Source organism: Ceratotherium simum, chromosome 29, assembly GCF_057802395.1.
Source record: "Ceratotherium simum simum isolate JZ-2026a chromosome 29, ASM5780239v1, whole genome shotgun sequence".
Classification (NCBI taxonomy): Eukaryota; Metazoa; Chordata; class Mammalia; order Perissodactyla; family Rhinocerotidae; genus Ceratotherium; species Ceratotherium simum.
The window spans coordinates 15,513,050-15,655,784 of NC_141928.1; the positions used below are offsets into that span (position 1 = coordinate 15,513,050).

Consider the following 142,735-nt stretch of genomic DNA (forward strand, 5'->3'; position numbering starts at 1 on the left):
AAACAGCCGCCGGCCGCGCAGAGCTGGGAGCGCGCCGCCCGCTGTCGAGCGCTCGCTGGCTCCCTCGCGCCCTGCCCGCTGCGCGCTGCCCGCTGCCCGCTGCTCGCTGCCCGGGAGGAGCGCCCGGCGGCCGGCCGGCTGGAGCGCAGGCGGCACACCCGCCCCGGCACGCCCCGCCGGGCTCGGGCGGAGGCGGCGCGGCCACTGTGCGGGCAGCGGAGGGCGCCGCCGGGGCCGGGAGCCGAGGCGCGGTCCAGCCCCGGGCGCGCCCCTGTTCTGCGAATCAGGTGGGTCCCGCGGGGCGCCGCCCGAGTCCCTGGAGGCCGCGAGGAGCCGGGCCCGGCCCCGGGGCTGCGGGCCAGGGGTGGGGGCGGCGAGCGGAGAGGAGCGGTCGATCGCTCCGGCCCTGCCCTGTTTCTGCCCTGCCTGTGTCCCTGCTTTTGTTCTTGTTGCTATGTCTGTGCCCAAAGCCGACCCAGCCCCGGTCCCCATCCTGTCCCTGTCGCTGCCTCTGCCCAGCCTTCCAGACTCGGGCCTGCGGCTGCGGGCCGAGGTCTCCTTCGGGGTCCGCAGGATAGGGGCGGGAGACCGAAGGCTCAGGGGACACGGGGTAGGACCCACCAGGGAAGTCTCGAAAGGAGTGAGGGGTCTGTCCCCGTCTGTGGGGCAGGACGGAGGAATGGCTCCGGCCCGGGACAAGATGGGAAGAAGATGCCTCTGGGAAGGAGGAGCCCGGGAGGGTGAAGTGAGGGGTGCATGAACCCCTGAGAGCAGGGGCACAGAGAGGGAGCGGTCAGGGAGCTCGGAGAGCGGAGGACCAAGCCAAAAACATGGGGAAAGTTGCAGACACTGTAACTTTCGCAGCAAAAAGGCCTGCTGCGTTGGGGTGTTGGGAGGCAAAAGCGTCTCTTCAACTTTTCACTCCACCACGTTCCCACTCGAAAGGGACACCACCGTGTTTGAAAAGGGCAGAGAAACAGCTAAACAGAATGATTGCACAAACTCTTGAAAGGCGTCCAAGAAACAGTCAAGTGGGAAAAAATGTCAGCGCGCGAGGAGAGAAAGTAGAGCGACCTGAGATTCCCTAATCTTCCGGCTGGCCGGCGGGAGGGAGGGGGAAGGCGCAGAGGGTGTCAGCGCCTCTCCGCCCCCCAGGAAGGAACTGAGACCCAGGCGGCTGCTTTCGTGGCTTTGGCTTTGCTTGTCCTTGCGCTCCTCCTGGCTCCTGAGCAGGCCTATCTGCCTCCTTCATCTACCTGGAAATAGGTGTGTCAGGAGGCAGGGGCTGCAGGGGGAGCCCTGGCCTTGCCACCTCCTAGGAGGGAGGCACTTTCCCAGGCGGAGCCTCAGTTTCCACAACTGGGAAATGGGGACCCTGCTCAGTAAGGAGATGCCAAGTGTGGAGGGGCTTGTGTGGGGCGGGGTGCGGCGGGTAGAGGATATGGTTATTCTGTTGCACTTTTGTGCCTTTTCGGTTACACTAAGCACTTTGTCCCTTGTTTGGAGTTATTTCTGAGGGTACCTCTACCAGATGGGGGGCAGGTGCAGATCCCAGATAGTGTTACAAGTAACAGGTGCTCAATGACTAGATAAGGCAGAGCTGAAAGAGTCCCTAGGGTCTATCTTGTCCAGGAGATTTCAAACCGTGCCCCTGAGAGGCCTAGGATCCTGCCTCGGGGCTGCCATGGTGGAGGAGGGGAGCCTAGGGGGCAGGACTCTGACCCCTCCCTTCCTTCTTTCAGACCAAACCAGTTCAGATCTGCCTTATCCCTTCTATATATTGGGAAACCCCAGAGACTGTTTCTGATATCCAGGCTGATCTGGTCGTTTTTGGTGGAGAAACTGAGTCAGGTGCGCAAGTTATTTGGGCAAGATCCTCCAGTGGCCAAACCTTACCGGGAAACCTGTCTCCTGAGTCATAGGCCAGGATCCCCATTCCCTGGCTGTGGTGGCTCTGAGCAGCCATTTCTCTGGCTCTTAGCCCCAGCTCACTTAGACCTAACTCCAGGGCCCCAGGGCCACCTCCTTACCCTTCCCAGAGAGGAAGCTGGTGAATCTCATCGTGCTCTGAGCTTTTCCAGGCCTTCAGTGGGACCTTCACATGTGAGTTGGTTTCACAGGCTGAGGTCAAAAATAAAGTTCCCCAGAAGTAGTCAGCACACTGCCCCTTTCTTAGCCCAGCCCAACAGGGTAGGGTAGGTATCACAAACCCATTTTATAGTTGAGGAAATGAAGGTTCAGAGAGGCCAGGTAACTCACTCATGGGCTCTCAGCTCTTAAATTTTTTTTTTTTTTAATGTTTAATCAAAAGTAAATTTATTTTTATTTATTTATTTTTTTTAATTTTTTGTTTATTGCAGTAACATTGGTTTATAACATTGTAAAAATTTCAGGTGTACATCACTGTACTTCTATTTCTGCATAGATTACATCATGTTCACCACCAAAATACTAATTACAACCCATCACCACACACATGTACCGAATTATCCCTTTCACCCTCCTCCCTCCCCCCTTCCCCTCTGGTAACCACCAATCCAATCTCTGTCCCTATGTGTTTGTTTATTGTTGTTATTATCTACTGCTTAATGAAGGAAATCATGCGGTATTTGACCTTCTCCCTCTGACTTATTTCACTTTGCATTATACCCTCAATGTCCATCCATGTTGTCACAAATGGCTGGATTTCATCGTTTCTTATGGCTGAGTAGTATTCCATTGTGTATATATACCACATCAGCTCTTAAATTACAGCTGGGATTTGGATGCAGCTCTGTCTGGCTCTAAGGTTTGTGCTGTTTCAATTACATCATCTCTCATGATGGCTAGAAAATGGCTAATGGACAGATGTCATCAAGCTAGGGGCAAGGGTCAGAGGAGAACGGCTGAAAGGGGGCAACATTAAGCGGGGGACTGGGCATTCATATCAGTGCATCCATGGTATAAATATAATTTTATTTGAAATGAATGTGTTTTCTGCCCTGTATTTTCTTTTTATTTTAGTGTTTATTTTATAGATACTTAAAAATATTTTTTTCTAATTTTTAATTAATGTATAATTTACATACAATAAAATCCACAAATCTTAAGTGTTCAGTTCGACAAGTTTTGACAGTTGTTTACACCTGTATAACCACCACCCAAAATGAGATATAAAATATTTACATCATCTAGAAGTTCTCATTTCCAATTAATTTTCCTTCCACTCTTCTAAGCAACTATTTTCTGATTTTATCACCATTGATGAATTTTGCCTGCTCTTGGGTTTCACATAAAAGGAATAATACTGTATGTCTCTTTCACGTATCTTTCATACTGTATGTCTCTTTCATGACTGCTTATTTCACTTGACATAGTGTTTTTTAAATTCATCTGTGTTGTTGTGTATATGAGTAGTTTGTTCTTTTTTATTGCTGAGTTGTATTCCATTGTATGAATGGATCACAATTTGCTTATTTTTTCTCCTGTTGATGAACTTTTGGGTTATTTCCAGTTTGGGCTATTATGTCTTATAGAATTCTTTTGTGGACATTTGTTTTTACCTAGGAGTGAAATTGTTGGGTCATGGGGTATACCATTTTACATTCCCAAAGCATTATACGAGACTTAGGATTATTCCACATCTTTGACAATATTTGGTGCTGTCAGTCTTTTTGATTTTAGACATTTTAGTGACCGGGTAGTGGTATCTTATACCTTCTGTTTTTATGATGCAATTTTAAGAGTCATTGGAGAAGACAACATGAGCAGGGGCAGAATGTGGAATAAGATGGTGGTGTGGAGGCCGCTATGAGCCAGGCCTCAAGAGGGAAGGAAGCAAATGTGGTTGGAATTGTGACCTAATTGTGACTATTACCTTCGGGATAGAAATTTCTGAGCTCAGGAGAGCTCTCCATGTACCACCTGAGATTTAAAGACCTAGTACTTGTACTCTGTAAACTAAGCAAGTTCATTCACGCTCATGGCTTTAACTGCTACCTCTGTAACAATCATCTTTATCTCCAGTTCAGATCTCTGTTTTGGGCCCCCATGTTTAACTGCCGGTTCGGCATCTCTTCTTGGATGTCTCAAAGGCACTGTAAACATGACAGGTCCAGAACAGAATTCATGATCTCATCTTGGCTTTCTGTCATGGGTCACTGGATGAATGATGGTGCCACTAGCTGAGAGAATATGTAAAGAGGAATGTTTGAGGTGGAGGGGGAGATAACGAATTTAGTTCCGTGCTAAATGACGTGGAGCGGTCTAGGGAGATAAAGACTGGAAAATGCACTGGGCAATTTGAAGGTTACTGAAATACACTGAGAGCAGTTTTGGGTGGAGTGGAGGGCAGGCAAGCCAGGCTGCTGATAAGTGAGAGGGAGAAAAGTGGAGATGGTGAGTACAGTCAACTCTTTCAAGAAGTTTGTTTGAGAAGGTCAGGAGAGAGATTGAGCTATCATTGTAGGAAGACAGGGTGAAGGAAGGGATTTTAGGATGGAAAAGACAAGCGAAATATAGGCTCAGGAGAAGGAGTCAGTCCTGGAGGGGGAAGGGATGGCCAATAGAGCAAGGTGCTAGAGAGGCAGGAGGGAATGAGAAGGGTTGGCTTTGGATGGATGGATGTCCCCACCTCTGGTGGCTGGAGGGGCACAGAGCAGCATACAGGAGGGAGCAAGCCTGGGACAAAGGGCCGGCTGCCCAGAGGGGTGACATTGCAATTGGCAGCGTCTGTGTGCAGAAGAGCAGCTGCCCTCCTCTCTCCTCTCCTCCACCATGAGTCCTCAAGTGGCCGTCCAGCTGTCCCCGAGAGGGACTTGCCTGGCATCTGTTGGAAAGCCAAGACTCTTCTCAAAATCAGGGGCAGGGTTTCCTTTAAGGAATATATGGCTCCTGAAGCAAGGACTGGGTCTGAGTTAGCTCTCAGCTGATGAAATCTATGGTTGTCTCTAAATTGGTATTTTGTATAGTCAATCCTATTTTCATATGTTAGCCAGAGCTGTGCAAAGGAAGGGAGAATTAATCTTCCTATGTGCAAATTTAATTGAGTACTTAGGAATTCATTCCCTGGCATGAAAATACTCAGTAAACGTCTGGGCCTGATATATTGAATGGCACATGAAAGCTGTACCAGTCAGAAATCATGGTTGCAAGCAACAGCTGGAGTTTCTAGCTCACTGAGGCAAAAAAGGCGTGCATTGGAAGGGATTTTTTGTTGCTCACAGTATCCCTGGGGAGGCTGAAAAACTTAGCTGGCTAGAACCAGTAGAGGTCGGGCAATAGACAACACAGATAGGGTCTCGCACGGGAGCTAATTCTAGCTCTTGTCACCACTAGAGCTGCTCTAACTTTTCACTGACATCTGAACCTTAGTGCCGCTTCTTTCCGATGCAAAGCTACTGACTGGCCAGGCCTGGGTCACGCTTCTGCATTCCAGGTGCATCTGGTTTGTTCTACTCTGGTGATGGGAGGGGGTTCCTGCCGCTAAGATGAGTCCACCAAAGCCACCAGAGATGGGACCTTGTAGTGTCACAGAATCCTGCAGGAGGATTCTCTAAGGAGGGTCACACGGCCACAGCTCAGGAGGGAAAAATCTTCTGGGGAACTCTCAGAGGGGCAGCATGGCCTTGGTCGAGTTATTGAACCTCTGAACTCAGCATTCTCATGTATAAAATGGGTTGGTATGGATTTTAGAGATAGTATAAGTGTCTAGTGCCTGGTGTGTGGGACTATTAAATGGCAGCTACTGTTATCGTTATTAGTAGTAGAAGTAATCATCACTTCACTCAGCTGTTACCAGAACAGTTATGTCCTCGAAGGAAGGAAAGTCAATATATGAAAATCTAGAAGAATTCAGAAGTGACCATACACATTTATAAAGAGAGTCTCTGCAGGATTCCTTTACATTTTTACCTCCTTTAGGATTTAATTTATCAAAAATTAATAAACAAACAAATAAATGAATGAATCACCATCTTAGAGACCCTTGTTGAAGAGAGTAGTACTTTTACAGGAACAGACAGATCTGTTTAAAAATCCCAGACTTGCTTCCTCCTGGTGGAAGCCTTAAAAAAGGAAGAGGAAAGTTCCCGCCCACATGACTGGAGGTGCCACCCCTTCCCTCCCCTCCCCAGGAGAGTTGGACTGCAACACCACCAACCCTCTGGCCAGAAGAACATGGACTCCCACACAGAGGCCTGGATTAGAGCTGGAGGCCGTGGTGTGCTGGTAATTGTTTCATGATCCACTCTTCAGAGAATGAAAGCCGTGATATATGTTATTTGCCAATTTCTATAGTATAAATCTTTCCACTATGATCAGTTTCAAGCTACCACTTGTGGAATCGGGAGCATACTGTTATATAGTATTTTCCACTATGTCTAGGACAATAGATGTAAACAACCTCAAGAGTAGACCAGGAGGTAACACAATTAGCAAGTGATGAGTTTTGACAATTACCTTTGTTCTGAATATAATTCATTGAGTTGTAAGTTTATATAATTTAATGTAATTATATATATAATGTAATGTAAATTTATATAATTTAATAGTGGCTGTGTTTAACAACTTGCTTGCCAAATTCCTGAAAATTTAACAGTTAGCTCTTGCAAGCCAGCATGAGCCAACTCCAGCCTGCTGCTGGCTAGGGAGGTCCTTGGGGACCCCAGGGAGGGGTCAGTGCAAAGAGGCCATGCCCAAACAGCACCTTCCCCTGACTCCCAGTCACTCTCTAACATGTCAATGTCTTTTATTTGCTTAAAACTCTCTTTGTGGGGCCGGCCTAGTGGCGTAGCAGTTAAGTGCGCATGCTCCACTTTGGCGGTCCAGGGTTCCCAGGTTCGGATCCCGGGTGCGCACTGACGCACTGCTTATCAAGCCATGCTGTGGTGGTGTCCCATATAAAGTAGAGGAAGATGGGCACGGATGTTAGACCAGGGCCAATCTTCCTTGGCAAAAAGAGAAGGATTGGCATTGAATGTTAGCTCAGGGCTGATCTTCCTCACACACACAAAAACACTCTTTTTGCCACCTGAAATTATGTCCTTAATTAATTATTTGTTAATTATGATTATAATGATTAATTTTATTTGTTTACCAACTAGAACGAAGCTCTGTGAGAACAGAGTACTTATCTATTTGGTTCACCACAGAATCCCCAGTGCTTAGAACACTGTGTGCACATGGTGGGCCCTCAATAACCGTGGATTGATTGGATGAATAGAGGTAGGGCAAGGAGACTTTGAGGGTTCAAATCCTGCCTCTGCTACGAAGTGCATGTTCCTTGAGCCTCTTTCTTCATCTGTAAAAGAAAAAGGTTTGAGCAGACTCCCCTAAGGTTCCCTTCAGCGATAAAAGTCTCTATTCCTGATAAAGATATCCGTTCCACACGGCGCAGCCAGAGGTTCTCGACTGAGCGTCTTCTGGGGTAGAAGCAGGTGCACTGCTCCTCAGGATTGTCTGTTTTATTCTTTGCCTCCATGGACAGCCTTGGAATGCTGAGTGTAAAATGGCTTCCCTGAGTGTCCATGACTGGTCCCAGCCCAGGCTTCTGGGCTGTGCTGAGAGAGCGCCAGGCCCACCTTGTTCATTGGCAGCAGATATTTTGAGGCCTGTTGCATTGGCCGCTGGATAAAACGCTCTCAGGTCAGGGAGGGAGGTCTGCCTGGGTGAGTCATTCCAGCAAGATAGGGGCCCGTGACTCCGCCTTGAAAAAAGAGGCCACTGGAGCCAAATGGGGCGGCCCCAGGAGGCAGAACAGTGGCCCTACCTCTCTCTTGCGTCATGCTTTACATCTTAGGACAGGGTGGTAGGAGACTAGTGTTTTTTCCTTTCCTCCTTTATGTTTAATCCTCTATGGACTGATACTTTGGTAAGATACCGTAAAAATGAATTACTCTTAATTTCTGGGCCTCCTCATGGAGGAGCAAACAGCATCCATCTGCAGGCCACACTTTGAGAGCCACTGCCCTGGGGGACATTGTCACAGCTTCTTTCGTTCTCACAGATGCGGGTGGAAGCAGATCCTTGAGTCTCCTCCCTTGGCAGGTGAGAGCACTGAGGCCGGGGCGGCGTTCTGGACCGTTCCCGTGAGGAGCAGAGGGAGGTGGTGCCACCCACACCTCCATGACCCTGGAGGTGAGAGACCAACAGTCCTGTGAGATGGAGTCGTCCATTCTCCGTTCCTCTCAGGGTGAGATGACCGAGTCCAGCCTCCTCTCTACCCACGAGGTCAGGGCAGAGGGAGGAACAGACATAAACCCAGGCCTGGCATCTTCTGCTGCATCTCACTGCTCTCTTCTCCAAAGGTCATCCTCTCTAGAGCAAGCTGGGGACAGGCTGGGGACCCTCCCTCTGCTACTGAGTCTGGCGCAGCCAGAGCTCTTCTCTGGTGCCTGGCAACCTGGGGCAGCAGCCAACGCCCAAATCCATCTGCTTTGGGGCAGCATCAGAGGATGTTCTGCTTTTCCCCCTGGAGTTCCCTTTTCCTGCAGTACTTGGCTCAAACTGAGATTCAGATTTGCTTCCTTTGAGGAGTCGGGCTTGGACATGGTCTGCAGAGCCAGCAGAGCTCTCTGGGCTCTGCTTGCCCCTTCTACAGATGGGCAAAGTGGGAAAGGGGCAGATGCAGAAACCAGAGTCGTAATAAAACAACCACGGCTCACATCTACTGGGCATTTACTCACTCCAGACACTGTGCTAGGCGCTTTCCAGAAGGCCTGCCTTTTCATCATCCAGAAACTCCAGTTTTACAAATGAGGAAGCTGAGGCACAGAAAAATTAAGAACTTTCCCAGGGCCACATGCCAAGGGAGAAATTTGGGATTCAGACACAGGCAAGGAGATGGTGCCCTTCATTGGGCACCACTGCTTTCAGAAAGAAAACATCAGAGCGAGCAGGGAGCTGGCACAGCCTCAAATGCAGCCCCTTCATTCAACAGATGGAGAAACCCAGGCCCAGAGAGGGGTGGGGGCTTCCCTAAGGTGACACAGAGCCTAGCTGGAGCCCAGGAGTCCTGCACTGTCTTGAGGTTTTACCACCTTCAGTCAAGCATCAGAGTAACAGTCACAACTTAATATCCCCCAGACAGCTGATCTGCTAATTCTGTGCTGTAGGGCCCCCTGTGAATACACCATGGTGGGGGTGGCATGGGAGGCCCAGCCAGAGACCAACAGTGTCCTCCACCCACACTGTTTGAGAAAGGTCTTGGGCATGGAGTCCTAGCATTAGCTGGAAAGTTCAAAAACTCTTTGTTTCCCCATCAGCTCACGCTTGTTGCAGAGAAATGAGCTGCTCATCCGCTCCTGGATGCCCCATTTCCTGTTTGTGTGGCTGGGCTGGGGAACGGCTCCTGGTGAAGGGCAAGGGGAGGGTGGAGACTTCCTTAAGGGAACTGCAATGGTTGGGGTGAAAAGAGCCTAGAAGCTTGTGCCTGCATGCTTCGTTTTGCTGATGGGGAAATTGAGGCCACCAGAATGTAAGAACCTGTCCTAATTCATAGAGCGCACTGGAGTGACAATGGTTTTTGGTTTTGGGTTTCTTTTGAGATGATAAAATCATAGAATACATGAGTTGGCAGAAATCAAATAGGTGCCCCAGCCCACCTCCCTGTGTTGCTTTGATGAGAACCAGAGAACTGGGCAGAGGTGAGGGGATGGGAGGGGACTTGCTTAAGATCATAAAACTGGCTGCTGCTGGCAGAGCCCTGAGAGAACTCACTTTTTTGAATCAACACACAACAAACACTGTTGAATGCGAGCTCTCTGCCAGATGCTGGTTAACACGGAGTTTTCTGTCTGGTGGGGAAGCTCATGTTAATGAGATAATAGCATATGTGTCTAAATAGCGATCAGCGCCCTAAAGGGAAAGAACAGGATGCTACAAAGGAGAATAAGAGTAACATGGGGAGACGTCCCTTAGGAAGTGACATTGTAGCTGAAACCTAAGGAACAAGGCGGAGGGTGGATGACATGAGGGGTGGAGAAAGGCGTCCCAGGCAGAGGGAAGGGCATGTGCCAAGGTCTTGAGGCAGGAAGTGCCTCACTTTATAGATGAGAAAGCTGAAGCCCAGAGATTGGAAATCTATCCGGTTTAGTGCCTCAAAGCATCTTTCTTCTCCGCCGCCTCCCTTTTTTAAAGGAAAGAGGCAGGAGGTAAAGTAACTTTAAGGAGTTGGTGACAGGGCTGGGATTACTGGGACGGCCTCCCCCCGCGTCCCGCCCCCCCCATGCCGAGGGAGTTTTAGAAAACCCTAAAATTGGCTATTAACTGTGTGACCTTGAATAAGATAGCAGCCTTGAGCTCTGTTTCTTCATCTGTAAAATGGAGCCCACCTTCCTGCTCTGTGGATCTCACCCAGATGTCCTGCAAAAGGGCTTTGTGCTCACCAGTCAGTGTGGGAGCTAGAGCCAGGGCAATGCTGGGCTCCCCTCCCAAGCCTTCTCCAGGGCCACCCCTGAGCCCCAGGTCTGAGGGGTCCTGTCTTCACCCCATGGTTTTATTTTAACCCTATAATCCATCAGTCGGCGTTAACTACATTTAGTACCACTGCCCTCCACCGTCCCACCAAGACACACTTGAATTGTGAACAGTGAACTTCTAGGAAATAAAGCTTGTGGGCACCTACTATGCATTTGACACATTACACAGGCTGCACCATTCACTGTCACCACAATCCTGCAAGGTGGATGCCCTTCTTCCTTTTGGTTAGATAAGGACACTGAAGGTTAGATGAGGTCACATAGCCAGCGAGGGGCCACTCTGGGGGTAGCCCCAGCTTCCTCATCCTGGAGGCTACCTTCCTATCTGTCTGCCCTTGATCCAACCTTGAGCAGAGGGACCAGGAGCCAGGAAAGGTGGACCCAGGTGGCCTGGGATGGAGGGCACCCCGGCAGGCAGACGCATTGGCTGCCCTTCAAACCAATATTCTTTAAATATTTGTTCAACAGTCACCTGGGGTGGGGGTGCTAGGGGAAATAGATTTGCAGTGAATACAAATGATGGGCCTCTTCTGGATTCTGAATTTGTTCCACACAGACGTTTTCCAGAAGTAGAAGGGATAGAAATTCACTGATAAAGTCACTTTCCCAGCTGCAGGGAGTTAATGTCCTGAAGAAACATTGGCTGTTCCCCACTTTTCTCTAGTGTTCTGAGCCAGACAGCTTCTTGGGAGGCTCATTAGAGGATTTATTTTGGTTCCATTTTATTTGAAATTTGTTTAAATATAGATGGGAACAACCAGTCTTAAAAAGAGGACCACTCTGCCTGTCATTTATTTCATCTGAGCAGCTTGGTGTACACTTTAGTTGGCATCCTTGAACTTGGCTCCTTTTATTAATTAAGTAGAGAAAGTATTGCTTACATTTACATAAAAGACAACAATGCATTTCTGGAAAGGGTCACAGAACCACCAGACCTATTTAATTAAATAGCACAGAATTCACCACTATTACCACATGAAACTAGTTCAGAACAGTTTTTCTTTGTAGTTATATATATATAGAACATAAAATTTACTATTTTAACACTTTTTAAGTATACAATTCAGTAGCATTAAGTACATTCACATTGTCGTGCAACCGTCACCACTGTTCATCTCCACAAGTCTTCCATCATCTCGAATAGAAACTCTGTACCAGTTAAGCAATAACTTTCCATTCCTCTCTCCGCCTAGCCACTGGGGACCTCTATTCCACTTTCTGTCTATGAATTTGACTCCTCTAGGTACCTCATCGAAGTAGAAACGTACAATATTTGTCCTTTTGTGTCTAGCTTATTTCATTTAGCATAATGTCTTCAAAGTTCCTCCATGTTGAAGCATGTGTCAGAATTGCATTCCTTGTTAAGGCTGAATAACATTCCATTGTATGTATATACCACATTTTGTTTATCTATTCATCCATCGGTGGACATTTGAGTTGTTTCCACCTTTTTGGTGTTTGTGAATAATGAGCTGCTTAGACATTGGTGTACCAATATCTCTTTGAGTCCTTGCTTTCAACTCTTGTGGGTATATACTCAGAAGTAGGATTGCTGGATCATATCGTATTTCTATGTTTAATTTTTTGAGGAATGGCCATATTTGTCCAGTAATTTTGATGTATAAGATCCATAGTTGACAGCAACTAGAAGGATGTGCAACTATGACATACAACTATCTACTGGGGCTTTGGGGAAGAAAAAAAAGGAGGAGGATTGGCAATAGATGTTAGCTCAGAGCCGGTCTTCCTCAGCAAAAAGAGGAGGATTAGCACGGATGTTAGCTCAGGGCTGATCTCCCTCACCAAAAAAAAAAAAAAAGATCCATAGTTGAGACCATAGTCTAGGTACAGTTTTGTGTCTGACTTTCTCAATTAATTTTCCATTTTATTAACTATTCTTCAAAAATATTGTTTTTTAAAGGTTGCATAATATTCCATTGCATTGCTATACCACATTTTTTCCCTTCCACTCCTTGATTTTTGGACCACAGCAAAAGATTTTAAATTATAATGATAAAATAAATAACTTGGTCTGGTAAAAAGCCTCATGCTCTATCCATACTTGTTTGAGAAATAACCAATAAAGATAGCTTGCTGCCTTCAAGGAATTTTTAAATCTCCTCAGAGATTCTTGGGGATCATCCAAATCAGTAGTTTTAAAAGTTCTTTGTAGCCAAGGAAACTTTACTAGAAACAAAATAGCAGATGGAGACACAGTAATATACTAGCAAACAGATAAAAGGAGAGATGATCTGAAGAAGTGTGGATAGGGGTTCAGAGTCCTGCTCTCTCTGCCTCCCCATCTCCTCTCTGTGGTGTCTGAGGGACTTCAGGGAGATTCTGAGCTTCTCTGGAACACAATTTGAAAACCACCAGGCTGATCCAGCACCTTTATTTTACAGAAGGGTAAAATATTGGGTAAAAAATCTTGAGAGAGGAAGGGACTTGCCTGAGGTCAAGTTCATTTTTGTATTCATTCATTCATTCCTTTTTCTCAACACACGGCAGCTACTGTCTGCATGTCAGAATCACTTAGAGAACTTGGTTAAAATACAGGTCCCAGGACTCTTCCTTCAGGACTCCAAAGCAGTAGGCGTGGGGAGAGACTGGGACCGAAACCCTCAGCTCAACAGTCTACACTGGGCTCTGTGGGATGCTTGCCGTTCCAGCCCCCTGCATTTGCAGATGTTTGTCCTTTGACCCTGGAATGCCCTTCCCCACCCATGGGAGTGCTACTCACCTTCTGAGGCCCAGTTCAAATGTACCCCCTTCCTCTTTGAAGCCTGCCTGCACAGCCCCGTGCAAGATGGCTTTCTCCTTCCTCTGTGGCCCCAGAACACAACATGGGACCTCTATCTCCACCCACACTTACTTCTTTCTGTCGTGTGTAATAGTTGATTGCTTCCAGACCTGGCTCCCCAACTAGAATGTCACATCCTTAGGGAGTTTGTATAATCTCTGCATTTCCCACAGTTCCAGGCATACAGCGGGTGCTTTGCAATTGCTTATTGACTGGACTTGAATCTAGTACAGCCGCCGTATTTGGTGGATAAGAAAACTGAGGCCCAGATAGAGTCAGCAACTTATGGAAGGTCATACAGCCCATCGGGGCAGTGCCAGGACTGGCACCCAGGTGTCCTGAGGCTCAGCCATCGGCACCTGCGAGCTGGCAAGAGGGCAGCTGTCTGGTCTGGGCAGGGAGCATTGGCCCTGGTGGCCCTGGCTGCCTTGTCCCCGAGTCCTACAATAACCCAGGTTTTCTGAAATCCAGAGAGCTCTGTCTGGTTTGTGATTCAGTGGACCTGTTTGGACACCTGGAATTTACCTTATAAAACTTTAGCATATACAGTATAGGGTATTATGTGAGTGCTACATAGACTGAGCCAGGGCGCAGATGCTAAGAAAGCAAGTCTAGTGGGGGTGGTCAGCCAGTCTGCTCTCCAGGATGCGTAATCTGGGGTGGGGGTGGGGGTGGGGGGGTTAGCCAGCAGTATATCCCCAGGCAGCTTCTGCAAGCCCTCCTCTTATCCTGATTTGTGATCAACAACTGATGCTTTTCTAATTAGCACACTGGATGCTAAAAGTTGTTTTTTAATTAGGGAAACAAGTGACTTGTTATTATGAGGAATGTTGCACATGGGCTCACACTGCTGAAATCAAAGTATTTATGACATTTATGTATTTATGATGTGTGGATGGGCTAAAGTATTCACTCCCCATTCTTGCATGAAGGTGGTATAGGGTCCCTCACTCTGTACCAGCCAGGAACTCTGGGTTCTGTGGGATAAATGGGGACACAATCCTGCTCCTGGAGTCCTGGCACCTGCCTTTACAGGGGTCCTTAACTTTTCCTGTGCCATGGACTCCTTTTGCATCTGAGGAGGCCTGTAGACTCCTTCTGAGAATGTTGTAAAATGTAAAAAATAAAATGAATAGGATTATAGAGGAAATGAGTCCGATTGAACTATCGTTATTAAAATATTAATATTAGAAGTTGAATTTCAGCTCAAACTGAGCTGTTTCCTCAACTGTAAAATGGGGATGGTTCCAGCACCTACCTCACAGAGTTTAGTGAGAATTGAATAGTGAGGGTAAAGTGCTTAGAACACGGCCTGGCGTGTTGTAAGCATTCAATTAACATTAGCATTTGCTCTGATGATGATGATTATTATTACATAAGGTACAGATTCTTGCTCTTCAGGAGTTCACAATCTGGAATAGGAGATGATATAGATATAGACACAGACATAGACATAGACATATATGGCAATAATTAAACGTGGAAGTAAAGGTGCAGCAGAGAAGCCTGATAAAGGGCCAAGGGGAGTTCAAAGAGAGTGAAATGGCTCAGGCTGAAAGAGTACCATGTAAAGGCTATGCTTTTGTGCCAGCCAGACTTGGATTAGTTCTGGCTCTGACTCTTAGCTGTCTGAGCTTGGGCAAGAGATATCACCTCTCTGAGCCTCAATTTCCTTCTCTGTAAAATGGGGATAATAGAATCTCTTTCCATCCTATCAGCCAGTTAAATCACACGTCCATCACTGCATTTAACCACATCCCCCTCCTTGTCTTTCTGGCCCACCATCCTGACCAGTCAGTCCCTAGCTGCAGATGAATCCAGTGAGTTGCCATCTCTGCCGCTGGCCCTGGGCTGGTGAATGGGACTGTGTGGCCGGCTCGGGTACAACCCCAGCAGGGTCGCAGTGCTGCTGTGCATCCTGTGTCCTCATCCCTGGTTAGTGTCTCCCAGTGCTCACGGCATCTGCCCCTCACCTGGGTGGCTCTCGAGCTGCTAGCCTCGCTTGCTTTATCAAGTGACCTACCATCCTATTTCATTGGGAAGGGAGGCCATCCAGAACAACAATCTGAACTTCCTTCTCACTCCTTTCAATTTTGGCTGAATGTTCACCCATCTTTGGGACTTAAAGAGAAAAAAATTTCTCCAGGATGTTGGAGAAATGTTCTTGCCTTCGCTTCATTTTCCTTTATTCATGAGGGTTCTCATGGATGAGGAGGGTAAGGGTTTTATAGGGAAGAGGTAGACTAATACCTAGGGAATATCCTGCTTTGTGTGAGATGCACAGTGTATCAGTCAGGATGGAGTAGGTTATGCTACAGTAACAAAGAACCCCTAAATCTTAGGGGCCAAACACATAAAGATTTATTTCTTACTCTAATTAATATGAGCATCTTGGGTCAGCTAGGGGCTGTGCTCCTCATTCAAGGAACCAGGCTGGTGGAGCAGTCACCTTCTTGAATGTACTCCATGGCACAGAGAAAGAGACCCCTAGAGGGTCTTGCACTGGCAATTAAACGCTTGGGCTCACTTGTATCTTATGGGTCAGATGGCCCTACCTAACCACAAGGGGAGCAGGAAAAGAAATCCAACCATGAAGGTAGAGAGCCGGAAATATTTGATAGCACAGCATTAATGAGTACCCCAGGTGGGAGATTCCCTTCTATACCTAGCATGCTAGCATCTACTCAGCAAGCTTGTGGGGCACAGGCAGAGCAGCCTGTGGGCTTTCCAGTGTGAGCGTTTAGAAACTACACCCGGAGAGAAAAAACCCCATCTGAGAAAGCCAGTTCAGCCCCAAGTGCTAAGCAGAGAAAGGAAAATGTCCCTCTGGGGGAATGAGAAATGGAAGCTCACTGAAGAATGCAGTAGCTGTGAAGAGGGCAGGTGATGCCTGCAAAGAACTCTGGGTACTAAACACACGGGAAGGCAGAGGCAATGGGATCCAATCCGGGTTTCCAAACCACATTCTTCATAACAGGCCCGTGTAATGTTTCCTAAGTGGAGCACACGTTTAGGTGTTTTTACCCCAATTCTGAGCTACTTTATGTTTATGCCCCAGAGAGGGATGTGCTTTCTGAATTGGATGTCTCACTTCTCTTCAGTCCACACACGATGCTCACCTTTCCACTGCGGCATTTCTATGCCCACATCAGGAAGCCCACCGTGGCATCCTCAGATCATTCAAGAGCAGTGGGGGTGGGGGAAGGAATGCACAGTGATGTGGCCATCCCTGGCAGAGGCTTCTGGGCTTTTCTTGGGCACAGATAAGGAAACTCAGGAAGAAGACCGTTGACTGCAGCCCCCAGCTCCTTCCCTAAGCTTATCGATTTCCTGTGCTGTGGTTAAGAGGCGTGTTGTCCTGGAGAGATGCCAGACACTTGGGTACCAGCCCTGGCCTCCTCACTTCATTGCCGAGTGGCCCTGGATAAGTCATTTCTCTTCCTCCGTGCCTTAGTTTTCTCCTCTGTAAAATGAAGCAGCTCAGAAGACTGGGAACATGCTTGAGAGGAGAGGGACCTGGGTAGTGAGGGCATTCCTGTAGCCACACAGGCAAGGTGGCATTGAGATTGCTCTCTGAGTTCTCCAGAAATCCATGGGGCTCAGAGTAAGGGAGTGACTGAATGTTGGGGGCATCTATGTCATTGCTGTCACAGGACATTCACCTCAGTTGCAGAATGCATTTGGTGGCATGATAGTTGGATTCTGGGCTCAGCTTACCACTAGACAGTGAGCTCTATGAGAGAGAAGCCATATTGGCTAATCCTTCTGGACCTGGTAGCCTGAACAGTGCCTGGCAGATGGTAGGGGCCAATGTTGGCACTAAAAAAATATTTACCGTATGAATGAATGAACAAATGAACAGGTAACTCCCTTCGACTTTGAATCAGTGACTTGCAGACTTCCTATGGGGCAGGAGAACATTGGAGAAATTCTTGACTCCACTCAAACCCAGCTTCTAGGACCAGCTGAGTCACCTTGGCCACATCACCAGACTCCTCCTCTGCATGTGGAGAGAGCAGCACCCATCCTGCCTCAGGGGCTGTGGTGGAGGCTACAGCAGCCAGGAGGATTCGAAAACATCCCCTGCCAAGGAAGGGCTGGTTGTTTTTAGGACACAGGAACATGGTAGACTGTTTGGGGACACAGAGCAGGTGGTGCCAGATTCTGTGAGGTGGAGAGTTCTGGAATAGTCATTATTAGGAATTGAGGAACTGCCACTTATAGAGCACTTGCTCCAATACCAGGATTGATGGTCTAACAGAGATGCATTGTTATGCTCAATTTATGGAGGAGAGAAGCCAAGTCCCAGAAGGCTCAAGTGACTTGCCCAAGGTCACACATTTAGTCAACACCCAGGCCTGCCTCACTCAAATGCAGGCTCTGACCGCTGTGCTATACTGCCTCCTGCCCCTGTGATGGCCCCCGTGATGAGGTGTAAACAGTGCTTGTCTCTTAGGGACCAGTGACAATAAAAGTTGCCTTTTCTTAAGTACCTACTGGGTACCAGGAACCCTACAGATGTTATTGTTCATCCTTCCGACAACCCAAGGAGTAAGGAATTATTATCCCTATTTTACAGATGAATAAACTGAGGCTCAGAGAGTATGAAACGACTTATCCAGGGTCATACAGCATGAAAGTAGGGGGGCTGGGATTTGAACCCAGGCCTGTCTCATTCCAAGAACAGAAGAGAAAGCCATATCCATGGTGGACTCAATTAAGAGTTGTTTGTTTTTTTTTTTAGCTTACATCTAGGGTTCTTGGAACCTCATCTTTAGAGATGAATTCTTGGAAGGCCTTTCATCCTCTAGTCAACTTATTACAAGAGATCCAGGAAAACCTAGCGGAGGAAAAAAGCGGAGGAAAAAACATAGCGGAGGAAAAAAAAACAAACAAGACAAACTCAGGATTTTCCAGTAAGTTCTTAGACTGAATATCTTCTGGCCTGCACAGAGGAAGCAGGGAGAACTGAGCTGCTCCCAGCACTAAGGAGGACAGGGTGGGCGTGGGGTGGGGGCAGAAATACATCCAGAGGGACTCGGCTTGTACCACCTCTGAGCAGCTGCAGGGAAGACTCTGGATGCCGGAGGGGAGTTTCCTGCAGCGGTAAACACTAGCCCTGAGTCCTAGAGGGTCCAAGCCGGAAGGAATCTTGAAAACAACCTCAGTGCACCCTCTTAATTTCATTGAACCATTTTTACACAGAGTGACCCTAAGATTTATCCTCCAGACCGGCAGACTTTTGTGAGTGAAAGGGGACACTAAGATGTTGACCGTTAACTGATCCACAACAGGTGTAAATCAGAACTGTCCTAGGGAAAGCAGTGTGTATGGTCATCCTGATTTTACAGGGCCTTCCCAGAGGGGAGGATGCTGTGAAGAGGCAAAGCACAAATAGCGAAAATAGGAAGATGGTAAAACAAGACAAAAGAACAGGAGATGGGACCCTGAGGTGGAGAAGCAGTGACTTCCGCCAGTGGACACCTATGCAGCCTGGGCTCTGTGCCGGGCCCAGCCCGGGCAGCATGACAGCAGGAGCTGAGGTCTGCAGATAGCATCTGGTATTTGTGGGCACACGTGTCCCTCTCACCAAACTTGGACTTGAAAAATGCAGAGAGCGAGTGTGATTCATTCTGTGCCTGTCCCAGGCTCAACACCATCCTGGGTCCTGAGTAAATGCCCTCCAAATGTTTCTTGGTGGAATTCATGCCTGTGGGCACAGCTTTCCTGAAGGGTGCCAGGGAAGATGGTGTTTCCCCTGGAGCAGAGAGTCAAGGCCCTATCTCTGAGGAGCTGTTAGGTTCAATAGGGAAGGCAAGGCTATGTGGACAGATAGAGCTTATTGGCTGTCATCTTGTCCATGTTACTTAACCTCTGAGTCTCGGTTTCCATGTCTGGGAAATGGGGAGGATCGTTACTGATGGTAGTAAGGGCTAAATGAGATGGTGTATGTAGGTGAATGGTAGCCTTTATTATTATTCATAACATTCTGGGAAGCAGAGCTCGGTTTCCTACTGAAAAGATGTATGTTAACAATCAGAATAGTCCAGAAAGGAAACAGACTACCCAGGGAGGTGGTGAGTTTTCCATCACTAGAAGGCTTCACGCAGAGGTTGTCTGGCATGGATGCTGTAAATGAGATGACTACCTTTGGGAGGGAGGCTAGGTTAGTGGGACACTGGGAGAGTTGACAGATAACCACTGGCATAAAAGCCTGCAGGACTTGAAATCCTGCGGATGAGAGTGACGTATTTATTCTTCTCACGTCACCGGGAAGACTGTGCCCTCGGCCAGCCAGGGGAGCGCACAGCGGCAACAAGGCTGGGGTTGGGAGCTGGCGCCTTGAGAGACAGTATCTGCCTCTGAGAGGGAGAACAGGAAACAGGCGGAGGCCAGCCTGAAAACTTCCACGTTTTCCCACATGCAACACCTCCTTGCTGGTTCCAGGGCCTCCCATTTTGGCTCAGGAAGGAGAAGGCTTGTTTAGGACTCGACTCTCCGCAGTTCTGATGGCAGCCAGATAAAGCCTGGATTAGGCACACCTGTTGGCTCCTGGCTCCCTCCCTGGAGCACCCTTCCTCCACTTGAAGGCTGTGATCTCCCCTCTGACTCTGGTCTCCGGAGCCTCATCACGTGCCTATGGCTCTGAGAGCACCAACTGCTTCTATGCAGGGGGTCTTCACCCAGACTGGCTGGGCATGAGGGGTACTGCGAACCCCCAGAGCTAGGATGCAATGCAGAGTAAGAGCCCAACCTTTCCATCTGACAGAGGGGGGCAGGGGTGGCCTGGAGTTGGAGGCAGAACTGGAAAGAGACCTGTTGGTTGCCACACCTTGCCCAGGCACATGTCCATGACCTTCTCTCTTCTGAAGGCAAGTAGGGCTAGAGGTGGTCATATGAGAGCACTGTGGACGGAGGTGAGCTGAGAGTCTGAACTGGACTTCAAGTGTAGCTTCCCCACTCTGTCTCCAGCCATCATGCTGATGTCTTGGCAGCATTGTGGTCTTCTCCCTGCATTCATGATGTTAAGGACACCCCACTGTGCCCTCAATGCTTCCCCTCCCTCAGCAAACATCAAACCTGACTGCTCTTGCCTGCACGCTGGCAACTCCCAAATCGGGCTCCACCTGGGTTCTCTCTCTAGGACGCCATTGCTGAGCTGGCTCCAGCAGGTTCGTCAAACTCAATGCCTCTAGAACAGAACTCACCAACTCCCCCCACTCCCAACCCCTTACACTTCATTTTTCAGTCAACAGCAACACCATTCACTTCCCTACTTCAACCAGAAACCTGGGGACCAGTCCAGAGCAGAGCTCGGCAAACTTTAGCAGGCATACGATCACCTGGAGACCTCGTGCAGACACGCAGCCTGAGCCCCACGCTGGACATCCCAATTTGTTAGGGCCAATGCTCTGCATTTCTAACAAGCTCCCAGGTGATGCTGATGCTGCTAGTCATTCATGGGCCACACTTTGAGTAGCACTAGTCTAGACTCATCTCTGTCTCACTCCCTTTATCCCATTGTTTACTATTATTATTGATAGTATTATTGCCATCCATTTTTAAAATAGTTAACATTCATGGGTTAACTATTATATATAGGTGCCAAGAACTGTTCTAGGCACGCATTTTAGCCTACAAAGATGTACCGAGTGCCAGGTGCTGTAATAGGTACCTGCACGTTGATGCAAAACATACAAAAGCATCTTCCCACAGAGTTGACATTCTGATAGAGGAAGAAACAACTTTAAAAGATAAATAAGTAAACTACGAAAAGAGAGTAACTGTAAATCCAGGAAGGTCTCACCAAGAAGGTGACATTTAAGCAAAGTTTGAAAGAGAATTTATTTCATGTAGCCCAATGTCTCAAGATGCCCCTTACTTCATTTCTCTCAAACTGCTGCTGCTCTCATCTTCCAGCCCACTCCATTGGTTTAGGTCTCCACTCTCACTGGATGTCTGCCAGCAGCCTCCTGGCTGGTCTCCCTGGCTGGAGATTTTCCTTCTCCCACCCACCCTCACCCTGCAGCTAAATAATTCTTCTACAAAGCAAATCATGTAACTCCCTTTGCCTAATGTCATTCAAGGATTTCCCCAATAACTTCAGGATGAAATGCAGACTCCTCAGCGTAGTGGAGATTCAAGGCTCCTGGTGAGAAGATTCTGCATGGCTCTCCAGCTTCTCCGCTTCCCACACGCCCCCACCCACTTCGCCTTCCACACTTCAGCTGCTCTGGATTGGAACTTGTCAACTTCCCTCTTTGTCCCCCAAACTTATCACCAATCCACCCATCCTTATCTCCTTCTCTTTTGCACAAGGGGAAGCACCACCTGCCTGTCTTAGGGGCATCCCCCCATCCTCCCCTGCAGAGGGAAGGACCACCCACCCTCCCCCACAGAGATGCTCTTCAGCACCTGTCCTCTCCCTCCTCTGAATCTTCAAACTCTTTTTCTCCTTGGCTCTGTCTCATCAAGAGTTTCCCACGGTCAGCAGTGTACTCAGGAGTATTTCCCATTTTCTCCCTGGCCTCTTCGGCTGGCCAAAGAGGTCTCTTCAACCCTTCCCAAGGCAAGCTGCTAGAAAGAGGTCCACACACATACTGACGTCACTTCCTCACCTGAGGTTCGCTCCTCGACCCACTGGCACCTCACTCTGTGCTTCCATATGGGTTCTTGATGCCAACTGTCCCGGGGGGCCCCTCATCTCTTCACACCCTGCCCCTCCTGGGGTGATCTCATCCACTGGCATCTCTGTGATGCCCAGAGCTGAGTATTGACAGACCTACAGCATCGCTACTGGACATCCCACAGGCTCCTGAGACGCACATGCACCTAGCACAGAACCTGTCCCAGGGAGGCATTTTTCCTCTTGCTATGTACCTCTTCTCCTCTTCAGTCCCTCTCAGAAAATCCTGGTCAAATAGAGATGCCCTAGGGATTCCATCCACTTCCCTCTTGCTCAGGAACTTCTCTCTCCTCACTTTTGCTTTCAACTCCGCAACCATATCCAGCATTTTGGCCCTCACATGTGGTTCCACTAGAGTTTACAGGTTCCCAACCAAGAGCTATTTGGGTAATTGTCTCTAGTGGGTAGAACCGTGTCTTCCAAAAAAGATGTGTTCAAGTCCTAACCCCCAGTGCCTGTGAATCTGAGCTTTTTTGGAAATAGATTCTTTGCAGACATAATCAAGTGACGATGAGCTCATACTGTATTTGGGTGCACTCCAGTCCAATGACTGGTGTCTTTATAAGAAGAGGGAAATTTGGACACAGACACACATGGAGTAGGGCACTATGATGGTGCAGGCAGAGTTGGGTTATGCTGCCACAAGGAATGCCAAGGGTTGCTGGCAACCACCAGAAGCTAGGAGAGAGGCATGGAATGGCTCCTCCCTCAAAACTGTAAGAAGGAACCAACTCTGCTGACATCTTGACTTCTGACTTCTGGCCTCCAGAACCGTGAGAGAATAAATTTCTGTTGTGTTAAGCCACCCAGTTTGTGGTACTCTGTTACAGTGGCCCTAGCAAGCCAATACACCCTCTATTTGTCCATCCCTCCACCTGTGCAGCATTCCTCAGGACCTCCTCTGTACCAGGCGCTGTGGAAGGACCACCAGGGACCTCGAGTTAAATCAGACCTGGCTACTGCCCTTGAGAACTTCACTTGGAGGGCAAGATGGACATGTGCCCAGCTCCCTGTGCTCCAGGCACCATGAAACAAGCCACCACACAGGGACTGTGGGAATCTGGGGAGAGAATCTGTTCTGGCCAGGAAGTGGGTCTCTGAGGAGGTGGCGTTGAGCTCTAGAGGCTGCACATTCATCAGCCAGGTTTGCAGAGCAAGTGAGAACAGGCTCTTTACAGCCACTGAGCCCGCGAGGACCCCTGCCAAGTCCAGGAGCTGTGAGGGATCCTGGGAATGTTCTGCTTCAACATCATCAGTGCCCGCATGGGCGCTGAGGGGCTCAGACAGGGAAAAGGACTTGCCTGAGGCCATGTGGCCTGTGGAACCGTGTCACTGGATTTATAAAGCACTTTGTTGGACTTTCTTTCATCTAGTTGTATTATTAGTGTTGACTTAATTTTTTTTTTTAACTGCAAACCACCCCTGTTGGCAGGCTCTTTGGAGGAGGGAAGAGATGCTTCCTGGGCTGAGCTGGGTGGGAGGGAGGCCCAGGCAGGGCTGCATGTCTCGTTATCTCGCTGTGGCTTAGGTCCTCACCCTGGCCCCTGCAGTGACCCAGGATAGGAGAAAGTTCTCTGTGGCCCTCCCACAGCCCAGTCTCCTCTCTCAGGAAGCTGGTTTCCCCTCTCTTTGTTCAGCTGGGTGTGTCTGTTTCCTTTTTTCTCTCACTGGTAGGCTGGGGGCCTTCTTTGGGAGGGCTCCATGGGGCTCCTGAGTGGGCTGGCGCGTCTGTCCATCCTGTCCCCAACTGAAGGCCAGAGCTGGTTGGTTCATCTGATGACCCCACAGGACCTCCTGGGAGCTGGGCCTGAGCAGAAGAGGATTTATAAATCCTGAAGGGTGGAGCTGCCTCACCCTCCCCAGCAGGTTAGTTTTCCAGGGAGAAGCCTGTGAAGGGAGAGAAGGGTGAGGCCTGTACAGACAGGTCCCTGGGAGGCAGGAAAAGCATTGAAAGACCATTTGTAAAGGTCTAGTCATGTCACCTCCTCCATGAAGCCTTCTGAGAGTCCCCCAGTCAGATTTCTATAGGAGCCCAATTCATGGCTGTGTCCACAGGCTCAGGCCTAGGCAGTGGAGCCAGGAAGTACCTCCCACTCCTCAGATGAGAAAACAGAGGCACAGAGAAGGGGACTGGACATGCCTATATCACACAGGCCGGTGATAGCAGAGCAGGGGTTCAAACACAGTACTTTTAGCTTCCAGTACAAAATGATTTCCCCTAAAAGACGATTCATCTACGGCCAACATATGATTCTGTAATCAGACAAATGCTGTTTGGGCACAGCTGTTTTCTTCCTTTTCTTTTGAAAATCTGATTTTGGCAGAAGTTCCCCAGTTTACTGCCCCACCACTCCCTATTGCAGTATACCCGGTCAGATTCACACTCTTCCGCTGCCTGATTGGCCCCTGTAGGCTTTCACTCAACATTCATTCAACAAATATCTATTGAGCATCTAACAGGTGCCAGGTACTGGGAAAACCCATGGGCAACCAAGATGGAAGACAAGCCCCCGCTCTGGTAGTGCGTGCCTTCTAGTGGCACTTGTTTTCAGCCCCTTGTTCTACAGCTGTTAGCGTTTCCAGTTTGGTCCCGCTTGTCTACCACCCGTAGTAGAAGAGATTAAGGTGGGATAGAGTCATGGAAAGACCCCAGACTTGTTTTGCATTCCAGGGTTGATGACTCAGACCATACTACTTTGCAAGGGTCTTATCTTCAGTTCCCTTTCTTATTACAGCAGTCTATAATCTTTACCCTTCTTCCCCCCTAGGGTTGTGTGAAAGTCAAATGGGGCTTTGTAGATGGCAGTGAGCTCTAAACACGGCATGATTATGACCTCGAGGGATGCTGAGCTTCTCACCTGTTCAGGAAATAGTACTGCTCTGAGGCAGGGGGCTGGCCTACATGGCTTCCCAAGACTCAGCCCAGGGGAGGGGTGAGAACTTCCAAGGCTCCCCCTGATACCCACTGCCAGACTGTGATAAGAACAACCAGGTGTCTCTTACCTCCATCTAGGGTCATCAGCCTGAGGAAGTGGTGAGAGGCACCCCAGAGGTCAGGAGGAGAGCCAAGACTCCTTGGTTGGGGAAATCCCCCACCCACCTGTGTCAGGGGCTCAAGCCCAGGCTGTCACCTATGGCCAGACCTCACCTCTCGATGGGAGCTCCTCATATCTTCCAAGCTATCAACAAGGCCAGCTGCTTCCTTCTCTAGAAAGAGTCTGACCTACAGCACAAAGAACTGGGGTTAGCCCCAGGGAGGGACTTACTGGTGCGAGGAAGGGTGGCTGAGGCTCAGGATGGAAGCTTGGGGCTAGAGAGGGAGCTGTGTAGCCTGGCTTGGGTGGGGTCTGTCCTGGAGTTGGGTGGGACAGAGGCAGATCTCAAGATGGTTTGCTATGTATTGCTTGGAGAGAGTCATCATGATTTCATTTTTCTAGCTCTTCTCAGGGAAATAGACTTACAGCTGCAAACTCTTCTGACTGCAATCATTTATTGGATGGGCTTTCACCAAGATCATTTCAGCTCTGATACTCGCAGGTCTGTGGCAATTCTTATTGGTTATGGAAATGTCATGCCAGAAATCTCCTTTTCCCATCCCTTCCCATACCTGCAGGACTACATGGTTAAAATGTATATGTAGGGGAGGGAGAGATTTCCTCTATCCACTCTAGGTCCTTCTGGCTGGGACGAATTAAGTTGACATGAAACAGAAAAACAGGAAAAAAATCAAACAGAGCTTTATAGCATATATACCTGGGAGAGACCCAGGGAAAACTGGGTAACTTGCCTAAATGGTGGAGGCTCTCATCTTAAATACCATCTTCAGCTAAAGACAAAAGAGGATGTTGTGGGTAGGGGGAGTCAGTTATGGGAGATTACCAGAAAAGCACACTAAACAAGAGTAAGGTTATTATGCAGATTTAAGTCCTCACCTTCCACACTGATAAGAGTTTCTAGAGATAAGGTCATCTCCCCTTTTTCCTGGTACAGAGAGGGAGATAACTTTACAGATGGAGATTTCCCTTACAAATGTAAATGTCTCTTACAAAGGGTAAATTCCACTTTTCAAAGCTTCTCCCATGTCTGCAGTTTTTAAAAGTAACCAGCCCAAAATAATCCTCATGCCAAAGAGATAAATTTTGGGGTGGCCAACTCTGATCTCCCAAGTCCCGCCTTTGAAACTAAGAAGTTTCACAGTCCTTTGAAACTTTAGGAAGTTTCATAGTCTAGAAGTTGAGTAGTAGATTGTTCCATATCACTGAATACATTTTTTAGTCCTGATAGTAGATCAGTCCAGTTAAATTCATTTCAGGAGGCGGTGATGCAGGTGGGCTCTCAAAGTTAGGCCTATATTGTGGAAGCAAGCAATCACATATTTAATAAGAAGTATTTCTATGGAAACAAAAACAAAAACAAGGTTAATGGTCAGAGCAATTGCTAAACTGGTTTAAATTATAAACCAGTTTCTGAGTTCAAAGGACAGCCAGTTAAGAAGATTTCTAGATGTCAGTGTCAAAGCATCTTTTGCAGCTTAAAATGTCTCTGATGATGTCATTAAGTGTTCAGGTATCCTTTTGAGTGGCTTACACAGCAACAGGCATGCTAGCGTGGTGATCTCTCTTAAGTTTATATCAAGTTATTCAGCTTCAGTTTGCAGGGCTTCAGGAACAAGGGTGCTTTCAGTTCCCAATGATTTCAAATAAAAATGATGGAAAAAATTGAAAATGTTAGTTTGGAAATTTGTAGCCAGATATTTCAGGAGACTAGAAGAATTCAGGATCCAGTCCAGTTTACAGGTAGAAAACAAAAACCTCAAAGACAATTAACACAACTAGGATGTAATATCCACAAATGTGTATTATAGTTTTTACTGAAATATAATTTTTCCCTCTAGAATCACCCTCATTTTTACCAAAGATAGCCAAATTAAGACTAACTAGTTTGTAAAAGAAGTCTAGTTTCAATAAATTTGGCCCAATTATTTACATAAGTACAGCAAGAATAGCAACTGATCAAATAGGCTTTTTAAAATCTGCTTTGTTGGATCTTTTTATAAGGAATCTCAGATTGAACTTTAAAGGCCTCTCGAGGCCAGGAAAGCCAAACCAAGGACTTTGTCATCAGACTTGCCTGTAATACCTACAGATTTGGGTAAATTCCTCTCTTCTTTTGAGCTTCCCCAAAATATTAAGGTTCCTTGCACCTGCCAGATAAGTGACCCTCCTTACTTACACAGTAAGGTTGCTGTTTGGAACACTGTAAACAAGGTACCAGGCCAATATTTCCAAGTGGCTTTATTCCATAAAGTCCAATCTTTGTCTCTCAAAAGCTGTCTGATCATATCTGAGTCTATACATGTTTCTGTCAAATAAGGCATTCCAGTCAAAGCTTTGGTAATATAACCAATGTTTCCAATTGTGTCCTGTTATAAGGAGAACAGATTCTTATCAAACTTATGCAAATAACTATATTGCCATGAAATAAGAATATTCACTTATTAAGAGTTTCCAAATTCTGGAGGGATTGGGTAGAGAGAAAAAGAAAAATGTTTCAATTCTGTTTACAAAAGTATAATTTACCAAACTGCTATAAGTTGTAGTCAGCTTAAGAAAAAAGAGAAAAAGTCTTCTTTAAATCTGAAAAAATTTTTTTTAATCAGCAATGTTTCAAATGAGAAGTCATAAAAGTTAAAATCATCCTCATCGATTCATTCAGTCCTGTGTAATCAATTCTTGATCTAAATCTTCTTTTAGCAATTTTAGGGGGCCATCAGTTTCTCTGTTAGAGTTCTGTAATGTCTTACCCAGTTCGGTTTTATAATATGAAAGAAACCTGTATTCCATAGTAAATGTCAGAGTCCTTTCTATGAATCTCTCTGAAGATGAAAACATTTGCAAAGTCATCAGAGTAAAACAATAACTGTCCGTAACTGCCAAAAGACTTAAAAAGGACAATTGACAAAGAAACTTGGTTATTTCTGTGACATACAACACTTTAAGATAATAACTAGAATTATGACTGATAACTAGGACAGATCAGAATTCCAGGAATATTATATAATTTTTAGAACGCTTAGATCAATAACATTTACCCACACAATATCATAGGTCCATATGAAACAATGCTTAGTTATCCATTTAACCATGGTGACAGTTAAAGATTTTCAGGCAAATTCAGAAAATTAAATGGCTGTATGAAAAACTTTAGAACCTGTGATTAAAGACCTGATAAAAACAATATAGGAAATTTACTTTGATAAAACACAAAATCCCTACCCTTCTGGTAGATTACTCAAAGAAGAAAACTTTCATAATCGCTTTACCAAGAGCAGACTAAAAGTTTAAGAAAATTATCCTTTTAAGAGAGAGGGGGGAAAAAAACAAATTCTAATTTTGCACTAGCTTACTTTTGATATTAAAACTTATTTACTTAATTAAGTTCATTTTAATCAAAATGGCCAACTTGACCATGCACAAAACTCTTTTCAGAATTTCTCTTTCGTAAACCTTTTAACTTTCTTTTTACATTCAGAATTTGTCCCATGCCTCATTTTTTCTTTCCTCCTAGTACTTTAGGACACATTTCTTTCTTAACGAAACAAACAAAAATATTTCCGTTATTATACCTTCTTTACTAAAAGCATATCTCACTTTCCTTGAATACAAACATATTTTCCTTATTAATTTCTAGTAGCTTTAATCATATTAGAATTTTTAACCCTTAGAAACCTTAATTTTTAAGTAAAAACTAAGTAAGCAATTATAAACTTTCTTTTACATTAGCATTCTGTGGCTTGACAACTTTATAAACGTTCTTCATAATTTCTGGAATCATTTTTCTTATAATACCCTGGTATTTTTCTTATAGTACCATCTTTTAATAAAACACAAAACATGTTTACCAATAGATCCAAAACACCTTTTAGTTTTTCTGTAATAAGAAGCCAAAAGTAGATAAACTTATTTAGTAATGTCTAATATTTTATTTGAAAATGATTTATAAATACTCAATGAATTTTTTTCATTTAATTTAACCTATCAAAACTTTAAAGTTTCAAGGAACCAAAGAGATTTTTGAAGCTATTTTAAATACATGTCATAAAATATAATTATTGCTAAAAGTTTATCTATAAACTCTAAATCATTTGTTCCCAACAATTATGTTTATATTACCCAAGAAAACTTCATGAGACATTAGACAAAATCAGCAATTGTTTTGTTATTATTTTTGTTAACCAGTTTTGTAATAAAGATAACATCAGATTATTTGACCAATAAATGTAGAATAAAGGCCGCATGTCTGCATCATATCCACTGCTGATAACTCTGAGGACATGCCTATTTTAATCAAACCAACAAACTTAAACAAGCTTTCATTTACCAAAGATTATTTTATATCATGTTAACTTGAAAGACATGTAAGCGCTTACTTTAAGTCAATTAAACAGAGTTCTTAATTTTAGATATACCCTCTGGAGGTAAAATATCACACATGTATAACACACATATAGACACACATAAACACACAGGTAGACACAGACAGAGACATTAAATTTTTGTCATGAATCAGGTGCAATACAAAACACTACTTTCTGAGAAACATTTGCATTTCAAAGAATGGCTCTTACGTGCTAGAGAAGATGGCAGCAGAAAATCTACATCATAAAGACAGAGAAAGTAGTCAATTTTTCTTCAAGATGGAATTTCTGGGGCATATTTGCTTTATTAGTTTCTAATGCCTCAATCTTTTGTCTCAATCAATAGCTAGAGGCATTTTGAGGAATGGCAGAGGCTTTGGGATTGGCAAAAAACAGGTGACCTTTGAACTGCTTTCTAGAGCCATACTCCTGGCCTTGAAGAGATTTGTAATACAAAGATGGTTGCTTCTAGTTCCCCGAAGAACTGGATTACATTTTGAATGACAAAAAGAGGCTGATCCACCCTTCTAGCTACAGTTTTTTTCCAATTGCTTTTTTTTTTTCGTGAGGAAGGCTGGCTCTGAGCTAACATCCATTGCCAATCCTCCTCTTTTTGCTGATGAAGATTAGATCTGGGCTAACATCTGTGCCCATCTTCCTCTATTTTGTCTATGGGATGCCGCCACAGCATGGCTTGATGAGTGGTGTGTTGGTCCATGCCCGGTATCCGAATCCACGAACTCTGGGCTACTGAAGCAGAGCACATGAACTTAACCACTGCGCCACTGGGCCAGCCCCCTCAATTGATTTTTTTTTATATCAGGGAAAATTTTAAGAGGTGAATCAAAAGATTTTTATGTTCTAAACTTTCAGGACAATGTATCACACCTTTAAAATTCTGCAGAAAGCATTAACAAAGGCCCTTTTTTCTAAGTGTACAATTTAACCCTAGACCAATTTACCTTGGGGGCTTGGAGGAAGCTTTTATTATCTTCTTAGTAGTACCTGATATAAGCCTCTAGTTTTTATCTCATGCAGTGTGGGCTCGGGCAACCATATTGACTCCCCCCCTTTTTTGAGGAAGATTGGCCCTGTGCTAACGTCTGTTGCCAGTCTTCCCCTTCTTTCTTTTTTCTCCCCAAGGCCCTAGTACATAGTTGTGTATCGTACTTGTAGAGTCCTAGCTCTTCTATATGCGACACCGCCTCAGCATGGCTGGACCTGCGGTGAGTAGGTCCATGCCCAGGATCCAAACCAGCAAACCCTGGGCCACCGAAGCAGAATGCGTGAACTTAACCGCTATGCCACCAGGCTGGCCTCTGACTTCCCTTTTGTAAGTTTAATTACCATTGTCTTAAGGGCAGATTTATATGTTGTCTTACAATCAGGCAAGGGAAACGTTCCCCAGTGAGACACAATGTCTATCCCTACAATACAATCTATAATAGAATCAGATAGAGATGCAATCACTTCACATACAGCCCATAAATATATCAGTTTTTCTACAAAATTGCATCTGAATTCCATCAAGTCTCATACCTCTAATCATTGTTTTCATTAGGACTTTATTAATAGGTCTTGGTCTTATAATTTTGGATAGGGGAAGTATTCCCAGTCAGACATTTTAAAACTTACTCAGGCCAAGCTGATATAACCTTTTTCTATAAAATTAGTGCAGACATTTCAACCTTTATAATGTTATCAACACTTACACTTTTACTTTTTGTCAATTTAATTGTAACCTGAGTTAGAGTCTTAAGGCTAGTTATTATTATTTTTTTGTATTTCCTTTTTTTAATTTGGCCTTTTTATAGGTACCAATAAAACAATTATGATGAGAGCTCTCAAAAAATTTTTTTTTCCAATTTAGAAGTTTTTCCAGTTTAAATGATCCATCATCTGGCCACATTGACAAGTAGGATCTTAACAGTGACTCATACCAATAAGCTTAACCATGGATGCAAGAGGCAAAAGAGATCCAGAAGTTCACTCCCAAAAAGTCTATGAAAGCAAAGGCCATCATTGCACAGCAAGCAACGAAGGTTGAGATGACAAAGGCCCCTTATGAAAGCAATTGGGACCCCTTATGACAAACTCCCCTGAGAGCTGGCACAGCCAGACAAAGAGAGTCCCTCAGAACCCCAGTCTACTTGACTGGCTGCCAAGATGTGTGCCAGTACATGCATCCTCTGGATGGTGGAGACCAGAAAGGTCACAAAGCCAAGCTCTCAAGACAGAACAAGACAAAAGAAAAAAAAAAAAAACCTCATTAACAGCTTTAGCTAAACCTTGGGTCTCTTAGAGCCAGAATAATACCTAGGAGGGAGGTGCCACAGGGTTGGGGATCGTGTGTGCTTTTACAGAGTACCTCACCATTGCACGGACATTTCCTTGAAGTTAGTGGGGGACCTGTGTCATCTACCCTGTTCTGTGACCAAGTGATCATTTCACGGGAGACTTCTTGAGGTGGCGAGTGCCCTGATGGCTCTTAACTGCTCGAGCTGCACCCACCAAATTGTAGGCTTTTTGGCTTCCAAGATGCCCTTAGCAACAGCTTTCACCTCATATGCATATTCCCAGACAACAGGCTTATAGAGATGCCTGTGTCTTATGACAAATGACAAAAAAAGACAGAGACAAGGAAAAATAGTGACTATTTCTGGGAGGATAAGGATCAATTAACCAATGAGTACTCAACCAAATCCTAGAGTCGCTGAGTCCAAAAAGCTAGCTTCACCAATATTTTCTCTTGCTAATCTAAATTTAGAAAAAGAAAATATTCACCACTCTTACTTTCATTGGACCGTACAAGCAGAGATCCAGGAGACTCAAGTGGTAAGAACTCTTACCTCCTGCCAGTTCTTGTCAGGGGTCCAGGATCTCTTGGCTGCTGTAGTCCAGGAGTGAGTGGTGTCTGGCCAGTGAAATTTTATCCCACCCAGGTCACCAAACTGTAGGGGAGGAAGAGATTTCCTCTACCCACTCTAGGTCCTTTTTTTTGTGTGTGTGAGGAAGATCAGCCCTGAGCTAACATCCATGCCAATCCTCCTCTTTTTGCTGAGGAAGACTGGCTCTGAGCTAACATCTATTGCCAATCCTCCTTTTTTTTTCCCCCCCTTTTTCTCCCCAAAGCCCCAGTAGATAGTTGTATGTCATAGTTGCACATCCTTCTAGTTGCTGTATGTGGGATGCTGCCTCAGCATGGCCGGAGAAGCAGTGCATCGGTGCGTGCCCAGGATCCGAACCTGGGCCACCAGCAGTGGAACGTGCGCACTTAACCACTAAGCCATAGGGCCGGCCCTAGGTCCTTCTGGCTGGGCTGAATTAAGTTGACATGAGACAGAATAACAGGAGAAAATCAAACAAAGCTTTATAACATGTATACATGGGAGAAACCCAGGAAAACTGGGTAATTCGCCAAAATGGCAGAGGCTCTCATCTTAAATACCATCTTCAGCTAAAGACAAAGGAGGATGTTGGGGGTAGGGGGAGTCAGTTATGGGAGATTACCAGAAAAGCACACTAAACAAGAGTAAGGTTATTATGCAGATTTAAATCCTCACCTTCCACACTGATAAGAGTTTCTACAGAGAGGGAGATACATTTACAGATGGAGATTTCCCTTACAAATGTAAATGTATCTTACAAAGGGTAAATTCTACTTTTCAGAGCTTCTCCCATGTCTGCAGTTTTTAAACTAAGCAGCCCAAAATAATCCTCATGCCAAAGAGACACATTTTGGGGTGGGCAATTCTGATCCCCCTCATATACTTGATACACAAATGTAAAATTGAGGGAACAGCAACACTGGGTTAATGGAACACCAGAGACTGACAATGATTGAGTACCTCAAGCACTGTGCTGAGTCCTTTTCAAGAAGCATCTCCTTAATTCTTGCAGTAATGGGTAATATGTAATGTGCCAGCTACCACCCAACTGCTATTATTCCCATTTTACAGATGTAGAAACAAAGGCACAGAGAAGTTACATAAACTTCCCAGGATTGTACAGCATATGGAGCAGAGCCAGGACTCAAACCCAGGCAGCTCAGCCCCAGAGTGTGTGCTCATAGCCATAGTGCTCTAAGCCCCTCATCCACCCTGAGATGCGGGGATTAGGATCATCTCCGACACACAGAAAACCTAACCAAACAAATTGCTCTATCATGCACAAGCATGAGCAAGAAAGTCTTTTGTGACTGCCCTAAACATATTTAGAATTGAACAGTGACAACCTGCACTCTTTGTGTCTCCAGCATTCTTTGCCAAGAACACTTAATCCTCACTCCCCACAAAGATAAGCAGAGTGGGCATCTGGACCTTCATGTTTCCCAGCAGAAAGTGGTGTGAAGCCAGGGCACCCCATACCTGGGCTGCAGCTGCCTTGGCTGCACCTTCTCTGACTTGGGTGTGGCAGATGGACAGGTACTGAATGATGACTGCTCTCTGATGGGTTGTTAGGGCTGGAAGGGGCTTTAGTGACCATGGAATGATGAGATTAGTCGGCCAGGCTGGGCACCGTGCCAAGCCCTTACCTGGGCAACTTCTGGCCTCCTTTGATCAGTGGAGCTCCCTAGCCTGAGGCTCATTTCCTAGGGTTCTCTGCATCTTAATTAGAGAATGACCACAAGTGTGCTCCTTTGTTTTGAGTCTGAGCATGAGAGTGTGTTGAGGAAGGAGGAAGATCATGTTGGATCCTCTGGAAGGTGAATTTTCGGCCTTCCCGGTTTGCATGCTCTCTCAAGCTGTGGTTAACAAGCCTGGGGCCTCTAATGCTGCTGACCTGTAGCATGTCCCCTGGAGGCAGCTAGAGGGGAAGAGTAGCACCAGACTGATGAGCTGGAGACCTTGAGTAAGTCGCTGAGGCTTGCAGAGCCTCCCTCTGTTCCCTGACCACTTTGTGGGTGAGCCCTAGGATCACTGAGATAAAGGAGAGAGGCTGCTTTGTAAACTGTAAAGTGAGAGACCCATGTGACCCGTGATCGGTGCTTGGTTGTCAGAAGGACCAGTTTATCTTAGTCCGGCTCCTTAGCCTCCGGGAGGCTCCAAGCTTCTGTTATCTTTCCCTTCTGCATTGCTCAAAGTCCAGATTCCTCGGTCACTGAGTGTAACAGATCTTCCCTGAGCTCCTTGGGAGGTGCTCCGTGGTGCTTGGTATTGGGGCAGGGACACAAGAGAAGGAAAAAGCAGAGCCTGTCCAGGGTCCTGTGGCCCTCAAGCCCGTGTCAGGGGAAGAAAGAATGCCCAAGAGAAGGCAGCTTCCAGCAGGAAGATTTCCGTTCATTTTTGTTCTTAACATACACATGGAAAAGGCACATTTGTGATGGATTTTCACCAAGTGGACACACCTGTGTAACCACTAGCTCAGGAAACAGCAGGACCAGCTCAGGAAACAGCAGGACCAGCCCCCCAGGAGCTCCCCTGGGCCCCTTCCTAGTCTCTCCCACCCCTGTCCTGACTTCTAGCACCCCAGATTGGTTTTGCCTGTTTTTGAACTTTAAATAGATGGAAGCATCCAGGGCTTCTTTCGCTCAATATTGTGTGTGTGAGATTCATCCTGTTGATGTTGGTGGCTGTGGTTGGTTCATTCTCCTTGCTTATTTAGCATCCCATGCTAGAGCCCAACTAATCTGTTCTGACGACGGGCCTTGGGGTCGTTTCCAGGTTTGGGTGCACTATGAACGTTCCAATCCCTGTCTCTTGGTGAGCTTATGTACATGTTCCTTTGACTATAGACCGGGAGTGGAATGACTGGGTCATAAAGTATGCCTTTGTGCAGCTTTAGTAGATAGCAGCAGGAAAGACTTAAGCAAGTTGTTAGGCAGGACTTCCAGACTCTAATGATTGTGGTCAACTAGCACGTGCCCCCAGAGGAGGGGGCTGTGAAATTTCCTTTGGAGAACAGGAGGAAGAGGCTGGATTGGGCGTCATTTGCGGGGTGGGGGGGCAGTCCTTGGCTCCTTTCTGTCGAGTTTTGGTCCCTCTCCTTAGTCTGGGGTTTCCAGACTGTACTTCTGGAAGGTGTCTGGGGCCACTTGCGGGGGATGGGGTAGGGTCCTTGAGCTTCATTTCCCTGCTTTGGCCAAAGTGCTCTGTGCCTCTCTTCTACACAATGTGGTTCTGAGAATGACCTCATGTGCTTTCTGAAAAAGATTTCGCTGTTTCAACCTTTGAAAATCCACTGCTTGAAGGCCCCTTCCAGCAGGAAAATTCTATTTTGGGAGCAGGAGGCGAGTGTGGGAAGGGTTAAGCATTATTCAGCCAAAGAGCTGGGTTGGCCCTCAATGACCTTTTCAAGTTCTCATAGCTTGGTTTGCAATGTGGGAGATCTCATAACATTCTATAAAAATCGCATTCAAACAAAACAACTTCCGAAGCCTAAAGGATGTAGAGGAAAGGCTTCACTTTGAGGAACATGTAGGTAGCATTTCAACAAGAGTTGAGGACTCTCTCTACTCTCTCCATTTTTTTTTTTTACTTCTCTGCTGGCTGTTCCTGGTAGTTGTCACTTGGGATTGTTTGGCTTCAGAACAGTTCCCATTTTTGCCAAGGAGTGGGTGATGTGGGAGGCCTCTGTGTCCCTCTCAAGAGCGGTGGCCTTCCCTCCTCCAACACCAGGCCTAGTTTGGACCTGTAGTTTCGCTTGGCGAGGGAGGCCAGGCCACTCATGGGCCCAGAGAGAAACGTGTCTGCCTTTGCCTGTAGCTCTGAGTCAACAGGCCTGATAACCAGCTCATATCCTGGGGCCATCAAGGAACAAAGCCCTTGGCTGCTGCGGGATCTGTCTACCCCCCTCTTCCTGAAACAGCTGTTTACTCTTTTGACAGGAGGACTTGGAACGCAGCACCTTCCCTTCCTCCCAGCCCTGCCTGCTTCTGCGGATTGGAGCTCAATAGGACTTTGCTGTTTTGTCTTTTACTCTGAGGGGAGAGAAGCAGACGATGAGGTATGTGAAATGTTGAAATGATTTACTTCTGCATTGTCGGGGTCACGGGGGGAATAGCGAACAGGCTGTGGCGTGCATCCACCCGGGGCAGGCACCTTGCTCTCCCCCTAACCCTGTGCTGGTCCCCTCAGTAGTTCTGGAAGAAGACAAAGTCATTTTCTCCCTGGCATTGGATCTAGAAGTGGGAGCTGGCGGGATGCTGGCTCAGGGACTTCACTGAAAGTTCTGCTTTATTTTGCTCCCCCTGGCAGGACCTCACAGGGCTTTGGCCAGCATAGCTGTGGCCTGGGGTTTTCTTTGCAGGATTCAAAGTGATAACACAGGGCAGCAGGGTAAGTCTTGGGCCTGGGGCCAGCATTGTGGGTGGATGCAGAGCGCTCTCAGGGCAGTGCAGCCCCCTCATTTACCTTACCTTATTTCTCTCGGGAAAAGCCTTGCACAGTGATTTCTGGGCCAGGCAGCAAGGAAAAGCTGGCTGGATCCAGGCTTCAGATTCCTGAAGGGGAGTCAAGAAAAGGCACGACAAGATGTACCTCAGAGAACAGGTTGTTCCGATGGCGGTGGCTGGAGAGACAGTCGTGAATTTAGTCTGAAACTGTCTCTCAGTCTCCTCGTCTGTGTTTACTCTGACCCTCCTAATGAAAAACATAACTGGAAACAGCCTTCCATGCGCTTTTTTTTTCAGGATTTGTACCATGTTTCTTTCAATGGGGAGCATTTCTCTGCAATGCCCACCAATACAGAGAAGTTTTAAGGTAAAACAGCACTCTCCCCCAGCACCATCCCCATGCCAAGAGCTGGGCCTGGGAGGCAGAGGGTCTGCTTCAAACTCGGCCCCCCTTCTGGGGGAGCCCAGTGACCTCAGCCTTTGCTGAAGCTCAGTTTCCTCAGCTGAAAAGCCGCTGCTCTGACCATGGTGAGGGATGAACAAGACGGGGTGAGTGAGGAGAGTCCACCCCAGGCACACAGGAGGTGCCTGGACATGGCAGAGGAGTTGAGCCAATGCTCACCAGCTGGTCCAAGGAGAAGCTAGTCCCTCAGGGAGTCTAGCCTGCGATTGGCTAGCTTTGGGTCAGTCGCTGTATGATAATCATGAAAGGGAAAGTGAGAAGATGTGCCAGAGAGACCCAGGTGATTAGTCCATGGATGAGCCTTCATGTTTACTGAGGACAGAGTGGTTAAAAGTGGGCAGTGGGGGCTGACTCCCTGGACCTGAATCCCACCTCCACCACTTTATGCTGTGTGACATCGGACAAGTTACTTAACCTTTCCGAGCCTCTGTTTTCATATCTGTAAATGGGGATAATAGAGTGACTTCACAGCGTCGTTGTGAGACTTAACAGAGAGACTGCTGGTAAAGTGTTTAGCCCAGGGCCTGGCCTAAGTTCAGTTGGGGAGCATTCAAGTGTTGCAGGGCCTGAAGCTTATTCAATTTCAGGGCCCTCTTTCAGAAAAAGAATGCAAAGTTGCAAATACAGTATTACGCATGGAAGTGAATATTTAGAACATGAGAAGACATATCACAACAAATAACAAAAACTGACAAATACTCCAAATAGGACAAAATCCAGAAAACAACATAATAAAATGACATGAAAATAATATAAAATGCTTAGTATTACTTAGCTATCTAATGCACCTGCCATACTTTGGCTGCATACTCTTGGATTGCCTCTTTATTGAAACGATTATAGAGACAAAAGAAAGACAAATCAGTTTTGCCTCTAGTTGGTTAATCAGCTGTTACTTTTTGTTACTGAGAGTTTAGAAAAGTTTCCTTCTGCTTCACAACTTGTTATTGGCGATGCCACATCCGTAAATCTTTTGGCAGTTTCTCGCTCAGGTGGCTCGGGCCAGAGCGCCGGAGAACTCAGCTCTTTGGTCCTGGGTGGGGTGGGGGAGGTGGGCATGAGGTGGTTGTGAGGCCTGGATCATCATGACCCCTGAGCAGGCAGCAGAGCAGCATCTAGTTTAGCTCCTTCTCCTTGGGATCAAAGCGGGAGACTCCTGGGTGCTCAGCAAGATCCACCTGGGGCAGGTTGTTACTGGGACCGAGGTGGGTGTGCAGGTAGTGGAGTCAGTCCCTCGGCCCGCCTGCAGCCGCAGGACAGGCACCAAGGCTGGAGTGATTCCCCCAGGCATTCCTTGTCTCTGGGAAGCATTTGGGCCTTACCCACCCCAAGGAGAGATAAGGCCCAGTCTTGCAAGGGGGCCTGACCCTAGGCTTCACTAACTTCTCGGTCAGTTAGCCTCTGGGTTCAACTTAACTTGTGTTGGTTGCCAACCCTGTCATTTGATCATCAATTCAAGGAATCCATGCGGGTCCTTGCAGCAAGATGAGCCCTACCTGGCTACCCTCATCAAATGAGAATTCCAGCCCAGGGGTTGAATTTTCCTCCCTATCTTGGGTCAAACAGGGAAGCCTGTCGTGGAAAATTAAGTCCAAGGACTTGTTTCATGGATGGGGAGACTGAGGCCAGAGAAACCTGTGACCCCAGGTTACAAAGCTGGCTGTGTGTGGGAGCTGAGGCCGACCTGCGGGTCTGCTGTAAGTATGAGCCTCACCTTCCTTCCCTGCCCATCTTGAGCACCAGGCAATGGGGGCAAAGGTGACGAGCAGCTGCGCTCTGAGCTGGGGGCAGTGGGGAGGGGAGCTGATTGTGACAATTGTCACAGTGAAGGGGTGGGCTCACCCTTGACTCTTCTGTGCGGTACTGCCCTGGAGGCCTGAGACTCCTCTCTCAGAAGAAGCCACAGCTCTGCTTTCAGAGCCTGAATTTCTGAATCTCTCCCACTAAAAAGCATCGTCATCATATGGCTGCCATGTGTGGAGCATTGAGTGACACCAGGCAATGAAACACCGGGTCCTTTTGTCCCTTCAAGAACCCTATGAGGAGGGTGTTTGAAGCGCAATTTTCCATGTGTAATTGGGGCTCAGACAGTCAGAGAACATGCCCAAGGCATACATCTAAGACTGCGGGTTTAAGAGTCTTAGGGCTGGCCTAATTTCTACCTGGAATACTGGATCTAAACATTACAGTGGAGGACTAAAGATAGGAGTTTTGTCCAAGGTCATTAGCACCTAGTTAGCTCCTGCTCCCTCCCCCGCCCTCTTACCTGCTCTTCTCCTTGGCAGCTCCTATGTGTCCTTGACTCACCACAGTGGTCCAGAAGTGACTAAGGCTCACAGGGTCAGCTTTGCGGGGAGGAGGGGTTGGCTCCAGGGGCAGGGGGAGGAATCACAGGCTAGCAGGAGGATTCTTTATCCTGCTGGAAGGTTTGGTTGCCTCTGCCACTGCATCCCCCCTGCCCTATTCCTGCTCTCCTGTGATAATGGCTTTTCCAGGGGTCCTGAGCGCTCTGTTATTCAGCTGAGACGTTCACCTTTTCCCCTGACATGAGATGGAGAAAACAAGGTCCATTAGAATTCCTTTCAGAGAGCATTCTGTTTGGAAGGAACACCGTGACTTAGCCCAGTTGGGGTGGAACTATGAGATTCTCTGAAGGGGTGTGTGTGTGTGAACTGTTCTGTGTGGGACAAGTTGGGGGTGGGTAAGGAAGAATTAATTTCTGGGCCACATGGAAAGTCTGTCTGAAGGTCCAGAAAAGCAGAAGCAGAAAAGGAGGAGGGGGAGGGTGGAGCAAGGAAGGTAGAGAAATGACAGGCTTTACAACTTGACCCTGCCTTGTGAAATGCCCCCAGGTTTTTAGCACAGTTGCACCTGTTCCCGGAGGGGTGTGCGAGTGGTTTCATTTGGGAACTGTTGCAGGGGCTGAGGTCTGGGAGTGACCAAGGAGCAGCCCCTGGGGGTGGTAGGGTGGATGCAGAGAGAAACCACAAGTCCCATGACAAGAGGGCCTGAGAGATGGTGGGAGGGCTCCAGTGGAACCGGGCCTGGCTGAGTTCACCAGGTCCTCTGAGGAGTGGGGCACAGGTGATCTGGAGTTACACTTTCCCATATTAGGCAGGTCCCAATTCTGTGCTCTACCCCCTAAATGGGGAATTTAGAAGCAAAGTCACATTTCCTGCTTGGTGGGTAAGATAGTCAACCACCAATCTTCAGAATTATACAGTTTTGAAAAGAGACAAACAGATAAGAGAAGGACTTTTAGACCACGTTGGCTGCCAAATGCCTCATTTTTGTCCAGAGAGAAAGATTAAAATGTTTTAAAAGATCTGTTGGCCACCTGCCAACGCTTCCTTCCCCGGAGACCTGGATTCCAGATTCCAGGAAGCATGTGCACACCCATTTCTAGTGCTTTGCTAAAGGACGCAATATTGGCTCATTTGGGCAGCTTCCAATTATAAGTCTCCAACAAGAGTGATGACTGGTCACAGCAGAATGTCAGCAGATTCAAGCGATCTATGAAGTCCAGAAAGAAATGGGCTTCAAGAGTTGCCTCTGATGCTAATTTCCGAAATTAAGAAATGATATTTGGAGAGGGGATTAGGAGGTGTGTCTGATTTGGGCTCTCCCTGAGGTAAGCCTCAATGTCCTCTACCATGAGAGTTGGCCTGTTTCTCCGTTTGACATGTCTTAGACTGGGAAACAAGTTGCATTTGATCCTCAGCAGGTGGGGTTAGTAAAGCTTGGGACACATATCCGGCAGTGCTGTCACCTCCTCAGCACACACAGGGTGTTGTAGCAGGGCCGGGCTTGATCAAAGACTCATCCCACTTCTGAAGCTCCTAGTCAGACTGCAGCACAGAACAGATGGATAAACCTTTAGAGTCCCTAATGTGCATCTATTTGCGCTTCATTGTATAACATGTTCTTATTCCAAAACCCTCCTTTGTTCCTTTCCCTCCAGTATGTTTTGAACACTTTCTAAGTATCAGGCCCCGTGCTATCTCATTGGATACGAACATCCCATTTTATGGATACCAGTAATGAGAACCAGTATTTTTTGAGCGGTTATAAAGTGCCAGGCACGATGCTAAGTATTTTATGGACATCATCTCTTGCAACTATCACCATTTTTATCTCCATTTTAAAAACAAGGAAATCAATTAAAATCACTTATCACGGATCCACAATCCCTTTTCTGAAAGCCTAGGGCCAGATATGTTGGAATTTAGAACTTTTTGGATGCAGATTATAGATCATATATTATGTAACACCCCCAGTGCAGCAGCACCACATAATAAAATACCTCAATATTTATGCAAAGAAACGTTTAAACAGTCTCACGAAGAGGGATAAAGATTACAAATAGTCTCATGTCAGTTAGGGCCTCGATGTTAACTGAATCACAAAAAGCCTTTTGGGTTTCAGAGCTTTCTAGAGTCGCAGATGAGGACCTGAGGAACTGCCACACATTCAGCGTTACCCAGTTTTGCGTATGTCAGAGTTGGGACTAAAATTCCCACCTCATTCCAAAGGCCATGTGTTTTATCACCATCCACACTTCTCTGGGAGTAAGGACATCAGCACGGAGAGGGGGCCACAGTCTCCATACAGATCTGTTTGCTCCCAAACCCAGGGCTTTTCTAGCACTCAATGCTAGTGCATTGACATAGATTGCCAGTGGCTTTTTCCAGCAGTGGGCCTGAGCTGCATGCAGCCATCTGCATATTTTAACTTTGTCATGGGCCCTGGACCATATGTGCCAGCTCAGGAAACACAGGGAGAAAGCTCGAGACTGAGGTTTACATGGGGCCCAGCAGGCCCATCTTCTCGGGGTCTCTGGACTCTCCCATCATAGTTGTGTCTGAAAGCTGGAGGTTGAGTTACAACATTGAGTTCAGCCCTGGCTTTTCCATTTCCAAAGAGAGCTCACTTTCTAGGTAAGGAGGAATAGAGTGTCATGGCTGATAATCCTGTCCTTTCTCTTCTTTAACTGGATTTAATAATAAAGGTGATGTAGCACATGAGATCCAAGACTGGACTCATCTAAGGACCCTCTTTGAAAAGAATTGGAAAATAACCTGTCCCCTGAAGGGACAGATTTCAGTGTCATTCTCATCTTATTTCATTCACTCAGCAAACATTTATAGAGAGGTTCATCTGCTCCTTGTGGGGCACTAGGGATCCGGGTTGGATAGGCCATCCCTCCTGCCCTCAGGAAGCTCCGACTAACCAGTAGAGGAGACAGAGGCATATGTGGATGTTCCATGTGAACTGCCTCCCTAAGCGATGTGTATAGCAGTGTGAATAGAGTGATGGGGGAGCCCAAGGAGAGAAAGGGCACTGTGCTGGTGGTCGGGGGGTGGGGGTGGGGGAGTGGCTGCACAAAGGCAATGACACTTAATGAATGGCACAGCTGGCCACTCTCTCCTTGTGGCTTCCAGGCGTCCATGTTCTTGGTTTTCCTCTCACCTCCTGGGCCTCTCCTTCTCATCTCCTCCTCTATCCTATCTCTGCATGTCGGCTTCAGCCCAGGGCCCTCTTCCTTCCTTTTCTCTCTCTGCATTCTTTCCCTAAGCAATAGAACTCATTCCTTTCAAGTTAAATACCGTCCATGGTCCATGGACAATACCTCCAATTGCATGTCCCGCCCACATCCCTCCAATGAACTTCAGACTTGAATGTCCACTTGCCTACTGATCTTCTCAATTTAGGGGTTCACACGCTGCTTGAGATTAACATGTCCCAAAGGGAATTCATGATTCTTATGCCCCAAACCTGCTCCTCCTCCAGCCCATCTGAGGAAATGCTACAGCCTACCTGCTCAAGCAGAAACCTTGCTTCTTCCTCTCCCTCATTCCTGATGTCTAAATTACCAGCCAAATCCTCTCTCCAAAGCATAATTTGAATTAAGCCACCTTTTTAGCACAGGCCATCCCCTCTTTTTGGCCATTAGAATAGTCTGCCACCTCCTGTCCCACGTCTGCCCTTGTTCCTTCTCAACACCCTAGCACCCAGGCAGGGCTCTCTGAATGAAGCTAGATCAGGTGATTCTCCAGCTTCAGATGCTTTTGTGGCTCCCCACCCCTCTTCCCACGCGTTTCCAGACCCTGTCTGCCCCTGTCCACCCTCTGACTGCCGACCACCACCGCTCCCTTGTTCCAGCCACTCTGAGGTGAGAGAACTGCAGTATTATTTTCTTGTTCAGGTTTTTTGCTTTTTTTTTTTTTTCAAACATAAGAAGCTTTCTCTCCTGTCAGCCTGTAACAGTGCTGTTCCCAAATATTCTCGTCCCTTCTCACGGTGCTTTTCATCCTTTTCCATCCTGTCTTCATCCCTAGGAAAGCTTTAAAGTCACCTCCCCAGAAAGGCCTTCCCCGGCCACCTGAATTAAAGTACTTCCCAACCTGTTATTCTCCACCCAGCATCCCTCTGCCTTCAACCACAATTTCATGCAGCAATCAAGAAATATTCATATACCTACTCTGTGCCAATTGTATGCTTGCTTGTGGGTGTGGTGGGGAAAAGCTGGATGGGGCTGGGAAGTGGGTAAGCCTAGATTGTAAAGGACCAGGGTCGTTTTCCCCTCTGAACATGGGGCATGTAGTCAGTATATCAAGGTCTGCAGAGCTAGGGAATGGATGCTTCCCCTCCGTCGTATGCCGACAGGTGGGGCGATATGAGTCAGAGGCAGCTGGAGTCCATGGGAACCATTTACAGTTATTCCCTCCCGCTCCCACATCCATGGTGGCCCTCATGATTAGTCAGGATACTTTCCATCTGAGCCCCAAAGTGGCCTTAACATCCTTGTCAACACAAGCCACCCTATCTACACGTTGAATTAGCCTAATTTGCCATTGCAGACCTATGCAATTTAAAGTAGAAGACACTCAGTAGCTCTAGTTAAATATTCATATAAAATGGATCCTTTTAGAGAAGATATGGGTAGAAGCATTTCTTAAAAACCATTATCTTGCTCTGGATTTATTTAATCTATTTTTCCCCTCTTCTTTTTTCCCAGGTGAAAATAATGAGTGTCAAAGGAAAAGTGATTCTGTCAATGCTGGTTGCCTCAACTGTAATTGTTGTGTTTTGGGAATATATCCACAGGTAATTATGAAACATGATGAAATGACGTTGATGAAAGTATGGCTTTGACTCTAATCTCCTGGTATTAACCAAGTCACCAGGTTGAATTAAAATTAGGATTAGCTGGAACCATAAAGAAGAGAGATTCCACCCTTCCTGTATCCCTGAGCCCTGAACTGTCTTTAAAATTATTAGATCTCCAAGTACCTCCTGGCTAATTAATTATCTTCCTTCCTGCCATGTTCCTAATGTCTTAATTTTTATACCTTTGCAGTTCTGGGTAGGCTAGGTCCAGAAACAGTAAGATCGTATTAAGTCCAAAACGTAATTTTAAATTATTTATACGACCATACAGAAATTACCTTAAGAAATTTCAGATAGGAGTACCCTGAGAAATCCAACCTGATTTTTGCAATCCTAAGATATTTGCAGAGTTTCAAGGAGCAACTCAAGTTGTTGATTTTTGCTGCAAAATACACTGAGTCGTTGGTGATTCATTTGTGCCTGGCTAAAACTTTGGGGTGTTTTGTTTCGTTTTGTTTTGTTTAACTCTGGAAAGCAGAATGAATTAAACATTTCTGAGTTTTCAGATTCATCCATGGATTCACCCCAAATGTAAGAGCTGCTTCTGTGTTTTTGGAAACTACAATGCCTCAGGGATTGCAGTTGGAGAGGCTTCTGACAGGAAGAAATCTTTGCAAGCAGCTACAAAAAGTGCATGACGCCTTTGACTTAAGAGGTGCTGGTACAGCTCAGCCTTTCATTCAAAAAGTCCACTGTATGACTCTGGGCAGGGAGAGCCATCTCAGCACTGTGGGGGAGGGGAAAATGCCCCCCTTCCCCCTCACGGTTCTCATGGCTGCTCGAATAATTAAAATGGTGTGAGGCAGGTTAACAGCAGAAAATCAAAGTTCAATAGGTGCACATGGAGAATTCACATAAGCACGAAAAGTTCCGAAGACAGGCAAAAGGAGATATACGTGTCATTCTGGACTAAGGAGAAGGGGCAGGGATCTGGGCCTTCAAAGGGAAAGGAGGCAATTTACAGGAATTTGTAAAGAATTAATACTTGGTAAACAAATGTTTGTTGGGCTATCTAGGGACAGAGGGACACAGAGAGGACGTCAATCAAATGGCCTTGCTAGGTTCCTCCCTGTCTACCATATCTAGTTCACATCATATTATAGGTTGTCTATGGTGATAGCTCCTTCCTGGAATAGGCCTTCCCTCTTAAATTCTTCTAGGCAGATAAGGGGAAGATCAAAGTTTCTTCCTGAGCCTTTTGTTCTTAAAAATAATCAGCCTCAAATAATCCTCAAGCCAAAGAGACGCCTTTTGGGGTGGCAAATTCTGCTCCCCTACAGCACCATTAATATTTTCATGGTGAAGCGTTTAAGTAGCCCCCAAGTTCAAGATGATGGCCTGGTTTAACATGTCAATATCTCTTTCAATTTTTAAATTCTAAGGTTTGATGAGCCAGCAGGACCATCTTGGCTACTAAAAAAGGAACTGTACCTTTAGGTCCATCAATAGAAGGAGGACTCTCCAGAATACGGGAGCTTTTATTACCTGGGGTGCTGCATAGATCTAAACACTTCTGGAGTGTTACTCTGTTTCATTCTGAACAACTCATTTTAAGAAAACTTGGCCAGCTAGAGTGCGGCCAAGTTAAAGGGGTCTAGAAACCAGGTCTTTCAAATTCAGGAAACTGAGGGTATTTAGTCCAAAGGAAAGATGACTCAGAGTTACGTGCAAGGACCCTGGGGCTCCCTTTGGTACTTGATGGCTGAGGAAATACCCTTGCTGGAGTCTAGAGCTAGGCTGTCTGGGGCTGGTCCTATACTACCACTTACCTCCTCTGTGACCTTGGGCAAGTTACTCAACCACTCTGTTCCTCAGTTTCCCTACCTTTAAAAATGGGAATAATAATAGTACCTGCTTCCTAGGGTTGTTGGGTGTATTAAATAAGTTATGGTGTATGAAGCATTTAGGGCAAAGCCTGGAACTCAATAAGCATTCAGTACACGCTAGCTGCCATCATCATCTCATCCTCTGCCCCAGGGGACCAAACAGGACTGCGGATCTTGACAAATAGAAGGAAGAGCTCTAGCAGTTGGAAGAATCCAAGAGAAGGACAAACGTCCTTTGGGTTTCCTGCCCTGAGTTGAAATGCTCGTGTGGATGACCTTCAAGCTCTGAAGGCTCGATTGCATAACCTCGGTGTTTTGAATCTCAGCCAGAGTTGTACTTCCATATTCCGGGCGGTCACAAAATTAAAATTTGGGAGCCAAAGGCCCAAATGTGCATTTTGGCACTGACCTCCCATAACGAGGGTTATTTTGCAGTGCTGGGCACACTGTCTCTGCACAGTAGCCAGAGCAGGTTCTGGATGCTCTTCAGGGCCGTCGTCTGGCACTCAAGACTGTGACCACATCATTCTGCAATATGAGGAATCTACTTAACGTCTGCAAGAGGCTTAAAAGGCAGCAGATCCTTTGCCACCTTGTGAATTGGCCATGTGATGGTTTGCGGTGAACTGAGGGCACTGACATTAGACAGGTGGGCAGCATTGAGCTAGTAAGGATTTCAAAATAACCCAATCAAACACATCAACCGATTAGTACATAGAACTGTTGTCAGTAGAGCATCCTGAAAGAATGTCATCCAGGACACTGTTTGATTTGAGGCTAGATTAAAAAAAGATCTCAGAATTTTAGAGCTGGAGGAAACTTTAAAAGTCATAATAAAATAATAAAGAAGGTGATAGTGATTACGAGGATAGCGGCTACTAGATATTGAGTGTTGGCATGTGCCAGGAACTGCACTACACATTCCCTCGAGCTCTTCTGACTGCCCTGCAATATAAATATTAGTCTAAGTTTCTAGATGAGAAACACTGAGTCTCCACAATGTCAATGTTAATGTTCAAGGTCACATTTTCAGGATTTTGGTCCAGGGTGTCTGACTGCAGCCTATTTACTTACCCACTGCACACCCTTTCCTTTAGTAGAGGGATTCCCATTTTTCAAGTGACAAAGTGAAGACTAAATAGGTGAACTGACTTAACCATGAATTAATGTCCACGTGCTAACTAGAACGCAGAACTTCTGATCCATAGTTCAGGACTCCTCGAGCTACTTGTCTATGCCGAGTGCTGTGAGGGATACAACGTGAGCCAAGTAGAACTCCTCCCCTCAAGGGGTTGTGATCTAGATGGAGCAAGAAGACATGTGTGTAAATAATCAATGATACGAAGTAGAGGAAGGATATCAGGGGTAGAGAAAAGGAACTGTGAGAGTTCCAGGAGGTAAAACTCATGTTTGGCTTAGAGGGGATCTATTTTTTGCATTCATTTATAAATATTTGTTGAGCACCTACTATCTGCCAGGCAATGGGCTAGGATTGGATCAAGCAAGGCACAGCAGAGGTGACATTTGAGCTGTGCTTTGAAGGATGAATACATGTTAAATGCTGTACACTGCAGAGTGGATATTTCTGTGACCGCTGAGATGCTGAAGGATTCTGGGAGAGGAGGGTGAGGAGGGGAAGAAGGAGGGATTATTAAAGAGATGTGACAAGGTGGTGAGTCTGAACCTACAAATTGATGCCCTGAGTTCCAGGGGGGTGTCTGAGTGCTGGATTCATGTGGGTTCTCCCCCTCTTTCCCCTCTCCCTTCCCCTACTTGTAGGATCTGGAGTCAGATTCCTCAGGTTCAAATACTGGTTCTGCTCCTCACTTAGCAGTGTGACCTTGGCCAAATCACCTAATGCGTCTGAGCCTCTGTAGGATGAGGAAGAATAGAACCTACTTCATTGATTGTTGTGAGGATTCAATGAGCTGATATATGTACATTGCTTAGAACAGCGCCTGGCCAAGTATTAGCTATTATGAATATTGTCAGAATCGATATAGAAACAAGGAACTTCAGAGCTTGGTCCATGTGTACTGAGCTCCAAAGGGAAACCATAGGCGGTGAGAGGGCTTACATTTTATTCCTCCAATGAGATGTGGACTCCCAGCAGCAGGAGGAGGCAGGAGGAGGGATAAGAGGTTAAGGAGCCTTGGCCAGAGTCTGAAGCAACTATTAGTCATTTATTTTTTTCAGAGATGAGAGAGCTGGGGCCAAGCAGGGGCTGAGCCAGGGCAAGTGCCTTAGCCCAACTCCAGAACTCTTTTTTCCAGGCTACATCTCTTTTATTCACAGGGTGGAGAAGTGAGCACGTAAGGCTTAGCATTCGGGCACAGCTTCCCTGCACAGAGAATGGAGTAATCCACTATGACAAATCCTGTCACTGTACCCCCAAAATGTCTCTCAAGTCAGGGCATTTCTCTCCCTCCATCTCCACAGCTGCTTGGATCTGTGCCTGGACCACTGCCATCACCTCCTAAATGGTCACCCACATTTACGCTTACAATCTCTACCATCTGTTGTCCAGTGACCATTTTCAGATGCAAATAAGACCCTGTCTCTCCCTTGCTTAAAACACTTCAAAGGCAAAATCCCCAGTAGGTCCCAGCAAGATCTGGGCTCTGGCTACTTCTCTTTTATTTCCTTGCCTATTTAAATGCCTCCTTCCTTCCTCAGGGCCTTTGCATATTTTTCCACTCTATCTGGTAAATTTTTCCTCCTTCTTCTTCACCTGAACTCCTATTTACCCTTCAGAACTCAGCTAAAACATTATCACCTCCTCTGGGAAGATTTCCAGGTCTTCCTGTTAAGTGCTCATAGTTACGATTTTTTTTTTTTGTAGCCCATCATGGAGTTTGAAGTCCTGTATCTGTGTGATTTTCTGAATAGGGTCTGCCTTCTCTACTAAATTGTCTGTGCCACAAGCACACACAGTGTCACTGCACAAAAATGGGATTCTCCTACCCGATGTGCATTAAAAAACTCCAATTATTATGGCATCAGCTTTTGGGAAAAGAAATCAGCTTTATTGCTAGATCGATCTGCAAGGAGGCAGGAAGCATCAGCTCTCAGATCTGTCTGCCTGATCCAGGGCTTGCGGCAAAATTTATGGGATGAAGGGAAGGGCAGTCTGAAATGTGGTGATAGATGATTGGAGGTAAGGAGAAGTGAGGTAATTGATGATCTGCACAAGCATGGTCAAGCTTCATGGCTCTTCATAGGACACACGTTTAGAAAATGGTGGTGCTAGCATGATCTAAGGGTGGAGTTTTCAGCCCTTTGACATCAAAAGTGTCACTTATTGGGCATTTGCACAGGCCCAGTTGATGGGCTGGTGGTCTCAACTGGCCTAAACTGGACAGGGGGTCTCAGTTCCTGAAAAACTACTCTTAACTACTCTGTTGATAAGATGGGGTCAGTTGAAATGGTCCTAGAGGGCCCGTGGTTACAATACAGACTATGTCTGTCTTAGCCAACACTGGATCCCGAGCACTTGACATATCATGCTCAGCAAGTCTTTGTTGAATGAATGGAGATGGTCCACTAGAGGGGTCATACATTCATTGGCCCAGTCCCGTAGGTGCCTTAAGATGGTCTCACTGCCTTTCTTAGCTCAAGAAATGCCTTTTGAGACTGCTCTGTAGAAGGCTCTGAGCTGGACGTGGCATTAGACTCTGCAGTCGCTGTTTTGTTTTCTGGGGGAAGATAAAGCCTGAGGGATGGCTGGGCCATGGTGTTCCTGAGTAGGTGAGCCATCTCTGGAGCCTCTCTCCCTCATTGAAGTCACCCCGGACAATGGAGGGCTGTCATGTTTTTTTTTATCTGAGAGTTGAGAGTCTCAAAGACCTCCTTCCCACCCCTTGTTCTGGGTAATCCTGAAGTGAAGGCAAGTGGAAATTCCCAGTCTCTTGATATCAAAGGAAGGTGGAAACTTAGCTAAAACCCAGGCTCTCAACTCAGCTCAGGGCTTCAATGATAGTGGTTGCAAATAGCTTTTCTCAGAATTAAAAGTAACATGATACATTTTTATTTCTTGTTTCCTTTTAGCCCAGAAGGCTCTTTCTTGTGGATATATCACTCAAAGTAAGTGCTTTGAATTCTAGATATCTATGGGATGGTCCCACATTCACTCTTGCCCCCCACTACAGTCCATTCTTGACACAACAGCTGGTGATGGAGCTCTGGTCAAAGGTGGAGGGGAGGGTGGGTTCCCAGAGATCTGGACTGCATTCCCCTGGTTCCCTAGACCTGTCTTTATAGAACCACCACTTGTGTTTTGCCATTGCATCTCATCAAGGGTCTCTTTAAGTGGTGTCATTTGGAGAACATTCCTGCCTTCCTGATAAAAAGAATGAGGGTAGATATTGTCCCTTATGCTGCCCAGTATATGTTGTATAAAGACCCTTGCAAGAAATTTTTTTGAGACAAAGGCTCAGGAAAAAAATTTGGGTCTCCTGATGAACTAGTGTGTGTATTATTATTATTATTATTATTATTATTATTATTATTATTATTAAAGGCAGTGAGAACTATGTAAGCCTTCCTTTTTTATCTTTGGCTTGGTTTCCAGGAAGCTCAGAGCAAAGTGTTGTGCTTAACTGCTTGTACTTTCCTCAGCCTTCATTTCTGATATTATTTACCCGCTGGTGTTAAATCCAGGCTTTTATGCTGACAAAATGCCATGGGATCTTGGCAATTTGTCCAAACCCACCCAGCCAAGATCTCAGCTATAAATGAAAATAATGGTAAAAGCTTTATTCTCATGAGTGGCTGCCATGAAGGAGGTCATATGAAAATACTTACCCGAGGGAATAAATATTTCTCTTTCTGTACCCCCCACCCTTTTTTTTGTGAGGAAGCTTGGCCCTGAGCTAACATCTGCCAATCCTCCTCTTTTTGCTGAGGAAGACTAACCCTGGGCTAATATCCATGCCCATCTTCCTCCTCTTTACATGGGACGCCGCCACAGCATGGCCTGACAAGCGGTGCATCGGTGCGCGCCCTGGATCCAAACCTGCGAACCCCGGGCCACCGCAGCGGAGCACACGCTCTTAACCACTACGCCACTGGTCGGCCCCTCTTTCTGTTCACTTTTGTTTATTCATATATTGTTTCCCTGTTTATTCAAACGACACCTTAATAGTAAACCATCCATCTTCCTAAAAGTAGATGGGCTTTAAAACAGGTTTCTTAATACTATTACTTCTGTTCATGCATCATCACCTTATTTGTCTAACCGAAGGGCGTTGCCTCTCCTGCTTTCTCCTCTTTTCTCTCCTCCAGAAGGCCCCCATCTTGACCCTGGAGAGATTCTCACAATGAGAGAGTGTGGAAACTTCCGCATGTGGGTGGGAACGTGGCTTCTCATTACAGTTTCTTGAGTTGCTGGTTCAGAGACCTTCAGATTCCCGGAGGCTGTCACTGCTGACCTTTGTAGCACCCTGAGTTCTCCGAGTTTAGCAAAAGAGATCATTCTTGGAAATGTGCACTGGCTTTTTTTTTTTTTAAATTAAGATTACAACTCGTTACTGTAATTTTCAACATATAAAGCTCTTTAATGTATCCTAATTCATTTAGTCTACCTTCATGGTAGGTTTATTATTATATTATTATTATTTTCTCACTTTTTGGAGAAGAAAATTGAGAGTCAGAGAGGCAAATGTCCTATCACAGTCACACGACTAGTAAGTGGCAGCCCAGGTCTCCAGTTTATGTATCAATGCCTCCAACTTGTCATTCTCTCTCTCTCCTTGTCTCTCTGCCAGGGCTCCTTGGATGATGAGCTGAGTTCTGGGGGCTGCCCAAGGGAGGGGAGGTCCAGGTAGTGTCAGGTCCATCTTCTGTCATTCAGCTACAGCAGCTTCACTTCTGTTTTATGAACTGGTGGTTTTAAAATAAAATTTTTTTAAGTTACTTTCTGTCATAAAAAGAGGTTGGAAACCCCCCAGTTTGGGACTGCCTCATTTTCTAAAAATACTTGTCATCTTTTTCACTCTTTAGAAGCCCAGAAGTTGGTGGCAGCAGCACTCAGAAGGGCTGGTGGTTTTCGAGCTGGTTTAACAATGGGTAAGGCGGTGGGACGACGATCTATGTTTGTCCACCCAACGCTTATAGAGAGTCCAAATAAGACTGTATCAGTCATGACCTTCTCAGACACCCGTCTTTCTTGCTTATTGAAATCATACAGGGACTCTGTTTTGTGGTTGGGACTAGGACATTAAGTTTGTTTTTTTGTTGTTTTTGTTTTTTCCTTTTAGCTTGGGGATGAGTGAGGCTTGGGCTGAAGGTTAGATTGCAGGGAAGACTATCTTAAGCTAAAATGTTCTTGTGAGGACTCTTTTATCAAGTTCCCCCTGCCCCCTGAAATAACCTGAGGGATGCTGGATCATTAAATTGCTAACCATACTGATTTAGAAGGATAATAAGGAAGTGAGTACTGCACCTTTTCATCAATGTCTTTATGAGGAAACATTTAGGATCAGAACCTTTCTCCAGACATTCACTTGGCGCACGTGTTCTCCACCTCAGAACGCGTTTTCACGAGATATTCACCGACTGTCCCGACACCATTGATCGCCCTCCCTGCCTTACTCAGCTTGCTTTCCCTTTGTATGTAGGATCCACAATTACCAAGAAGAAGAAGACATAGACAAAGAAAAGGAGAACAACGAAGAAGAGCTTCAGCTCTCCGACTGGTTTAATCCACAGTAAGAAAAGAAGCGTTGCCCTCTGTGCAGTAAATCACAGTTCAGCAGGAGGTGGTGGGGCGGTGTAGGCAACAGCACCATTGAGAACATTCCAGATTGGGGAGAAAGAGTCTTAGCATCTATTAGACCTTTAACAACAGATTAGATGAGAAACGGGGAGTCTGGATGTTTTGACTCAAATGCTTGAGCAATAACACAGTAATTCTGACAGTAATTGACCAATGGTAGCAGATGAATCACAAAATGCTAGGGCTGGATGGGGTCTTACAGGCCATCTAGTGTTGTGGAAAGCTGCAGAGTTTAAAGTCAAAGCAAGAAAATTCTCTCTGAGATTCAGGTAACTCATCTGTAAAATGGCAGTGATGATAAAATATCTCATTGGGCCATGCATGCATTCATTAAGCAAGCATCCGACAAATGTCTATCAAATGCCTATGATATGCTAGCTGGTGTTTTTCAAACTACCGGTCACTATCCATTAATATGTTTAGAAACTAGCTTAATGGGTCAAAACCAGCTTTTTAAAAAAATTGAAATCAAATAGAAAATCAGAGGGCATCCCATGAGGTAAAGATAAATATTGTTTAGTGGAATTTTGGAAGGCAGCTGTGCTCATTACCATACCACCAATGCTGCACTTGAGGAATTTTGGTTTCTGTGTATATATGTCTGTGCATGTGTTTGGTGGGACATAAAATGTATTTCTCACTGTGAATCATGGTTAAAAATTCTGTACTAGCCATTGTGTTAGGCATGGGAGACAAGAGAAGTCGATCAACATGGTTATATTCAAGAAGTTCACAGTCTTCTAGGGGCTCGAGATGTGAAACTAGTATTTGCCAAGATTGGTAAGGAGGTGTGATCCACCTGACTGAGAAGGATGTGGTTTGAGAAATAAGGAGGTGGGAGCTGTCCAGGATGACCGTGAGGCCTGAGCGATTGGTGGATGTTGGTGCCATTGACCAGGAAAGGGACTGGAGGAGGGGACGCAGATCTGGGAGTGGGAGGAGGTGATGAGCTCAATTAGGGATGTATGTGGATTCAAGTACTTGTGGGGCATCTGGATGGAGAGTCACAGGGTACCTGTCTTAGTCCGTTCAGGCTGCTATAACAAGATACCATAGACTGGGTGTCTTATAAACAACTGAAACTTACTTCTTACAGTTCTGGAGGCTGGGAAGTCCAAGATCAAGGCACCAGCAGATTTGATGTCAGTGAGAACACACTTCCTGGTTCATAGACAGCCATCTTCTCACTGTGGCCTCACATGGCAAAAGGGGCAAGGGAGCTCTCTGGGGTCTCTTTCATAAGGGCACTAATCCCATTCATGAGGGCTCTACCCTCATGACCTAATCACCTCCCAAAGGCCCCACCTCCAAATACCATCACACTGGGGATTAGGTTTCAACATATGAAGTTGGGGAGGACACAGACAGTTTGTCTATGGCAGTGCCTGTGAGCTCAGCAGATTTGTGGTAGAGATGTAGGATGAGGAGCCATCAGGGTACAGGTGGCAGTGGGATCTATAAGCCTGCATGAGGCCACCCAGGCAGAGGAGTACAACCAAATCCTCTCTGGTATCAGCATTTAAAGGGCTGGTGGAGGAAGTGAAGTGTGGAAAGGAGGAGGAACAGCTGCAGAGGTAGGAGGAGGATCGGGAGTGAGTAGCATCTATTCCACTGTGAGGGATCTTGGGCTCTGGAAAGACTGAATATGTTCTGGCAACTTCTCTTATTGTTTTGGGATAGGGGATCCACACCAGCGTGGAAGGATGGGCATTTTGGACACATTATCCTCATGTGTCATTTGATGAGCTGGACAACACGGCAGCCATCTATAAGATGCTAAACTGTTACTGGAAATGTAAGAATATGAAAGATTGTAGCTTTGATAAACCCCTTAGATGTGTATGTTGCGGGGGGAGATCCCCAAGGGGTGGGCTGGATGAGCCAGAGACGGTCACCAAGCTCCCTTCTAAGGAGGGTGGCCCACTTTTGCTGCGGCACTTGTGCTTTGCTGAGAGGGACTTGGGAGGTGGGGCCAGGACTGAATTACTGGACACAGAGAAGACAGAAAGATCGCAGCCACCAGCTTTCACTTTCTCCACTCTCCCCCACGCATGGCTCAGCTTTACCTCTAAACGAATGGCCAGCAGATATTTAAAAAATATTGGTTTGCAGCGGCACCAAATCTCAAGGTTCTCAGGGCACCAAAGTCCATTTCCTGCGTAAATCAATGATTAGTTAAATGATTGAATGAAAAAATAAATATATTTATATAAATATATCCTTTCCTATAAACTACCTAAAACATATTACAGTATATTTTGTACACATTTCCATGTCAAGATCTCTTAGCTTCTATGACACCATATCCTCTTAATTTTCCTTCTCCTTTTCCATTCTCCCTTCTCATTCTCCTTGATAGGGGCCTCTGCCCCCCTTCTCAGCTATCAAATATTAGAGTTTGTGGAGGTTAAGTCCAGTATTCCCATCTCTTTTCTCTACACACCATCTACCAATGTGCCCTCATCCATTTCCATCGTATTAGATACCAAGCGCGTGAGAATGACTCCCACATTTGTATCTTTAGCCCAAAGGTTTCCTCTGAGCCCTGACTTATGTCCAACTACCTGCTTGACATCTCTGCATGTCTCACATGACCCAAATGGATTTCTCGATTCCACCCCATCCTTGTTCTTCTCATTTCCCATCTCAAGCCAGAGTCTAGGAGAGCTCTCCGATTCATCCTTTTCCTCCATCCACCCCACAGTCTAATTCATTAATTCGTCCTTCAAAATTCTTCCCACATCATCTCCTTCTCTCCATTCCACAGCCACCAGTCTTGTTCATGTCGTCATCAGTTCTTTGCTGGATCACTGTCTCGCGTGCTGCTTCTTCAAAGGAGTTCAGTAAATAACACATTATATGCATTCCACATCTTTTTTGACCTGCTGCATGATTCATAGACTTTTAACACTTCCTCTACTCAAACCTTGGGGACCATGATGTACCCATAAATAAGTACATAAAATTAAAAAGCTACCCATCACTTAGGTAGGTGTGTGTTTTGGTTCTGAAGGCCCTTTTATTCTGCGGGAAGCCTTTGGCCTCTGCTGGTGGAGCCCCTTAAGCCACCGTAACACAGTGGGTGTCTTGCTTGGAAGGAAGGCATTTGGGCAGCTCCAAGTCTTTCCTGGCACTTTTTCCTCCTTTCAGAGCCCCATCTTGGTGACCTTGGACATCTCTGGCAGTTGACACTGGCAATGCTAGCTCTCACACATGTGCAGCCTGCTTTCTGTCACTTTGTTTGTGGGTTTTGAGCGAGGTTCATTCAGGAAGCAGGTCTCCATCTCATCCTCCCACCCCTTTCCCCTCCTCCCCACAGCCTGACTTTTTCAGACTGTCGCCTGGCTTCTTAGGGTCCCTGACATGTTGGAATTGCCAGTGGAATTTAATAATTAACAGCTGGGAAATAGAACACTTTAATTTTTAATTAAATATTAATTTTTGATATTGCTATTTTTTTTTCCTTGCTTGAAGGAATCTTCCCAGCCAAGTAACCAAACTGGACACTGGTTTTCTGACTCAGACTTTCTAGAAGATGTGGACTGAGTGGTCATGCAGTTGAGGAGTGTGTAGCAGGCTGATCACCTGTCGGGACTGTGGGATTCTCCAGGGTAGGACGGGGTCTCATTTCTCCGATCTCCGTGCTCAGCACTGGACCTGGCAGGGAGCAGGGACTTAGCAAATGTGCATCGAGGGATTGAGTGCCCTGGTCTGGCCCTTCCTATCAATTAAATGGCTAAAGACGCAGTTCCCTTTTCCTTCCCTCTACCCCCACTTTCTTCATGTGTAAAATGGGGGTGATGATAGCACCCACTTTATAAGGTGGTTGTGAGGATTAAATGAGAGGATGAAAGTCAAGTACTTAGCCCTGTGCACTGTAAGTATTGATAAGTATACCTGCTCCCTTCCTTTCCTCCTCCTCTTTCTCTTCCTATTTTTTCAAATATTGTTCCCTTCTTACCAAATGTCCAGCTTAGACCCAGCTGCATGACTGGGCTAGCGGGCTGGGTCAGAACTACTAAGAGATCCTTGACAGGCTAAAACGTGACAATACATGGGAGAGTTCAAGTTCAGAAATGGTTATAGAAGAATAGCACGGTGTGTGTGTGTGGTTTTTTGGTTTGAAGTCCTGTCATTCAACAAAGCTGGGGGTTTTGTGTGCAACAAACACATCACATAAGCTTCCAAAAACAAACAAAAAAGATCATCATTTCTCATTCTGCCCTGATAAAAATGCCGAAGTAGCTAAGTTGAGTGGAAATAATGACAAACCTTGTTTTTAATCCCAGCTTCATCAGCACAGCAAGTAAATTTCCATATAAGAAGCAATAAAGGATGGCAGCTCAGAGCACGGACTCCAGAGTCAGGCTATCTGGGTTCAAATCCCAGCTTTGCCCCTTACTAGCTGTGTGACCTCTGACAAGTTATTTAACCTCTCTGTGCTACAGTTTCCTCATTGATAAAATGGGAATCAAAATAGCCCACATCTCTGAAGGGTGAAACCCTTAGCACAGTGCCTGGTCCCACAGGAAGTGCTCAGTGTGGCTTAGTTACCATCGTCATCGGCCAGCTCTGTGGCCTTGGACAAATTAACAAGCCTTTCTGGGCCTTGGTTTTCTTACCTGTACAGTGGACATAATACATGGCAGGGCTGTTGCAAGGACTAAATTAAAGCGTGTATGTGAAAGTGGCTCGTACAGGTTGGTGCAGAGTCCAAAGTAGCTTCTTTTGTGATTGAAGGAAACCAAGAGCCACTGTCCTCGGCGCAGCTGGCACATCCATGGGGTGAGGGCAGAGCTGAGTCTCAGTTTGAGACTCCAGACAAGATGGGGAGGGCCAGGAGAGCAGCCTGTGTGTCCCCCTTCCCCATCTCTGGAGGTGAGTCCAGCTGTGTGGGGCAGGAAGCAGGCAGGAAACTGGGCACAGGACTGGGGCGGGAGGGCTGAGTCGGCTCCAGAATTGGAGTGAAGAGCTTGTTGACAGAGGGACAGGAGGCATGAGGGCAAGTCCACTGAGGCTCTTTTGCACTCTGGGGCTAGGGCTCAAGGTGAGGCGGGGGTTGACTCAGCCTTGCCCAGCCTCACTGTGGAAAAACCCTGCTTTGCTGCTGGGTAGGGGCAGTTTTCTGAAAACCCGCCATCCCACTCTATTTGCTGACATCTCCCGGACAGCCTCACCAGGGCCACATGTGGGCAGCCAGCAGGGTCCCGACGGGGAAACCCAGGGCTTTGCCCCAGTCACTGGCCTTCTCCCTGCAGTAGATGAAGGACAAGCAAACGCCTAGCAGGGGCCAGACCCCTGTGTGCTGGGGTTTAAATCTAAATGACAGTGTTTCAGTCGCTGCTTCCCGCAGAGGAAATGCTGCCACTTCCTGAGCAAATGAGGGTCAGAGCTGAGTCTCCGCCACCCGCTCCTGCCTCGAGCTCCACCCTCTCGCTGGGCCCCGCTGCTCCTCCTTTTGGCGTTTGCCCTGTGTAGTTTGTCGCTTATGGTTGCTCTTACGTGGCTTCCTGTGTTTGTGCTGGCTTTGCCAAGTCCCTTTCAAGTGCTCTGAGTGCAGAGGACACGCCTCCCCCTCCCTGCTTTGTGCTCCTAATAAAGAAGCCAGGAGGTCTGAGAAGAGGGTTTGAGCCCTGTTCCAGCCTTGGCCTTGGTGGGCCGCTGTCAAGTCCCTTCCTCTCTGAGTGACCCTGTCTCCTTATTTGTAAAATGAACAGTAACACCCGAAGCCCCTTAGTCAGGAGCCCCTTTGGCCTAAAACTAGGTTCCTGCCCAGACATCATCCCTTTCTGGCAAAAGACAAATTGAAATAGCTTTTCCCCTTTCGGTTCTAATGTCACTCTGTCATCCCCCTGTGTCCAGGATTAGGCTTTTTAGGCTCAGATGGCACCCACCGGGATAAATACCATCCAAAGATGCCACTGGCAGCTTAGGAAGGGGCTGAGGAGATAGGGGAAGGGGTTTGTAAGGCAGAAGAGATCAGGAAAAGCAGGAAAAGCGGACAGAAGTATGAGATGTACAGGCAAGGTCCCCATAAAGGCCCCAAGGCAGCCCTCAGAGGCACCTGGGCCACAGCCTCCTGTCCCTCATCCAGAAGATGCTGCCCTTGCAAATGTCACACCGCCCAGTCGATGCTTGGGGTTCAGCTACAGTCAGGATGCAAGGACAGCCACCACAAATCATAGCTGACCCCAGGTGTTCCACAGACACTTACTGCCCAACCTCAGCAAACCTGTCCCAACTCACGGGGCTCCACGTTTTGTCACCAGGAAACGCCCAGAGGTTGTGACGGTGACCGAATGGAAGGCGCCGGTCGTGTGGGAAGGCACTTACAACAGAGCCATCTTAGAAAATTATTATGCCAAACAGAAAATTACCGTTGGTCTGACAGTTTTTGCTACCGGAAGGTAGGTGTCACTGATAAAACTGTCCTCAACATTTTCTTGTTTCACTGTCACGTTTGTGAGGGGCCCCCTGGGCTTAGGAGGCTGTTCATGACTTGTCTGAATTATTAGATAGGAGAATGTTATAATGCTCTCTCATTTCTGCTGAGACCCCAAAAGGCTGAGAACAAAACAACAGTAGGTGGGTCGACTCCTTCCCACCTCAAAGTGAGGGTACCATGTTACAGGTAAAAATGTCTGCTACACCCACTGAGCCCAGAGTCTACAGCACAGCCACAACCACCTCCTCCTCCCTGAGCTCCATGCCTTTCTCTGGAAATTCCAAAAATGCCAGCTGTTAGGCAGCACAAATGTGCATCGTTCTTTCTCCTATGCTCTCAAGACCCAGGCCCAAGGACAGAAGGATTTACAGCAAGTTCTCCGCACAGAGTGACCTAAGTGCAGTGGTTTTCCACATTGGAGCATGGCTGACCACTCTTCCACGGGTTCCTCAGGCCCTTCCACCCTATTTCTCCTGGAGGATTTGGCCCTTGGAGATTTGGCTGGCCAGAACCTCCTCTTCCAGAGGTTGGATAGGTCCCTGTTTTGGCTTCCAGTTCTTAGTTTAGAATGTTTCTCCCAAAACTGCAATCATTCTTACTTGAAATTAGTAGCTGTAATATTAGTTTCAAAATAGAACCATTTTGCTCTTTTGGAGAATTTTTAATTTTTTTTTCCAAAATGAAAGCAGAAGTTCAATTTTTCCATTCCCCACCCCTCACTCCCCCATGGGCCTTTCCATGTGTACCTTTTCTGAAAGTGACATAGAGAGTTGATCCCTTTACTGGTACAAAGAGAGTTGAAGGCCCAGGTTGATCTGAGCTTGAGCTCCGCCCACTGTAGGGCCTAAAGGAGAGCTCTGTGAAAATCTGGCCGTTCTCCCTAGATCTTCTCCAAGCCAGAGACCAGAAGCCATTGCTGTCACCGTACTAATCAGGTCCTAATGTCACTGACTGTGCTGATCCCAGGGGTCTAGATGGCATCTCTAATAGAGAAGGGTCACTCTGGACTTTTGACATTTTTACTAGAAGAAACTGTACTGTTATGAGTCAGGAGCTGATGCTCGGCTCACCTAATCCTTTGGCACGAGAGGGTACAAGCCAGCCACGTTGCAGATTGATTTGATCCTGGTGTTTCCAAAAAGAACAGAATGTTGCCTACTGCTCCACAATGGCTTCAACCATCCAGTTGCAGCTCGGCAGAAACTGTAAATCGCACATCCTGGTGAAAGCCCTGTGTTCTCAGCTCTGAGGCATGAGAAGACTGTGTACTCAGCAGCAGTAAATCCTCACAAGAGTGGATTTGGACTTTTAGGAGGTGTGATGTTTGGTCTGTTTTCAAATAACAATGCATGGAGCCAACAGCAGTACTTTAATGTCTAAACAATGTTAAACCTCCCATGGGCTCCCTCCCTCCTCCCAGGATTGTCTCCCAAGCTTCAGGGCACGATAGATTTTTCTTAAAGTTCCAGAGTACCCAGGAATTTCCTGGCCACCAGCCACAGAGCCACGCCAAAGTCCCTCTTTGTATTGCTCAGATATATTCTCTCCATTTACAGAATCGATACTGTAAATGCTTGGGTTTCCAGAGGCAAACATTAAAAGCACGTTTATTTTTGTAGTAAAGAAAGGGAATCCAAACAGCAGCCAGAAAGCAAAAAGAAGTGCCTGTTATTATTAGTCACAAAACATCGTGATTGGCCAGTAGTGTGATCAGCAAATTAAATTCAGTCCACAGTCCCAAGCACGAGTCTGGGGTTTGTATGAGTTGTGTTAAGCCATCTGACTACTACTTCCTCTTCTCTCTGATCTCCGTGGCTCACAAGATAGCATGTAGCTTAGGTTAGAGAAGACAGCCACGTGATGTTTTTTGAATGAATAGATAAATAGCTAAAATACCACTACACACCTCTTAGAATGGCCAAAATCCAAAACACTGACAACACCAAATGCTGGCGAAAATGTGGAGCAACAGAAACTCTCTTTCATTACTAGTGGGAATGCAAAATGCTACAGTCACTTTGGAAGACAGTTTGGCAGATTCTTACAAAAGTAAACATACTCTTACCATACAATCCAGTAACTGTATTCCTTGATATCTACCCAAAGGAGTTGAAAACTGATGTCCACACAAAAACCTGCACCCAAATGTTTATAGCAGCTTGATTCATAATTAAATTCATAATTCAAAACTTGGAGGCAACCAAGATGTCCTTCAGTAGGTGAATGGATAAATAAACCGTGGTACATCCAGACAGTGGAATATTATCAGTGCTAAAAATAAATGAGCTATCAAGCCATGAAAAGATGTGGATGAACCATAAATGCATATTACTAAGTGAAAGAAATCAATCTGAAAAGGCTACATACTGTATGAGTCCAACTATATGACATTCTGGAAAAGGCAAAACTATCGAGACAATAAAAAGATCAACAGTTGCCAGGGGTTAGGAGTGGGAGAATGGATGAATAGGTAGAACACAGGATTTTTAGGGCAGTGAAAATACTCTGTATAACACCATACATAATGATAGATACATGTCACTATACATTTGTCCAAACCCATAGAATATACAACACCAAGAGTGAACCTTAATGTAAACTATGGACTTGGGGTGATAATGATGTGTCTATGTAGGTTCATCGATTACAACACATGTACAACCCTGGTGCTGGGTGTTGATAGTGGGGGAAGCTGTGGGAGGGAGGAAGGAGCAAGGGAGTATATGGGAACTCTGTGTTTTCAGCTCAGTTTTGCTGTGAACCTAAAAATGCTCTAAAAAATAAAATCTAATGTTTAAAAAAGGAAAAATAGTTAAAATAATGTTAAATCAGAGGTTGTTTGCTCTGGTATTTGGATGGATCTTATAATGGTGGTGTCTGGACAATGGATTGGTGTTTTGGGCAACCAGCAGAAGATTTTCACTGCGTGAATATGTAATATGCAAAGATATCCATGTCCCAAAATCCATTCTCTGGGTCCCAGGGAAGGATAAGAGAGTGGCAAGGGTTAGGCTTAATACATCCACAAAGGACCCAAGGGTCACATCACCCATGCATCTGATAGGGCAGTAGCAACTGGGGAATAGGTTGGGGTTTTTGAGAGAGACTCAAGAACTAGTGTCCCCTGATGCTGGTCAAGGGGTACCAACTTCCACTTGCAAGATGAATAAGTTCTGGGTATCTAATATGCAGCATAGTGATTATGGTTAATAATAATGTATTATATACTTGAAAGTTGTTAAGAAAGTAGATCTTAAATGTTCTCATCACAAAAATGAAATGGCAATTATGTGACGTGAAGGAGGTGTTAGCTAATGCTATGGTGGTAATCATTTTGTAATATATAAGTGTATCAAATCAACACTTGAAAATCCTTAAAATTACACAATGTTACATGTCAATTATAACTCAATAAAGCTGGAAAAAAACAGCACCCCCCTTTCCCTGCCCAAAGTCTGAACCAACTGATACATAAGACAAAAGGTTAAGTAAGGCAAATGATAGTACATATCACCTTCATTACATTTAAAGCTGGTATTGGAGAATGTGGCTTATATCTGCAGGCCCTGGGCCTCCTAATATTGAACCACAGAATTAGAAAGACTTAGGTGCCCAGGCACCTACAGCACTAGAAACTGCAGGCCTCTGGACATGGGAGTAGGGCCTGTACCACTAAGCCTACTGCAAGGCCCAGAGCAGTTGAGAACACACACTCTCTCCAACTGGCTGGCTTCCAAGAGCGAGAGAGAATTGGGCAGGGTTGTGCATGCCCAGTTGTCCTTCTAAATCAGCACTCAGATAAGTCACTCCAGATCCCCAAAGTTGAGTGACTGAATGGTGGAGAGCAGCCAGGAATGTTACAGTAACAGATGTCCCTCCACATGAAAACATACATCAGAGAAGGGGAAAAATTCCTCTGCTAAACTGCAAAATGCAGGCAGGATGATTAGAATAGCGCGTAGTCTCCTACAGAAATCCAAGAGGTTACATTTGTCCCATTCTGCTTTGTTTCAGATACATTGAGCATTACTTGGAGGAATTCTTAACATCTGCTAATAGGTACTTCATGGTTGGCCACAAAGTCATATTTTACATCATGGTGGACGATGTCTCCAGGATGCCCTTGATAGAGCTGGGTCCCCTGCGTTCCTTTAAAGTGTTTGAGATCAAGTCTCAGAAGAGGTGGCAGGACATCAGCATGATGCGCATGAAGACCATTGGGGACCACATTGTGGCCCACATCCAGCATGAAGTTGACTTCCTCTTCTGCATGGACGTGGACCAGGTCTTCCAAGACAGCTTTGGGGTGGAAACACTGGGCCAGTCGGTGGCTCAGCTACAGGCCTGGTGGTACAAGGCAGATCATGATGAGTTTACCTACGAGAGGCGGAAGGAGTCCGCAGCATACATTCCGTTCGGCCAGGGGGATTTTTATTACCACGCGGCCATTTTTGGAGGAACACCCATTCAGGTCCTAAACATCACCCGGGAGTGCTTTAAGGGAATCCTCCAGGACAAGGGAAATGACATAGAAGCTGAGTGGCATGATGAAAGCCACCTAAACAAGTATTTCCTTCTCAACAAACCCACTAAAATCTTATCCCCAGAATATTGCTGGGATTATCATATAGGCCTGCCTTCAGAAATTAAAATTGTCAAGATATCTTGGCAGACAAAAGAGTATAATTTGGTTAGAAATAATGTCTGACTTTAAATCGTGCCAGTAGGTGTCTGAATTTGAGAGAGTATCATTCTGGCTACTTCCTCAGAAAAGTAACATTTAATATTAACTTAAAAAAAAATACTAACAAAACCAACACAGCAAGTATGTACTATTCCTCCTTGTAACTTTGAGCTTATAATATGGAAGAATGAACCTATGGTGATCAGATGTAAACTCCCAGTGATTTCTTATCTATTCTGGGTTTGGGGGAAATACTATCAGCTGAATCAAAAAGAGTTTGTCACAGGCAAAGAAAAAGCCAGAAATACTCTACATGTGCCAGATGATGTACTGGAGAAAAGGGTGCCCAGGGCAGTGTTTGGCAAGAAGATACACTTGTGGGGGGTTGTTCCCTTGATTTCAATACCTTCCTGTCTTTGCTGAGTCTGAAACAACATAGAGTTGCTTTGCAGCAGAACTCTGAGTGAGGACAGAGTCCACCTTGGCAATCCTCGAATGGTTTCAGTAGCACACTGCTGCAGGCCATTTGTAGTCCAGGTCCTTTTCTCATCAGGATGTTGATTGGTTTCTGTGGGAAAGATTGGTGGAGATTCCCAATGGATACATGGTGGTGTATGTTTCGAGTCACCGGGAATCTGAAGGAGCCGGTGGGTGCTCAGTGTAAAGTGAAAACAAAGCCTCAAAGTGAGTTTGCCATGAAATATCAAATAAAGAGTGGAAAGAGAGGGGCTGATCACAGTGGGGCAATCGGGCACAGGGCGTGGGGTTGGTGCTTAAATACAGCATGGATCCAGGAGCTGAATGGGAGGCAGTGTAGGTGGTCTCCAGCCTCCTCGACCCCACCACAACCAGAGCAGTGAGGACATGAATGGATGATGCTTCTTGTTTTGCCCAAGTCACATTCAGTCTGCCAAACTCTGTAACCTGTTTCTTCAGATCCTTGGCCAGAGGAAGTGGACGGCATCAGAGAAGGCAAAGGCCTGCAGTGCACTGAAGAGGCTTGCAAGGAGTGACATTTCCCTGACCTGGGCTTCATGACAGTCATCAGCAAGTCCCGACCCCAACTGCTCTAACCCTCAGGATCCCTCAGCCCTAAGTTGGAGGGCTGACATCATGGAGTGGACTGGAGGAAAAGCCCTCCCATCAAGTGACCTCTCGTTTTCCTCTGCCCCATCTGCACTACTGAAGTGTAGCAACCAGATGCATTTAATAAAATGGTTAATTGACTTTATATCAAAAGCAGAGGGGATGGCAATCAGAGACCCAGTCCTCATGACTGAACAGCTTAACATTCAATTCCCTTCTCTAAGAGAAGCTATGAAACCCTACATGTTATTTAAAGTTAAGCAATTCAATGTAAAGGAAGTTAGGAAACGATATTTACATATGCAGGTATATTAAATTTTGTTTGTGTTCCAGTTTAGAACATTTGTTTCCATTTTCAAGAGAGTTATTTGAAGAGCCATTACACTGGCCTGATGTTCAGCACAATGGGCTTCTTTGATAAAATGAAAACTACATTTTCTCTATGGCTTCACTGTGCCTCCTACTTTTCAGTTCTTGCCCCAGAATCTCTCAACCTAGCAAAACAAATCCAAACCAACAAAAATCCTGAAGAAGTGGACTTTGTAAAAGTTGCTTTCCATAACTCAAGTTTTCTGGGATCCATTCTGGAGTAGGGAGAGTTAATGAACCAAAGAAATGATCAACCTTGAAAGATTAAAGGGCTGGTGCTTTGTGGGGAATCTTGATTTTTTTTTTTAATTCATTTAAAATTAAATCCCAAATGGACAAACTCATAATCTCATTAATAGTTATTCTTAAACCTTTTAAAAAATCAAATTCCTGATTTACAATTGAATAAATTATTTTATCAGTATATTCTGGTCTGGTCAAGGATTGTGCATTTTCTCCCGAAGATGTTCAGAACTGTCAATTATAGAATCTTAAATTCTTAGACTCCAAAAAGTCCTCATGTCCTTCTAAAAACGTGTCCACTATTTCAAAGACAGAAAGAACATGGTTGAGATTCCCAAACTTTTAAAACAACAAAGGCTTACACAGAGCTCTCCAAAGTGATGCATGAAAGTAATTAAGTGCCAGAGGAAGAACCAGTGGGGAGAGGCCCAGGGTGAGGTACCAGGGCACAAGAGAAAACAATGCCACAGCCATATCTGGGGGTTATTAGTCCTGACCTTTGGTGACTATATCTGGCCAAGGGAGCCCTGGGAAAAGGCTGGATTTCCAGCAAGTCTGGGCAGGTGTATTTGTAATAAATTAAAGATTAAAGGTGACCAGGCTGATGTAGTGAGGTGCACTGGATATACAACAGAGCATGATTCCCTCAAAGTAGAGAATTATTCCCATTTTATAGATGAGCAAAGTGAGGCTCACAAAGGTTAAGCCACCCAGCTGGGAAGTGGCTGAGCTGAAGCTCAAACCAGAGAAGCTGACCAGCATAAATGTGTTGATGGACATACAGAGGGCCATGTTTCATATCAAGGAAGATGCAACTGTATAGAAGAATCTTATAAAGGCGCATTTTTGCCATAAAAAACTAGATATGTTCCCAGGCCTGTATCATTTCCCAGTTTCTATGCACTTAACCTACTCCAAATTAAATTACGTATAATGGATCATGTAAAAAAAATAAAAGACGATGTGATCATTCTTATCTTTACATGGTGCATGTGGGGCTTATATAAGCCCTATGGGCACATACTGAGCTGTTATGCCAAGGCAGTGCCTTGGAGGGCATGACCAGGCAGAGGCAATGGGTGGACGGGGCAGCCACGCCTTCTTTCACCCCACCTCTAATCTAGGGGTCACATACAGCTGGAAGGGGAGAAGTTTCTTTAAGGCTAGAAGGGCCTGATTTCTCTGGTCCTTGGAATGACTCATCTTTAATCTCTCCCAAAGTCACCATGTGATTTACTAATGAGGGTACCATAGCCATGGCAATACTTATAGTTACAAGCATATATTAAAGGTACTATTTATTAAATGTACCTTATGGGAGTGAGTAACACAGGAGTGAGAGCATACAAGTGTGAAATGTCATAGAAAGTATGAATGCTTAACATACAATGCATTCTTTTTAAGGAGAGAAAACAGGGTTAAGGGGAAGCCACTGGTCAAAGCCTCAGATCCATAAGGTACAGAGTTAGGATTCAAACCCAGGACTGTCTGACTCTAAATCCTTTGCTCTTTCCACAGCTACAGTCTGCTTCCGTCACTCTCTTTCCTATGTGTACACTCACACACACACAGACTTTAACCATCTTGTTTCTGAAATTTGAGGATACCAAAGGAATCTCCCCTAAAAGCTCTCAATTCCTTTATTAGGCATTAAAGAGAGAGAACTTAGTAGACCAAAAACTCTTCAGAGGCAGAATGTGGGTCTAAACTCATCATAGAGCCAAGCTGGAGAAGCAGACGAACGACCTGAGCAATACAGCGAAGTTCCAGGGCTAAGGGAGCATGGAGGAGGGAAGGATGTCTGAGGAGGTAGAAATAGCCTCGGAGGGGCTGAGTCTGAACCGAGCTTTGAAAGAAGAGAAGGAAATCCCTGTGAGGAGCGGAGATGGCATGAGCTTGCAGAAGGAGGAGCGGGAGATGTAAAGCACAGAGGACTTCCATAAGACTTTCACAGAGACCCACACGAATGGTGCCGAGGCCATGGGACTGCATGAACTCACCTGGCAGAGGCTATGTGAAAAGCAGCAAAGAGCATGTGAGCACTTTGGCTGGGTCAGGACTCCACGTTCGCCTGGAATTTGTGGCTCTTTCTCCTCTCCCAGCAATGCCTGGTCTCCTTTATGGAGTCCATGTGACTTCTATGGAAACTGGTGCCACGGTTGGAGCAAGTGATCCAGGCTCAGCCAATCAGCACTTTCCATCCTCGGTGGCAATGGTGATTCAGGGGTGGGCAGATGACCTAAACTAGTCCAATCAAGGTGAATCTCAGGTGCTCTCAGGAAATGAGGAACCATGTAACCTTGGGAGCTGCTAACACCTCTGGAGACCACAAGGGAGGTCAGCCTTAGGATGAAACTGACAACAGGACAGGAAGAGCAGGGACACTGAAGGAAACCCAGTCCTTGATGACAACCCTGAGACACTGGCCTTACCAAAGGCCTGTACTGCCTGTGGCCTTTTCAAATGTGTGAGACAATAAAGTCCCTTTATTGTTTAAGCCATTTGGAATTGGGCTTTCTCTTATAACTGCAAATATCCCCATTGAACCCTTTTAGAACTGTTAGTTCCTTAAAGCAGGACCATAGTCTGCTTTTGCATCAGCTCCAGCACCTATTACATCACCTATCTCAGAGGCACTGCTTAATGAATATCTACTAGATGAAGGAATGAATGAATGGATGGATGACACCCACTCTCATCATGCCTCATAAGAAGTGCTTTTTTTAATTAGAAAAAATTTTCAATTTTGATTGTGGACTCTGCATCCTATCACAAAGCAGATGCTTCAATATGCGGCACCTGGAACTCTTCCTCCCATAGTGCACGGTATGGGAACTCAGGAGTCACAGCCTGAGCTTCAGGCTCTAACCTGGTGCCATAACCTACCGGCTTCAGTGCTGCTTAAGGTCAGCGATGCATGGGACAAAGTGGCTTCATCAGTGTAGAGCAGTGGTTCTCAACCAGGATGATTTTGCACCCCCCCCCCACTGCCCCAACCCCAGGTACGTTTGGCAATGTCTGAAGATGTTGTTGGTTGTCACAACTCGGGGAGGGAGTGCTACTCACATCTAGTGGGTAGAGGCCAGGGAAGCTGCTAAACATCCTACAATGCACAGGACGACCCCCACAACAAAGAATTATCTGCCTCAAAATGCCAAGTGATGAGGTTGAGAAACCCTGGTGTAAAATTCTCTTGGACTTCATTAAGAAAGAAAGGTGGGGGAGCCAATATGCATAATACCCACTGTCTATCCCCTGGGAATAATCCCTGATGGAGATCAAGAGCCTCCAATTCACCTCTTAGTCGTATAACATTCACAGCTAAAACAAAAGTAGTTCCCTATGGTGGTCACTAGAGGGCAGGAACTTCCAAAGATAACACTTATCCTAAGTAACTACAATGATTAAAAAGAATCTTTTCTGGACCTGGTGATGACTGCACATTTGTAGAAATATGTATGAATTTTGCATATAAATGAAAATAGCTATAAATATTTAAAGTATGTGGCTGTGAAAAATCAGCCAAAGTTGGAACACACTTAGTGAATTGACTGTAACTCTTCAGAATAAAAGGTGGTTATGCTAGCTAGGTGTTTTAATTAAAGATATTTTGGTTGCAAGGGACAGACATCCCCCTTGAGCTGTCTAAACCCAAAAGGGAGATTATTAGGAGGCTACTAGAGAGATCCACTGAATACAAGGGGGAGCTGACAACCAGACAGTGGTGTCCTGAAGCTGGTTCATACCTGCTTGTGAGAGCCTGTTATATGCAATACTTCCTGACTCCCTGTTCAGTGACTTCACTCTGATAACTTGATGTCAGCCATGGTGGGAGTATTTACACCATGGGAATCAGCAAACATTAGAAATCAGGGCTCTTTTTCCTTTCCCTTCCTTTCATCTTTCCTTTTTAGGAGTTAGTTGTATAAAAATTTATCAGCACATCACTACAACATCACTACAACCAAGCCATGATCAACAGCTGGGGAAGTTCAAGGGCTTCAACAGCTGAACATTGTGAACTTCCCCTAGACTAGGTCCACCAATATGACCCAGCTCCAACTATTTCCAGATTCAGGGTTTCTTCCTTCAAAACTCTAAATTCCTGGAAAAGAAAACCCAAATGGCACAGCATCCACTCATGCTCCTAGCAGCAGTGCCATGGGGTAGGTTTACTGGAGGGTGGATTACACCATGGGGCAGTTCTCAGAGAAGGACATATTGTTTTGAGCTAAAAGTGTCTACCACATTCTACAGCTGTCTGGCTGTCAATCATTTCTTTCCACATATCTAAAATAGTCCCTGCTACCATGATCCAAAAACACAATGCACAGCCCCCTCTCCTAATAGCAGACCAAAGAATCCACAGAATGTCAGAGGCCAGGCTTCTCAGAGTCTACTATCTCCAGACAATAACTACTTCTCCTTTGGTTCCTTACAGAGCTTCTGTAGTATAATTGCCGAATAGTCAGAAGGACTATTGTGAAATAGTCCTGTGAAATAAATGGTAAATTTAGCTCACACCCAAACACACTAGAGTCAGTAGTGAAAAAAAGGAAGGAAGAGGGGCAAAAAATTATAGTAACTCCTTTTTAAAAGGAGGAAATGATGGTTACCTGCTTGAGGGGCACTTCCTTGCTCTGCAATTCAGTGGACTTCTGCTGTCAGTTTTCTATCAAGGCTAGCCGCAGTCTTCATCCACCATCCCAGTCTACTTCAGACCCTTTGAACTATGTAAGACATGATTGGTCATCAGAGTCCAGTGGCAGAGCAACTTGCCTGCACCCTGGAACAGCTGGAGAGCTTTCTCTTGTCCAGGGTCCCACTGGAAACTCAGTGCTTTTACACTTATCAGGAAAATGGGAGGCAGCTGGATACCCTCATGTGTGAGACACTGCCTCTAAAAACCAAAGTAGCCCATAGGAGTTATGCCTGTCTCTTAATCATAGGACACATAAAGCACTGGTTCTCAAACTTGCTGCATCCTGGAATTACCTGGAGAGCTAATACTGACGCCTGGTTCTGAACCCAGAGATTCTGATTCAATTGGTATGGAATGGGCATTGGGACTTTTAAAAGCTTCCCAAGTGAAGAGGATGCTGGGAATATGGTGGAGTAGGAAGCACCAGGAATCTGTCTCCCCACCTAGACAATAATTGCACTGGCAAAAGGACCCTGTCCTCCAAATATCAGGGATCTGTGCTCTGATTGCTGATTATTGCATCTGATCACAGAGGTGCAGACAAAAAGGCGGGGAGCCATTGTTGGGCACTTCCTTCCATTGTTGCAAGCCGCTCCCCTTCCAGTTGAAGTGACTTACCTGGGATTTAAAAAGACAGTTGCCCTTTTTCTCTCCCTTTATTTTTCTCTTTTCCCCACTTTGTGACTAGATATTAAAGACTAGGTGATTCAAAATCAGCTACATATATAGGGAAAATTAGTAAGTGACCATGCATGCCCAACGAAAGGCTCAGAAAAGACCTCAGAAGACCTTAAGTTCACACCTTAGGCTATCTTCAGTAAACAGACAGGCTACTACAATCAAAAAAGCAAAAATAACAACAAAAAACAGCTAACCCTGGGGAAGAGAGATAATCTAATTTCCAGAGTTATCACAGTATTAGATTCAAACATCCAGTTATCAACAAAAAATCACAAGACATACAAAGAAACAGAAAACTATGCCACATTCAAAGGAAAAAAAAAAAATAAACAGAAACTGTTCCTGAAATAGATCTGATGGCGGATATACTAGACAAAGACTTTAAAATAACTGTCAAAGATGCTTAAAGAACTAAACAAAGATGTGGAAAAAGTCAGGAAAATGATGTATGAACATAATGGAAATATCAATAATGACAGAGAAAACCTAAAAAATAAAAAAAAGAAATTCTGGATCTGAAAATTACAATAATTGAAATGAAAAATTCACTAGAGGGATTCAAAGGCAGATTTCAGCAGGCAGAAGAAAGAATCACTGAATGTGGGGGCTGGCCCAGTGGCATAGCGGTTAAGTGCACCTCTTCAGCAGCCTGGGGTTCACAGTTTCGGATCCTGGGCGCAGAGCAATGCACCGCTTGTCAAGCCATGCTGTGGCAGTGTCCTATATAAAGTAGAGGAAGATGGGCAGGGATGTTAGCCCAGGGCCAATCTTCCTCAGAAAAAAGAAGAGGATTGGCAATGGATGTTAGCTCAGGGTTAATCTTCCTCACACACAAAAAAATAAAAGAATCACTGAATGTGAAGATAGGATAATGGAAACTATCAAGTCTGAGGAACAGACAGGAAAAAGATTGAAGAAAAGTGAACAGAGCCTAAGAGACCTATGGGACACCATCAAGATGAGCAACATACACATTGAGGGAGTCCCAGAAGAAGAGGAAAGAGAGAATATTTGAAGAAATAATGTCTGAAAACTTCCCAAGTTTGATGAAAGACATGACTATAAACATCCAAGAAGCTCAGTGAACTCTAAGTAAGATGAACTCAAAAAGACCCACACCAAGGGTCTTTATATTATAGTTTATTATATCATTATAATCAAACTTTTGGAAGACAAAGACAAAAAGAGAATCTTGAAATCAGCAAGAGAGAAGTGACTCATCATATACAGTGATCCTCAATAAGATTATGGGCAAATTTCTCATCAGAAACTTTGGAGGCCAGAAGGGAGTCTTGCAGGGTGAAATGAAAGGACATTAGACAGTAACTCAAAGCCATATGGAGAAATAAAGATCTCAATAAAAATAAACACATGAGCAATTGTTAAAACTAGTATTGTAACAACAGTTTGTAACTCCACTTTTTGTTTTCTACATTATTTAAGAGACTAATACATTTTTAAAAAGTTACTAGTCTAAAAGCTAGTATCATTATAACTTTGGTTGTAACTCCAAATTTTGTTTTCCACATAATTTAAAAAACTAATGCATTTAAAAGAATTATTAGTTTATGTTTTGGGGCACATGATGTATACATATGTGATTTTGTCACATCAACAACCAAAAGGAGTGGGGACACAGCTGTGAAGAAACAGTTCTTCTATGTTATCGAAGTTAAGCTGGTATAAATTCTAATTTGAGTGTTATATCTTCCGGATGTTAAATGTAATCCCCATGACAACCACAAAGAAAACAGCTATAGAATGTACACAAAAGGAAATGAGAAATGAATTTAAATATTTCACTATAAGAAAAATCAACTAAACACAGAAGACAGTAATGCAGGAAATAAGGAATGTAAAAAGCTACAAGGCATATAGAAAACAAATAGCAAAATGACAGAAGTCAGTCCTTCTTTATCAGTAATTACACTAAATGTAAATAAAAATAAAGGTAAAACCTTTGTTCTCATGGATTGGGGGGGATGACCAAGATCACGCGAAAATACACACCTGAGTGACTAAATAAATGTTTCTCTTTCTGTTCCCTTTTGTTTTTTCATTCTTGTGTTGTTTCTCTGTTTATTGTAACCCCACCATCTTAAGCATAAGCCATCTCAAACACTTCCTGAAAGTAGATGGGCTTTAAAATGGGTTTTTAACTATTATTATGCCTGTTCATGCCTCACTGCCTTATTTGTCTAACCGAAGGGTGTTGCATCCTCTGGCTTCCCCCTCTTTCCCCCTCCTCCAGAAGGCCCCCAACTTGGAGAGACTCTCACAATGAGAGAGTGTGGAAAATTCCACATGTGAGTGGCTGAGGTGGCTTCTGTTTACAGTTTAAATTTACATGGATTTTTATTTCCTCTCTTTTTCACATAGGATGATTAAGGTTGATCTATCTTTCATTTCACTGACCTTTTCTTCTATAGTATGCAATCCATTTGTAAGCCCATCCACTAACATTTTCATTTCAAATATAGTACTTTTAAAGTAAAGAATGTCCATTTTTTAATAGTGTCTATTTCTTTGCTGAGAATTCCTACCTGTTCATTCATTTTGACCAAGTTCTACATTAAATCCTCAAATATTTTTATAATACCTGCTTTAAAGTCCTTGTTTACCGCTTCCAACATCTGAATTATATTGGGGTCCATTTCTCTTCACTGTGGGTCACATATTCCTGTTTCTTTGCATGTCTAGTAACTTTTCAAAATGTGTACTTGACGTTATGGATGACATGTTGTAGAAACTCTGGTTCTGTTATTTTCCTCTGAAAAGTGCTGAAAAAGTGAAAATGTTTGTATGAACAGATAATTGACTGGACGGGACTCAAATTTCAAACCCCGTTTCTCCTGTAGGAGGTATGAGCTGAAATTGCTCAATTTTTATAGCTTGATGTTGCTATTTCCTGGGGAAACATCAGTCTTTCTTATGCACGGACAGTTCAGTTGTCATCCAAGGTTTTGGTCAGTTTCTATGCAGATTTTGGAGTACCCCATTCTGTGTCTCCTTCTTTCTGGGATTTTCCCTATTACTTCTTAGCCTCCTTTAAATCTACCAACTCCATCCTCTGACTCCTCAAGTCCTTCCATGTGAGTTCTAGCCACCGAGCTCTGTGTGAATTGGGGATAACCTCAAATGAAAAGCTGTATAAATGTGAATTTTACCCAATATACTTCCCTCCTTCAAAGATAGCCTGTTTTTGGTCCCACTCCTTTGCCTTCAAATAGTTTTATTTAACTTTTTTTTTTTTCATCCAGAGCTTATGACTGTCATCTATGGGAGCATTACTCTGCTATAATCTACTCTACTGTGACCTAAAACAGACTCTAATTCTGTATTAATTTAATTATCCTCCTTCATTACCTCCTCTTTTTCCTTGTAGGAAGAATGGAAATCAATAGGAAATTTCTAACATGGATATGGATTTTATTTCCTGCATAGATCATGTATGGTATGTATTATTTCAGGTAACTGTAAAACATTGGTGAATAGTAATGGCTTACTTATTTATTTTCTTAATGGTGTCTTTTGATGGGCAGAAGTTTTCTAATTTTGATGAAGTATAATTTATCATTTTTTAGTTGCTGTTTTCTGTCAGCTAAGAGACCTATATCTATCCCTAAGTTACAAAGATATTCTCCTATGTTTTTCTCTAAAAGCATGTGGCTTTAGCTTTTATGCTTAGATCTATAATTCATTTTGAATTAATTTCTTGTATGATGTGAGATACACACAACAACATGGGTGAATTGAAAAACCTTGGAGTGAAAAAAGCCAAACGGAAAGACTGCATGCCGTACAATTCTATCTATATGAAGTTTTATAGCAGAAATAACTCGGCTATGGTGATAGAAATCAGAACACTGGTTTCCTGGATGGGGGAGGGTAGTGACTCAAAGGGGCACAAGAAAAGTTACTGGGCTCATGGAGATGTTCTATATCTTAATTAAAGTGGGTTTTATACACACATGTACATGTGTAACTAATCCAATAAACCGTACTTAAATTGCATGTTTTATTTTATGTAAATTATACTTCAATTAAAAATGTATTATAGGGCCGGCCCTGTAGCTTAGTGGTTAAGTGTGCGTGCTCCACTGCTGGTGGCCTGGGTTCGATTCCCGGGCGCGCACCGAGGCACCGCTTCTCTGGCCATGCTGAGGCCGCATCCCACATACATCAACTAGAAGGATGTGCAGCTATGACATACAACTATCTACTGGGGCTTTGGGGGGAAAATAAATAAATAAAAAAAATCTTTAAAAAAAATCCCCAAGAAAAGAAAGGAACTTAAATCATCCTATGTTTTTTCAAATAGGACAAAATCTAGTCCCCTGGTAATGACAAAGAGAAGCTACTGGCACATGAATTGTTATGATTACAAGTATCTAGTTATTTCATCATCAAAAGAGAATCTGATGACATCATCCTTCACAGAAGCCTGAAATAATAAACACACAAACCAGAGAGTGCTATAGAACCAATAGTAAGTGATCTGATTCATGATTTTTGAAAGGCCTCAAAATGTCCTGCTTGAAAACTGTCTGCCCTCTTAAGATTCTCCACATATCTTCCCAAACCACTACACCATAAATGTTAAATCTCCAAGGAAGAAGCTGTATAAAATTCCTGTGATCTTAGGAAAACAAAAGGTAAGAGTTTGTCCTTAATTTCATCAAAATTGAGCCACATCCAATTCCTTTTCTGCACACAGACAATTTCATATTGCATAGATTAAACATCACAAAGGAGTTTTGTAAACTTGATGGCGAAAATTCCAAGGTCAAAGCACAAATAATCTAAAAATTATACTTTAGCCTCCAGTCAGTGCTCTGAATCACTTTTATATTAAAATACTTTTGAGAAGGGGCATATATTTAATGCTGTTATCAGTCTTATCATCTTTCTTGGAATGATCAACTTCATAATATTATTTAATTAAAAATAATAATTCTTATACAACTCTTTAAGTATTTTCATAACTATCTCTTTTCTCTGACACCTCACCCTGTGAGTTAGGCTGGGACATGGTATTTGTATTTTTCCTTTCTGTAAAAAAAGCTCTTTGTACTTGAGAAAAGACAAATGAAGGTTATAAGACCTCCTGTATCAAGGTCAGCTTAGACCAGCTGACGTCCTAACATTTTGGGCAGGTAGCTCAAATAAACCGTGTCTCCACTGACTCAATTCTATTTTCATTTAGAGAGACATCCAAGGACCGATGGTGCCTTAAATCCTAGCCAACAGCTATTAAATCATCTAGTTTAAGTCATGGATTGGCAGGATTCAACACAGCTTACTCTGTATACATTGTAGTTTATTTAATCTACCTTTACCCTGTTTCTTTTTCCTCCCAGGAAAGGATGAGATACAAAAGAAAAACAATTCAATTGTTATTGCTTTTATTGTTTCTATGGGCCTTACATAGAAAGTATCATATCAGGTAACTTTAAAAAGTTAATGAATATTTTATTCTGGTGTTTGGTAAGGATCTGGCATGTCAGAAGGGGGACAGGCTTATGTCAGAAAGGTGGATGCTGAATAAATCAGCATCAAATGTATCAATCCAAATATACCCAAATGATATCCAAATATATCAGCATAAACATGGCCTCAGCATAAAAATTCTTTGTTTCTAATGGGAACAAAGCTAAATGTAATTTTTGCAGGCCCATATGTGTGAGGAGAAGCAATGTTAAGCTACCAAGACAGTTACCTTGTAATTATGGCAGTGTAATGTTAGTAAATGTAAATGTTATAGAGAAACTGCCTTTTTTAAATAGGTGGCATCTTCTTTAAAAAAATCCCTAATATTGGTGACTCCAGGAACTATGTATGGTATTTGCCCTCTGCATATTTGAGACTAATAGAAAGATTTCATTGGCAATTAGCAAATTTCATTGTTTTAATGATATTAAGCAAGCTTCTCTTTCATTTATACCTCACAGAATTCATTGTTATTGTTGTTTTTTAAGAAAGAGCATATGAGGTCCTTAACTGCAGTGATTTTTATCATGTTCAGTACTATATCTCTATAACCAGCAATGTACTTGGCACATAGCATGTGTCTTAGTCTCTTCAAGATGCTGTAACAAAATACCATAGACTGTATGACTTATGAACAACAGAAATTTATTTCTCACAGTTCTTGAGGCTGGGAAGTCCAAGATCAAACCACTAGCAGATTTGGTATCTGATGAAGGCCTCCTCCTGGTTTATAGATGGCCATCTTCTTGCTGTGTCCTCACATGGTGGAAGGGGTGAGGGAGCTCTCCGGGGTCTCTTTTATAAGGGCACTAATCTCATTCATGAGGGCTCCAACCTCATGACCTGATTACCTCTCAAAGGCCCCATCTCCTAATACCATCACGTTGGGGGTTAGGATTTCAACATATGAATTTGAGGCGAAGGCAAACATTCCCTCCATGATATTATGTGTTCATTAAATATTTGGTAATATTAGGTAATAAAATGGATTGATGGAATATAACTCTAGTCATCTTAAATGTGGAAACTCCTTATATAAGTTTAAAATTAATATAATGCCTTTCATTTATCCTAAGCCCAAAGAAACTACAGAGGATGTATCGGTGCTGGTAAGTCTTTATTTATGAATATGCTATGACCTCTTCTTGAGGACAAAACTGGTTGGAGGGCAATGGAGTACATGCAGGTCCTTGGTTCCTGCGGGCAGAGTAAACCAATGCAATTTTACAGACGCTTCTTGGAGAGAAATTCATTTAAGGTCAGCGTACTAGGAGTCAAAGAAAGAGCAGACTGGCAGAGTGCCATCTCTGATAGAGGAGTGGGACCTGGTTACGGGAATGTGTTACAGGAGCCAGAACCCAGCCTCCAGGAACCTTGGGTCTTTTAAAGCTCTGGGCAAACACTCAGGAGTAAAATCTTGGCTAAAAGACTCTCAGCAGATTGTATTAACCACACGCCACCTACAAAATCATGCCATCAGAATGTGCGCAGAGAAGAAACTTCCCCCAAAATTGTGCAAGATCCAAAATCATAATATGTTCTTTAGTTTCTCCCTATAGTTATGGGAACCCACATAGTGCAGTGAATGTAACTATCCTTTCTGACGCTTGCTGTGTTTGGGGGCCCTGTCTCTCTGATGGTTCTATGATTTACAACACCCCCACTAAAACCATGGCTCCATACTCGGGTGAGCTGCGCTATGCTCGAAAATAACAGAGTAAGAAGGTTTTCATGTACCGGGCAAAGTATGTTTCCTCTCTATATAGCCATCTCTAACAGGAGGCAGTAACTTTCAACCACCTGAAAACAGCAGGAAAACCCCTAAGCAAAGGTGGGAACATTCAAGGAAAGTCTGCTGCAGCAGAGGCTGGGAGAGGAATGCTTTAAAATGTTTTCTGGTGAAAATGTATTCAATGCAATACAATCTATTAACATTAGTTCTCCTTAGCATCCAGATTCTATAGCCTTAACATCCTAATACTCATCATCCAAAAGCATCGCTGTCAATGGAAGTGGGGACCTGGGTAGAATGCTACGTCTCAGTCACAACCCTGACATTGCAGTTACTCCTGTCTGTGTACACAGGCACAAAGACAGTCCCATGACATAGGACTCAGCTCCAGAGCTGCCCAATCCCCTCATTAACTCAGCCCGGGATCAGCTCTCCAGGCCGCCATTAGAGTATATCGTGAGGAGGAGGAGTAAGGACTCAGGCACAATGGCTTGTCTTTCCACCCACTGTGTGATTATGGACAAGATAATAAAAGCTCTTTGTGCCTCAGTTTCCTTATCTAGTAAAATGGGAATATTAATAATAATAACACTACCTATCTCATAGAGGTGCTCTATGGATTAAATTAGATGATTATTAAGAAAGCATTCAATATGTATTAGCTATTAATGAAGGGAATCTAACCTCACCTAACAGATTAGGGAATACTTCCCTCAGGAAGGAATATTTAAAATGAGACCTGAAGGCTATGTGGGAATTCGCTGGTTGAAGTTGTGGCATGTTTAAGGAAATAAAAAATGGCCAGTGAAGCTGGAAAATTATAAGTGTGGGGCTAGGTAGGAGATGTGGCTGGAACAGTGTGAAGGGACAGATCATGCAGAACATTGTGGCCATATAAGGAATGTGGACATGATCCTTAGGACAAGGGGAAGCCACTGTACACTGTTAAGCAGAATTACGACATGGTAACATTGGAGCTTCAGAAACATGACACCGGAAGCAGAGGGGAAATGTGGATAATGGGTTGAAAAGGGGCAATGCAAAGACAGGCAGAGAGGGCAGAATGTTGTTAATTCTGGGGAGATGGGAATATGGAGGTTCATTATATTAATTTCTTTACATTTGTGTACGTTGGAAATTTTTCATACCACTAAGTCTTTTTAAAGTGAACAAACAGTGAGACCAATTAGGAGGCTATTGCAGTAGCCCAGACAAGAGATGATAGTGACTTGAAGTCATGTGGCGGCAAGGAAGGGAGATAGGGGATGGATTTGAGAGATGTTCTGGAGGTAAAACCAGCAGGGTTTAGAGACGGATTTGATGTTGGGATTTGGGGAGTGCTCTGAGTGTAGAATGTCGCTCATATTTCTGCCTTGTCAATCCAAGTGGATCCAGTGAGATAAGGCAACCTATGAAGAGGACCTACTTCGGGGAAGAGATGACGACTTTAACACCTCAACATCTTCATTTTGTGGTGTCTGTGTAAACTTCAAGTAGAAGACTTCAGAACACAGTTGGATATACGAGTCTTAAATTCCTGGGAGAAGCCTAGTTGCACATAAAAATTTGAAGCCACGGGAAATGCCCAGAAGAGAGTCAGATGATCAAATAGAGGGCCTAGAAGAAATCCTTCTGGGAACAATGATCAAATCAAGGCTCCTGCCCAGATAGGGTATTGAAGCCTAACTTTAGACAAAAGGAGGGATATATTTCCATTGTGATAGAAGGAAAAAAATTCAGTGCTATAGGTAAATTTGGAGGTGAGGTGGTAGAAAGTTGAGAGAGATTTCATCTGATGGCTGCTATTTTCTGTGTAAATTAGAAGAAGGTTACCAGAGGGGAAGGGGGGAGGGAGGAGGGTGAAAGGGATAATTCGGTACATGTGTGTGGTGATGGGTTGTAATTAGTATTTTGGTGGTGAACATGATGTAATCTATGCAGAAATAGAAGTACAATGATGTACACCTGAAATTTTTACAATGTTATAAACCAATGTTACTGCAATAAACAAAAAATTAAAAAAAAAAAAAAAAAAAGAAGAAGGTGAATGAGAACTGTGGAAACACATAACGATTTCTGGGCAGCACACAGTTAGGTTGAGGTTGGGAATCATGATTTTTCCATGCCACTACCATCAAAGTTCATCCTTGTTTTTCTTACTGCTTCATGCTTATTTTGTATTTTACATCTTATTATAAAATAGCCCATGATTTGATAGACACTGGATTATCTCACACTCTAGTAGATATAGTTTGACTCTTTGCATTATTTTTCCTATAGGTCTGTGGATACTCCACCAGAAGAATTAATGCTATCAGACTGGTTTTTTCCCAAGTAAGAATTCCAAATTTAACACATGTGAGATTAATCCGTAGAATGCTCAATAGAAGTTAATATATGGCAACAATACCACGACTGGCATTCCAAATGTTGGCGAGCAGATGTATCTTGGATTGCATTTTTAAAAATGGGTGCTCACTGTCAAAGAAGAAATGTGGTTTGCAGATTCCAGCTCAGCATAATAAAGCAGAGTATAGTGTGGTGGGTTTCTTTGTGAAAGACAATAGCTTATTAACTGGCACAGAATCCCACCAACAAGACAAGGCAGGTCTTCGTAATTCAAGGTGATGATTCATTATAACAACTGAACACAGAAGAAAACTGTATCATCATTTAAATAGATTTCAAATAGCCTACTGATAAAAATTCAATTCCCGTTACTTTTTTTTGGCTTAAACAACAGAAATTTATTTTCTCTCACTTCTGAAGCCTGGAAGTCGAAGATGGAGGCGTCGGCAAGTTTGGTTTCTCCCGAGGCCTCTCTCCTTGGCTTGCAGATGGCTGTCTTCTTGCTGTGTCCTCACATGGCCTTTTCTCTGTGCACATGCATCCCTGATGTCTCCTCCTCTTCTTATAAGGACACCAGTCCTATTGGATTAGGACCCCACCGTTATGAAATCATTTAACCTTAATTACCTCTCTAAAGGCCCTCTCTCCAAATAGTCACTCTGAGGATTAGGGCTTCAACATGAATTTGGGGGAGACACAATTCAGTCCATAACAGGTTCTGAAGTAGTTAATATAATCTTTTCCTTCCAACTGCACTTCAGTTCCCATCACATTTTTCATCTTTTTTCCTTGATGACCATTAAGGTTGAACACCTTTTCATACGAATATTAGCCAATTGGATATTCACTTTTGTCAAATGCCAGTTCATATCCCCCCTACCAGTTGGATTATTTTTCTTTTTCTTATAGATTTGAAAAGGTTCTCTTCATAGTCTAGATACAGTCTCATCATCAGTTATATATTATGGACTATTTTCTCTCTGTAGTTCACTATTTTTTTTATTGTGGTAAAAGTCACATCGTGTAAAATTCACCACTTTAACCACTGTAAAATGTACAGGTCAGTGGCTTTTAGAATCTTCACAATGTTGTGCAACTATCACCACTATCCAATTCCACAATATCTTTATCACACCAAAAGGAAACCCTGTACCCAGTAAGCAATAACTCCTCATTGCCCTCTCCCCAATGCCCGACAAACGCTAATCTGCTTCCTGTCTCTCTGGATTTGCCTATTCTGGACATTTCATATGAATGGAGTATAATATGTGGCCTTTTGTGTTTGGCTTCTTTCACTTAACATGTTTTCAAGGTTCATCTATCAGTACTTTCATATCAGTACCTCATTCCTTTTTATAGCTGAATAACATTCCATTGCATGGACATACTGTATTGATCAGTTAATGGACAGGGGGTTGTTTCCACTTTTTGTCTATTATGAGTAATGGTGCTATGAACATTCATGTACAAGCTTTAATTTGAATTCGTGTTTTTACTTCTCTTGGCTATAAGTGGAATTACTGGGTCACCTGGTAATTCTATGTTGAAGTTTTTGAGGAACCATCAAACTGTTTTCCATGGCAGCTGCATGATTTTACATTCCCACTAACAATGTATAAGGGTTTGAATTTCTCCACATCTTTTCCAACACTTGTTATTTTATGTTTTGTGGGGGTTTTGTTTTACTTATGGTCATCCTAGTGTGTGTGAAATGGTATCTCCTTATAGTTTTGATTTGCATTTCTCTAATGACTAATGATGTTAAGCATCTTTTCATGTGCTTATTGCCCATTTGTATATAGACGGAAATGTCTATTCAAATTCTTTGCTCATTTTTAAATAGGGTTGTTTGTCTTTTTATTGCTGTGTTATAAAAGTTCTTTATATATTCTGGATACTTGACTATAAGATATATGATTTAAAAATATTTTCTCCCTTTCTGTGGGTTTTATTTCACTTTCTTGTTAGTGTCCTTTGATGCACAAAATTTTGTTTTTTGGTGAGCTCCAATTTATCTATTTTTTTCCTTTTGATGCCTGTGCTTTTGGTGTCATATCTAAGAAATCATTGTCAAATCCAAGATCATGAAAATTTACTGTAGTTTTCCTCTAAGAGTTTTATTATTTTTGCTCTTATATTTAGGTCTTTGATCCATTTTGAGTTAATTTTTGTATATGGTGTGAGATAAGGATCTAACTTCATTTTTTTATGTGGATATTCAGTTGTCCCAGCACAATTTGTTGAAAAGACTATTTTTTCCCTATTGAATCGTCTTAATAACTTTATTTAAAATTAATTGATCATAGTTGTATGAGTTTATTTACAGACTCACTTCTGTTCCATTGATCTATATGTCTATCCTTATGCCAATGCCACACTGTTTTGATTACTGTATCTTTGTGGTAAGTTTTTAAATCAGGAAGTGAAGTGAGTCTTCCTCCAATTTTGTTCTTTTTCAAGATTATTTTGGCTATTTGGGTTCCCTGCAATTCCTTATGAATTTTAGGCTCAACTTTCAGAAGAAGAAGGCAGTTAGAAAATTGATAATGTATTAGTTTCCTAGGGCTGCTATAGCAAATTACCACAAACTGAATGGCTTAAAACAACAGAAATTTATTTTCTCCCAGTACTAGAGTCCAGAAATCCAAAATCAAAATGTTAGCAGGGCCATGCCCCTTCTGAAAGCTCTAGGGAAGAATCCTTCCTGTCTCTTCCAGCTTCTGGTGGCCCCAAGCATTCCTTGGCTCATGGTAGCATAACTCTGCCTCTGTCTTCACATGGCTTTCCTGTCTGTGTCTCTCCTCTGTGTGTTCTTTTGTCTTCTTCAAAGGACACCTGTCATTGGATTTAGGGCCCTACCTAATTCAGAATTAGCTCATCATAATTAATTACATCTGCAAAGACCTTATTTTCAAATAAGGTAACATTCTGAAATTCCAAGTGGATTTGAATTTCGGGGGGACACTATTCAACCCACTACAGGGATTACAGTGAATCCGCAGATCACTTTGTGGTGTATTGCCAGCTTAACAATATTAAGCCTTCCAATCCATAAACATGGGATGTCTTCCCATTTATTTATGCCTTCTTTAATATCTTTCAACAATGTTTTATAGCTTTCATTGTACAAGTTTTGTACCTTCTTGGTTACATCTTTCCTAAATATTTTATTCTTTTTGATCCTATTGTAAATGAAGTTGTTTTCTTAATTTCACTTTTGGATTGTTCATTTCTAGTGTATGGAAACAGAAATGATTTTTGCATGTTGATCTTGTATCCTGCAACATTTATTAGTTCTAATAGATTTTTTGTAGATTTCTTAGAATTCTCTCTGCTAGTAGAGACAGTTTTACTTCGTCCGTTCCAATTTTATTTCTTTTTCTTGCCTAATTTCTCTGGCTAAACTTCCCATACAATGTTGAATGGAAGTGGATAAAACAGACATCCTTGTCTTGTTCCTGATTTTAGGGGGAAAGCTTTCAGTCTCTCAACAATAAGTATGATGTCAGCTGTGGGTTTTGCATAGATGCCCTTTATTGTGTTGAGGAAGTTCCCTTCTATTCCTAGTTTATTGGGTATTTTTATGGTGAAAGAGTGTGGGATTTTGTCAAATGCCTTTTCTGTATCAGTTAAGATGATCATGTTTTTTTTGTCTTTCATTTTGTTAATATGCCGTTTTACATTGATTGATATATGTATGTTGAACCAGGCTTGCATCCCTGGAATGAATTCCACTTGGTCATGGTGGGGTTCTAATATGCTGCTGGATTCAGTTTGCTAATATTTTGCTGAGGATTTTGGCATCTATATTCATAATGAATCCTGGTCTATAGTTTTCTTTTCTTGAGATATCTTTGTCTGGCTTTGGTATCAGAGTAATACTGGCCTCATAGAATGAGTTAGAAAGTTTCTCTCCTTTTCTATTTCTTTGGAAGACTTTGAGAATGATTGGCATTAATTCTTTAAATGTTTGGTAGAATACACCAGTGAAGCCATCTGGTCCTGGGCTTTTCTTTGTTGGGAGATTTTTTATTACCAATTCAATCTCTTTACTTGTTATAGGTCTATTAAGATTTTCTATTTCTTCTTGATCCAGTTTTGGTAGTTTGTGTGTTATTAGGAATTTGTCCATTTCATCCAGGTGATCTAATATGTTGGTGTATAGTTGTTCATCGTATTCTCTTATAAACCTTTTCATATCTGTTAGGTCTGTAGTAATGTTCTCAATTCCATTCTTGATTTTAATAATTTGAGTCATTTCTGTTTTTTTCTTGGTCAGTCTAGTTAAAGGTTTATCAATTTTGTTGGTCTTTTCAAACAACCAACTTTTGGTTTCATTGATTCTCTCTATTGTTTTTCTTTTTATCTATGTCAGTTGTCTCTGCTCTGATCTTTATTATTTCTTCCTTCCACTTGCTTTGGGTTTAGTTGGCTCCTTTTTTCCCCTAGTTCCTTAAGGTGGAAGATTAGACTACTAATACAAGATCTTTCTTCTTTTTTAATATAGATATTTACAGCTATACATTTCCTTCTGAGTACTGCTTTTCACTGCTTCCCATAAATTTTGGTATGTTGTATTTTCACTTTTATTCATCTCAATGTATTTTCTAATTTCCCTTGTGATTTTTTCTTTGACCCATTGGTTAAGAGCGTGTTGTTTAATTTCCACATATTTGTGAATTTTCCAGATTTACTTCTGTTATTGATTTCTAATTTCCTTCCATTGTCAATGAAAAAGATAGTTTGTATGTTTCCAACCATTTTAAGTTTATTGAGATTTGTTTTATGGCCTAACATATGATCTATCCTGGAGACTGTTCCATGTGTATTTGAGTATATATATTCTTTTGTTGGTTAAAGTGTTCTGTGTATGTTTGATTCTTTCTTTTGCCTGATCAAATCTGCTGTTGAGAGCCTATAGTGAATTTTTTCATTTCAGCTATTACACTTCTCAGCTCCAGAATTTCTGTATGGTTCCTCTTTATAATTTCTCTCTCTTTGTTGATATTCTCTATTTGCTGAGACATTGTTCTCCTGATTTCCTTTAGTTCTTTGTCCATGGTTTCCTTTGGCTCCTTCAGTATATTTAATATAGTTTATTTAAAGTCATTGTCTAGGGCCGGCCCTGTGGCTTAGCAGTTAAGTGCGCGCGCTCCGCTACTGGTGGCCCTGGTTCAGATCCCGGGCGCACACTGACGCACCGCTTCTTCGGCCATGCTGAGGCGGCGTCCCACATACAGCAACTAGAAGGCTGTGCAACTATGACATACAACTATCTACTGGGGCTTTGGGGGAAAAAAAAGGAGGAGGATTGGCAATAGATGTTAGCTCAGAGCCAGTCTTCCTCAGCAAAAAAAGAGGAGGATTAGCATGGATGTTAGCTCAGGGCTGATCTTCCTCACACACATAAATAAATAAATAAATAAATAAATAAATAAATAAATAAATAAATAAATAAATAAATAAAGTCATTGTCTAGAAAGCCAAATGTCTGGGCTTCCCCAGGGACAGTTTTTGTTATTTTTTTTTCCTGTGAATGGGCTACATGTTCTTGTTTCTTTGTATGCCTCATAATTTTTGGTTGAAAACTAGACATTTTGAATATTATTATGTGGTCATTCTGGAAATCCGATTCTTTTGCCTCCTCAGAGTTGTTCTTGCTTGCTGTGGGTTGTAGTTGTTTGTCTGTTTAGTGATTTTTCTAAAAGTCTGTATTCTTTGTCTTGTTTGTTCTCAGAAGTCTCTGTTCCTTTAGCTTGGGGTCAGCTAGTGGTTTGACACAGATCTCCTTAAATGCCTAGAGCCAGAGGTGGGGGCGGGGGTTGGAGGACAGAAGAAGAAGAAGAAGAAGATGATGATGAAGAGGAGAAGGAGAAGAAGATAAGAAGAAAAAAACCCTCTCATAGTCTTTGAAGATTGGCTCTGTGTTTGGGCCTTCCTTCAACACAGCCCAGCTGTTTACAACTCTGCCTGAGCCTTCACTTTCTGCTTGCACTGAGCCTAAATATCAGCCAGAAGTGAAAGCCTAGGGTCTTCACAGATCTTTTCTGAGCATGCATCCTACCCTGAACATGCACATGGATTTCTCAGTTCCTTGTTATACACAGGATCTTGTCAAAGCCCATATTTCCCAAAGAACTCTCTTGCAAACTTTTCCTCCCAGGCTTTCAGGATATCTAATGTTTATTCCACCTGTAATCTTTTGCCTCAGGTGGCAAGGATGTGTTCTTTTTTAAAATGTTTTCAAGGAACGCCCACCATTTGGCCACTTTTCCATTCTGAGAGTCTTTTTTTTTTTTTCTGGGAAAGATTCTCTCTGAGCTAACATCTGTTGCCAATCTTCCTCTCCGTTTTCTCCCCCCTCTCCAAAGCCCCAGTACACAGCTGTATATTCCAGTTGTTAAGTCCTTCTAGTTCTTCTATGTAAGCTGCCACCATAGCATGGCTACTGACAGAGGGATGCTGTGGTCTGCACCTGGGAACCAAACCCGGGCCGTCAAGTGAAGTGCACCAAACTGTAACCACTAGGCCATCAGGTTGGCTCCACTCTGAGAGAGTTCTGAGTAAGTGAAACAAAGGAAAGCACTATGAGTCAGGCCTTCTGGGAACTCTCAGACAGGTCAAAACAAACACACACAATTCCTTGGGAATTAGATCCACTCTTCTCCCTCTAGAATCAGACACCCACACTGAGAACATGGTTTGCTGTTTTCAATACAACCGCTATACTGGAGAGGGAGTTGGTGCAAGGCTAAGTTGAAATACCAAAAAGCTTTCCTACTCCTACCATGTTGAGTCATCTTTTTCTTCATTTAACTTTTGCTCGGTTCCTCTAAACCTCTTCCAGAGTTCTGACAAAGTTGATTCTGACAGTATGCAGTAATATTAGCACTGGCAGCACTTCAGATTATGAAAACTGGGATGTTCATTTTCAAAATATGGCCTCTGAAAATAATCAATGTCAAAAAGCCTAAGACCAAGAGATCTTGTCCAAATATAAGGGAAATTGTTACTTTAGACTTTGGGCAACATTTCAACTATGTATCTTCAAATATCTTGGAATCGTAGTATAACTAATCTGTATGTGTACGTTTATAATGACTGGCCATTTCTGATAAGTTTTTTCTCCAGTTTATCATAACCATCAAGGCGCCTTGGTTTAGGACTGAGGAAATGCTGCAGTCAGACACAGGCTTTAAACACTAGTAATATCTACTGCAGTTTTATTAAAGGGCATTTTGTTCATAATTCTTACCTCTTTCTTACAGTGCATCCATGAACTTGACTACTACCAAGTGGTCAGCTCCGGTTGTGTGGCATGGCACTTACGATGAGGGAATATTGGAAAATTATTATGCAAAGCATAAAATTACAGTGGGGTTGACTGTGTTTGCTGTGGGAAGGTAGGTAATGCCAAACGTCCTTTACATTCAGGCTTTTTATTCTAGAAAATAGGAGATTATCAATAATCCCATCTCAAGAATCTAGAAAAAGTAGAGCAAAATAAAGCCAAAGCAAGAAGAAGAAAGGAAATAATAAAGAGAGCAGAAATCCATGAAACTGAAAACAGAAAAGCAACAGAGAAAAATCAATGAAACAAAATGCTGGTTCTTTGAAAAAGATCATAAAATTCACAACTATCCAGGAAGTCTGACACAGAAAAAAAATGACACAAATTACTGATATCAGGAAAGAAACAGGCTATATCACCTCAGACCTTGCAGACATCAAAAGAACAATCGGAGTACTACAAAACACTCTACACACATAATTTGACAACTTAGATGAAATGGACCTTGACAAGCACAAACTACCACAACTCACTCAACATGAAATAGATCGTTTGAATAGACCTATAGCTACTGAGGAAATAGAATTCATAATTTTAAAAATTCCCAAAGTCTCCAGGCCCAGATGGTTTCCTTGGAGAATTCTACCAAATATTTAAACAGGAATTAACATCAATTGTATACAATCTCTTTCAGCAAATAAAAGAAGAGGGAATACTTCTCAACTCATTTTATGAAGCAAACACTGCCCTAATACCAAAATCATAAAAAGAAAGTACAAAAAAGTATTAAGTAAAGTGGAACAATGTACATATTACCCATTAAAATTATAAAGTTTATCAACTTTATAGCAACTTATTATTAAATATTGATAGTAATTTGTTCTTAAAAAAGAAAAAACATGTAAAGAAAGAGGAAGGAAGGAAGGGAGAAAGAGAGAGAGGGAGGGAGGGAGGGAGGGAAGGAAGAAGAAGGAAGAGAGGAAGGAAGGGAGGATGAGAGGGAGGGAGGGCGGGAGGAAGGAAGGAAGGAAGGCAGGCAGGCACGCAAGCAAGGAAGGAAGGAATCCTTACAGAAGAAGCTTCCTGTGTACCTCTTCCCCAGAAGGGGAAGGGCGCAGAGAGTGACCCCATGCTGGGGCAGGGCTTGTTACCTTCAAGACACAGATGGAGCTTCTGATTCTTTCCCACCTCCTCTCCATAGAACACACTGAGTCTTGGAAGAGTCCTATGTAAGTGAAGGGGCACTGAAACCAAAGCCTCATTAACTTCACCATAAAACCTCCTCTGTGTGTTAAAGAACCCCTGAAAGTCTCAGGAATTAGTGTCTTCAAGTTGTTCTGAAATTAGGAGTATACGTGGGTTGAAAACAGGAGGACAGATGGAAAATATCTATATGGAGCATTTAGACATGAATATTTGCTACAAGGATGAACAAATAAGCCCAAATAATAAAACAGAAAGCCCCAGGCAAATGTTAAAGACCTTATATTTATTGGCAATGATATTGTAGATCTCTAGGGAAAGACTTCCATAAATGATGCTGGAGAAAGTCGATGTCAACATGGGAAGGTTGGAATTGTACCTCTATAGCATACAAGCATATACAAACATCAATTCCCAGGTAGTTTAAAGACCAAAAGTTAAAGGAAAAGCTATAGTATGTCTTCAGGAACTCAGGATAGAAAAAGATTTCTTAATCAAGACACAGAAGATAATAATCATAAAAGAAAAGACTGATAAAAGTGACTGTATTAAAATTAACTTTACCTAAGAACACTTCAGAAAAACCCAAATCGACAGCCATTCTGCAGAATACCTCATCAGGGCTCTTTTCAAAATGGTCAGGGTCATGAACAACAAGGAGAGAAACTGACACAGATTGGCGGAGACTAAGGAGACATCATGACTAATGCAATGTGTGTCCTGGACTGGATCCTGGAAACTAAAAAGGCCATTAGGGGAAAAATTGGTGAAATCCAAATAAAATCTGCGGTTTAGATAAGAGTAATTTACCACTGATAATTTTCTAGTTTTGACAAATGTACCATGGTTATATAAGACAGTAACATTAGGGGAAGGTGGGTAGATTGTATATGGGAACTCTCTATAATATATTCTCAACTTTTCTGTAAATCTAATATCATTCCAAAATAGAAAGTTTTTAAAAATTGAAAAAAATTAAGTTTGCCATTGTAGTGTAAGTGCCTGACAATAAGCTTTTTTGATTGTAAATGCCTGACATGAAGCTTTTGATTGCCAAGCCGTCTATTTCAAAGACATCCATCTCAAATAAACATGTTGCCAGCTGTGGGACATGGTTACTAGCTAAACCACTAGATAAAGAGCCAGGTCACCCCACCCATGGAGTCCCCTTTTAGAAAGCCCTGGGTAACCTAGATAACTGACCGCTTTTTCCTTGCCATGCTTTAATTCCCACTCTTCCATCTTAAATTCGCCAATAAAGAGTGAACTGGTGAAACCCTAGGCACCCCACCCTCCACCCCAATAAAAGCAGAACCCCCAGTCCATGCTCTCTCTCTCTCTCTCTACCTGCGACCTTGTTGTGTGGCCCCAGCATGCCGTACCCTCCTGGACTTGTGAGTAATAAACCTCATTTTTTCAAAGTTCCCTGATGGTTGTTGCCGAGGTGCATCTTGCAATCATAATAAGAACCACAAGGGCTGGTCCAACCACAACATTGGCTCTGGTAGGGGAAAGGTCTGTGGGGGTCCCACCACAAGTAGTAGGAGCCCAGGTGAGTGCCCCCAGGCATTCCTAGCCAACAGCATCAATGTCAACAATCTGAGACCAATGCAAAACAGCCCTATAACACACCATACACAAATATAATTCAAATGAATAATAGACTTAACTGTGAAAGATAAAACAATAAAGCTACTAGAAGAAAATGTAGAAGAATATTTTCACTATGTTGAAGAGGCAAAGATTTCTGAAACATGATACAAGAGCATTAGCCAGAAAAGAAATGTGGATAAATTGAATTTCTTGGGAGTTGCTAGCTTCCAGCTCAGTAGAATACTTTGTGATATTTTTCATAATTTACCTGATAATTTTAGTTTTCTTGTGACCCCATCTGCTGTATTTCTTAAAACTTAGATTAACATCCAGAACTTATTTTTTTATTTTTATTTTTTTGTGAGGAAGATTAGCCCTGAGCTAACATCTGTCGCCAATCCTCCTCTTTTTGCTGAGGAAGATCGGCCCTGGGCTGACATCTGTGCCCATCTTCCTCCACTTTATACGGGCAGCCACCACAGCATGGCTTGACAAGCGGCGCATCAGTGCGCACCCGGGATCTGAACCCCAGGCCGCCGCAGCGGAGCACGCGCACTTAACTGCTATGCCACTGGGCCGGCCCCAGAACTTATTTTTAATGATTATATAAACATTATTTGAAGCTGAGCCACCTATGATTACCCTTCCTTTCTGAATTTACCCAAGCCCATTTATCACTCTGAGCATCCTTTACTGGCTTGAGAGACTGGAAATGAGAAAGTTTTGCTTTCTAATCCAGCAGTTCTAGCACCATATTAAAGGCTGACCATACCACCTCTGATCTTTTATGCATAATTGACTACTCATAAGGCAAGGCACAGACATCAATAACTACTCTTGCAATGACTCAAGACCTTTCTTGCCTACACCTTCAAAGCAAGTTCCCATTGCTCTGATAACCCTGAAAAGTCTGGCTCTCATTTTGCTCTGGACTCTGTGCAGTTTCCTGATCTCACTCAAGTTTCATTCCCTCTTGTGAGGAACTCCTCTTCTCTACTATGATCCACGGAACCCCATCAGGGAGAGGAAAGGCAGATAATTTCACTTTATTTTATACTACTTAAATACAACTCAAGAAGCATATCAAATATTTGGTTGCTTAGTGGCATTTCTGGATAAACTACACTTGGTGTAATTTAAATAGTATGTGTTCCTCTAAAACATAAGAAGATGAACTTAATCATTTCTTATTTACTTCACAGATACCTTCACTACTATTTGAGAAGATTTCTATTATCTGCTGATCAGTATTTTATGGTTGGCCAGAAAGTCATAATTTATGTCCTGACAGATGATTTCTCCAACATGCCATGGATACCACTGAGTCCCCTCCACACAATCAAAGTTTTTGAAATTAAGCAAGAGAAGAGATGGCAAGATGTCAGTATGATGCGCATGAAGACCATCAGCGAACATGTTGTAGATCACATCCAATATGAAGTTGACTTCCTCTTCTGCATGGACGTGGATCAAATCTTTTTAAGGAAATATGGATTGGAGACTCTGGGGGAGTCAGTAGCTCAGATACATGCTTATTGGTATAATGCAAATCCTATAGATGTACCTTACGAGAGAAGTCCATTCTCAGAAGCATATATACCTGTTGGTCGGGGAGATTTTTATTACCACGCTGCTGTATTTGGTGGTACTCCAATTCAGGTTCTCAGTATTGCTAGGGAGTGCTTAAAAGGAATCATGACTGACAAGAGAAATAACATTGAAGCAGTGTGGCATGATGAAAGTCACTTAAACAAGTATTTTTTTCTCCATAAACCCACTAAACTCTTATCACCAGAGTATTGCTGGGATTTTCGTAGAAAACATAATGCTGATATTAAGTCTGTCAAACTCTATTGGGCTGTTAAGAATTATAAAAATCTTAGAGCAACAGTATAATTTTATAGCCCTTCCTTCATGTTTCTGAAGTTAAGAGCATCTTTTTGTCTCATTCCTTAGAAAGTTAGCACTTGACAAATTTTAGCACTAACAAAATGGCAAGCCCACCAACACAGCATACTCATACTTTTCCTCACATTCATTTTGAATCATATAACATAGGATGTAGCAATTGCAGAATGAATATATTGACATCAGATGGAAATATAGTGATTTCATATCCTGTGTGAACGTTGAGGAACTATTATTTGTTGGATCACATTGAACAAAATAGAATCTGTCACAAGAAAATGAAACCTGAAATATTTTTGTTGATCCAAGTAGACATACATTTCTCATGTTGTTTAAGGAAAGCGATTATCTAGAGGTGTGGGTAAGATGAAGTCACTGCAACTATATTAGTCTACTTTCTATATAAAACTGTGAGGACATTAAAGCTGCCAGCAGATGAGCAGACAGTTACTTAGGAAACTTTGAGTCATTCAAAAAGAACTATGTGTTTTAAAACTACAAAGCTGTTTGTTACAAAAACTAATGAAAATAAAAGGAAAAATAGAGAAAATTGAAAACCCCCCTTTACTCTGCCATGGAAAACTTATCCCTCAATATTCCTTTTATATGCATTTATATACTCACCCCTGAATACACACACACACATTCACACACATGTGTGCTTATACAATATTTTATATGCATTGACTTATACCACACACATGTACACATACATGCACACATACACATTTTATCAGTAGTCAGGGTCCAATTAGGAAAACAGAAACTACTATTCTAGGGATTTCAAACAGTGGGAATTTAACACAGGCAACTGGACATACAGGTGATAAAAGAGCTGAGGAGCATACAGGGAGAGTGAGGCAACCCATAACTTTTTTTTTTTTAACGAAGGCAATAGCACTTGTAGGGCTGGAGGAAAAATTACAGGATGTCCAGAAAGAGCTAGAACCTAGCATGAGTTGCCTGGCATGAGCTGGGACAACAGAGAGAGGAGTTCTAGTCACTGCTAGAGATGCCACCCAAAGGAGACCGAGAGAGAGAGAAATACACAGGCTTTTCTCCTTCTATCCTGTTCTCTTCTGCCAGTGTTTTCCATTGTCTGGTGCTATACCATAGTCAGATGCAAGGGAGTCTGGGAAATGTAGGTCCCTGACACATTAAGCAGAGCATGGGAAAAATGAGAGAGAGATCCAAGAGTAAACACACAAATGGCTACCACAGTCCACCCATTTTGCCACGAAGCATCCATTCTCACTATTCTACCCCTACCTAACTCTCATAAAATGGCTTCATGTTTCCACCCCGCAGAATTCAACTAACTTTTATACAAATAAAGAATCATTTTCGGGGCCGGCCCCGTGGCTTAGTGGTTAAGTGCGCACGCTCCACTACTGGTGGCCCAGGTTTGGATCCCAGGCGCGCACCGAGGCACCGCTTCTCCGGCCATGCTGAGGCCGCGTCCCACATACAGCAACTAGAAGGCTGTGCAACTATGACATACAACTATCTACTGGGGCTTTGGGGGAAAAAAAAAAAGGAGGAGGATTGGCAATAGATGTTAGCTCAGAGCCAGTCTTCCTCAGCAAAAAGAGAAGGATTAGCACGGATGTTAGCTCAGGGCTGATCCTCCTCATAAAATAAAATAAAATATAACATAAAATAAAAAGAATAGAATAGAATAAAATAAAGATCACTTTCTTTCCAAAAAGGTGAAACACAGAGTACCACCTGACATAGTTTCCCTCACCATGTCCAGGAATCCCCGATGATATGAGGTCCTCTCTCTCAGGACTGTATGTGGCTCTTGACAGTTTGATCTAAATTGTGAAGCTCAGCTGGATAAGGTTCTTTACCTAGTGGGGTGACATGAACCTTTTCCCTGTGGGATCTGAGTCATTAGTGGGTCTTCATTTATTGGATTACCACAGTTTTCCCTTAACAAGGACTGTTGGATAAGGTGGTATTAAGAGGCTTCCAGGGAACACATTGAGTTCTAAATACAGCCCTCATTCCACCGTTGTGTAGTAGCAACCTACTTTCATCTCGATAATTGTGATTAATCCCCCCATCCAGTACAGAGAGACCCCTTCTCTGGCTGTTGATTCAGCATGATGAGAATACAAAATGGCCAGGGGAAGCCTCATATTCCAATTCAACAGGAATCTCATGGTGTTTCCTGGTGGAAACATTACTTTCTTGTGCACTAGGACCTCTAAACTCACTGAGCCCAAGTTTGCAGAGATGAAAGCAAAAATTATTCCAGTGGATTATTTCATGTAATTATAAAAGAGGGCCTCACATCTCTACCTCTTAGTTCCAGGACCTATGCATTGTGGCTGTGAGGAAACCATTATGATATAGTGGCCACTATGTTAAGGCATGTCCCACACTGTTAGGACAGCACTCCAACCTCACAGAGTGTTGTCATACAGCCGATACTCTGAGTCTTCAACAGCCCATTTCATACAGTTAGCTGCTTCTGGGTCATGAGTTACATAGTAATACAGGGAACTCCATGGGCATGAGCCTATTGTTGCACTTACTTGACAGTAAAATCTGTCTCCTTGTCAGAGACAATATAATAAAGCATTCTATAAGTCCACAAGTGGTGGTGCTGGCAGAAGAACTGTGGGAAAGGAAGGTAAATCTATATCCAGAATCTGTTTGGGGACAGATTTCTTCCTCTTCCCTGATGGAAAAGATCCAAGGTAACCAATATGCCACCAGTGGCCAGATAATCCCTCAGAAGAAAGGTGCCATATGAGGTCTTCAGGGTGGCCCCTGCTGTTGGGTGCTTGGGCATGTAACAGCAGAGAAAGCCAGATCACCGCTGATGAGAGGAAGTTGTCTTACTGAGCCCACGGATAGCCTCCATCCCTGCCACTAAGGCCACGTTGTATATGGCCCATCGAGCAAGCACTGCAGTGGCTACACAAAGAGGCTGACTGATATCACAGATCAGATGATCTTCTCTATGTGATTACTGAGAGCCTCCTCTACTGAGATCACTCTTTGGTGAGCATTTTTGTGGGATACACATAATCCTTACGCTGTTTGCCTATTCCAGAAGCCCATAAAAGACCGCAGACTTTCTTGTCACCAGTTTCCAATCTGCCCAAGTCCAATCTCATGGAAATGACTTCCATTTGATAACGGATTGCAGCAGCATATAGCCAAGCTTTTAGTTTGTTGGATAAGAGAGCATTAAGTTCATGGTGGGTAGGAAAGGTCTTAGCTCAAGTAAATTTAGAATCCCATGTGTTCAGCATTCATTCTCTACCTGAGCTATGCAAAATGTCCCATGTAGTACCTTTATTTGCCACCTGAATCTGCTAAGGGGCACAGAACCTTGCTCTGCAGACTGTACCTTATATAGACTCTTCTCTTGCCCTAGGCCTCACTCAAAATTGGCAGGGTTACCAGTTTCTTAATAAATAGGTCAGAGTGGCACCCTCAAATACAATATATGCTGCCTCCAGTAACCAAAGAGTCTCACTGAGCTTTATGCTTCTGATTTGATGGTAAGTGGTGCAAGGTGCAGGAACTTGTCCAGAGCAGACAACCCTACACGTTCCTCAGAAATGTCACTCATGTGTCAGGCCCCTGAATTTTTATGGGATTTTTCTTCCACCTCCTGGTATACATTTGTATTAGCATGACATCTGGGATACTTGCTCTTTTCTGCTCAAAATGCTCAGCATGGTGCTAACAATGATATCCTGTGAGATGTCCAGATGATCAAAGACCTTGCAGATTATATTGTGACAATGCAGAAGAGTTCACATAGCTCTGAGGTTTACAAATGTCTCTGCCAGGTGAAAGCAAATGGCTTTTGATAAAACATACTAACTGATATAAGCAAAAACACCTGTCAGCTGCAGACCAAACACCAGGGACTGTGTTCCTTCGCTCCAGCAAAGACACAACACCTGGAAAATTAGCTGTAATTGGAGTCACCACTTAATTAACTTTACAACAATTCACAGGCATTCTCCAAATTCATCTGGCTTTTATACTGGCCAGTTAAAGAAAGTTAAACAAGGATGTGGGGCCGGCCCTGTGGCTTAGCGGTTAAGTGCGTGCGCTCCGCTACTGGTGGCCTGGGTTTGGATCCCGGGCGCACACCGACGCACCACTTGTCCAGTCATGCTGAGGTGGCGTCCCACATACAGCAACTAGAAGGATGTGCAACTATGACATACAACTATCTACTGGGGCTTTGGGGAGAAGAACGGAAAAAAAGGAGGAGGATTGGCAATAGATGTTAGCTCAGGGCCGGTCTTCCTCAGCAAAAAGAGGAGGATTGGCATGCATGTTAGCTCAGGGCTGATCTTCCTCACAAAAAAAAAAAAACAAGGATGTGATAGGAATCAACAGCCTGCTATGTTCAAGTCCTTAATGGTAGCACTAATCTTTGTAATCTCCACAGGGAGCTGTTATTACTTTTGATTTACTATTTTAGTAGGAGAGCCTTTTCCATTGGCTTCCATTTGATCCTTCTCACTACATTAACCCTTAAGCCACAGGTCAGAGACTGACGTAAATATTCTAACAGTTGCTAAATATAAATATTTCAATCATGAATTCAGGAATTCAGAAACTGTCGAATGGCTCTTTTAGGTGCTTGGACCACTGTGGGATAAACTCAGGGTAGAATTTAATTTATCCCCTATTATCTGTAAGCCCTCACTCTGTTCAGTAGACCACAATGCCATTTCTAGCCCCTAGAAATTATTGTCAACTCAGAGCTAGTGTCCATTTTGCATTTTCCCCCAAGGACACAGACATCCTAGTAAATGACCACAGGCCCTCCCTCAAGGTAACAGAGACTCCCCTTCAATCAAGGGACTCCAGATCTGTAAACTGGCTTAGGTATGGGAACATGGGGAGACACCATAACTTGTTATTGTGACAACTCAGCAGGTTTCTGCTGATGTTTTCAGGTTTCTGCTCAACAGGCCTAGAGTTTTTCCAGTAATGTAAATCTCATAATTCTCATTGAAATCAGAGACTCCCTTTCAATGTCAGTATATCCCCACACTGATTGATTTCTCAATGACTCAGTGAAGGAAAGTGTCCTCCAAGGCCCTCCCCATCCTCCCTGGAACATAGTCAGGGGGAAAGAGAATGGTTTGAACATGATCAATTCACTCCAACATTCCTGTCTCCCTAAACCTTTGGATTTCATCTTCTACATCATGCCAGGGAAGTTATGACATCTTAACCTCACTGACTATAGGCTACCACTGAATTCAAAGTTTAGTTTAACAACCAAGAAAACTCTTAGAACCACTTAACAGCTGCCTAAGACAACATATGAAGTCCAGAATCTCAGGTAAGTGTACCTGTTTCAATAACTTCAGCTCAGTCCAATATTACATTCTAATCATCTTGATCTAACATCATTAGAATCCATTCTTACACGTGTTTCCCTACTAATATAAATTAGCAAGAGCTTGAAATTCTTTTAATGTAGCTGTCTCCTACTGGAGCAGACCTTGAATTCTCTCCCTGGGGCATGCTGTATCTGACTCTAGGTATTAGGGCTTCAGGCAATGAAAAGAGGTATCACATTCTACATCAACTCTCTAGGTGGATCATTATAGCATCTTTAAGCAGGAAAAGACTTGTCTCCTAAGAGAGATGAGGAGGAGTTGTTTCCACTGACAGGGGAAGCTCAGAAGGATTAGAATTACAAGTTCTCAGATTCATCTGAATCCACCCAAATGTTCTTATTCCACATATAAGGGTCCCAGTCTTTCCCGATTCTCTAATTTTAACACAAGAGACTTTTAGAAGTTGTATATTCGACTTACATTCAAATTATGTACACCACACAATTCGCTATTAGGCCTTATCCTCAGCCATATATGCCTTATGAACACACACACACACACACACGCACACAATGGCACCATGAGAGGCATCTTCTTCTGTGTCCATGCCTTGAGCTGAAAGTTTAAATTTCTAGACTTATTATTTTATTTGTGTAAGCTCTCTGGAACAGTCAGAAGCAACAATCCCATCCCACAGACCTTGTACTCATTTAAACCACGATGGCGAGTATGGCAGCTATTTAATGGCCCAAAGTCTTCCCTTTAATTGATACTTCCTACCAAGCAATAACAGGTGATAAGATAACCTAAATAATTGTGATGCTACTACATGCCACAGATTTCTAGTAACCCACAAGTAGAATACGGTTCTGCTTGTAAGCAGGTTTTATAATAGTCAGCCTTAAACAGGTGAGCAACTCAATACCAGAATTCCATTTTGAGAGACAATTTCTTAGGGCCTTTGGTAGAGAGTTTGTAAAATGGACATTATTATCCCTTCTCTGTATCCATGCCCTTTTTGCATTGCACTAGCTGACATTACCGAACAGCCAGATATGTGAATATAGACCAGCAAGTCCCCACCAACCAGAAACCCAGACTGCTGTAGATACACGAGCACTCCCCCTGCTGAGGTCAGCTGAGCCTGCCTGAGATCAGCAGCAAAGGACCCATAGACTCATGAGCAAAAATTAAGCATTGTTGCTTTAAGCCATTAAAGTTCTGGTGTGTTGTTATACAGCAAAAGCTAACTGATACCAGAGCACTCCTAGTACTAGGAACTATACCAAGTCAAGTCTGGAAAATCTGGGTGTTTCTAATGAGGGATTTTAATTCAAGAATTGGTTACACAGGTGTTGGAATTGCTAAAGAGCTAAATGGGAGAGTGAGGCACTGAGAAGCTGTGACCATTCCGAGAGCCAGAGGGGCACAAGAAGGAGGTGCTCTTACCAAAGGCCAAAAGCCAGGGCCATCGGTGGGAACTGGAACCCCCTGTAACCATGAAAGGTGCAGCCTGATCTGATAGAAGCTGGAATCACAAAGGAGACTCGAGCACAAACTCGAGCTTTGCGCTTCTTCTTGAAGCTCTCTAGTGCCATTAGATATACCATTTAACCTGCCAGTGGGTCCTTGATTTCTTTATGTCCTTCATTTCATTAAAAAAGCTAATATATGTGCGAAGTACAGTGCCTGGCACGTAAGTCAGTGTTATATCATTGTCGTCGTCATCATCATATATTTTTATGGCAGGAACTATTATTTCCCAAAGCCTTTGCCTTCGATGAGGACCTCATTCATGGGACCTCAGGGATAATTTAATTAGCTGTTTTCTACTATATTCCACAGGCTTCCAGCTACCTAACTCTGAATACTAATGTGATTTCTCGATTGCCAGTAGCCCCAAACAAGGCCTGATAACCAATTCTAGATTCCCCCCTATTTCCCTGAGTGTATGTTGCCTATAACCTCTCTCTGGTACCAATACCTTAAATTGGTATCAGGGCACTGAAAATGATCCTGATTCCTCTAAACAGAGAAAGAATTTATGGAATGGCATGTTGGGTAGGAAAGTTGAACCCTCAAATCTTAGTGGCCTAACACACAAAAAAGTTTCTCACTCGCCCTACATATCCAGTGAGGGTTGGAGCCAGGCAATCTGCTCCATATTGTCACTCGGGGACCCAGAACAGATGGAGGGCTCACTGTCTGTGATATTGCTAATCACAACATCAGGGGAAGAGAGATACTAGAGAATCACACAGGGGCTTTTCAGTGCCTCAGCCTTGACTTATTGCATGCCCCTGCCAAGGGCAAAAGGGCTAGGAAGTAGAGTCTGCCATCTGCCTGGGGAGGAAGAGAGAACTAGATAGTGGTGAGTAATAGTAATGTTCACTACAGAGGGGTAGGAAGCAGTTCACGGTACTTAGCAAATAGCTGCCGAAAAAGAAATATAAAGGAACCAAGAGAGGAAATGCATAGATAAGATTCTGCCATAGGTAGAATCTATTGGAATACCAACCCTGACCACATCACTCTATCTCCCTGCTGACCTCCATACCCTTGGAAACATCTGCCATAATGTTAGTCCTTGACTCTCTTACAAATAATCTCAAGCTGCCTCCCTTAAGGCTCCAAGTCCCAGGTAGGAGAATCTGATTAGCACGCCAGGTAGTTTACCTCATGTGCCCAGGTTTTACCTGCAAGAGGTAGGGAGAGGAATTTTATGCCTATTTCAGCTTTCAAACTGGCAGAAGGATGCTGTTGCTTCTTGAATTTAGGATTCCCTCTAAATGAAGGGTGTTTAGGCTCCGGGCAGCCAAAAGATAAAAATGTGCACTATATAGTTGGAATGTTTTGCATATTTAAGAATTTTATATAAATAGAATTATACAGTATGAGCTTTTTGCCTGGCTTCTTTCACAGTGTAATTTTTTTGAGGTCCATTTATGTTGTTGCATGTATCAATACTTTGTTCTTTTTTTTTTTTTCTTTTTTTTTTGTGAGGAAGACCTACCCTGAGCTAACATCCAATGCCAATCCTCCTCTTTTTTGCTGAGGAAGACTGGCCCTGGGCTAACATCCGTGCCCATCTTCCTCTACTTTATATGGGGCGCCACCACAGCATGGCTTAACAAGTGATGCGTGGCTGCACGCCCGAGATCCGAACCAGCGAACCCCAGGCCACAGCAGTGGAGTGCACGCACTTAACCACTTGTGCCACCGGGCCGGCCCCACTTTGTTCTTTTTTATGGCTGAGTACTAATCCATTGTATGGACACGTCAGAGTTTGTTTATCCATTCACCTGTTGATGAACATTTGGGTTGTTTTCACCTTTTGCCTCCTCATGAAGAGTCATGAACAGGTCTCTTTATGGACATATGCTTCCATTTCTCTAGGGTAAATATCTAGGAGTGGAATTGCCGGGTTGTAGGGTAAGTGTGTGCTTAAATTGTTAAGAAATAGCCAAACTTTTTTCCAAAGTAGTTGTGCCATCTTACATTCCCACCAACAGTGTGTGACAGTTCCAGTTCTTGCACCCTCACCAACACTTGGTATGGTCAGTTTTCTTAATTTTAGCTATTCTAATAGGTGTGTGGTAGTATATTACTGTGGTTTTAATTTTGCATTTGCCTGAAGACTAACATGATTCTTTCATTTACTTATTTGCTTTCTGTGTGTATGTGTTTTGTTTGGTTTGGTTTGGTAAAACATCTGTGCAAATACTTTGCCCATTTTTTACTGTATTTCTCCCAATCTGCAGTTTCCTTTTCATTATCTTAACTATTATTTCTCCTGTCTTTTTCTATACATTTTATTGTTTTAGATTTTACATTTAGGTCAGTGATACATTTTGAGTTAATTTTTCCATATGGTGCAAAGTACTAATCAAAGTTCTTTTTGGTTTGTTTAAGGATATCCAACTGTCCTAGAGCCATTTTTTTTTTAAAGACTATTCTTTCTCCAATGAATTATCTTTTCTTATTTGTCAAAAATCAGTTGTCGGCCGGCCCTGTGGCTTGGTGGTTAAGTGTGCGCACTGCGATGCTGGCGGCCCGGGTTCGGATCCCGGGTGCGCATCGAGGCACCACTTCTCCGTTCATCCTGAGGCCGAGTCCCACATGCAGCAACTAGAAGGATGTGCAGCTACGACACACAACTATCCACTGGGGCTTTGGGGGGGAAAAAATAAAATAAATAAAATCTTTAAAAAAAAAAAAAAAATCAGTTGTCCATATAGGTATAGGTCTATTTCGGGATCCTTGATTCTGTCCCAGTGATCTATTTGTCTATCTTAAAACCATATGGTACTTCCAAGTCTTGGCTATTGTGAATAACGCTGCAATGAACACAGGGGTGCATGTACCTTTGCAAATTGGTGTTTTCAAGTTCTTTGGATAAATACCCAACAGTGGAATAGCTGGATCATATGGTAGTTCTATCCTTGCTTTTTTGAGGAATCTCCATACTGTTTTCCATAGTGGCTGCACCAGTTTGCACTCCCACCAGCAGTGTATGAGAGTTCCCTTCTCTCCACATCCTCTATCAAGGGACGAATGGATAAAGAAGATGTGGTATATATACACAATGGAATACTACTCAGCCATAAGAAACGATGAAATCTAGCCATTTGTGACAACGTGGATGGACATTGAGGGTATAATGCAAAGTGAAATAAGTCAGAGGGAGAAGGTCAAATACCGTATGATTTCCTTCATTAAGTAGTAGATAATAACAACAATAAACAAACACATAGGGACAGAGATTGGATTGGTGGTTACCAGAGGGGAAGGGGGGAGGGAGGAGGGTGAAAGGGATAATTCGGTACATGTGTGTGGTGATGGGTTGTAATTAGTATTTTGGTGGTGAACATGATGTAATCTATGCAGAAATAGAAGTACAATGATGTACACCTGAAATTTTTACAATGTTATAAACCAATGTTACTGCAATAAAGAAAAAATTAAAAAAAAAAAAGAAAGCTGAAAACATTCATCAGATAATTTGTCATATTATCTCAATTGTGCAAATAAAAGTATATTCTCTCATTTAATTAAAAAAAAACCATATGGTATTAATTACCCTATCTTTAAATCTAAAATTGTGTCAAAATAAAAAGTTTATTAAAATTTTAAAAAGACAGAGACCTAAAAGAAAATGAACAAAAGCTGGGGACAGTTTACAGAAAATGAATTACAATGGCTCTTAAACATGCAAAAAGATGCTCAACATCAGCTATAATAAAATAAATGTAAATTATACTACATTAAGATAAAATTCACACCTTTCAGATTGTCAAATACCAAGAATTTTAACAACACACTATATTGACAAGAGTGTAAGGAAATAGGTGCTTTTATCCATTGATAGTATGAGTGAATTGTAATAACCTCTATGGAAAACAATTCGGCAACATTTACTTAAATTTTAAATGAGTATAACCTCTGACCCAGCAATTCCATTCCTAGGAATTTATCCTGCAATACAGTTCAATATGTGCTCATGGGGCGTGTTCAAGTAGTTCCACTGTGGCATTTCTTATAATAGCAAAGACAATAAACAACCAAAATGTCTAGCAATAGAAAAATAGCTAAATAAATTATGATATAGTCATATAATGAAATATAGCTCACTAGAAAAAGAATGAGTTAGATGTATGAGATGTAACGGAATGATCTTCAAAATATACTGATGAGTGAAATAGTCAAAGTACTCAAGAGTATTTTTAGCATGCTGCCATTTTTGTGTAAAGGAGAACTATACACTTAAATATATATGCATGCCTTCATAGGCATAGAATAGTGACAGAATAAGTCCCAACAAACTGTGAACAGTGGCTGCCACTGGGGATGGGGTAATGGGAAGAGTCAGGTGCTGAGGGAGAAGATAACGTGTGCATTAGATAACCTTTTTTCTGTTAGAATTTTTTACTTTATGTCTTTCTTTTTCAATAAGCAAATCTTATTTTTAAATAAGAAAGGCAAAATAAAAGTGCATGCTGTCTCAAATTAAGAGTGATTTTCTCAGGACAGTGTGATTACATTTGATTATCATTTTCTTATTTGTGATTTTATGCATTTGACAAATTTTATAACATGAAAATGTGTTACTTCCATAATCAGAAAAATAAGTACTTTAAAAACACTCTAAGAAAACATAAGAAAGGATTAGCTTTACCTGGGATAATTGGACAATGCCCAAAAGAGGATAAAGTAAAAGATGTTGCACCTTTTCTGTCATTCATATACACACGTATACACACACAGCACACCATTCAAAACATATTTCTATAAGTAAAAATCAGTCATCAAGAAAGGTAAGGAAGCTCAACAAAGAAAACTAAAAGCAAAACATTTTTTAAATCTGTTAATTTTTCAAATGAAGTTCTACCATCTGGTAGCAATGAGAAGAACTTGCTACCAAATGTATCATTATGACAGTATCATTATGACTTTCTAATGCTTTCATCATCAAAAGAGTCTGGTGACATCACTGTTAGAAGACTCAAATACCAGGAGAGTATCATACAATATCTGATTTTTTTTTTTTACAAAGGCCCAAAAATATAATACTTGGAAAACATCTTAAGACTTCTTCTCTTCACATTACTGAAAAAAAGGTAAGGCTCTTAGGAAGGAATGAAAGTTGGATGATCTCGCAAAATAATAGGTAGGGATCATCCCCAAACCTTGGCCTCAAAAGTATATTGTACAAAATAGGTGACACATCAACTACCGGCCTTTGAGAATAATGGCATTGAGGACACATTGTCAGAAAATAATCTGGCTAGATGGAGTCTTACCTCAGACATAGGGTATTTCTAATGTTCTTGAATCTAAAAGGTGGTCATTTTACATTGTTGGGACACCAGAATTACGCCCAAATGAAGCCTTCCCAGTATAGTATTATCTACAGAATACCTCTCCAATAGAAATATAATGCAACCCACATTTGTAACTTTAAATATTCTAGGAGCCATATTGCAAAAAGGTAAAAAGAAACAGATTAAATTCATTTTAATAATGTATTTCATTTAACGCCCCAATATGCAAAATTTCTTTTCAACAGGTAGTCAATACAAACAATTATTAATGAGATATCTTACATTATTTTTTTCATACCGAGTCTTCAAACTCCACTGTTAGGCTAGCAACATCTCAAGTACTCACTAGTCACTTGTGACTAGTGGCCACCATATTGGAAGGTACAGCTCTAAAACATCTTGCTTATTAAATAAGTGTTCAAAGAGTAAATAGGAGAGACCTCTTTTTTACTTCAACACATAACCCAAAAGCAGGACCTGTTCTTGGATGATGCGTACTGAAAACCAGTTTACGCTTGCGAGCAGAAATCCTATCTAACACCTTCAACACAAGCTCAGTGCATTGGCTAGAGTCAAATATTCCATTTTAGAGCTTTATGTCTTTAATTTAGACTTTTAATCACTGTTTACAAGGATATACCTTTTAGAGAACGTATATATTTTTAGGTTACTAGGCCTATAGTTTTTGAATAAATTATTAGTCTTAATATCTTTGTGAGGAAAAAAATATATAAAAATCAACTTTGGGACAGAATATGTCCAATACATAAAGACATCTTTGTAAGTCCTCATTTTATTTTTGCAGAAGCACAAGTGAAATGGAACAAGAGTTTTATTGAATTGCCTTTATGCAATCAGGGTAGACTTTGATAAAGGAATATAAAAGAAATGCCACAGACACTTTGCACCTAATTTAAAAAGGATCAGACAGCATCCTTCGGGAGATTTCTGCAGGCACTTCAAACAGAATAGGTGGTTTCCCTGACTCAAGTCTGCCTTCTTCCTAAGGCTGAGCATTCTAGAATCAAACACTTGGACTGGTGGCCAAATTTCCATAAATTAATTCATTATTAGAAGATGGCAAGGGAGTTGTTTTTCACTTTCTAAAAAGCTCTTTTTCTCCTCTTTTCTTCTAGCAGAGAATGAATTCTAAATGGAAAATCCTGTTAGTGATTTCACTTACTTTATCGCTGATGTTGACTAAGCATCATTTCCGGTAAATATAACAGATTGATGAATCATTATCTTTAATGATTGGCAGAGCTGATCTCAAATGCTGAGTTTTGTCCAAAAAAAATTAATAAACACTCCCTAAATTAATCAGAAATTACCTCCTCTTTGGGGAACAAATCAAATCATAAATATATTAATTCTTTCATTTTTCAACATTCAACCAATATTTACTGAGCACTTTCTTGGTTCCAGGCCCTGTTCTAGGTGCTTGGAAAACAGTAATAACCCAAACAAAGTGACTGCTCTTATGAAGCTTTACATTCTAGGAGAAGATGCACAAGAAGAAAGAAATATATAATATAATGTCAGGAGCATTGTATTTTATATAATAATGCCATAAAGACAAACATAAGGCAAGATAAGAGGATAGAGTGTTGGGGGCTGTTTTAGATACATTTGAAACTACATCTAAGTTCCATCTAATAGGAACAAGACTCAAAGCTACCTGCTATAGAAACATAGCTGTACTGGGGAATAAATTTGTTAACTTGCTAAAATTCTCTCACCTAGAAAAACTCAAAATTCTTACCTCCTCCATGCCTTCCCCCTTATGGTCTTTGTTCATAAGCAATGCAATGTTACTGAATGCTATTTGAAAATCAGCTATATTGTGGGAGACAATGTGTTTTAAAATGAACTCTGTTGCTTTGGTATCATGTTCTACATGTTACTGGTCCTCTTGGGATGTTGTACCTTAATAGAAAGGACTCATGGTCACTTCTAATAGTATTAATATCTTTTTGAAGATAATAATGGGTTATCTTAGTCAAAAAGGATAATAGACCACAAGCTTCTTGCAGGCCTGGATTCCAGAATCGGAATGCCATGTCAGAACTGGATGCCATGTATTCCTGAACTGTAGCATTATGCTATGGCATATGGTAGACGTTTATTAATTATATGACTGACAAGTGAATGAATGGATCTGAATTCTAGATTTTTTGTTATTCTAATTGCAATAGGCATTTATTCAAATTAACACTAAAATGCCTTTTTTCATTTATCTAAAGAATAGAGAAGCACCTACAGAAGATTAATCTCTGCTGGTAAGAATCTTTCTTCTACAAATATCCTACAAATTGTATTGAGGGCAAACTGACTGGAGTCACGTGGGTTCTAATGGTGATGGCCATCAGAAAGAACAGAAAACTAGACTGAATTCTCTAGAGGCAGTTACTGACAAATTCCTTGGGTATCAGTTCAGAAATATTCTATATACATGCATATGTACAGGTATATGAGTTTGTATGGATGTGTGTATGTGTACATCTCCAAATTTTGCTCACCCGACACACTCACCTGCTTACACCAGACAAGTTTTTGACATTTGCTATAGTTTTAGTGTCTCTGTCCAGGATGATGTTTTTCTTTAGAATTATATCCCTCTTTGGTCAACCACGTTTTCTACCATTGACCATTATGTAGGACCTGAGAAATTAGTGAAACCGACCTCAAAAATATGAACTTTTTTTTAAGTTCTCCATTTGTCACTGTATATTTTTAATGAAGTTAGGCATGGACAATTGGGACTTTGAAAGAGCACAAGTCTTGGGCAATCCTATAATGAAATATCTTTGGCTAAAAACACCTCTGAAATGTCAAAAAGGGATGCACTTTTAAAGTTTTTTTTTTTATATTTGATTTTGAAATAATTATAGATTCACAGGAAGTTGCAAAGACAGTACAAAGAGGTCACACGTACCTTTCACCCAATTTCCCCCAATGTCACATGTTACATAATTGTCGTGCAATATCAAAACAGGACATTGATATTGGGACAATGTATGTGTTTAATCATAAAACATTTTATCACATGTGTAGATTCGTATAACCACCACAGCAATCAAGATGCAAAACTATTGCATCACCATATCTCCTCTGAGCTACCATTTCTACTCACACCTAACCTCCTCTCCCTGACCCTATTTAACCCCTAGTACCACTAATCTACTTTTAGCTCTATAATTTTGCCACTTTGAGAATGTTTTATAAATGGAATCATACATTAGATGATCTATCGAGATGAGCTTCTTCACCTAGCATAATGTCCTTGAGATCCAGCCAGGTTGTTGTGTATATCAATAGGTCATTCCTTTTTATCACTGTGTAGTATTCCATGAAGGGATGTACCAAAGTTTGTTTAACCATTCACGTACTGAGAAACATTTTGGTCGACAATTCTTTCTTATAGCACCTGAAAAATATTGTTCCACTTCCTTTGGGGTAGTTTCTGATAAGAAACTCACTTTCATTCAAATTATACTTCCCCTATAGGTGAATCATTTCTCTCTGACTGCTTTCAAGATTATTTTCATCTTTAGCTTTCAGAAATTTGACTATCTTGTACCTTAGCATGGATTTCTTTAGGTTTATCCTGTTTGGGGTTCATTCAGCTTCTTGAATTGGTATGTTTATGTCTTTTGCCAAATTTGGGAGAGTGTTCAGCCATTTTTTTTGTTTGTTTGTGAGGAAGATCAGCCCTGTGCTAACATCTGCCAATCCTTCTCTTTTTGCTGAGGAAGACTGGCCCGGGGCTAACATCCATGCCCATCTTCCTCCACTTTATATGGGACACTGCCACAGCATGGCTTGACAAGTGGTGCGTCGGTGCGCGCCCGGGATCTGAACCCTGGGCCACCACAGTGGAGCATGCACATTTAACCACTACGCCACTGGACCGGCCCCCAGCCATTTTCTTAAATACTTTTTCACCCCCATCCTTCTTTCCTTCTAGGACTTCAATTACATGAATGTTAGATCTTTTGTTATAGTCTCACACATCCCTGAGGCTCGGTTTTTTTTTTTTTTTCAGTTTTTTCTCTCTGTTGTTCAGATTGAGTCATTTCTATTATTCTATCTTCAAGTTCACTGATTCTTTCCTCCATCCTCTCCATTCTGCTGTTAAGCCTATTCACTGAGTTTTTGTTTCAGTTATTGTATTTTTAAGTTCTAAAATTTTCATTTGGTTCCTCTTTATATCTTCCATATCTTTGATAAGACTTTCTATATCTTTGCTGTGACTTTCTATTTTTTCATATGTTCCAAGTGTTTGTAATTGCTCATTTAAGCATTTTTACAATGGCTGCTTTAAAACTTTTATCAGATAATTCCATTATCTGTGTTATCATGACATCTGTAGATTATCCTTTCTCATTTAAGTTGACATCTTCCTGATTCTTGGTATGACGAGTGGTTTTTGATTGAAACTTTGACATTTTGGGTATTATGAGACTCTGGAGCTTCTTTAAATCTTACGTTTTCACAGGCATCCTCTGACACTGCTCCAGCTAAGAAACAGTGTGGCACATCCTCATTACTATCAGTTGAGGGGTGAAATTTCAGGTTCTCAACTCTGCCTCCATTGAAACCTGGGGGGAGGGGCTCCTTGTTACTAATGAGTGGGGATGGGAGTTCAGGCTCCACACATGGTCTTCACTGACACCAACCTCAAGGGGATGGCCATAATTGCTGAACAGTGGTGAAAGCTCTACCCTGCACTAACCTCCATGAACTCCATACCAGTGAGGAGGGAAGGGCCTCATTACATTCTGGTGAGGGTGGAAGTCTAGGCTCTTCACTAGGCCTTTGCTAAAGGGATGGACACGGGGTCACAGTTTTTCTGTGGGATTGGGCTGGAGTATAGTGAGTAGTGTCTAAAAGTTTACTGTCTTGCTGGGTTGCTCTTTTCATGTTCCTGTAGCTGTAAAAAGCAGGCTTTTCTTGGGGCTCTTTTTGTGTCTGTGCCCATTGGTATTTCTGGGTTGCTAGCTTCGCTAGCACTCAATCTGGGATGTACGTGGCAGAAAACCCAGAAAACTCACTGCCATGTTGATCCTTGATCCTAAGGCGCCTACCTGATCTGCCTTCTCTCCACCTTTCAGAGTTTTCTTTTGCTTCCTTTACATTTAATGTCCAGGGTTTTTAGCTAAACCTAGTGGTATTAACAGGGAAAATTAGTACTATTCCATCTTTTTGGAAGCACAAGTCACTTAAAGTTATTCTTATTTTACAAAATATCCTTGGTTTATGAGAAGGAAGTTCCCTCATAACCTTGTTAATTAAATAATTAACTTAAAAGTACAACAAAACCTTAGGTGGATCCTATCTTCAAATGAAAATCAAAGATGAACATCTGGGACCCTTTCTTCAACTCCTTTATTCCAACACGTAACAGGATATCTATCACATAGTAAGCTACTAATGTTTGATAAATGAATTAATTTAATCTGCATTTTTGAGTAAATATACGTTATTTTTCCTGCACTGTTAATTTTAAAAATATATTCCCCCCTCAAGAACCATACTTTTCCGTGCCTTCCTGCCTTGGGTCATGACCTCTTCACCCTACACCTCTTTCCTGAGCTAGCACTTATCCTTCCAGACCCAGTGTGTATATTTCTTCTCCAAGTGGTTTTCCTTAACCCTAAATTTAGGTTGGATGCCCCATTTATATGCTCCCATGGAGATCTGTTTTTCCCTATTAGCACTTATCACTCTCTACTGTAATTGTCCATTTAATATTGTCTTTCCTGCTAGTCTTATCAGTTTCCTGAGGGCAGGAGCTGATGTAAACGTCCATAGTTACAGAACCAGCACCAAACAGTGCCTCCCATATTATAGGGGTGCAATATATATTTGTTGAATGAATGGATTACTCTTGATTTTCTCCTTGTAACCAGGGATCGTGAAGCAGAAGAACCTCAGCTCTCAGACTGGTTTAATCCTAAGTAAGAACAAAAAATTCTGCTCACAAAATAATAATAATATAACTCAATTTGAATGGGGGAGATTTTTTTTTCCATCATTAAATTGTAGCTATTGAAACCTGGGAGGTTTCCAGGACTTGGAGTTTTTACTTTTAAGGCTTTTATATACAAACCTAGGGTCTATTTAAGAAGAATTAGGCAATTAAGGGTCATAATAAAAGTTGTTATCTGGTTTAAAATTCCTGATTTTATTAGGGGAAAGAAAAAATCTCTTCAGTAGCAGCCCCAAAATGCCATTAATGACTCCCCTTGATTTTAGCACTAACACTTGGGGGAGAATCTCATTCTTTATAATGGCTATCTAGTATTCTATTTTATGGCTATATACCATAATTTATTTAGCCAATTCCCTATTGGTTTTGATTGTTTGCAATTTGGGGGCTATTGTAAGTAATGTTTCAATGAATATCCTTGTAAATATATTTTTGCACACTGTGTGTGAATTTATCGGTAAGATAAATTCCTATCATGGCATCATTAGTTTAAGAGGATGTAGACATTTTAAATTTTGATTCAGGTTGTTAAATTGCCCCTTAATAATCATTTGTTTTCTAATCTACAGTGGATAAATGTTAATAATATTTTATTCGTTTTATATATTTATGTTTTATTCTAGTAGTCTCAAACATTTTATTATTGGTAAAATTGTTAGTTAAAATATCTCAATTTAGACAAAGGAGCTGAGAACATACAATGGACAAAGGAAAGTCTCTTCAATAAATGGTGCTGGGAAAATTGGACAGCCACATGCAAAAAGAATGAAAGTAGACCATCTGCTTTCGCCATTCACAAAAATTAACTCAACGTGGATCAAAGACCTGAAGGTGAGACCTGAAACTATAAAACTCCTAGAAGAAAATACAGGCAATACACTACTTGACATTGGTCATAAAGGAATCTTTTCGGACACCATATCTATTCGGACAAGGGAAACTAAAGAAAAAATAAACAAGTGGGACTTCATCAGATTAAAGAGCTTGTACAAGGCAAATGAAACCAGGAGCAAAATGAATAGACAACCCACCAGCTGGGAGAAAATATCTGCATATCACATATCCGACAAGGGATTAATCTCCATAATATATAAAGAACTCACACAACTGAAAAAGAAAAAAAACAAACAACTCGATCAAAAAATGGGCAGAGGGGCCAGCCCGGTGGCGCAAGCAGTTAAGCATGCACACTCTGCTGCGGTGGCCCGGGGTTCGCCGGTTCGGATCCCGGGCACGCACCGACGCACCACTTGGCAAGCCATGCTGTGGCAGTGTCCCATATAAAGTCGAGGAAGATGGGCATGGATGTTAGCCCAGGGCCAGTCTTCCTCAGCAGGAAAAAAAAGGGGAGGATTGGCAGATATTAGCACAGGGCTGATCTTCCTCACCAAAAAAACAAAATGGGCAGAGGAAATGAACAGACACTTCTCCAAAGAAGATATACAGATGGCCAATAGCCATATGAAAAGATGTTCAACATCACTAATCATCAGGGAAATGCAAATCAAAACTACACTAAGATATCACCTTACACCTGTTAGAATGGCTAGAATCACCAAGACAAAAAACAACAAATGTTGGCGAGGTTGTGGAGAGACAGGAACCCTCATTCACTGCTGGTGGGAATGCAAACTGGTGCAGCCTCTATGGAAAACAGTATGGAGATTCCTCAAAAAACTAACAATAGAAATACCCTATAAGCCAGCTATCCTACTACTGGGAATCTATCCAACAAACCTGAAATCAACAATACAAAGAGCCTTATGCACCCCTATGTTCATTGCAGCATTATTCACTATAGCCAAGAAGTGGAAGCAACCCAAGTGTCCCTCAACTGATGAGTGGATCAAGAAGATGTGGTATATATATACAATGGAATACTACTCAGCCATAAAAAAAGACCAAATCATCCCATTTGCAACAACATGGATGGACCTGGAGGGTATTATGTTAAGTGAAATAAGCCAGAAAGAGAAAGACAAACACCGCATGATTTCACTCATATGTGGAATATAAACCAACACACGGACAGAGAGAACTGTATGGTGGTTACCAGGGGCAAGGGGATTGGGGGGTGGCCACAAGGGGTGAAGGGAGGCTTGTATATGGTGACTACAAACAATAATGTACAACCAAAATTTTACAATGTTATAAACTCTTAAGATATCAATTAAAAAATGTTAGGAAAACCAACACATGGACAGAGAAAACTGTATTGTGGTTACCAGGGGCAATGGGGGTAGGGGGTGGGCACAAGGGGTGAAGGGAGACATATATATGGTGATGGACAAACAAAAATGTACAACCCAAAATGTCACAATGTTATAAACTATTAAAACATCAATTAAAAAAAATACAAAAGGAAAAAAAAAAGAAAAAAGAGTCAATAAAAAATGTATATCAATTTAATTTGCATTTCTGTAATTATTATTGAATTTGAGCATCTTTAATATGTTTATTTATTTGTATTTCATCTTCTGTGAATAATTTTTTCATATTTATATTTTTTACATGGACTTCAGGTGCACAGAATTAGATTAATAATAATCTTTAATTCGTGACTCACTCTCATCAATTCATGCAAAATCCACTAAATCCACTTATATTACTTAGTTGTGTGCTTTCTTGCTTGCTTTTTTTTTTTTTTTTTTTTTTTTTTGGTGAGGAAGATTGTCCCTGAGCTAACAACTGTGCCAATCTTCCTCTATTTTGTATGTGGGATGCTGCCACAGCATGGCTTGATGAGCATGTGTAGGTCTGTGTCTGGGATCCGAACATGCGAACCCCAGACCGCCAAAGCAGAGCACCGGAACTTAACCACTACGCCACTGGGCCGGCCTGTTGTTTGCTTATTTTTAAGGAAACAAAAATTACAACCTTCAATAACTTCAACATCTAGCTTTGTGCCCTTTCGAATACACCACTCTGCCTCCTCTCCCCAACCCGAAACTACCACCATCCTGAATCCTGGTCCATCATCCCCTTGCCTTCTTTTTTTAAATATACACTTATATCCTCCATATGTATTCTGGAAAAAAAGTCTATTTTTAAATTTTAGTTGTTTATAACTTTATAAAGAGGATATCATGCTATATGTAATCTTCAGGGACTTATTTTTTTCCCTTATTATTAGATTGCTAAGGTTCATCCAAAAATTGCATATCACTATCATTTGCTTTGATAGTTGCAAAATAACTGACTGTGGAAATATACCACAGTTTGTTCATCCACTGCCTTGTAAATGGGCACTTGAACTGTTTCTAGGGTTTTGCTATTATGAACGTTAAGAACCAATGCTCTTGTAAGATGCCTTTTCAGAGAGTTCAAAGAGTTTAAAAAATGAACAAAAATTATAGATAAAATAGCTGCCCAACAACTATCTCCAACCTCATCTTCAACTATTGTGACCCTCACTCCATTCCAATCACACTGGCCTCCATGGTATTCCTCAGACACACCAAGCATGCTCTCACCTCAAGCCCTTTGCACCTTCTGTTCTTTATACGTGGACCATTCAGCCTACAAATACCCAAATGGTTCATTCTCTCACTTCTCTCAAGACTTTACTCAAATGTTATTTCATCAGTGAAGCCTTCTCCAACCATTCCATATAAAATGGCACCCCCCATTCCCTTTCTCCCTTACCCAGTTTTATTTTTCTCCATTGCACTCATCGATATCTGACATACTATATATTTGCTTGTCTATTCATTTGTTGTCTGCCTCTCTCACTAGAATGTGCCTAGAAAAAAGCCTAGACATAGCAGAGGTTCAATATTTGTAGAATAAATAAATACATGAAACTTTTCTCTAATTGAAATGATAGCACTTTCATAACAATATAATGGTGGTGGTAGAAAGAACCTCAACCTTTCAAGGAATTATCTCTGAACTAACACTGAAATTGAGACTTTCCCTGGCCAGTCCACTTTCTACCAGGCCAGCTGCCTCTGGACAGTGAGGCACATAAGATATTCTGCAAGTCAACAAAACTGGCAGATGTCTAGGCAGGAAAAGCAAATCCCTACCTAGAACATGAAACATTCCCGTATGAGAAAGTTGCCGCCCTTTCATTCTGGAGTCTAATATAACCAACCAGCCATCAGCTGGCTGGTTGGTCCCTCTGGGAAATGGTGTCATATCGTGGGCTCAGAGTTGGCCCTTGCTGTTGGCAGGCTGAGCACTCAGCACTGGCTATAGCTCAACCACAGGAAGGGGATGTCCATGTCATTGAGCTCATGTATAATCTCCATTGGACTCCAAGTAGTGGGGCACTTTGTACAGACACTAAGCCAGCCACAAAGGTGGCTAGGCAAGGCACTTGGCTCACACCCAGAGGGCAGGTCATCTTGTCCAAGAGATTACTGGGAGATGCCCTCCGGCCAGCATTTATCTTCCAGGTGAAGAGTTTTATACCTATAATATAAATCTAATGACTCTAAGTCTCTTCTACTTCTTCCCTTTCTGTTTTATCAAACAATTTCTAAACACAGGTTTTTAATTGCCTTCTGCTTTCAGAGACTCTTTTTCTTTCATTCTGGCAGCAAATCTTTGATCTAATGACGAAAGAGCGATAATCTTCAAACCCTTTCATCTTCTCAAATAGATATTGATTTGCATCGTAGCGTGCCTAATTTCTAAGCATCATCACTGTGACAAGGATACATCTGACCAGTTTCAAGGTGGATTTTGAGACTTGTGAGTCAAATAGAAGTGTATGACTATAAATTCTAAGTATAGGGAGAGTTTAAAAATAAATGTATAAGTTAAAGAAATCCCTAAAACAGTAAGAGGTGGCACTTTTGAAGAATTTGTTATTGTATTATTAATATACTATTAAGGGTTGCCAAATCCTACCCTTGTCTGGGTCTGGATTTCTCATTAAAACCTGCAATCACCAATAGCAAAATGGCTTCTCATTTTGTATTCAATTCCTTCCAAAATGAAGGTCTTAACTTGCTTGAATAGTTTAATGCCCCACCTCTAGCCAAACTATTTATTATTACTAATGCTGCTACTTCTGCTGTCATTTTGATATTCTTAGAAGCAAGTCTAATGTCATTCTCCCTTTTTGGACTGATCTCATTTTCTTCCAGGTTGCATTAATGGGCCTAAAGCATTAGAGCAAAGGTGAAAAGAGGACTCTAGATCTTCTAGATCTAGAAAAGAGGAGGCAGGGAAAAAAAGGAGAAGGGGGACAAAAGGAAGACAAGGAGACAGTGGTGCTGTCTGCTTTAGGCAATAATCAGAGAAATGTTCAGACCCTGGGCTACTTAAGTTTAAGCTGTAGTCAGAGCTCAAAGAAAAAAAATCCCTGGGCTCAAAAGGCAGTATGGTGTAATGACTAAAGCATAGATTCTGAAGCCCAACTGGCTGATCTTGAATCCTGACTCTGCCATTTATCAGCTGTGTGAAACTAAACAATTTACTCAATTAATCTGTGCCTAAATTTTCTCATATGAAAAATAGGAATAATAATAGTAGTTATATTATAGGCTGTTGCAGGGATTAAATGAATCAAGTAAACCACTTAATCGCCGTGCCCAGCACATAGTAAATACTTTATCATCATTAGCTATTATCACTTGGACAACAACTTCTGCTGTCATAATAAAGTGGTACCTGCTTAATTTGTTTCTTGTTTGTTTAACAGAAAACGTCCTGATGTAATAACAACAACTGACTGGCTCGCTCCAGTTATATGGGAAGGAACTTACAATAGACAGGTCCTCGAAAAATATTACAAAAGGCTGAACATTACCATAGGCTTGGCTGTATGTGCTACTGGAAAGTACGTGCTAATAATATTCATCATTTTTATTTTGGAGAAATGTGGATAAGCACCCACGGACTTTAACATTCAAAGAGCTACTCATAATTAACCCTAGTCTTTCTTTCTGGCTGACCTGTATAATTATTTAGAGTGGTTATTTTCTCCAACCATGCCAAGTCCTTAACAGTACTTGAGCATCTTTTCATTAATATCCATTTAGTTCTCTTTTCCTTTCTTCACAACAAACTTTATGGCTCTTCTCAGGCCCCCAAGCTCACTACATTCTCTTTCACTCACCAATACAGTTAAGCTCTAGGTCCAACTTCTCTACTCTTACCTATTGGTAGTTTTTTAGCAATAATGACACATTCATTAGACAGCATGTTTAAATGGCATGTATTCTCCTGATCTTTAGCAAAATAAGTTTTTTCTATTTTGTTTTTCATCTTTCACAGGCTTGTAGATCAGTACCTGAAACAGTTCATCCAATCGGCTAACAAGCACTTTATGATTGGCTACAATGTTATCTTTTACATCTTGATGGATGACATCTCCAGGCTGCCTCACATAGAGTTAGGTCCCCTTCGAACATTTAAACTATTTGGTGTATTCAAAGAGGAGACGTGGCAAGACTTTGATTTCCTACACATGAAGAACTTAGATATATACATCATAGACCAGATCCAGCATGAAGTCGACTTTCTCTTTAGTATGACTGTAAACCAGATATTCAAGAATGATTTTGGAGTGGAAACCCTGGGCACATCTGTAGCCCAAATTCATGCATGGTGGTATTTTAAAAATGCTCACAATTTCCCTTATGAGAGAAGACCTACATCAGCAGCTTTCATCCCTCCTGGAGAGGGAGATTTCTACTACCATAGTGCACTTTTTGGTGGCACACCTCGTAAGGTTTTAACCATGATTGAAGAATATAAAAAAGGAGTTACTAATGACAACAAAAATGGACTTAGCAGCATATATGAACATCACCTAAACAAATATTTTTTTATCAATAAACCCACTAAGTTGTTATCACCAGAATATAATTGGGATCCAAATTTTAGAACTCCTCCACAAATTAAACTTGTTAAGATAGCATGGCAATAAAAAAGGATTTATGATTATATCATTAGATTTATGAATTAATAAGTCTTAATGATTCCTCAAATATAAAACATTAAATTTTTCAGTGTTTTAGAAACTTACAAAAATCTGAGATTTTCCAAAATAGTTTTTCTCCTTGCAATTTTAAACCATCTAAATCTACCTACGCTGGATTAAGAATAAATAGATGATAATTTAATGTTAACACACAGTAATGTTATTACCCATACATTATAAATAATGTAGAAATAGTTTTAGAGGCATAAAATGAATATTTTATGAAGAAACACACCCAGACTGGTTCAGAAAATAAAGATAGATAGATTATATAGATAGATAGATAGATAGACAGATAAATAGATAGGCAGACACACACATACAAAATGTCAAAGGATACATGTAAGGGAAAACATAAATATTCACCAACTCACTCATCAAATATTTAATTTGTTTTCCAGCGTTGGGATATATATTGCTTGTGATTAATCTCCTCAATTACTATTTGATCTATGTAGTATCTGATTGAACTTAGGTGAGCTAGAGACATTCTGCCAAATTTGTATCTTACTTTTATTGACTTCATTTTTTATAAATGCTACAGGAATTTTATTTTTTAAACAATAGACATCTACTGAACTCCATGGTAAGTATATTCTTCTAGGTACAGTCACGGATAGGAAAAAAATTTCTTTTGGGGGGAGGAAGATTAGCCCTGAGCTAACATCCAATGCCAATCCTCCTCTTTTTGCTGAGCAAGACTGGTCTTGGGCTAACATCCGTGTCCATCTTCCTCTACTTTACATGTGACGCCGCCACAGCATGGCTTGACAAGCAGTGGGTCGGTGCACGCCTGGGATCTGAACCTGGGAACCCCAGGCCACCGAAGTGGAGTGTGCGTGCTTAACTGCTGTGCCACTGGGCCGGCCCTGAAAAAATTTTAAAAATATATATATAAGTTGTGCTCAAGCAGCCTACAGTCTAGCAGGGGAGATAAAACTATTCATAAATATCTTTTTTGCAAGTTTAAAAGTGCTAAAACTCATAAGGAAGGCATGGCTAAAGTACCATGGTGGTTCAGGAAAGGGAGTAACCACCTCCACAAGAATCTGTATGTAGTGATATCAACTATGTTTCTATAAATTAGTGAGGCATTATAGCATAGTCACAGGAACTAAAGGTTCTAAAGTTACAATAAGTTATTATTTTAATCCTCTTTTATGGGAGAAAAACTGAGGCTTAGTAAGTATCCTATAAAAGGTAAGGATTATTGGCTATTACAAGGAATATTGACAATGACTGTGGCAGGAAGATCTTATGATGGTTCCCAGTGATCCATCTATCCTGGTATTCTGTCCTTGTGAAGTGCTGGTATTCATGTCCTCCCCCAACTGCCCACCTTCAGTGTGAGATGAATGCAGTGACTTGCTTCCAACCAACAGAATATGACAAAGGTGATGAGATGTCACTTTCATGATTAGGTTACATAAGATTGTGACTTCTGTCTTACTGGCAGACTCTCTTTCTTGCTGCCTTTGGTGAAGCAAGTTGAAATGATGGAGGGGCCCTTGTAGCAAGGAACTGAGGGCGGTCATCAGCAAATAGCCAGAAAGGCCAGAAAGGAACTGAGGCCCTCAGTCCAACAACCTCAAAGAACTGAATACTGCCAACAACCATGTAAGTGAGCTTGGAAGCAGATCTTTCCCCAGTTGAGTCTTCAGGTAAGACCTTGCATCCAGCCAATACCTTAATTGCAGCCTTGTGAGAAATCCAGAAGTAGAAGATCCGGCTAAGCCATGCCCAGATTCCTGAACCAAAGAAACTGTGAGAGAATAAATGTGTCTTGTTTTAAGCCATTAAGTTTGGGGGTAATTTGTTATGCAACAACAGATAACTAATACAGATTTTATACCTGAAAGTGGGGTGATGCCATAAAAAAATACCTAAAACTGGGAGTGGTTTTGAAACTGGGAGTGGATGGAAGCCAGAGAGATTTTTTGGAGTATGACAGAGAAAGCCTAAGCTGCTTTGAACAGACTATTAGTAGAAATCTGGACTTTGAGGATGCTGCCAGTGAGAGCTCAAAAGGAAATGAGGAACATGTTATTGGAAACTGGAAGAAGGGGGATCTTTGTTATGTAGTGGTAGAAAGTGAGACAAGAGTGCCTCGCCCAGTTATGTGGAAAACAGAACATGTACCTGATGAGCTTGATTATGTTGATAAGGAGATTGCCAAGCTTTCTTGCTGTTTACAGTGCATGTGAGAGGAGAGAGACAGATTGAGGAAAGAACTACAAAATAAAATGGCCTGTTTTCTTTGAGACGTCTGGTCCTCGAAAAGATGACATAGACTCACTTTTCCCTCCTATTCCCCTCTAAATACAACTTAAAAATCCTGGAAGTAATTGCAGACAACCATAAAACGATTCTGAAAGGTGGAACGAGGAAGGCAGACTGGCTAGGGAACTTAGGACTTAAGGAACAACATGGCGGTGACTTCCCTGGGATTTCTTTTTGTCTCCCATATACCCCAGACTGGGCACTGAAGAAGTCCACAACTCAGAACCACCAAAAGACACAGACAAAAAAAGCTTTAGGAAAAGCCAGGTCTCTCTGCCTGAAGGCCCAGGAAAGAGGCAGCCCAGCAGAGACTTAGTGGGGAACCCCAGCTCCACTCCATACCTGGCCTGCTCTGCCCGCACCAGCAGCACCTGCAAAGAGTAGGCAGAGTAGCACCAACAGGCCCAGTGTCTCCTGGCCCTCCCCTCAGCAATAGAGAGAGACCCATGTCCAACATCTCCTGGGCCTTCACCTAGTAGCAAAGGGTAACCCCCAACACTACCACTAGAGGCAGCAGGCCAAGACTGATGCTTCCCTCCCTCAGCAGCACTGGCAGAGACCAAGTAAGAAGCCCATAGGCACCAGGTGACCTAGAGAAAAGGTCGTGGGAGACACTGTCCCACGGGCTCAGCATCCTGCACCCCCGATCTAGCAGCACCGGGAAGCCTAGGAAAGCACTTTCCACCCCTCAGATGACACCAGCAGTGATCAAGCAGGCACAGGGAGGCCCAGACAACAGGCTCAGGGAAGCACTCACTGCTTCATGGCACAGAATCTGCCACACTCCACACAGCAGGACCTGCCTGGGAAAGTGCCCTCTGCCCCTGCAGGCAGCTTCAGCAGGATCAAGCAGGAGCCTCAGTGGTGCCAGGTGAAAGAAGTGGACCAGAATAGCGCTCTAAAAAATATAAGCTCTGAAACCTATATTGTCATTGGAACCACAGCCCAAAAAAGTAAGCCAGGGGCTATGCACTAAACATACACAACCTTCTGAAATAAAAGATTTAAATAGGATCTGGGGTCTCAAATCTTAATTCTCAAAATGTCCAGAATACAACAATAACAAAAAACCACTCATCACACCAAGAACCAGAAAAGTCACAATCCCAAGGAGAAAAAGCACTCAACTGATGCCAATATAGAGATAAATCAGATGCTGGAATTATCTGACAAGGATTTTAGAGCAACCATAATAAAAAAAATGCTTCAAAATCAATTCCAAATTATCTCAAATGAAAAAATAGAAAACTTTAGTAAAAATATTTATTGAATGAATGAATAATGTTTGGCAAAAGCTATCTGTGGAAGGCCACATACCATATGCTACCATTTATATATCACCTTATAAAATGCAAAGTAATACTACATACTGTTTAGGGATATATACATATAGGCAAAAGTATAAAGATATGAATTGCAAAGATGATCACCACGTTTGCGATTGTGGTTACCTCTGCGATAGGAAGCAAATGCAATTAGAAAGGGATACACAGTATTCTTCATCTATATATGAAATGCTTTATTTCTTAAGCTTGGTTGTCAGTACTGAGGTATTCATTATAATAGTCTTTACATTTTTATGTCTGAAATATTTCATAATAAAAAATGACTTCATTGAAAAACTCTACTAAGTGATGTCTGTCTCTTGTACTTTGAAATTTTTCACCTAGTATCTGAAACAAAGCATTAGTGCTTAATATGGTTAATTTTTACTTTAACTCTTGAAGTTTTTAAATTATGAAATCTATTGTCCCTACCAAAGACTGTACAAAATGAAAATATTTCAAAGAAGAACAAAATATATACATGTAAAATCACTATCTAGGATAAGGTCTAGAACATTACCAGTACCTAAAAAAGAAGAAAGACTGCCAATGTTCTATTTCTTTAGCTATGTAGTGGTTTCTATTTAAAAAGACTAATAAAATTGACAAACCACTCACAAAATTAGAGAAGAAAAAAGAGAGAAAACACAAATAACCAATCTCATAAATAAAAGGGGAGATAGTATTACCAATAGTACAGATATTTAAAAGATAAAAAAAAGATATTATGAAATTTCCAATAAATTTGAATATACAGAAGAAATGGAAATTTTTAAAGAAAAATATAAAATTGCAAAGAATTTTATGGGAAGAATTTATAGGAAGAAATAGAAAAATAGAATATCTTAAAGAAATTGAGTCAGAGGGGACAAAAATCTTCCCACAAAAAAAACCCTAGGCCCTTACCTTATACCACTTACAAAAACAAACTCAAAATGGATCAAAAATCAAAATGGAAGAGCTAAAACTACAAAATTCATAGAAGAAAACATAGGGATAAACCATGACCTTGGGTTTGGCAATGGTTTCTTAGATATGACACCAAAAAATAAACTGTACTTCATCAAAGTACAAAACTTTTGTGCATCAAAGGACACAATGAAGGAAGTGAAAAGACAACCACAGAGTGGGAAAAAATATTTGCAAATCATTTCTCTGATAAATCTAGCATCTAGACTTACCTACACAAAGAATTCTTACAACTCAACAACAAAAGGACAAACAACCCAATTTAAATATGGGCAAAGCGGGGGCCGGCCCGGTTGTGCAAGCGGTCAAGTGCTCAAGTTCTGCTTTGGCGGCCTGGGATTCGAAGGTTCAGATCTCCGGCGCGCACCGACGCACCACTTGTTAAGCCATGTTGTGGCAGCATCCCATATGAAGTAGAGGAAGATGGGCACGGATGTTAGCCCAGGGCCAATCTTCCTCAGCAAAAAAGAGGAGGACTGGCATCGGATGTTAGCTCAGGGCTAGTCCTCCTCACAAAAAAAAATGGGCAAAGGACTTAAATGGACATTTTTCTGAAAACTATATACAAATGGCCAACAAGCACATGCAAAGATGCTTAACATCATTAGTTATTAGGGAAATGAAAATCAAAACCACATTGAGATACAACTTCATACTCACTAGGATGGCTATAATCTAAAAGTACGGAAAATAATAATTGTTGGAAAGGACGTAGAGAAGTTAGAATCCTTGTAAATTACCATGAGAATGTAAAATAGTGCAGCTGCTGTGAAAAACATTTTAGCAGTTCCTCAAAAATTTAAACATAGAATTACCATATAACCAAGCAATTCCACTCCTAGGTATATACCCAAAAGAACTAAAAACAGGTGTTCAAATGAAAACTTGTGCATGAATGTTCATAACAGCACTATTCAGAAAAGCCAAAAAGTGGAAACAATCCAAATGTCCACCAATGGATGAATGGATAAACAAAATGTGGTTTACATACACACACACACACACACACACACACACGGAATACTATTCAGCCATAAAAAGGAATGAAGAACTAACACATGCTACAACATGGACGAACCTTGAAGACATTATGGTAAGTGAAAGAAGCCAGTTACAAAAGACTACCTATTATATGATTCCATTTACATGGGATGTCCAGAATAGGCAAATCTATAAGATGGAAAGCAGATCAGTGGTAGCTTAGGGCTGGGGGGCTAGAGAGATAGGAGGGTGACAGCTAAAGAGTACATGGTTTCTCTTTGTGGTGATGAAAATGTTCTAGAATTGACTGTGGTGATGACTGCACATATTGGTGACTATACTAAAAACCCATGAATTATGTGCTCGAAATGGGTGAATTCTTCAATATGTGAATTATATGTTAAAGTTGCTTAAAATAAATTAATTAATTTTGAAAATAACTCCCAAACTCTGATAGATTCTCCAACAAATTCAAAGAAGAAATAATGCCAAAATTACACAAACTCTAGGATGATAGAAAAAGAAAGGAGAGTCAACAACTCGTTTTAAGAGGCTGCCAAACTCTAACACCAAACCTGACAGTGGTATCAGGCATCCTTTAACTGACAGAGACAATGAAAATTACAGGTCAATCTCACTCATAGACATGAATACAAAAAATATTAAAGAAAATATTAGAAACCCAAATCGAGAAATATATTAAAAAGATAACTCATCATGACCAAGTTGGATTTATCCTAGGAATATGAGGTTGGTTTAACATTAGGAAATCAAACAGGAAATTTATCATTTTAAAAGATTAAAGTGGGAGAAAAATCATAGTATTTCTAAAAACATGCAAAATTTTCAAAACATTTGATGAAATTCAACATCCATTCATGATTTTGTTTAAAACTTTCAAAAAAAAAAAGGAATAGATTAGTATTTCCTCAATCTGATAAAGAGTTTCTATAGAAAATCAAAGGAAACTTATGATTTGATTAATGTTAAGTGTTGAAAGTTTTTCCTGTAAAATCAGGAACAATTAAAGAGCCAAATATCACTACTTTTATTCTATGTTGTGCTAGAGATTCTAGCCAGTACACGAAGGTTAAGAAAAATAAATAAAAGGTATAGTTATCTACAGATGATATATTGTGTATGCAGAAATCCCTCTAAGAAGATAAACCATTAGAATTAGTAAGAGCATTTACAAAACTGCTAGATGAAGAATCAATACACCAAAATCAATTACATTTCCAAATACCAACCATAAATTGTTAGCAAATAAATTTTTAAAAGATGTCTTTTACAATAGCATAAAAAATCATGTGTCTAGGGGTCAGCCCGGTGGCATAGTGGTTAAGTTCGTGGGCTCTGCTTCAGTGGCCCAATGTTCATGGGTTCAGATCCCAGGCACGGACCTGTGCACCACTCAACAAGCCATGCTGTGGCGGCGTCCCATATACAAAATGGAGAAAGACTGGCATGGATGTTAGCTCAGGGACAATCTTCCTCAAGCAAAAAGAGGAAGATTGGGAGCAGATGTTAGCTCCAGGCCGATCTTCCTCACCAAAAAAAAAAATCATTTATCTAGAAATAAATAAATCTATCAAAAGATATGTATGTCTATTGAAAGACAGTAAAGAAGACTGAAATAAATGGTGAACTGGAAGACTCAATAGGATAAAAACGTCAATTCACTCTAAAACCATTCACTGATTCAATTCAATCCTAGTTAAAATTCCCAACAGGTGCAGTTTTTGGTTTTTTGTTTTTTTTTTTTTGTAGAATCTGACAAGCCAATTTAAACTTTACAGAAATTTTAAGGGCCAAGAATATCTGAAACACTCTTTAAAAAAAAAAAATAAGGTGAGAGTTCTTGCTCTATTAAATATTAAGACTGATTGTAAAGTAAAATAAAATTGAGACAATATATTGTCACAGAAATTGACAAATCAATGGAATATAACCAAGATATGCAAAGGCAAGTAACGGCAATGTGTGGTCCTAAAAATAATAATAATAATAATCTTTTCAGCAAATGCTGCTGGGAAGACAGACTATTCCTGTGGAAAAAACAAAACTGTACTCTTTCTCTACCATCCACAGAAACCAATACTAGCTGAACTATAAACCTAAAAGTGGCCCCTTCCTTTCTTATCCTTACTTTCCTCAATAATTAAGTCCTGAAGCCTTGAGGTAGGCCGGAGCAAAGCAGGCATCCGTAATTTTTTGACACCTCCACCTCTCCCCCATTGCCATCACTCTGGTTCAAGCTATACTCTCCCATCTGGATTATTAAAATAGCTTCTTTCTGCTCTCCCTGCTTCTACTCTTGCCTTCTTTCAATCTGTTCTCAACGAGCAGCCAGGATGATCATATTAAATTGTACATAAGACCATACCCCTCTCCTACTCAAAACTCTCTTATGATCCCCCATCTCACCCAGAATAAATGTGATAGTCCTTACTGTGCTCCCTAAGTCCCCCCTAGTTCTGTCTACTCCTCCTTGCTGTTCTTTGAACTTGCCAGGCACACTTCCACCTCAGGGCCTTTGCACTGATTATTTCCTCTGCATGGAACGCTCCATCACTATCTGTTTTTTACTTGTAAGTCCTCTTCTCAGTGAGGCCTACCTCACCACTTGATCTAAAAATTATAGACTCCCCCTCCCTCCAAAATTTTAAACTTAATTCTTCCTTCTTTGATTTATTTTTTCTCCTTAACATTTATAAGTATACAGCATACTATATATTTTATTTACTTATCTTATTTATTATCTTTCTCCCCACAAGAATGTAAGCTTCCATGAGTTTGGGGCTTTTCTGTTTTGTTCACAGCTGTAATCCCAACGCCTAGAAAAGCAACTGGCATATAGAAGGTATTCAAATCAGTATCTGTCGAATGAACAAACAAATGACTGATGACTTTGGAAACTGTCTTCCGATTCTTAATTTATCTGCTTTCTTTTAAGCATCTAACTAGGACAAAAGAAGTACACGAGAATTTACACTAGATGGCGTGAGATTACAAAGAAAGTAACCCTAATCAACTGATCCTTTCCTCCTAATTGGAATTGCTTTGAGAAAACCTTGTGTCGCCAAGTTTCCTCTGGCCTCCCCACTCCCCAGCCTGTTGCTGTTACGTTTGCTGTAATAACTCAAATTTCAATGATTTATGCCCCATTAAGATAAATGTTCTCCTGCCCTGCCAAGTATTTCAGTTCTTCTGTGTACCAGTACATGGCACCAACTTCCTCCTCCCCATTCCTTTCAACACCCAACTTATCTTCAAGTGGAGTCAGCAATGCCCTAAAGCCCTCAAGTTTCCAGAGCTGTGGGGTGGTCTGTGGTGAGAAAGAATCTGTCCCCTCTGGGTTACACTCTGTTAGAGGGGGTCACAGATTTTACTTCCAACCTCCTCTCTCCCTAGAACCCACCATGAATCCATGAGTTCCAAGAGCTGGGGATGGATTTGAATGGCAGCTACCACGGAGTATTAAGAATCACCATTTCCCTGCACCACTAAAGGCTCTCTTACTGGGCCAAGCTTAAGACATCTTTACTGCTACTCCCTAAGAACTGGGTATCTCAGAAGGTGACTAAATGCTCATGCCAAGAAGCTCCTGTCAACTAACCTGCCATGCCAGTTCACGTTAGGCTAGGGTGACCGACTCATCCCAGTTTGCCAGGGATTTTCTCAGTCTTAGCATAGGACATCTCAGTTCCAGGAAATCCCTCAGTCTGGGGCAAACCAGAACAGTTGGTAATTCTACATTTAGCCCAGACCTGCCTGAACTCCACTCAAACTCAAACCAGACTTGTGTCACATGAATGTAAAAATTTTTTGTTTGTGTGAGAAAGACTGGCTCTGAGCTAACATCCATTGCCAATCCTCCTCTTTTTGCTGAAGAAGATTAGCCCTGAGCTAACATCTGTGCCCATCTTCCTCTATTTTGTATGTGGGACGCTGCCACAGCATGGCTTCATGAGCGGTGTGTATGTCCACACCCAGGAGCTGAACCTGTGAACCCCAGGCCACTGAAGCCACGAACTTAACCACTATGCCACCAGGCCAGCCCCCAGAGTGTAAAATTTTTAACACATATATAGATTTTTGTTCTCTCCTTCCACTCCACATGTCATCAGTCACCAAGCCTGTCAATTCTATCTCCTTTGTGTCACCTATATCCATTTTCTCCTCTATATTCTCACTGTAAAGGTAGTGGAAAACTACAGTAACCAAGGAGGACTGATGTCAGCATCATGGCGGAATGTGCTCTCGGGTTAGACTCTCCCCTCTAAGCTACAACAAAAAGGACATTCATATACCAACAGAAGACATTCACACAACACAAAAGATGTCTGAGAGACCCACGCAGTCATACATCTGAAGGTGGGGGTGCTGGACCCCCTGGAGGAAGTGGAAGGAGGTAAGGAGAGCTCCTCTCCCTCCCCAATGATAGTGACCCTGGGCTCCGCCAGGCATGGCTCTGAGACAAGAGGGAGGATGGGCGGCCCTCTGCGGACACACTGTTGCTCACCAAGTTCCCTCACAGCCCGTGGGAAAAGCCCCACACGGAGGTGACTGAACTATTGCAGGGGTGTCTTCATTAAGCTAGCACCCCAGGAGAACAGATAGTGAGAGAAGAGCAAAAAGCTCCCAGAATCGTGCAGGTGAAAGACAGTGTGGCTCCCCCCAACTGGGACTCCAGCTCAGCTGGTTGGACGGAGCACCCACGCATTCCTTAGAAAAGCAGCAGCTAGAGGCCAGGGATCTCAGCGGGCTCAGAATACACAGCTCTTGACCCCCACCCAGTGGTGGCAGGTGGAAGCTGTGACCAGATACTACCACTATGTGGAGGCAGAAATCCACACCCTCAAACAGTATGAAAAAATATATTAAATCTCCAGACCAGAAGGAAAATGACAAACACCCAAAAATCAATCCTGAAGGCACAGAAATTTATAATCTAAATGACAAAGAATTCAAAATAGCTATCATGAAAAAAACTCAAGGAGTTACAAGAAAATACAAATAGACAATTCAGTGAAATCAGGAACTTCTTCACAAAAGAGACTGAAACTACAAAGAAAAGCAAATCAGAAATGTTGGAGATGAAAAACATAATGGATGAGATAAAGAAAAATCTGGAGTCCCTTAAACAACAGAGCTGACAATATGGAGGAAAGAATTAGCAATCCAGAAGAAAAGGAATACAGAAATGCTTCAGGTGGAGGAGGAGAGAGAACTAAGACTAAAAAGAAATGAAGAAATTCTCCACGAAATATCTGACTCTATTAGGCAATACAACATAAGGGTTATAGGTATTCCGGAGGGCAAAGAGAGGGAAAAAGAAGCAGAGAGCTTGTTCAAATAAATAACACCTGAGAACTTCCCAAACCTGGGGAAGGAGACGGAAATACAAGTGAATGAAGCCAATAGATCTACTAATTATATCAACCATAAAAGACACTCTCCAAGGCATATAGTAGTAAACCTGGCAAGAGTCAATGACAAAGAAAAAATATTAAGGGCAGCAAGGCAGAAGAAAATAACTTACAAAGCTACCCCTATCAGGCTTTCAGCAGATTTCTCAGCAGAAACCTTACAGGCTAGGAGACAGTGGAATGATATATTCAAAATTCTGAAAGACAAAAACTTTCAGCCAAGAATACTCTATCCAGTGAAAATATCCTTCAGATTTGACGGAGAAATAAAAACTTTCCCAGATAAACAAAAGTTGAGGGAGTTCACTGCCACAAGACCCCCACTACAAGAAATGCTCAAGAAGGCCCTCATACCTGAAAAAAAAAGGGGGGGGGATACAAAGCCTTGAGCAAGAAGAAAAATAGGGAGACAAAAACAGAAAAATTGCAGCTATCAGAACAGGTTAGCAAACACTTAATTATAATATCAAAGATAAAGGGAAGTAAAACACCAAAAATAAACATAATCTCCTCATTTTAACCACAAATTCACAACACAAGATGGAATAAGTTGTGACAATAATAACCTGAACAGGGAAGGGGAAAGGGATGGAACTGATTTAGTCCAAGGAAATAAGAGGCCATCAGAAAGTGGACTATCTCATCTATGAGATTTTTAATACAAACCTCATGGTAACCACTAAACAAATAATCATAATAGACACACAGATGATAAATAAAGAGAAAACTAAGTGAGAACTACCAAAGTGAATTGGTAGTTTGAAGTACACGGGACGAGAAACAAAGGAAATGCAGAAGAACCAGAAAATGAGTAATAAAATGACAGCATTGAGCCCTCATATATCAATAATCACTCTAAATGTAAATGGATTGAATTCTCCAATCAAAAGACAAAGAGTGGCAGGATCGATTAAAAAACAAGACCCAACAATATGCTGCCTCCAGGAAACACATCTCAGCTCTAAAGACAAACACAGGCTTAGAGTGAAGGGATGGAAGACGATACTCCAAGCTAACGGCAAACAAAAGAAAGCAGGTGTTGCCATACTTATATCAGACAAAGTAGACTTCAAGATAAAAAAGACAACAAGAGACAAACAGGGGCAGTATATAATGATAAAAGGGACACTCCACCAAGAGGACATAACACTTATAAATATATAGGCACCCAACACAGGAGCACCAAAGTACATAAAACGACTATTAACAAACCTAAAAGGAGGTATTAACAACAACACAATAATAGTAGGGGACATTAACACCAAACTTACAACAATGGATAGATCATCCAGACAGAAAGGCAACAAGGAAATAGTGGAACTAAACAAAAATCTAGACCAGATGGACTTAATAGATATATATAGAACACTCCATCCACAGAAGAATACACATTCTTCACAAGTGTGTATGGAACATTCTCAAGGATAGACCACATGTTGGGAAACAACACAAGCCTCAATAAATTTAAGAAGATTGAAATCATAACAAGCATATTTTCCAACCATAATGCTAGGAAATTAGAACTCAACTATAAGAAAAAAACTGGGAAAGTAACAAAGATGTGGAGACTAAACAATATGCTACTGAACAACCAATGGACCACTGAGGAAATTAAAGGAGAAATAAAAAAATACCTGGATACAAATGAAAATCAAAATACACCATACCAACTCATATGGGATGTAGCAAAAACGGTCCTGAGAGGGAAATTTATAGCAATACAAGCCTACCTTAACAAACAAGAAAAATCTCAAATAAGCAATCTTAAACTATACCTAACGGAACTAGAAAAAGAACAAAGCCCAAAGTCAGCAAAAGGAGGGAAATAATAAAAATTAGAGCAGAAACAAATGAAATTGAAACAAAAAAACAGTGGAAAGGATCAATGAAACAAAGAACAGGATCTTCAAGAAGATAAAAAAAATTGACAAACCTGTAGCCAGACTCACTAAAAAATAAAGAGAGAAGACTCAAATAAATAAAATTAGAAATGAAAGAGGAGAAGTTATGATGGATACCACAGAAATACAAAAGATTATAAGAGAATAGTATGAAAAACTATATGCCAACAAACTGGACAACCTAGAAGAAACGGATACATTCTTAGACTTACACAACCTCCCCAAACTGAATCAATAAGTAATAGAGAACTTCAATAGACCAATCACAAGTAAAGAGATTGAAACAGTAATCAAAAACCTCCCAAAAAACAAAAGTCCAGGACCAGATGGCTTCTCTAGAGAATTCTACCAAACATTCAAAGAAGATTTAATACCTATCCTTCTCAAACTATTCCAAAAAATTGAGGAAGATGGAACACTTCCTAACACATTCTATGAGGCCAACATCACCTTGATACCAAAGCCAGACAAGGACAATACAAAGAAGGAAAATTACAGGCCAATATTGCTGAACACAAATGCAAAAATCCTCAACAAAATATTGGCAAACCGAACACAGCAATACATTAAAAATATCATACACCATGATCAAGTGGGATTTATACCAGGGACATAGGGATGGCTCAACATCTGCAAATCAATCAATGTGATACACCACATTAACAAAATGAGGAATGAAAACCACATGATCATCTCAGTAGATGCAAAGAAAGCATTTGACAAGATCCCACATCCATTTATGATCAAAACTCGCAAAAAAATGGATATAGAAGGAAAGTACTTGAATATAATAAAGGCCATATATGACAAACCTGCAGCCAACATCATACTCAATGGGGAAAAAGTGAAAGCCATCCCTCTGAGAACAGGAACAAGACAAGGGTGCCCACTCTCGCCACTCTTATTCAACATAGTACTGCAGGTTTTTGCCAGAGCAATTAGGCAAGAAAAAGAAATAAAATGTATACAAATTGGCAAGGAATAGGTTGCTTCAAAGGTAAATTACCTTTGATAATCAGGAGCAATCACACCAACTAACACTAGAAGCCTTACTCTCTAGCTGGGAACTGAGTTTTATGACCGATCACAATGTTTTATGAAATACAACAATGGTACAAAAAAAAACATTGAGTGATTCCATGAATTAGATCAATGGTAAAATTGTGACAAACAGAAATGGCAAATCCAAACACAGATTAAATGTCAATGTTGATGATTAAAAAATGTTTCCCCCAAGGCTTCTAGATAAAGATGGCAGACTGAACACAACAATTCAATTTCACTTCCTATGAAACCCCAGTAAAACTACAGTAAACGGATTTTTTAAACCCATAAACCTATTAATATAGAGAGAAGAGAAGAGGAGGCAATAGCAACAAATTTTGGAAGCTTGAATGCAGTAAAGCGACTTAGGATATAGTGGGGAAAGCCAAGACCTAAATTGATGTATATCACAGAATATTCCAAAGGCTCAGGAACTAAGTGGACCTTTGGGAGTGGGGAGTAAAAAGGGATATTAAATAAGGATTGACAGAATGCAGTTTTAAAATACATTTCCCCAACCCTTGAGGGTGGGCTGGACTTCGTGAATCTCTTTGAGAGAACAGGGTATACAAAGACAGAAACTTTAACTAGAGAAACCTGAGACACCACCTTAGCCAAGTGCTCAAGGTTAACAACACCAGTCATAAGTCATGTTGATATCATGTACCCGATATGATACAACAAAAACGGCAGTTCATTCCTGGGGTATTCTTCCCAAAACTCCATATTCCCAATGTAATCATGACAAACCCAAACATCAGGCAAACCCAAACTGAGAGACAGCCTCCCAAATACCTGACCAGTACTCTTAAATAAAAGTGTCCAGGTTATGCAAGACAAGGAAAGACCAAAATACTATCACAGATTGGAGACTAAGGAACATGATGACCGAATGCAATGTGATATCCTGAAACAGAAAAAGGGCATCAGCAAGAAAACTGGTGAAATCCAAACAAAGTCTGTGGTTTAGTTAACAGTATCATACTCATGCTAATTTCTTAGTTTTGGTAAATGCAGATGGATTACGGAAGATGTTAACATTAAGGGAAGCTTGAGGAAGAGTATATAGGAACTCAGTACTATCTTTACAACTTTTTTGTAAATCTAAAATTATTTCAAAATAAAAAGATTTAAAAATTCAAAAATGAGAAACGGAGATAGAGCTATAGTTCCCTTCTCTCATGGCATTGAGCATCTACTCCCACAGAAGACTAGCACTAGTGAATGCAGAATGACAGAACAGCTGTGGGAACAAGTACCCCACTGGAGAATAGGAGCATGACCTAAGCACATGCACACTGAATGCTGAGACCCAATACCAACTTTAGAACCGGGCCTCACCCCACACGTTAGAGAGCTCTACATATCAGAGAGAGAGAATAAATTTATAAATTTATGCTGGCACAGTGCAATCTATCCTTAAATATTTCCCTTTGCGACATTAACTTCATTTAGCCTCCAGGGAGATGCTTCTCCACATCCTTTGCTCTTGTCCTCCTTTCTCCTCAAAATATAAGGTAACTGGGGCTGGCATGGTGGCGTAGCGGTTAAGTTCACGTCCTCCGCTTCAGCGGCCCAGGGTTCGCAGGTTCAGATCCCGGGCGTGGACTGAAGCACCACTTGTCAAGCCATGCTGTGGTGGTATTCCATATAAAGTAGAGGAAGATGGGCACGGATGTTAGCCCAGGGCCAATATTCCTCAGCAAAAAGGGGAGGATTGGCAACGGATGTTAGCTTAGGGCTAATCTTCCTCTCACACACACACACACACACACACACACACACACACACTATATATATATATATAAGGTAACTGTCCCTGAATGCTATGTAGGTATGTAGGCTGTGATTCTACTGTCAGAGACAGACTTTGCTACTGAGAGAATTTGAACAGTAGAAGCACTTCGGTAAGAGAAAATACAAACTAATTAGTTTGACAAATCCTTCCTCTCTGAGAACATGAATGAAATAGATACTTATATATTAAAGTCTCAGAGCATTGAACGTCCATTTTTTTACTTCACTTAAGATTCCAGTTGGAGTATCCAGCGATATTCACTAATTAGCATACTATTCGACACTGTTATACATGGCAGCTGAGAAACATTTTGTAATATTAAATAATTCATATTACTCTTAAATCTGTGTGTATATGTCTAGACATAATATGTGTAAAACAAGCTATTCATATTTTACACTGATACATGGATACTTATTCTAGAATTGTAATTAGTTTTACTTTTATAAAATGTTTGCTGATTTAATTAAAATTTCAAAATATTAAATGAAAAATTTCAGCCTTAAAGATATTTTTAAAATTTTTATATTCATTTATCATAATTAGCATCTTGCCTTTTAATTTTAATAGATCATTTTGAATGTTTTAAAAGAAAAATAAGGTCTACAATGACACAAGAAGTCTAATGTGGCATTATTGTCAATAAATCAAAATTTATGTGAAGTTTCAGCATAACATTTTGCTGAAATTAAAGCAAGAAAACAAAATTTATGGAAAATAATATGCAAGCCTTTACCACTATCCGAACATCACTAACCCAGTCATTTGCAATAAAAATTAAATTCAGTTGTCTGATAATTCACAGATTTTTAGTCATATAAAAACCCCAGCTTGAGAGGGGCTAGTCCAGCAGCATAGTGGTTAAGTTTGGGCTCTCAGCTTCGGTGGCCTGGGGTTTGGGGGTTTCAATCCCTGGCTCAGGCCTACACACCACTCATCAAGCCAAGCTGTGGTGGCGTCCCACATACAAAATAGAGGAAGATTGGCACAGATGTTAGCTCACCAACAATCTTCCTCAAGCAAAAAGAGGAAGATTGGCAACAGACATTAGCTCTCGGCCAATCTTCCTACCCCCCCCCAAAAAAAACCCCAGCTTGAGATAATTTTCAGTTTTTTGTGAAGGTATATACGTTAATACAAGACAAGAAAAGAGATTTTATTTAGTAGTTTGATTTATAACTTTTAAATATTTAAACATGTGGTGTGTGGGTTTCCATTAATATTTGTCCTGGGACACATAAAACTGTACCAAAAGGTTATTTAAATCAGCAACAGGTACAAATAAAAATAAGAAAAAATTTTAAAATGAACAATTTTTAACTTCAGGAAAAGCAAAAAATAAGAAAAGAAATATGATCGTAATATATTACGATGTTTGACTACAAATAATTTTTGCGTAGGTATAATGTAAATAGTGAATATTTACTCAACCAAAAATTATGTTTAAAGGTTGGAGAAAGTAAGCGGAGAGGATGACAGCAGGAGAGATAAATCCTCATCTAGCACAAGGGAAGTCACGTGATAAGATCTGAAATTGCTGCTCCACTTCCCACAATAGAAGGGACCCACTATAATCTATCTGCCCAACAGAGAACTGGCTAGATGCCTACAGGTGTAATGCTAAGTCCAGGACTCAGAATTGGTTGCTGTTGCTGGCATACTGAGTCCTCACCAATGGCATGGGCCAGGGCAGCCTTGGAGAAGGGAAGTTTATGTTGCTGAAGCCCATGCACAGCCTTCATCACTGACACCTTGGCCACTGTGTTGACAAGCCCATTCTGCAAGCACTGCGCTGGCTGGAGACAGAAGAGAACTGGCATTTATAGACAGGGCCATCTTGAAGATCTTAGTATCAAGAGCCTCTTCTGCAGTGGAGAATTTCTGGTGAGCATTTCTTGAAAGCAAGACGGATTAGAGGAGAGGAGTCTAGGGAGAGTTTGCATTATCTATTTTGTTTGAATTTTTAACAATAAGAAATATTCACAAATTACTCCTACAATCAAAAATAAATTTTAATAAATTAATTTAACTATGGTAAAACCTCCCTGAGATTAGATCATCACATTCACCCTGCAATTTGATGACCATGCCCACTACTTGTTCATTTCTGTCATAGGGCTCTGCCACCCCCACAGAGATTAGACTCTCATTTTAAATGTAGCCCTTCCCATCAGCATTCTCAGCCTAGAAACGGCAGCAAGTAAAGTGCTTTTTAAAGATCCTGATAATTCTTGCACTAATCCATTCCTTGTGGCAAAACTCAACAGAATCTTCTGGAATATATCAGAGGACATATGAGGATTGCATGGGCAGACTGCATGATAGTCTTGCAAGATAATCTTGCACTCCTATATCCTAAAATTTTTTATTCCTTCCTTTAGGCCAAATTCTTTCTGGCTTTTCAACACTATTTGGGATTAGCCAGCTCAGTACATTGTTAGAACCACAGCTGGCTGCCCAAGCAACCACACTGACTGCCAAATCTCTGGCAAATGCAATCCTATCAATTATTCAGCTTAATCTAAAAATTCCATTTCCATTTTCTCAGTCAAGATCCCTCAAATCCATTCCTGCAAATATTCCCCACATTTTCATGACATAAATTAGAAAATTCCTATAACTCTTATGGATGTAACACTTACCCTTCCCTACTTTGATCCTACATTTTGCCTTCTGAGATATGTTAAGTTTTAATCCTGGTTACTGGATAAGCAATATCTTAGTTTTCTCTCTCAATGAGTTGTGGTTTCCTTAAGCAAGGATTGCACAACAGGTAACACTTGAGACCAACGGTTCTGAAAACAGAGGCAATATCATCCCTTGCTTCACCGGGGGGACATTTGGCAATATCTGAAGGCATTTTTGATTGCGATGACTTGGGGATGGGGTGCTAGACGGCATCAGGTAGGTAGAGGCCAGGGAGTTGCTAAACATCTTACATGCACAGGGAAGCCCCCATACAACAAAAAATTATCCAGTCCAAAGAAGATGTGGTAAACATATACAATGGAATACTACTAAGCCATAAAAAGGCAAAATTGTCCCACTCGCAACAATATGGATGGACCTTGACGGTGTTATGTTAAGCGAAATAAGCTAGACAGAGAAAGACAAACACCATATGATTTCACTCATACGTGGAAGACAAACTAACACATGGACAAAGAGAACAGACTAGTGGTTACCAGAGGGGAAGGGGGTTGCAGGGTGGGCATAAGGGGTAAAGGGGCACATTTATATGGTGACTGAGAAATAATAACGTACAACTGAAATTCCACAATGTTATAAACTATGATTACCTCAACAAAACAACAACAACAAAAATTATCCAATCCCAAATGTTAATAGTGCCACAGGTGAGAATTCTGTTTTAGATAAATCTAGGAGTTTGGGGTTCTCTAAGACTTGATTTCTCTCATATATTGCTATTTCATTTGTCAAGACCTCACTCTTCCCTAATCTAGCTTAACCTAACATTCATATAAAATACTTGGCAAAGTATGTGAATTCATGTACTAATATAATTTACCAAACCACAGAATCAATCCCTGAATTTGGTTTTCAGTTATCTCAGCCCTAGGATTACAAGCTATAAGAGATTTTTTTCCAACACTATCCCATAAAGGCTTTGGTTTCATTCCATTAAGGCAACACTTTTGCAATTTGAGTCTGTCACCTACTTACTTTAAATTATCCCATGTCATTAAAGGCACTTTTAAAGGGTCAGTCACTCCTGTTCCCCTCTAAATTGGTCTATGGCAACAGCTATCTGGTCGCCAGAGCTTCCTCCTCAGTGCATACATAGTCCCATATGACCATAAAAGATAACCTGATTAGCTATTTTGCCAGTTTGTAGTATGGAATAGGAAAGGAAGTCTCTGCCTTTTGCCTGATCTCTATGTAATAACAGTTTCCCTGAGGACACAATCCACTGTCTGGCACTACTAGACAGTAAGCTCCTTGGAGGCAGGGACCATGTCTGTCTTATTAATCACCGTATCCCCAGCACCTAGGCTGTACTTGGCACATACCAGGCACCCAGTTACATTTGCTCAATGAATTAATAAAGCCAAATGTCAATTCTTCTGAAACTTTTTTGTTATAGTGCTTAGGACATATTTTTCTTCATCTGTTTCTCCTCCCTGACTGAGCCTCTCGAGACAGAAACCTAATAACAAAGATACCTAGTAACCTAGGAACCAAGGTACAGGGAAGACCTTTCAAACAACTCAAACAATAAAACCAACAGCTCCACCACCATCCTCAAAGGAGACATTGTGAAATAACTGAGAGCTTAAGAATTTATAGGCTCACCTGCATAGGAAAGGAAAGCTGTGGAAAAGCTGGAACAGCTTAGGTTGCTAAGTACACGGAGAACTGGTCTTCCAAGAGATAACCAAACTGCTTTCACCGCTACCAAAAAAAAATGCCCTCTTTTGAAACTGTCTGAATTTCTCTTTACATCCTTATAATGAAAGAAAGTCTTTCAAATTTAAATTAATTAGGTGTGAATAGGCATGCTTCTTAAAAATAACAATTATATCTGAAAATGTTAAGAGGTTGGCTGTTAATAATCCATGTACTCATTAGGGCAAATCAATTCAATGGAGTTACTTTTTTTCTAATATCAGAGACTCTCCAGGAGAGGAATGGAGGTAATTTTGGTGCAAAGAGAGCTTTGACGGGAGAAGACAGACTTGGAAACAAAACCTCTTTTGTTTTTGTTTCTGTGCTTCACTCCTTGTGCTCCAGTTAGTACTGTGGTTCACCTGTTCTAAATTAAGGATTACATGAAGGATTCTAAGAGGAGGCCTCTTTTGAACATGAACTTCACTGACACCACCACTGTGCTGCTCACTTTCCTTGCTGTCACAAAATTGTGCATACCCAACGCTCCTATTGTTACTGCCGAGCAACAATAAACTTTCCCCCACTTTGGAAGCTCTAGAATTCTCAGAAAAGTCTTGTGATGATTTCATCACCTGAATAAATTACCTGACATAGAGCTAAGAATGATTCAATGACTGCATACAGAGCATAAAACTGATTAACTTCACTCAAGGGAAAAAAAATCGCTGACACAAACATTTTTACTAACTACTACATTGCCACTCTATAAAAACATGGTAGCTTTTACATTAAAAAAAACGATACTTCCACTAAACTGAATTACAATCACTTTGTTGAATGCTAAGCATAATTTAATTTTATTACTTTTTGCTGAAATTTGTGTAAAACCACCCCTTAATTTTATGAAATGCACATATAACATAGACTGTTTGCCATGATTTAGTGTATAGCTTGTCTTTTTATTTTCCTTCCAGTCTATGTATATTTGGTAAATACATAATAATAGAACCAAACACAGCAATAGTTCTCAACTTCTTTTCTTCCAGTTTCTATTTCTCCATCAAGAAACCAATGTTTAACAGACAAAGAGAACAGTTTGGTGGTTACCAGGGGGAAGGGAGTTGGAGTGTGGGCGGGCACAAGGGGTGAAGGGGCACATTTATATGGTGACTGACAAATAATAATGTACAACTGAAATCTCACAATGTTATAAACTATTATGACATCAATTAAAAAAACAGAAAAGAAACCAATGTTCAGAGGAAACGTGGGGTGACAAAAAGTCACTTTGTTTTTATATTTCAAAAAAACCCACTGAAAGTGAAAGGAAAAAAGCAATCACTATTTCTTTAATTCCTACATATGGTTTGTCTAATTTTTAGTAACCACAACTCCTATGTTCAGTACAGATTAAAAGAAACATTATATCTAGACCATTTTAACAGGGGATGTGGAATAAAGTTTTAATTTATCTTTAGTTGAATTTCAGTGTTTACCATAAAAACATCACATGGCACTGAGAGGAATAAAAAAAGACTTGAATAAATGGAGAGATATATCATATTTGTGCATCAGAAAACTGGCCCTTCAACCATCCGCGCAATGCCAACTTCTGCCAGAGGTCAGCTTCCTTAGGCTTGTCTTGGGAATTTCTCTTTCAATCTGCGCCACGTTTCAATCACTTTATCCTCTGAGTTTCCTTTGACTAAAAATGACCCTTTCTTCACCATTTTCCGTTCTTGGTAAGATGCAGCACTTTTTCCCCAGATCACACCAGCCAAGGGTAAGGTAGGATCCCAATAAGGCTCCCAAATCCATATGTCTCTGACTCAGATTCTGTCTGTACTTTGAGAGCTCTGGTTTCCCTGCTGAACAGCTCTGGATGCCCCAATAGCTGCCTCACAGGTGTTCTAAAGATAAATCCTCTTGGTTACCCACTTGGTTGGCACCATTTTGCTCCTCTGCTGGTCATTTTCCCTAGCGTTGCTAATGAACAAAACAGCAGCCATGCTGCCATGCCCACTAATGTCACTACAGCTATTGGGACCCACCAACAGGTACCAGTGCTGACGGAATCTGCCAATGTTTGTGTCATGGGTCCTGTCCTTTGACACTGCCAAAGCCTTGCCACTAATGCTGCTGACACTTTCTGTTCTCAGTGATAGAACCAGTATAATTTCCACACCATTTCTCACTGCAGCTACCATGCTATATCATTCTGAGTCTGAGAGGTGGGCTGTAGAACAATATGCATAAGCCTCTGTTATACTAAATCATCTGTCCACTACAACGCTGGCCACTGTCCTTAAATCAAACATAGGCTCCTGAAAACTCTTCCCTGATTTAAAGAATTAAGCATTTACTCTGCCTTTTTAGAAAAAATTAAATTCATCTCCAGTTGACAAAGGAAAGCTCTTCTTTATGGAAGAATGCTAGATAATGATAATGAATGTAAGAGGGAAAGATAGAATCAGAAAATCATCATTAAGCACCCCCCCATCCCTCAATGAAATAATTATTTCAGGCAACAATCATCAGTGGAAGTCAAAAAAATTAGCAAATAAATATAGCAAAATTCTAGCACTTATTAAGTGGTGGGTAAATTCTTTCAACCTTCTATATGATTTTTTTTCAATAAAAAGTTGGGGCAGGGGTAAAGTCTCCCTTAATTTAAAATGAGGTCTTTCTGTGAGGACTGGTGTTCCCTTATGTAAATGGAACCCTGGAGTCATCTAGGCATGCCCAGATATACTGACTTCTGAGGCGAGCACAGCTTAAGCCTGAGCTGAGAACCCTGCTACACTTGAGTCATAATTTCTGCCCTGATGCTTTTCTCTTTCTGATCCTTTTAGCTCTGTTTCCTCCCATCTGTCTTAAGAGCAACCCTTGAAAACAAATACGAGTTTACAATTGCATAGTCACAACAGGGAGCAAAACAGAGCTACCTGGGGAGCTTTTTCAAAACGCAGACACCCAGAGCCTGACCCTTAGATATTTTGATTCACTAGGTCTTGGGTGGGGCCTGGCATATGATTTTGAAAAAGTCTCCAGATAACTCTGATATACCTCTCTGAAAGAGAGATGTTTCTCCGACACTATTTTTAGGCTTTTACCTGAAGAATCTATATACATAAGAAGGGATGGGGGCAGATTTAGAAACCAAAAAGATAAATATCAAATTAGGAAACTAAAAAAGTTCAAATTATTGGTACAGTAGTCATTAATGCTGCTCGCTGATGTTTAATTCTCCTCTCTTTCCTAAACCCAGAAAACTGCACCTTTCCCTCGTTTGAAGGTAGACCAGGCCACGTTACTGGCTTTGGCCAATGAAACATAAACAGCAGTGGCATGTATCACTTCCAAGCAGAAGTCTTCAAGAGACAGTCACAAGTCACCACACAAGTCCCCACATCCCATTTTCCTGCCTTGGTGATGGCGGAAGCAGGTGTCAAGATGGAGCCTCCACCAGCTGAGGTCCCTGGGTGACTATGATAAAAATACCTCTTTTATCCCATATAAGACATGAAATGGGAGGAAGAAACAAACTTTTTTGTGATAAATCACTGAAATATGAAAGTTGTTCATTAATGCAGCATAATCTCCATCCTGACTGATAAACTGGAAAATCTGTTTTTCACAGAGTCTGAGCAATTGAAAGAGAATTAGTTCTATCTTCATCAATAACTAAAAATTTACAAAGGCAGTACTGAATAGAGGGAAATGAGGGCGCTTTAGGGTCAGAGAGATGTAAGTTTAAATCCGTGGTGTCATCTGCTTGTTGTAATAATAAAAACAGTACACAATGACTGTATAATATACAATTACTTTTAGTAACCACTAACATTTATGAAGTACTTACTATGTACTAGGCATTGTGCTGAGCACTTTACATGGATTATTTTACTTACTCTTATATTTTACAGATGAGAAAAATGAAGTTTAAATAAGTTAAATAACTTGCCCAAGGTCACAAAGCTAGGAAATGACGGAACAAGGATTCTAATGCGGGCAATAGGGCCGCAAAGCCTGTAACCACTACTATATCAAAGTCACACAGAGAGTCACACACCAAATTATTTGACCTCTTTGAATCCATTTCCTCAATTTAGAATGGGGTTGAGAGGTAACAGGCAGGGTTTTTATGAGGATTAAAGGAGATAATTAGATAAAGCAATTAATAAGATTCCTGGCATATAGTATGCATTTAAGACATGGTAGCTAATTGTTTTTAGTAGCTAACATGTCACTCATTTGCCTCTTCTATAAATGGAGATTAGTCAATATGAAAAAAGATAACATGAATGAATACTTGTCATGACCTATGAGATTCCGGTACTGTAAAAAGATAGGTAACACAGATTCAGTAATCAAATCCTACTTACTATGTTTGCATTACTTAATGGCCAATATTGAAATGGCCATTGTTGACTTCTTAAAATAGGTTTTTAAAAATAAAAACACAGTGTACAAATAGCACCCATAAAACTCCCAATGATATAGTAACAGCATCCAGTAGCTCCAAGGCAATCATGTCTGAAAACGATTCAAGAAAAAAGCTTTCAAGGATTTCAAGGATAGTGAGAAGATACGTTATGCTCGGCTAGTCACTAATGATATACTTGGATCGATTCATTACAGTAACCTACATTCATAAATTAATTGATAAACTACATAAGACAATACCATATTAAATGTGAAACTATTTGTTCTGGGTCTTTTATTTGTTTAACTTTCTCCTTTCTTTTGCTTCCTTATGTAATAACGTAAGAGTACAAGTAGAGATTTTCTACATGATAATCATGTTTTTTGCAGACAAAGACAGTTTTATTTTCTCTCTTCCTGATCTGTATACCTTTTGCTTCCCTT

The 142,735-nt window shown here is 42.1% G+C and overlaps 3 protein-coding genes across 4 annotated transcripts; all 3 read left to right on the plus strand.

The window, feature by feature from the left end:
- Window positions 1-216: 216 nt before the first annotated feature.
- On the plus strand, window positions 217-65,935 carry GGTA1 (glycoprotein alpha-galactosyltransferase 1 (inactive)). 2 transcript variants are annotated; one of them, XM_087419168.1, is made up of 8 exons: window positions 217-287; window positions 36,187-36,305; window positions 44,175-44,263; window positions 50,200-50,235; window positions 52,153-52,218; window positions 52,770-52,859; window positions 59,197-59,334; window positions 63,387-65,935. In XM_087419168.1, exons 3-8 carry the CDS (start codon window positions 44,184-44,186, stop codon window positions 64,078-64,080), a joined length of 1,104 nt encoding a protein of 367 aa, XP_087275294.1. In that variant the 5' UTR covers window positions 217-287; window positions 36,187-36,305; window positions 44,175-44,183; the 3' UTR covers window positions 64,081-65,935. The 2 variants fall into 2 exon arrangements, with proteins under 2 accessions (XP_087275294.1, XP_087275295.1); XM_087419169.1 differs by lacking the exon at window positions 59,197-59,334.
- Window positions 65,936-76,875: 10,940 nt separating this feature from the next.
- Window positions 76,876-93,225, plus strand: LOC101389515 (N-acetyllactosaminide alpha-1,3-galactosyltransferase-like). The gene is made up of 4 exons (XM_014782106.2): window positions 76,876-77,736; window positions 80,640-80,693; window positions 87,977-88,111; window positions 91,998-93,225. Exons 1-4 carry the CDS (start codon window positions 77,723-77,725, stop codon window positions 92,689-92,691), a joined length of 897 nt encoding a protein of 298 aa, XP_014637592.2. The 5' UTR covers window positions 76,876-77,722; the 3' UTR covers window positions 92,692-93,225.
- Window positions 93,226-106,053: 12,828 nt separating this feature from the next.
- Window positions 106,054-117,735, plus strand: LOC106800726 (N-acetyllactosaminide alpha-1,3-galactosyltransferase-like 1). Its single transcript, XM_087419380.1, has 5 exons — window positions 106,054-106,076; window positions 107,104-107,139; window positions 110,773-110,820; window positions 116,506-116,643; window positions 117,081-117,735. Exons 1-5 carry the CDS (start codon window positions 106,054-106,056, stop codon window positions 117,733-117,735), a joined length of 900 nt encoding a protein of 299 aa, XP_087275506.1.
- Window positions 117,736-142,735: the final 25,000 nt, after the last annotated feature.

What these genes read in the sequence shown, in the direction of transcription:
- LOC101389515 (XM_014782106.2), top strand. An exon ending in TCAGACTGGTTTTTTCCCAA is followed by an intron (nt 80,694 to 87,976) that starts GTAAGAATTCCA and finishes TCTTTCTTACAG; the next exon opens with TGCATCCATGAACTTGACTA. An exon ending in ACTGTGTTTGCTGTGGGAAG is followed by an intron (nt 88,112 to 91,997) that starts GTAGGTAATGCC and finishes TTTACTTCACAG; the next exon opens with ATACCTTCACTACTATTTGA.
- LOC106800726 (XM_087419380.1), top strand. Translation starts at nt 106,054, where the DNA reads ATGTTGACTAAGCATCATTTCCG. An exon ending in TCAGACTGGTTTAATCCTAA is followed by an intron (nt 110,821 to 116,505) that starts GTAAGAACAAAA and finishes TTTGTTTAACAG; the next exon opens with AAAACGTCCTGATGTAATAA. An exon ending in GCTGTATGTGCTACTGGAAA is followed by an intron (nt 116,644 to 117,080) that starts GTACGTGCTAAT and finishes CATCTTTCACAG; the next exon opens with GCTTGTAGATCAGTACCTGA.
- GGTA1 (XM_087419168.1), top strand. Translation starts at nt 44,184, where the DNA reads ATGAGTGTCAAAGGAAAAGTGATTCTGTCAATGCTGGTTGCCTCAACT. An exon ending in TTGTGGATATATCACTCAAA is followed by an intron (nt 50,236 to 52,152) that starts GTAAGTGCTTTG and finishes TTCACTCTTTAG; the next exon opens with AAGCCCAGAAGTTGGTGGCA. An exon ending in TCCGACTGGTTTAATCCACA is followed by an intron (nt 52,860 to 59,196) that starts GTAAGAAAAGAA and finishes TTTTGTCACCAG; the next exon opens with GAAACGCCCAGAGGTTGTGA.